Source organism: Entelurus aequoreus, linkage group LG05 (genome assembly GCF_033978785.1).
Source record: "Entelurus aequoreus isolate RoL-2023_Sb linkage group LG05, RoL_Eaeq_v1.1, whole genome shotgun sequence".
In the NCBI taxonomy this organism is placed as follows: domain Eukaryota; kingdom Metazoa; phylum Chordata; class Actinopteri; order Syngnathiformes; family Syngnathidae; genus Entelurus; species Entelurus aequoreus.
Genome location: NC_084735.1, coordinates 47,064,105 through 47,208,283, shown reverse-complemented (window position 1 = coordinate 47,208,283; position 144,179 = coordinate 47,064,105). Strand labels below are relative to the sequence as shown.

General features: G+C 38.9%; 3 protein-coding genes across 4 annotated transcripts; 1 reads left to right on the top strand and 2 right to left on the bottom strand.

Moving 5' to 3' along the window:
- The first annotated feature begins 48,703 nt into the window (after positions 1 to 48,703).
- bsx (brain-specific homeobox) lies at positions 48,704 to 52,417 on the top strand. The gene is made up of 3 exons (XM_062046421.1): positions 48,704 to 49,022; positions 50,176 to 50,366; positions 51,928 to 52,417. Exons 1-3 carry the CDS (start codon positions 48,779 to 48,781, stop codon positions 52,171 to 52,173), a joined length of 681 nt encoding a protein of 226 aa, XP_061902405.1. The 5' UTR covers positions 48,704 to 48,778; the 3' UTR covers positions 52,174 to 52,417.
- A 12,929-nt stretch (positions 52,418 to 65,346) lies between these two features.
- LOC133649763 (jhy protein homolog) lies at positions 65,347 to 109,944 on the bottom strand. 2 transcript variants are annotated; one of them, XM_062046420.1, is made up of 8 exons: positions 109,793 to 109,944; positions 98,582 to 98,668; positions 98,383 to 98,462; positions 94,238 to 94,301; positions 94,031 to 94,123; positions 76,560 to 76,646; positions 72,621 to 72,749; positions 65,347 to 67,739 (listed from the first exon to the last, which is right to left on the bottom strand). In XM_062046420.1, exons 1-8 carry the CDS (start codon positions 109,832 to 109,834, stop codon positions 67,536 to 67,538), a joined length of 786 nt encoding a protein of 261 aa, XP_061902404.1. In that variant the 5' UTR covers positions 109,835 to 109,944; the 3' UTR covers positions 65,347 to 67,535. The 2 variants fall into 2 exon arrangements, with proteins under 2 accessions (XP_061902404.1, XP_061902403.1); XM_062046419.1 differs by lacking the exon at positions 109,793 to 109,944 and adding an exon at positions 103,895 to 104,005.
- Positions 109,945 to 109,968: 24 nt separating this feature from the next.
- LOC133649943 (uncharacterized) lies at positions 109,969 to 140,088 on the bottom strand. Its single transcript, XM_062046660.1, has 3 exons — positions 139,746 to 140,088; positions 110,066 to 110,453; positions 109,969 to 109,977 (listed from the first exon to the last, which is right to left on the bottom strand). The coding sequence occupies exons 1-3, from the start codon at positions 140,045 to 140,047 to the stop codon at positions 109,969 to 109,971; spliced, it is 699 nt and encodes a 232-aa protein (XP_061902644.1). The 5' UTR covers positions 140,048 to 140,088.
- Positions 140,089 to 144,179: the final 4,091 nt, after the last annotated feature.

Genomic DNA, 144,179 nt, shown 5'->3' with positions numbered 1-144,179 from the left:
AGTGTTCTCTATATCCAACATTATGTATTAGCCTAAGTGATCTTTTTTTGTTTGTACTTTTGTAGTTATTTCCCCATATTTCTACACAATATTCAAATATGGTAACACTAGCAAACAGTAGCATATGTGGAGTGATTTTTGGTCTAGAACAGGGGTAGGGAACCTATGGCTCTAGAGCCAGATGTGGCTCTTTTGATGACTGCATCTGGCTCTCAGATAAATCTTAGCTGACATTGCTTAACACGATAAGTAATGAATAATTCAGCTGGTAATCACAGTGTTAAAAATAACGTTCAAAATATAAAACATCCATCCGTTTTCTACCGCACCTGTTCAAGAAGTCGCATTAATGGTAAGAAGTATTTTATTTATTATTGTTAGCTTCAGAATAACAATGTTATTAAAAAGAATAAGATACTTTTTATACTCTAAAAATGTTGGTCTTACTTAAAAATGAACGCATCTAGTTGTATTCAGTGTTGAAAAATATTATATGGCTCTCACGGAAATACATTTTAAAATATTTGGCTTTCATGGCTCTCTCAGCCAAAAAGGTTCCCGACCCCTGGTGTAGAACATGGTCCAGATATTCTACCGGGCTCAGCCAGGTCAGCCAACTCAAGTCAATTAGCACCTCGTCCAGACTGGTACCTCTCCAGAAATTATCCGTGGCCAACTGGTATCCTCTACCGGCTGTAAAGGGTGGGACAGAGCAAAAAAGCAGCAGATCAGTTGGTCTAAATATATAGGATAGAATAAACGTTATTCAATCCACAATAGGGTAATTATGTGGTTGCAGTGCAGATTCAAAAGTACACAAAAATAAGGTAAAAAAAAAACCCTCCATCAAAACAAGAGGGAAACATCAAAGGACATAAAAGTTTTCAAAAGAGGACAGAGCTGATGCAACCAGCTGTCACTTCAGTGGTGCCTTTTCAACATACAGCTACAAAGTGAAACACAGTGAAAAACCAAAACAAACTGGGCAATAAATAACACATATTGTGCACATGCGATTGCACCTGGCATGGACAAAACCAAACAAAAACACCATTTCAACACCCAGCGGTGATCCACGCCATCCCAACAAAGACCCAACAAAGCCACCAAGAGCACCGACTCTGCCTAGGCTGCCCACTAGCTCTCGGCCAATGCCCAGGCCGCATGAATGAGCGAGAATCCGTCAAGGGAGGCCGAAGTGTCTGACACATGCTCATCCGGCAAAGGCTCTGTGGAGCTCGTCCATCCCGACGCTCAACGGCAGCCTTGCAGCCCCAAATCTTCCTCCGCATCTCCTCCTGTCTCTCTACACTGAAGCCGGTGTGGCAGAGAGCCAGCAGCTGGTCTCCGGTGCAAACATGGCCATGTTCCCCCGGGTAGATCCAAAAGTCTACCAAATGTATATTTACATACAAAAAAGCCTGAGTCGGATGTGGAAAAAAATTGGAGTTGTACTGTTCACAGTGACTGATGAGATATCAGATGGGCAACAAAATTACCTGCATTGTGAATTTAGCCAAGTGTTTTGGAGACACATGTGTTTGACTAACAATTGAATTAGAGTTGGTATGTGTTATCTAGGGACTTCACAAAGAAGTGTGTAAACACAGAATGAACTGTAGCAAGAATCCAAATGATGTGTGCCTGTAAGTAGAGCTGAGAACAAGATGCATTTTAAGGTGTATCCATAGGAGTGTGAACATTGGTTTAATTCTACTCTTTCAGTTTCAAAGCCGACACTCCAAGAGACAGGAAGTGTCAGAGTCAGGGGGTGTTATGCTTCAATAGGAGCTTTTGCGTTCAGAGTTGCAGACACTCGCTTCAGCAGGGATTCCCGCTGCAACAAGTGAACAGGCCTATAAGCCTGCTTTTCTCACTGTCTTCCCTGTGGATTAAATGGCTTACGCTTGCCTCTTTTTCCATTTGTTTGCTGCCAACCGGAGTGGCATTTAATTTCTTCTTCCCATGGCCAGGGCAGATGAGGCTGCAGATTTCCGTTTTTCTTCTTGCTCACTTGGAAGGCGCAAATGACCAGCAAGAACTCAATTAGCAACATGTCCCCACCCAGTTGGGAGTCTGACGCACTGCCTGTTCATTCGGCATCAGAGATCAAGCCAGCGTAAGTGAAGCAACAGCAAGCGAGAGAAAGGGGTAAATGAAGTGTTGAGGGAGAGGGGGTGCGGCATCTGCCCCCATACAGATTTGCTTAATTGGGTTAGACTCCCACAATTACGGGGTAATAATAGTCTTTTCAGCCTCGCCATGTTGAAGTGAAAGGCAGTTGCTCCACACACCGCGCGCAGTTAGATGGTTTGCAGCAAAGACCGAGTGAAGAGAGAGAGTAATTGGCAATGGACTATGGTTAAGCAGTGGTTATTGAGTCTTTGATAGGACTCCGGGAAGCCAGGGCAGCAACAATGACAGAATTAATGGACAAGGCACGATGAGAATGTCAGCTCAGCAGGGAGCTCCTGTGGCCTTTGAGTTGCCTTCTGACGCCTGTGTGATTGTGCTCTCCACAACATTGTGAAAAGGCTTGACCTGTTGGTGGACCTGGTGTGGAATGCATTTCCACAAACTATTTTCTGTTTATAGAGCTTTATCCTGGAGCTATCTCTGAATAACTGAACCACACACTTCAGGTCAAGACCAGGTGGCCCTAATTCAATTAATGCATCTGTATTTGAGGTACATATCCACATACATGTACAAACCCCGTTTCCATATGAGTTGGGAAATTGTGTTAGATGTAAATATAAACGGAATACAATAATTTGCAAATCATTTCCAACCCATATTCAGTTGAATATGCTACAAAGACAACATATTTGATGTTCAAACTGATAAACATTTTTTTTTTGCAAATAATCATTACCTTTAGAATTTGATGCCAGCAACATGTGACAAAGAAGTTGGGAAAGGTGGCAATAAATACTGATAAAGTTGAGGAATGCTCATCAAACACTTATTTGGAACATCCCACAGGTGAACAGGCAAATTGGGAACAGGTGGGTGCCATGATTTGGTATAGAAGTAGATTCCATGAAATGCTCAGTCATTCACAAACAAAGATGGGGCGAGGGTCACCACTTTGTCAACAAATGCGTGAGCAAATTGTTGAACAGTTTAAGAAAAACCTTTCTCAACCAGCTATTGCAAGGAATTTAGGGATTTCACCATCTACGGTCCGTAATATCATCAAAGGGTTCAGAGAATCTGGAGAAATCACTGCACGTAAGCAACTAAGCCTGTGACCTTCGATCCCTCAGGCTGTACTGCATCAACAAGCGACATCAGTGTGTAAAAGATATCACCACATCGGCTCAGGAACACTTCAGAAACCCACTGTCAGTAACTACAGTTGTAAGTGCAAGTTAAAACTCTCCTATGCAAGGCGATTTATCAACAACACCCAGAAACGCTGTCGGCTTCGCTGGCCCTGAGCTCATCTAAGATGGACTGATACAAAGTGAAAAAGGATTTGCAAATCATTGTATTCCGTTTATATTTACATCTAACACAATTTCCCAACACATATGCAAACGGGGTTTGTATGTATAAGAAAATTTGCAAATAAATAGGAAATATGCTTTATAAATTGATTTGTATAATATTAGGGAAAACATTTTTCGATCAACTACCAATCGGTAGGAATTTAGACCAAAAAAAAAAAAAAAGACGCAAAGGAAATGGCTCCGCTTTTGCGACCTGTTTTTTTTTATCAAATTGAAGCTTTTTTGACCACTGGTTGTAATCACAACTACAGGAGAGTTAGCTGGCATCTTCAAAACTACTCTTGGTCCGGTGAGAGGCGCAGATTCGCTGAAAATAAAGCGAACTGGAAAAGCCGTTAGCCTCAAGCCAACGGCCCCCACCCTCAAGTCAAAGCAGTTGTCTAGCAACCACAAGCTACTCTGGGATTGTACGGTGAGAGTTCGAAGCTGTTTTAAAGTGTTGCTGACCACACAGAGTGATCTCAATTAACGGGCTGACTTTCCAGTTAATATCCAAATGCCGTAAGGTACGAATTTTTTCAAAATACACAAGTTAAAAGTGGCAAATTGCCAAAGAGGCAACTGTCGTTATCGGGCTGCTAATGCTACGATGTCAAAATCTAAGAAAATAACTAAAGTCCCAGCACCTTCGGTCTCATTTGCATAAGATGAATCTGTAAATACAGGACACAAAGGGATGCAAGACTTAATGTTGCAAAAAATAGATGACCTTAGAGCAGACCTGGAAAGAGTAAGATTAGAGGTGCAAAGAGAAAAATTTGAACATAAAGACGATATGAGAAGTCTGCAGGAAAATATAAAAAGTCTGCATACCCAGAAAACAACATGAAATGGGAATCTAAAGATCTCAAGGAAGTGGTGGTGAATCTATTAAAAGAGCAAACAGAAATTCGTCAAGAGGTCAAGTTTCTCCAAGAGGAAATTATTGCAGTGAAACACGATCAGGCATGTGAGTACCCTTAAAAAAAGAAGAACAATTACAAAAAGAAGAGGAACATTACTATTGGCACAGAGTGCTACCACGCAAGTCCTGAAATAAAATTTAGAAAATCAAGACTACATTTCCTGCAATTGGGTGCATTTCAACACTATATCTTACCTTTCGATTTATTCTCATCTACAAGCCTCTGTTGGCTGTCTTTTTGACATTGACATGTCCCATGTAATGTACCACATCACTTTTTGTTTTTTAGTAGATAATTTACTAAGATTATTGTCATTGAACATGTAATGTAAAATTCTCTAACAAGCATGCAAAGAACTAAAAAAAAGTTTCCCATTTGGCAACTGCATTCTGTAGCCATCCCCTTAGGGTAATATACTTCCGGTGTTGTGACCTCTGTTTACATCCGTCACCCCCAAAAATGTACGCTGGCTACTTATAGATGTTCTCGACTGGTTCAGAACTAACAGTGTTCGGATTGTAATCATCCAAATACGATTAGCAGCAAAGTAGAAAGCCGTCAACATTGTGAGTTGGAAAGCGAACACAGGCAAATAAACTCGCTAGATTATGGTAACTACGCTAACTAGAGAGCTTGTTTCGGCAGCCTTGATAGCCTCCCGGTCCTGCAATTCAGTGTGGCGTGTAGGCAAAAGAAACAGCAAGGCCAGAGTTAAAACATTTTTATTTAGATGCAATTTTTTCATATTGTAGTGGGTTCACATAAGTCACCCACAGAACTTTTGTTATCATTAGAGTGTTCCAGTCAGACGGGTTTTCACAGGACACTTTTGTGTTGTGCGCTGAGAAGGCCACATATATATATATATATATATATATATATATATATATATATATATATATATATATATATATATATATATATATATATATATATATATATATATATATGCATATATATATATATATATACACACATATATATATATATATATACACTACCGTTCAAAAGTTTGGGGTCACCCAAACAATTTTGTGGAATAGCCTTCATTTCTAAGAACAAGAATAGACTGTCGAGTTTCAGATGAAAGTTCTCTTTTTCTGGCCTTTTTGAGCGTTTAATTGACCCCACAAATGTGATGCTCCAGAAACTCAATCTGCTCAAAGGTAGGTCAGTTTTGTAGCTTCTGTAACGAGCTAAACTGTTTTCAGATGTGTGAACATGATTGCACAAGGGTTTTCTAATCCTCAATTAGCCTTCTGAGCCAATGAGCAAACACATTGTACCATTAGAACACTGGAGTGATAGTTGCTGGAAATGGGCCTCTATACACCTATGTAGATATTGCACCAAAAAAACAGACATTTGCAGCTAGAATAGTCATTTACCACATTAGCAATGTATAGAGTGTATTTCTTTAAAGTTAAGACTAGTTTAAAGTTATCTTCATTGAAAAGTACAGTACTTTTCCTTCAAAAATAAGGACATTTCAATGTGACCCCAAACTTTTGAACGGTAGTGTGTGTATGTATATATATATATATATATATATATATATATATATATATATATATATATATATATATATATATATATATATATATATATATATATATATATATATATATATATATATATATATATGTATATATATATATATACTGCTCGATTGCTGATTAAAAAAACTAAGTCTAAATTGTCATTAAAACAATTAGCTGTATCTGTTGCCACTACTCCTTCGAATCCCATCTTTACATGCTACAATATTACATAAAAAAATGCAGAAATAATTTTTTTACGTGAAAATGAATATTTAAAAACGCAAATTTCCGCATTTTCGAGAACATTTCACATGCCTGAACATTAATCAATGAATCAAAGTTTACTTATATAGCCCTAAATCACAAGTGTCTCAAAGGGCTGTACAAGCCACAATGACATAACATCATGCTGAGGAATATCGTGGATTAAATGGATCAGGCTAAACGAATCAATCAATCAATGTTTATTTATATAGCCCTAAATCACAAGTGTCTCAAAGGGCTGTACAAGCCACAACGACATCCTCGGTACAGAGCCCACATACGGGCAAGGAAAACTCACCCCAGTGGGACGTCAATGTGAATGACTATGAGAAACCTTGGAGAGGACCGCATATGTGAGTAACCCCCCCCCCCCCCCTCTAGGGGAGACCGAAAGCAATGGATGTCGAGTGGGTCTGACATAATATTGTGAAAGTCTAACACATCAGCGAGAGTCCAGTCCATAGTGGGGCAAGCAGGAACCATCCCGAGTGGAGACGGGTCAGCAGCTTAGAGATGACCCCATCTGATGAACAGGCTAGCGGTCCACCCCGGGTTTGGAGCAGAGTAGAAAAGAAAAGAAAAGAAACGGCAGATCAACTGGTCTAAACAGGGAGTCTATTTAAAGGCTAGAGTATACAAATGAGTTTTAAGATGAGACTTAAATGCTTCTACTGAGGTAGCATCTCTAACTTTTACCGGGAGGGCATTCCATAGTATTGGAGCCCGAATAGAAAACGCTCTATAGCCCGCAGACTTTTTTTGGGCTCTTGGAATCACTAATAAGCCGGAGTTCTTTGAACGCAGATTTCTTGCTGGGACATATGGTACAATACAATCGGCGAGATAGGCAGGAGCTTGACCGTGTAGTATTTTATACGTAAGTAGTAAAACCTTAAAGTCGCATCTTAGGTGCACAGGAAGCCAGTGCAAGTGAGCCAGTATAGGCGTAATATGATCAAACTTTCTTGTTTTTGTCAAAAGTCTAGCAGCCGCATTTTGTACCATCTGTAATCTTTTAATGCTAGACATAGGGAGGCCCGAAAATAAAACGTTACAGTAATCGAGACGAGATGTAACGAACGCATGGATAATGATCTCAGCATCGCTTGTGGACAAAATGAGACGAATTTTAGCGATATTACGGAGATGAAAGAAGGCCGTTTTAGTAACACTTTTAATGTGCGACTCAAACGAGAGAGTTGGGTCGAAGATAATACCCAGATTCTTTACAGAGTCACCTTGTTTAATTGTTTGGTTGTCAAATGTTAAGGTGGTATTTTTAAATAGATGTCGGTGTTGAGCAGGACCGATAATCAGCATTTCCGTTTTCTTAGCGTTGAGTTGCAAAAAGTTAGCGGACATCCATTGTTTAATTTCATTAAGACACGCCTCCAGCTGACTACAATCCGGCGTGTTGGTCAGCTTTAGGGGCATGTAGAGTTGGGTGTCATCAGCATAACAGTGAAAGCTAACACCGTATTTGCGTATGATGTCACCTAGCGGCAGCATGTAAATACTAAAGAGTGCAGGGCCAAGAACCGAACCCTGGGGAACTCTGCACGTTACCTTAACATAGTCCGAGGTCACATTGTTATGGGAGACACACTGCATCCTGTCAGTAAGATAAGAGTTAAACCAAGACAAGGCTAAGTCTGTCATCCCAATACGCGTTTTGATACGCTCTAATAAAATATTATGATCAACAGTATCGAAAGCGGCGCTAAGATCAAGAAGCAGCAACATAGATGAAGCATCAGAATCCATCGTTAGCAATAGATCATTAGTCATTTTTGCGAGGGCTGTCTCCGTAGAGTGATTTGCCCTGAAACCGGATTGAAAAGGTTCACAGAGATTGTTAGACGCTAAGTGTTCATTTAGCTGCTGTGCTACAATTTTTTCGAGGATTTTCGAGATAAACGGAAGGTGGGACACCGGCCGGTAGTTTACCAGGAGATCAGGATCGAGGTTAGGTCTTTTGAGTAGAGGATGAATAACCGCTTTTTTGAATGCTAGGGGAACAGTGCCAGAGGAAAGTGATAAGTTTATAATATTTAATACTGATGGACCTAATAATACAAAAAGCTCCTTGATAAGTTTCCCAGGAATTGGGTCAAGTAAACATGTTGTTTGTTTTGTCCCATTTACACATTTTGACAATTCCTCCAATGTTATTTCATCAAAGAGAGAGAAACTATTTTGGAGGGCAGTGTCCGTCGTATATACAGTCGTATTTGTGTTAATAGAACCCAATTGTAGCTGAGATGCATTGTCTTTAATCTCTTTTCTAATGACTTCAATTTTCTTATTAAAGAAATTCATAAAGTCATCTGCTGAGTGGGTGGAGCTACTGGGAGAAGTCCCTTGTTGGGTTAGCGATGCTACCGTACTAAACAGAAATTTAGGATCATTTTTGTTGAGGTGGATGAGATTTGAGTAATATTTAGCTTTAGCTGAGGTAAGCATGCGTTTATAAGTTATTAAACTATCACACCATGCTTGATGGAAAACCTCAAGTTTAGTCGCACGCCATTTGCGTTCCAGCTTTCTACATGATAATTTCTGGGCTTTAGTTTCTTCTGTAAACCATGGGGTACGCCTTTTAGAGGCCCTTTTTAGCTTTAGCGGTGCTACAATATCAATGGTGTCGCGCAGGGCGTCATTAAAGTTGTTAGTGAGGTTATCAATAGAGCCCACATAATTTGGGAATGGTGCCATTACCGAAGGCAGTAGGTCAGTAAGAGTCGTCGTTGTGGCAGCATTAATGTTGCGGGTGCTATAGTAGTTATTATTATTATTATTAGTTTGTTGACAATGAGTCAGAACTTCAAATTTTATAAGGTAATGGTCGGACATTACTTTAGTGTACGGGAGTATCGTAACTTTAGAGGTGGTGACACCCCTGACAAGCACTAGATCTATCGTATTACCGTTGCGATGCGTGGGTTCATTTATTATTTGTGTAAGACCACAGCTATCAATTATAGTCTGGAGCGCCACGCATGGAGGGTCCGATGGGGTATTCATATGGATATTAAAGTCCCCCATTATGATTATATTGTCGGCGTGCGTCACTAGATCGGCAACAAACTCTGAGAATTCACTGATGAAGTCCGAATAGGGCCCAGGGGGGCGGTAGATAACAGCCAGGTGGAGAGGCAGCGGTGTGACAAACCTCAAAGTGAGCACCTCAAACGAGTTATATTTATTATTTAGGTTAGGTGTAAGATTATAGTTTTCATTGTATATTAGTGCGACACCCCCTCCCCTTTTAAGAGGTCTGGCAACATGTGTATTGGTATAGTTAGGAGGAGATGCTTCATTTAGCGCAAAAAAATCGTCTGGTTTGAGCCAGGTCTCGGCGAGACCAACGACGTCAAGTTTGTTGTCTCTAATGACTTCATTAACTAATAACGTTTTGGAACATAATGATCTTATGTTTAAAAAGCCCATATTATAGGTAGTGGGCTGTTTTGAGGATTGTTTGTTGAAATTATCCGAAGTAGCAATATTAATAATGTTGCGTTTATTATGCGTATTGCACTTTAAATAGTTTCGACCATATCTAGGAATTGATACGACGGGGATATTCAGATTGTTTGCTTGATGTTGCGATAAACTGAACGCATCATAGTTAGCTACCTCAGTACAATGTATGTCTGCCTCTGACACGGTCACAAAAGAAAAAACATTATGTGAGTTGTGTTTTATTCTAAGAGAATTGCTATGTGTGCAGGGATTATCCAGCCTGATGCCGGCTAGTTCTAGTTTAAATGGCTTCTTACCCGGAGACTCCACGTTTCTTTGGTTAGCTTTTCTCTTTGTTGTTAGCCCAGCTCGGCATCCCCGCTTCTGCTTCCGCTCGCACCGCCTATGTCGTCTCCATTGGCGGTCACCGCTAGCACTTGACTCCGCTGCTACAAAGGCCGCTCGATGTAGCCCACGAAGTATTCCCATGCTAGCGAGGAGGTCCACCGTACATGCATCTTTCAGTCTATAACGACCCGATCCATCCACATCCAGAATTGTCTGTCGGTCATATGTGATCACAGAGTGTTCATGCTTTGAGCCAGCCATGAAATTGACAGAAATGACGGGTGTTTTTTGCCAAATCGCTCTACACTCCCAAGAGCATTAGTGAGCCGCAGCATTTCTCATGCGCCGCCATTTTGAATGAATAATATAAGTGTTAAAGGGCACCAAATTAAACCAACATCCTACACAGAAGCTGTGGAAAATGGAGGAGAATCAAATGAAATGGAATGTTGCCTCATCCGAGCAGCAAGTGGTCAACGTTTTGTAATCAAAGGAAATTGAAGTTGACATTATTACCATCAAAACATGCATCCCACTGAATGGAAGAAACTATACCACCACTCCGGTAATCCTCGTGAAAATCATCGACAGAAAATCTAAAATGGCACTGCTGAAACAAGGAAAGATTCTGAAGGGTGCAAATGTGTATTGTATTTTTCAGACTATAAGGTGCACTTAAAATCCTTTCATTTTCTCAAAAATCCTTATTTAATGTACAGAATAATTTTGGTAGTGCTTTCCAACCTCGATGCTGTCATTACATGGACTATGGCGACGCAAATTACTGCGTGCGTTGCTTTCCCGGAATGCAAGCGAACCAGACTGGACATGGCGTGAAGGTAAATACATGATTTATTCTTAACTCCAAAGTACAAACAAAAGGGTACAAACAAAAGGCAAACAAAAGGGTACAAACAAAAAGGCGCGCACAAGTCGGAGAACAAACTTGGCTATGAAAACAAAGACTAGCACAAAGGCAAAACTATGGACGAATAACACTTACTGTGACCAGAAAGAACAGCATGAACTATGATATCAAGGGTAACATGAGTAACATGAGTAGCATGGGTAGTAGAGGTAATGTCGCCAGGCCGATTCCCTGGCAACTGTCAGCTCAAATAGTCGTGACATGAATGGCAACAGGTGCGTGAGTCCAAATGTGAAACAGGTGAAACTAATGGTCGTCATGGTGAAAAAGCAAGGGAGTGAAAACAGGAACTAAAAAGAGTCCAAAAAAACCAAACAGAACATAGCCAAACAAAAACATGATCAAAAGACATGACAGATGCTATTTTATTTAGTAAATGGTGTAATGATACATACACACATAAGAGATGCGTGTAGACTGCAAGATGACGCTAGTAAACAACACCAAAACTTTAAATGTTCCATTAAGAAAATAGAACATTACACACGGCACTCAAAAATCTGTCAAAATGTTTTAATATGACTTTGGTAAGCTAAAAACCCGCACCACTTGATGGATTGTCGGAGCATTACGGTTACCGTAGTCAGACGTACTGTGCTTCAACATACGATATCATTATGATGTGTCTATACAGACCGCAAAATGGCACGCATTAGCTGACATATATCATCTGTCGTTTAATTTCGCAATATTATGCAAAACCAACTTTTCTTATCGTCTGGTACCTGCTGATCTGTATTTTGGATCTGAAAATTTGCACGCGTCTGCCTTGTATTTTGTTATGACAAATTTGTCCGTGGGACAAATTTTTTTCAAGCGTTGACCGGTCCGCAGTTACAAAAAGGTTGGGGACCACTGAGTTAAAGTACCAATGATTGTCACACACACACTAGGTGTGGTGAAAGTTGTCCTCTGCATTTGACCCATCCCCTTGTTCACCCCCTGGGAGGTGAGGGGAGCAGTGGGCAGCAGCGGTGGCCGCGCCCGGGTATCATTTTTGGTGATTTAACCCCCAAATCCAACCCTTGATGCTGAGTGCCAAGCAGGGAGATAATAGGTCCCATTTTTATAGTCTTTGGTATGACTCGGCTGGGGTTTGAACTCACAACCTACCGATCTCAGGGCGTACACTCTAACCCAGGGGTCCCCAAACTTTTTGACTCGGGGGCCGCATTGGGTTAACACAATTTGGCCGGGGGAGAAGTTTTAACCTTCTCTATTAATTAATTATTTTAAAAAAAAGGAATATTCAGCCTGCTAATCATTTTGTAACTGAGAACTCCACATAATATTTCAGCCAGCCAGCCAGAAAAATCCCCTCACGCCCCATATTCCTCAACTGATGTACTAGCATTTCTTTAGGTGAAAATATCACAGAATAACAGGTCCTAACAGGTACCTGGGAATTGATACCCTTACTCAACGGTGCCTAATTTTCGGACATTTTTGTGTGTTCATGTGGTAAAACATTTTTATTTGTTTAATAATTAAATCTTAAAATGTTTAAATGTAACATATTTGTTTCTCTTTATCGATTGATCCTCAAATATATCAAAATAATATCCAAATATTTGTATAGTAACATGTTTGCAATTGTTTTGCAAATGTATTCAACATAAAAACACTTAACTACAACAATGCAGTGTTATTTTTTTAGTATTGCCCAAAATAAAACCCGGCTCCATGTACTCCGTTCTGTCTCCATCTGGAAAATATGTGCTAGGGGTCCTTGGAGGCAATTAAGGCAATTAAGTTAAAAGCTCAAGTCATCAAAAGCCTTTCTTTGCTTGTCTGATATTGCCATATATGATCTTCTTCTACAATTTGGTTTGCAATCATTATTGACATCATTATCGTCATTACTTCCATTGTCTCGTTCCATGAAGCCTCGATCTCTACCGGAGTAACTGCAAGCTCTTTTATATATCGATCTAATTGTTTTGTCATCACTGACCCCTCATTCAATGAATCTGCTATTTCTTGATTTCACATTTCTGTATCCAGGGACTCCCACTCTATGTCTTCACTAACTTACCGGGCCTTAAGGTTGTTGTGTGGTTTCCTTGATAGGCATTACACTGCTAGGCAATTGCTTTGAAGTTTACTCATCAGCAAAGACAGGCTTGTCTTATAGCATCTTGCAGCACTTCCAACTCATATATTTCAACATACCTCATTCAAGCTTAGCTACCTTACATCAATGCTGCAAGCTACAAAGAGACAAAATTGACTGCGAATCTAGGCCCCCCCCCTAAAATATTTAAAAAATACAATGGCCTGAATGAATGAGAACATCCATACATACGGAGAAAATCCATGATGATTGGTTGGTGTTCGTATGATGAGTCACAATTGGCTCAGGTAAGGGCAAAACATTACGGACTGGCCAATCAGATAAGGGGGGGTCAAGATAAGGGGGGTCATCGAAACCAGGAAGAAAAATCATAACAGTCACGGACTCATTTCACATGATGACGAGAGAGTCGGAGACAGAGGGACGCTTAAAGCTGACGACTCAAAAAAAAGAAACATACATGAAAATGGCAGAAGGATTTTCTGCCGCAAATTAGATTTTTCCTTTAGTGATGAAGACGATGTCCAGGAAACCCCCAATAATGCGTGTCCTTGGCCTTATTTAGACAAATCTATGCGTTTAGAGAAACAACCTTAATCTTTAGTTGTTTACTCTGTAATCCAAAATCATAACTGCTCTCTTCATCTAAGATGTCCAACACAAATTTAAGAACACACATTAAGGTGAGTTGAGTTCATGAAAATGTTTACTGCACATAACCATTACCAACTGTTCCCAAACAAAACACAAGTCATTGTTTTCTTTTTGTCAAGGTAGAGATAGATTTCTGTTTTTTTAACATTAATATTGTAGGGGTGTGCCAAAGGAAAGGCAAATTAAATAAATACATACAGTAGGGAGGGAGGACCCCGAGAGGTTATTTTAGCGGGTCCCCAGCTAAATGACAGATAGTTATTAGTAATGAGCCCTTATTGGGTCCATTTGTACACTTTCAGTTACATTAACATTGATTTTAAACATGAGGGCCCAAAGATATAAATGTTGTCAAATGTAGCTTTGATGTAGCAAGCTACTTTTGCCATGTAACTTGTAGTGTAGCATGCTACAATTCTCCGAGGATGGCTTCCTCTATAGCTTAGCTATATTTAATCGAGAGAACTTGTAGATTAGCTTACTATATTTTCCAAGTAGCTTGCCCATCACTGATTAAAAATCATAATATGGCCAGTTGATTACAACATTTTGCTTCTGCAGAAAAGAGCTGTAAGAGTCATTACTGGAAATTCATAAAAGGAAACCACAAACCCAATATTCAAGCAGTTGGGCTTGTTAAAATGTCAGAAACTGGCAGGGTACAATATCCTGAAAATCCTAAATAAAGCACATGCAACAATTCTACCAAACAACATACAAAACAGATTTGTAAGAAGAGAAAGTAATTATGATCTGAAAGGAACTGAGATCTTTAATAAATATAGATTTAGAACAGTGATAATGAAAACAAGTATTTCAATACAGAGGTGTTAGTTTATGGAACAATCTTGTCAGTGGAATAAAACAATGTAAATCTATTTCTGTATTAAAAAAATATATACAAATGATGATGATGAAAAGATATGACTGAGTATAATTATTTTTCCATTATAGGTTTAACTGTTGTAAAATGAAAATATGGGTTTGTAGTCGCCAACATTGAAAGTCAATTGATGTATTTGTGAAAATAGGTGGCAGATATAAGTTTTCAACTTCTTTCTGCTCCTTTTCATTCATATTTTACTCTAATGTTATGTTGATTGATTTATTTTTATCTCTCCTTTGTTTGATTTTTTATGAACAAAATAAATGAACTGAACTGAACAACCATTTTCTATATGGCTTGTCCTCATTAGGGTTACGGCTGAGCTAGACTTTATTCAAGCTGACTTTGGGTGAGAGGCGGGTGCCCCCTGTACTGGGCGCCCATCATTTGCTAAGTACATTAAGCGTGTCCTATTAGTCCAGTGATTCTCAAACAAGTTCCCTCATGTATTTTCTTCTTCAAGTCGGAAATATTTTTGTAGAAAATTCCTAAAAATTGGAGTGTTTCTGTTCTATAGACAAACTTGGACAACTGTAAACACACTTGCAGATCTTTTCTTTGACATTTTAACCTTGTTAGCAAACATTGAACCCTGGGGTCCAAACTTGTGATTTACATACCTTAGGTGTTCCTCAAGTCACCTCTTTAGGTTCTCTCCTTTATGTCATTTATTTTTCGTAATGTGATTTATGTAACTAAGGTTTTGCTATAGCTTGTTTATTTCAGATGCAGTCAGTAGTCATTTGTTCAACGTCTTTAGTTATACTAGTAATGTTCCTCCAGGTTCCATTTAGGTCCTCTCTCTTTCATCATTTGTGCTTTTCAACCGGTGGGCCGGTGCTCTTTTCTATGGTGTCTGTTCTAACAGAACAAGCGCTTTTTGTGTTGTTCTCGCCAATTCCAGGTCCTATTTGACTGTCAAAGTGTCCCAACTTTTCGATATACCTACTCAGACGTCTCATGTCCAGGTGAGATGCATGATTTATGATCTCCAATAAACTTACAGGGAGCAAGGAAGCGAGGAAAAAGCAGACCATTCGATGATGTAAACATAGGCACACACGGAAGTGATGACGTCACCGCTATAAATAGTTTGTTTGCTTCAGCGCTTATAATAACAATATCGCTAATACTTGGTTAATATTCAACTCACAAAATATAAATGGAGTATTGATTGGCACTTTTTTAATAGTTATTTATCGGAGTTTATGGGCGGAATAGTGGAGCTCCCATTGGCTCCCCTGTAAGCTGACTTTTATTGACGTTTATTTAATATTAGATTGCATTAAAAAGAAATCCATCCGTCGTCATGTCTTATAATAATTGTGAACGATAGGCAAAATTTTAAAAAAAGTGCAGTTCCCCTTTAAAAATATTTAATTTGTTTTTAAATACTTCTGTATTTTGTAATGGTATTGCCCTGCTTTAACTCCCTGAGCTACTTCACCCATATAATCTTGTTCAGCCTCTCAGGTTTAAGCGGATCAGCTACTCATAGATGTACCGAAATTTAAATGGCAACTCAGAGGGGGCAGAAACTTTTTTGTGTTGCTGTTCCAAAAATGTTAAACCATCTGCTTGCACATCAGACAATGATCTTCTCTAGCCCACTTTTTCTCCCTTCTCTTCGAAAAAGCATGAGAAAATCGATAACAATTGTTTTGTTGCTTCTATTGTAGTCATTGTATTGTATTTTATCTGCATTTAATTAGATTGATTTTTTATAATTTTTATATTTTATGTAACTAATTTAAATCACTTATTTCAGCTGTTGTTTTTAAAAGCGTTGGTGTGGTATGGCGTAGAATATTTTGTCCACTTCTTCTGAAAAACAACCAGTTTCATACAACATCAAAATGTGATAAACATCATAATTCTTCACCATAGACGAAGGGGCAGAATCCAGTCAGTGAAAAAAAGGTTAGGGTTCGGGTTGGGGAAAAGAAACAACAGAGTACCTTTTAACCCTACAGGTAGTTCGTAATAAATTATAAAGTATGTCCAAGATCCAAAGCGCCACAACATTTTTCTCCTGAATTTGACTTTTATCGGACACACAGGAACCAATGAAATAATCACACTTTTTTTAGGATTAATTAAGGCTATCCTTAAATACAGGAAGATTTGGCGGTTCAATTTGGAGTAGTCTGATTCGGCTATTAACCTCACAGTCGCATTGTCTGATATTAAAACCCCCCTCTGTGGGACGAAGGTGAGTTGATACCTGCTGGGGCCCGCCCCAGCGTACAGAATGTGTGTTAGTAGGATCAATAGTTTTGTGTGCCGACAAATAGATTTTAGAGAGTAAGAGACAAATCGTAGTTTCGGTTTTCTCAGAGTGGTCGTTGCTTCCGTTTTTAAAAACAGAGGGTGTTTTTTTTTTCTCTTATTACTGTATTTTTCGGACCATGAGACACACCAGATTATAAGGCACATTAAAAGGGGGCATTTAAGTTTAGTTATTTTTTACATTTTTGAAACCCTTCCTTGTGCGCCACATACCATTTAATGCAGGCAGGCCAGGCCCTAACCAATCTGGCGCCCTAGGCAAGATTTTAGGTGGCGCCCCCCACATCGGCGGTGAAGTGTATATACTCACAAGAAACCGAATAGCTTTGTCTTTGACCTTTTTTTTTACTTAAAGAAAGCAAATTAACAATCAGAATAGTTAACAAGATTAAAAAAAATATGAATAAATAAATGAATACAAAAAATAAAAAATGAATATCTAACAATTTACTGTCATCATTACAGTGAAATGCTGAATAGCAGAATGCAAAGTAACATTATAATATATTATATGAGAATGTTATGTTATGATTATCTTTAGCCGAATCACAGCAGTGCTCAAATTAAAAAACAGCATTCCCTCTCATGTGATATTGCTTAATTAACATTAATGATGTGCACTTTAACAACTAGGCTTACAACTATACCTAATATATAAAGGGGTGGAAAAGTGACTATTACCTGCAGGGCAAACATTAGCTAACCAGAAGGCAATAACAATGTAAACAAAAAACACCTGCTTAAAAGATCTAATACAAATGTCTCTGAGGAATGTAAGGTGGGACCGTGGGAGTACTGTAATTACCTAACGTTACATTATTATTTTCCATAACAATTTAGCCCCCTCCACAATATTAACCCGACGTTAAAACAGAACTAGCTATTTATTGATTACCAATTGCCGAATCATGTAACATTAGCTTAATGCTAAAAAGCCAGGTTACTATCACCAGTGTTGGGTTAGTTACTGAAAACCAGTAACTAGTTACAGTTACTAGTTACTTCATTTTAAAAGTAAGTCAGTTACTAACTCAGTTACTTACACCAAAAAGTAATGCGTTACTGGGAAAAGTAACTATTTAGTTACTTCTTTTTTTTTTAAAGCTCCCATTAATGCCCCTTTAGCCTTCATTTCAGTACTGTTATTGCACTGGAGAATAATACAATGTGTTGATCAACTTGACATGCATTTGCATCACTGAACTCTGCTAAGCAATGTGTTCTACATACAACACACAAAGACAAAGATATGTTTCAAAGGGCCAATTTGTTTTTGGCCAGAACAAATTGACAAAACTATTTTAAATAGCTGCAACATAACATACATAAGTAACAAACAGCATAATAACAGCATAGCTGAAAAGCAAGAAAGGCACACACTTCATACACAAAGCCTAACCAGGCATTTTTTCCTCAAGGAATTCTGACACAAAATCATGTCTGAAGCCCAGAACACTCTACACATTTCCCCAGTTTTAGTTTAGAGATAAGGAAAGATTGGCCTGGCCCACTAGCATCCCTCTTTATGTTTGTGAACTTTATAGTCTATACATTTAGAGTGATGTGATAATCAAACACTCTAGAAGTCTAGAATGAAAGAGTATATAAGAGAATTGACAGCAACGTTCCCTCTAAGGTGCGCGCATGTGCAATTGCGCACTGCTCAAGCGTCCTCTGCGCATGGCAAATCTATGCCACGCACTAAATCAAATAAAAAAATAAGTGCATAACAATTTTCGACACACGGACACGACAGAGAAAACAGTTTTCGTCATCATTGTTCAAATATTGTAACGTCTGTCGAGACGCTTTGAGGACATGAATTCCATCCATCACTTTACTGAACAAAACTCTTTATTGTCGGCCATAAACACATCACCAAAACATTAGTAAAAAATTATATCTAGCAAAAGTGGTCATTTTCTGCAGTACAAACAAGACCAAAAGCAACTTTGTTATATCAACAGCAGCCGCTCGCTCTTTCTCACTTGCGCCAACACATGCACATATGGCACTTAGCCAGTGATGCGTTTACAGCCACACAAAAAGTGGGACAACTCCAACACCACACATAAAGTGTCATTCCAGGTCGTTACACTATGATTTACCAATCAAATGTGTGCTTATTCTAGTGTCATTTATTAGGAATCTTAATTTAGTTAGTATATTAAATAAATACTAATAAAAATATATTAAGTTGCAGGAATGTACACATGATCCCCTGCTTACATCTCATTGTGCAACATGTGAATGTTTTAATGGGAACTAAATGCAATGTCTGAAAGGGGTACAAACTATTTCCAAAGCAGGGCCTCCATCCAGACAAACAATACAAGTACACAGTTCATGAAAAACAATATTTTTTGTTATTGTCATTGTAAGTGGGCCTAAACACTTATATTAGAAATGGAAATGACTGCTGTCATTTGATTATAATAATAAGAGAATGTCGTCTGTCTATCTGTGTTGGCCCTGCGATGGGTGGGGACTTGTCCAGGGTGTACCCCGCCTTCCGCCTGAATGCAGCTGAGATAGGCTCCAGCGACCCCGAAAGGGACAAGCGGTAAAAAATGGATGGATGGATGGAGATTAAAGTTTTTATTTAGTCAGGTTTGGGACAGGTGTGCTGCTGGTGTAGCCACAGTGTGCACGTCTGATGTTGCTCACATGGGCTCCACTGAATGCTCAGGGACTTTTTGCGTTTGCTCACACATGAACACTTAGAGGGAACATTGATTGACAGAGTGTGTACCTTCAGTGCTGCATGATGAGCAGAGGCAGAGTTAATCCTTAAGTGGTGGTGGTGGAGGGAAAGTAGCATTGGAGTCTCTGTCTCTCTTTACTAGCTTTGTTGAAGCATGTTGCTTATGTAGCTTGTTTCAGCACATTTGAATTGCTGTTTTGGGCAGTAGATGGGATCTTTGATCCAAAGCACAATTTACATTTAACTAAAATGTTATTTTCTTTGTGCTCGACAAAAGAAAAGTAGTGAAAATATCTCCATGTTAACAAACTCGACTGCAGCTCCGCCATGATCAGACACGCCCCCCTCCCCCCTCTCTCTCTTCCCTCCCCACACTCACACTCACACACACACACAAAGAGCGCACGTCTTTCTGGGTGGGGGGGCGTAATGTTGTAACAAATAATATTTCTATTAAATAGGCTTTACTTTGCATTTTAATTAACGTGGGATTATTTTTTGTATTTAAAAATAATAGTACCAACTTTTTTTTTTTTTCTCTCCAACATTTGTGGCACTGGCGTGGCGCCCCCTGATGGACGGCGCCCTTAGCATTTGCCTATACGGCCTATGCCACGGGCCGGCCCTGAATGCAGGGGTCCCCAAACTACGGCCCGCGGACCGGATATGGCCCGCCAGTGTCCAAAATCTGGCCCGCGGGAAGTCTGAAGTTAAAAAAAAAACATAATTTATTTTTTTATAATTTATTTTATTTTTTTATCATTATTTTTAATTTGTCCTTTCTACCCCATTCATCGATCTATTTTCTACCGCTTGTTACTTTTGGGGTCTCCTAGACGCAAATCATATTGTCTAAAAATGCATTTTCCCATCGTCAAGTGCGTGTTCTTTCAGTCAATTAGTGCGCAAGGAAAAATAAAATGGCAAATTCGTTGGGGAAACGTAAAATACTTTCCGAGTGTAGAGATTTTACTTTTTGCAGTTTGTCTAATCTGCAAAGAGACAATCGGGGTGTTTAAAGAATTTAACTCGCCACAGAGTGCAGTATGCAAGCTTGCTGGGCATTGTGAGAGGAGAAAAGCTATGCTAGCTAAACTAATTGCATGCTGTGGAAAGGTGTTCACTGATGGGGAGTTTGTAAAGAAGTGTTTGAACGCTGTTGCGGAGGAGGTGTGTCCGGACAAGAAAGATGCTCTGAAGTCTGTCCGCATCTACAATTACAATTACCATATCGGGGGCTTGGCAGTGCTGACGGCGAGACACAGCTGGCAGGTGATTAGATTTCCCAGGTGGTACGAGTTGTCTAATCACCTGTTGTCTTTAACAGTAGCGGGCGGGAACAGCAGGAGGAGGAGGGTTGGTGAGACTGAAAAGTCTGGAGAAAACTTTGCATAAAAACATACAATCATTAAAAAGCTTGTTAACCCTGCACGCTGGACTCCTGTGCCGTGTCTGACAGTGGGACTGCAAGGAAGCGACTTCCACAAAGTATATATATAGTCAAGGTTTCTGTGGTTTATCCATTATACAGTGCTCAATACCGGGGTAGAGTGGAATATACGTAAGTCAAGAAAAACACAGAGGCTATTTCATACTTACAAGCCTGTTTCGCAGGTTTCCCTGCTCTTCAGGGGAGTTTATTGAAGCGTCTGTGGTTGTTACATATATATATAGGGTACATTAAATGGAGGTGTGGCCATTGTTACACAGTAGCACCTTGCTTCTGCGCCGGCATGATGAGACCAGTTCGTTGCGTTTCTTTACGCTGGCTTGGTTAACAACTGATGTTTTTAAACAGTTTCCGTTGAGTGGGCAGTTAAGCCCTTGTCTGCAATTGCAGCTATCTGTGGAGTTAGAGTCCCGCAAGGACAACTCAAACACAGAGACATACATTGGACCTTTAAAACCTGTTATAACAATCACACAGCATCATTTCGTAGGCCCCAACTCAAGAATGCTACAGAGCTGAGTAAATACATATGGACTCTTAAAGACAATAAAATTGATCACGCCATTGCTACATCTAGCTCATTATACAACAGTGCAGCTAAAAGATGTGACCTGTGCCTGAAAGAAAACATTTTTATTATATAGCACCCCAGCATGTCCACTTTAAACAAACGCAACGAACTGGTCTCATCATGCCAGGACAGAAGCAAGGCACTACTGCCAGCAGAGAGGCGTTCATCACACTGAAAGACCACAAACCCAATTTTGCAAACAGACCAACATGCCGGGTTGATTAACCAAACCAAATCAGAAATTGGCAAAATAAGCAAACAAATCCTGGACAGAATTAACAACAAAATCACTAACATTTCCCAGCTCAACCAATGGAAAAACACAACAGCCATAATAAACTGGTTCAAGAACATAAGCGACAAGGAGCAACGCAGATCCATTTGCTTCGACATAGAGGAATTGTATCCTTATCCTTACAATAACATCACCATGGACAAAAGGAATATCATAATCCACGCAAATAACTCAATACTCACGCACCAAAAGCAACCTTGGCAAAAGACCACTGGACCATTCGACATAACAATGGGAAGTTATGACTTGGCCGAAACATGCGAACTAGGAGGAAGCTTCCTACTCTCGCAACTCACAAAATTAGGAGTAAACATTATACTATACAGAGACGACGGACTGAACCAGTTTGTCTGTATAATGTTATGCATCACATATTTCCAGTTTTTTCATTACAGAATGTCCAAAAAAAAAAGTAGGAAGAAGCAGTTTATTTAATTCTACCCTTTTTCATGTCACAGCAATTGTATCCCATTGTTTGTTCTCTGTAACAGAACAGTGAATACATAAATGAGTAAATACATTATTATACAATAAATAAACAAATATTAAATTCATAAATAAATATTAGACGTACAAACATATACACAATAATTACGTTCTCATAAATAAATAATTAAGTAATTTAGGGTTCACCTAGGAGATGAATGCGATTTTTTGAGGTTTTTATTTTCCTTTAAAAAAAAAAAGTTTAAGATGTTCATTATAATTGTTCTTCTTTATACCTTGTGAACACTTGTAGTTTGAACAGTCTCTTAAACTGAATCATATCAGTGCTTTTTGATTTCCTTGCTTAATCCCTTCCATTATTTAATTCCACATACATTGATATGCTAAAGGTCTTAAATGTTGTACGTGCATACAAATGTTTTAAATTAGATTTTCCTCTAAGGTTATATTTCCCATCTTTGTTTGAAAAGAATTGTTGTGCATTCTTGGGTAGCAGGTTATAGTCTGCTTTGTACATAATTTTAGCTGTTTGCAAAAGTCATTGAATTACAATATGTTTGATTCAATAAATAAAGGGTTTTTATGTTTTCTATATCCAACATTACGTATTATTCTAATTGATCTCTTTTGTAACATCATTAGTGAATGAAGCACAGATTTGTTGTTGTCTCCCCATATTTCTACACAATAACTCAGATATGGTAACACTAGTGAGCAGTGTATGAAGTGATTTTTGGCCCAGAACATATTTGCTTTATTCATACCTCTCTTGTTTGTTTATTAAGATGCTATGATTAATTGTGTCAAATGCTTTTGTTAAATCCATAAACACTGCAGCAGCACATTTTTTGCTATTCATTGCATTGGTAATTTCTTCCGTTATTTAGATTAATGCCATTGATGTAGAAATGTTGGCTCTGTATCCGTATTTGTTGTCTGAGTGTTTCTCTGTCTTTTTTTTTTTTTAATGAATTTGTCCAATCTATTGTTCAACAGTTTTTCAATCATTTTAGAAAATTGTGGAAGTATAGAAACAGGTCTGCAGTTTGTAAACTGGTGTTTGTCTCCAATCTTATAAATTGGTAAGACCTTTGCTATTTTCATTTTGTCTGGAAAATTGCCTCTTTGCTGATATATGTTAAAGGTTCTGAAATCTCTTCAATAAACGTTTTTATTGTTTCCATATCAATTCAGTTACAATCAGTTGAAGTCTTGGATTTATATTTTTCACAATATTGATTATTTCCTCTTTTGTCACACCTTCGAGGAACTGACTCGGATCTGGAATCTTTTCCTCCAGATTTGGTCCAATGTTTACAAAGTACTTATTGAAGCTTTCAGCTACTTCATTCATATTGTCATTTTTTACATTCCCAGTATTTCGGATAATCCTTCTCAGTACCATTTTTAATAATACTATTTAGGATGCCCCATGTTGCTCTCTTATTATTTTCGTTCCGGTCTAATAATTGACTGTAGTATTCTTTCCTACATGTTTGTAGTGTGCCAGTTAGCTTGTTCTTATATGTTTTGTGCTTGTTTTCTGCCTCTGTGGATCTAATGTGTTATAAATGTTCTATACAATGTAGTCTTCTTGTTGCAAGCATTTACCAGTCTCTACCAGGTTAAAATCCATTATTTTTTTAGATCATCCATCCATGTTTCTGAAATAGCAATCGCTTTGAAGGGTTGGTTGAATTGTTCCAAAAAATGCTTCACGTTGTTGTAGTTTGCGTTCAAACTTATGCTGTTTAAATGAATAATCGATTATAATGTTTTCATTATATTGTTCGTCTGTATAATAAAAACAATTATTCCTCGTATGAAAGAAAAAAATTGTATCTGGATATATATCCTTATCTAATCCCGGACTGTTGTGATCTATGCTGCTGAAGGTTTTCAGTTCCACACTTTCCTGTTCACCAATCATTTGTGTTGCTCTATGAATGCCTATAAGTGTAGATGAATGTGCACCTGAGTACATATCTTGTTGTTCGGTAATCCCTTGGAGCGTTGTAATTTTGTAGTTGAATGTTGATGTTTGTTTTCCTTCAGACTCCATTATCGTTGTTGTTTTGGTTGCTGGGAGTTTCAATATTCGACCAGATCTTTGATGTCTTTGACAACTATTAAACTTGCTTCTGGACCCCTATTCATTTGCATGGATTTTGCAGTTGGCGCTCCAATTTCCCTTAATGTTCCCTTGTTTTCTCAAGTCGCGTGCTTTCTTGGCGATTTCAGCATTGCATTTAGTGAGAAGCTTGTTCATGTACACATATGTGCCCTTCAGCTTTTTGGATTTCCTTTTGGCAAGTTTCACGATGATGACTGCTGTGGTGTTGTTGCTTCTTTAATTCAGCGAGCTGCACGCATCAATGGTGTTAATATCGAAATCAATTCCCTTTGATGGCAAAAAGTTGACCACTTGTTGCTCCGTTGAAGCAGCGTCGTCTGGTTCTCCTCTGTTGTCAGTTGCTCTTGCATATTATCAAGGATTGATGTGTAGCCCTGCAGATCAAGGATTGATGTGTAGCCCTGGAATTATGATGTCATTCTGCCTAATTGTTTTCCAAAACACTGATATTCCCCAGATTGGCGATATTTTGTTGACTGGCATTGAGCTGTTGTCTCAATGCAGCCGTCTCCTCCCTGAAGTTCTTCAAATCAATTTTACTTAGTTGCAACTGTTGGCTCATTGCTTCTATCTCCATTTAATGTTCTCCACAACACTGCTGAGGTCCCAGTGGGTGTTCTCTTGCTGCTTGGCATTTTACTGTTGGCGCAATGTTGCATTCTCCTCTTTCAGCTTCTCCACCTCCTGTTTTAATGCTGTGTTGTCTTCACTGAGAATCTTCATTTCCTCTCTGAGCTTTCTAATTTCCATCATATTATCACAATATTCTTTTCTCTCTCTGATAATCTGTTCTAGGAGATATGGGACATCTTTTTGTACACCATTGGTCATCTGTTCATGGAGATGGTTAGCATTGCTTTGTACCTCATTTACATAGTTTAGTAGAGTTCCATTAAACACTTTTAAGTCCGGTTCCACTTCTGGTAATGGTGTATTGCTTCGTTGACGTTTTCTTGTCATGCTCATGGTTGCTCGGCAGCGAAGTGAAGCTGTTGGTGTTACCTTCCGCGGCAAGCGGCAGTTCTAAGATATTTTTTCACGTACCTTGCACCGGCCAAGGCTGTGTCAGCCTTACTTGTAGATCAATTGTGTGGTTAAAAGTGCTCAAAATATGTTTTACTCTTTCAATTTTTTTATTTAGGTTTGGGTTGCTCGGCAACGCCTTTGAGCTAGCATTTAGCTAGTCAACCCCCTGCTTTTCGTTACCTTCTGGGCGCTTGCTTAAGCGAATCTGTGCCTCCCACCAGGCAGAGTTAAAGTTGAATATGTTAGCAAGCTATTCTGTAGATGTGATCAAAATCAGTAGTCAGGAAATTACAGTTTTTAGTCAAAACTGTGGCGTCGGGAGCACAGCTCTTCTAGTTTGCATCCTCTCTCGGAAACAGGAAGTGTTTTTAAGGGTTTTATATGCAGAATAGAGCAGCTCTGAATTGATTGATTTAAAAGATACATCTGTCGTCATGTCTTTCATAATGATTGTGAACAGACAAAATTCAAAAAAAAAGTGCGGTTCCCCTTTTAAAGGAATTTCTTTCAATATCCATCCATCCATTTTTTACCGCTTGTTCCCTTCGGGGTCGCGGGGATTCTGGAGCCTATCTCAGCTGCATTGGGCAGTACAATTAATTCACTTGGAAATATCCTAGTATCCATGGGACATTACTGACACTTAGTGACCAGTCAGTATACACTACTACATATAATGTGTATTTCTCTTTTTAAAAATGCCATAAATTGGAGTGGTCGTCGACTATGAGCAAAGTCCAACAAATCAGATTCGAAGACATCCCCATGTACAAAAACACACAAAGCAAAAGTTTACAGTGAGGGACTTGAATAGAATTCCACGCACCGTGCTGTCAGTCATGATTATCCCTAATGATGGGTCTATTATGACACTTCAGAATCAAGTCTTGGCAAATAGCCCCGAGCAGAGAAGCCACACACTACGAGATGGCTTTCCTCTGATATAATTTGTGGCGGCAAATGACAAAACACAAGCAGGAATGATGTGTGAAGTCAAGTTTGGTGAGGGAGAAAATGGAAAAATTTAGGGCTGTGTGCCACTCTAATGGATATCCTTGTAGCTGAGAGAAAATGGGACTCAATAATGTGTCCTTAATGTCTGCCAGCGCTGTTTCTGAAAGCGTATCAGAAGAAATGTCCCTTGCCATTTCTGCAAGCAATCACTTAATGGGATGGGCAAATGTCAACAAAATGGATGCACTGATCTATTTCTGGGTTCCACAGATGGAATGGCTATGTGGCTTTCTGGTGGAAAAGAAAAATCAGCCCTCTAAGAAAAGCACAAATTAATTCAGCCACCAAGCAAACCCGCCATCTCTCCTCTTTAAGTGCAGACACTGACAGGAATTTCAATTATTTCATTAGGGAGAGAAAATGAAAAGACTTAAGTGTTGTGATTTCTGCAGTCTTTCATAAATCAATCTAATGTGTGCTCACATTGGAAATCAACCAATATGGAAGTGAAGTAGAGTCTCCGTAAATCGCGCAATTAAAATAGCAAATTAGTTTCTTGATATATTCATTTAAGTGGTTAAGTGGAGAGGTTTTTCTCCCCGTCTACGCAGCTGTCTCGTGGGTGGATGTGGAGACGCAGCAACATCCACAAGCCCGATTAGAACTGCTTTTCATTTACTGAGAAAACCCTGAAAGCACTTGCTGAAAATTAGCCATTTGAAAGCTTAAAAACACCATCCGGAGTTGATTTAGCCGTTTAGGCAAAGTATGTCTGGAACATAAAGATTTAGAAGCATTTTGTCTGCTAATCTCAATTGTTTTCAGGGTTGGTTATTGGTTGTTGTGACCTTGTGCTTCATAAATGGCACGGTTGGAAAATACTCTAATTTCTAGTTATTGTTATTGCCAATGTCCCACTCTATTCATAAACGAGCGACAGGCTGCCCCTCGCTACCGTACAGTTTGGTCATTTTGTACCAGGCCATTTGTTCCTTTTGCAAGGACAGGAATTTATTGTATGCAACATAGTTATTGGGGTGTATTTTATCCAAGTAATAATATGAAAGAAATGCCTTTTAAACGTTTGGCATTGCATCAGCAAAAGGTTTAGGGCCCCCTCATTGAAAGCGAATAATTAGTGTGGGCTGAATTTTAAGTAGGGATGTTCCGATCACGGTTTTATGCTGCCGATTCCAATACCGATATGAGTGACATCGGCCGATGCCAAAAATAAAAACAAACAAAAAACACTTCTTGGAACAAGTGACACGAGCAAAATAACAATCTGCTAAGTCGAAGACAACTTATTTTACCTCACATAAAATTAACACCATATACCTTGGTTTTTTGTTTTTACTTAATTTTTGTGGTAACAAATATACATAGAATTGATAAGAATACAGAATATCTTAATTTAAATAGTGCAAAACTTAAAAGAAAGAAAGACAAATTTGTTTCGGAAAAAAAAAAAAAAAAATTTTTTTTTTGCACCTTTCCAGTACATTGTTTATGGTCAATAAGGTGCTTCGATACCAAATATAAGTGTATGAAAAAACATTTAAATAAATTGTTCACTTCAACCAACTTTTCTTGAACAGGTCCTCCCTCCAATGAAATATATGAGTCATTTTGTCTATTTTCCATATTTTATTTAAAGCGTCTCCATAAAGTAGAATTTTTTTTAAATCTATATTTAAATTTCCCTTTTTTGACATGTACACAAGCAAATTAATATTTTTTTTATTAAAGGGAAATTATAAACTACAAAAATACAGAAAACTAAATTTATTCTGTTGGCAGATTATTTTGTTTATTTCAAGTAATACATATCAAACTTCATCAGACATTGTACTTAAGATAAGATAATTGGTGTAATGTAAAACATGCTTATGTTTGTTAGTAGTGTTTATTTTGAGTTTTCTAATCCATCACACATTTTCACTTTCTATTGTGGGGATGTTCCGATCATGGTATTGTGCCAATAATTCTGATACCAATCTTCCATGATTGAGATCGTCCGATACCTATACCGATATCAATTACGTGCTCAATGTATTTATTGGTGAATCCTATTGACAGTTTAACAATATCAATACAGCATTAAAACTATTTCCTTTTTCTCTTCCTCTGTGTGTAATGTGTTCAGCCTCATTCTCCGGTGATAATGCTACTTGAAAGTCGGACAAAGAAATTTAGTTTATTTGTCGTAATGGAAGTGAAGTGAATTATATTTATATAGCTTTTTTCTAGTGACTCAAAGCGCTTTACATAGTGAAACCCAATATCTAAGTTACATTTAAACCAGTGTGGGTGGCACTGGGAGCAGGTGGGTAAAGTGTCTTGCCCAAGGACACAACGGCAGTGTGTCGGAAGCGGGGATCGAACCTGCAACCCTCAAGTTGCTGGCACGGCCACTCTACCAACCGAGCTATACCGCCCCAAGTAATAATTATTAGTTTAAAAGAGCGGCACCACACTGTGTATGGAGACACATAATTAGCTGCTAGCTGCTTGTCAGCAGCGTGACCAAAAATAAATACAACGTCGACGTTTGTGATCGTCAATAAAATGCTTTAATCAGCAATGGTGATTATGTACTTTTCACGAGAATCAGTGGCCAATCGATCGGCACATCCCTAATTGTAAGTATTTCATTCACTAGCCTATGCATATAAATAAAACATTGGCATTATTCACATGTATGTGTGTATTGTGATGTTAATCAATCATTTCTTCAGAGTGTTCCCATTTAGCTCATTTTCCATGGGTGATAATAAAGACTTGCCATAGCAGAATTAATCTGTCAAAAGTTGGATTTGGCAAAACATGAATTTTCTCTACTGCCACAGAGGTGTATTGTCCGTGTTGATGGACTGTGGATATCAAATGCTCCCCTGGCTGCAACACTCAGGGTTGAAGAAAATAGGCTGTGGTCTATAAAAATGAAGTTATATGTAAGTAGAGCACTCAAATCTGTGGGGGAAGAAAAAATGCTTTTTCAGGGGCATTTTGTTGCTGTCAATTGGTCTATGCAACTTGCTGTAATGCAGGTAATGGAGCTACTCTTCTCCTTTCATCTTCATGGTTTGTGTATGTGTGTGTGTCAAAGTAATGTGGTGCTGGATACGGGAGAGAGGCACAATAGAAGAACTAGTCTCGTCAGAACACATTAAGAGACGTACACAGGTGTGAGATGTTCCATAATACTTGCCTATTCTATTTACCTACACAAAGCTAAAAAAAAAAAAATCAGGAAAATGGATTACAGAGTTCTCATTACGAAAAAGAATGATGTAGATATTTCCTGGCAAAAATAAAAATGATTTGCCTCATCTTAAGACTTCTCTTCACCAGAAAAAAGAGAATCCTTGTACATCTGTATTAAAGAAATACGGGTGTAGAATGATCAGGTTCATAATAATTGATTAATTACAGTCATATTTAACACACATGTCTTTTATTTGCGTTAAACTCTGAAGTTACTGCCTCTGTATGCCAGCAGGAGCAACAACAACAACAACAAGGCACAAAGACAATATGTAGCCATGCTGAAAAAAAGGTCTCATTCTGTGACGAGACTAAGTTAATTAGCTGCTTCTAATAGTGGGGATAGGATGAATCATATCTAACAAATACTTTAAAATATTAATAATAAGCTTAAAGACGAATTGTGTTTATGGTTTGTATGAATCTAAATTTTGTCTTGTTTTAAGCGCGGCGTAGACAATGATATTTTTAGAGTAACGTGCATCGCTCTATTCGACGAGCTATGGAAAAATGTTGTGTTTTGAACCACATTAAACTGATGTGATATTATTGTAACTCATCTGTGCTTCAGTACTGTATTATATGTACAATGATATGTACATTATACTGTTAAAAACAACAAATGACTGTCTATGGACATTCTTATTATCCAGGTCATTGTATTCTCAGTGAGAAAAACAACTCTTCTCAACACGATAGGGCAGATCCATCCTTGCCCAGGCACACTCTCCTGGTGTTGGAGTATAAATATTTGGGGTTTTGGCACCAACCGCTAGACTAGATCTGACCAATCTAAGTCTATGAGCATGATCTGATGAAGCCTACTTGAATAGGAAGTGAAACGTCTTCTAAGAAAAATCAAACAGTCCAGTTCCAAATGATTAAATGCCCTGAGAAAACTGAAAACTTTATCAAGCCACTTTTTTTTTCTTTATAATATTGTAACTAATTTAAATCAAAATACCTGATGTGGGATCTGAGCCGAGGATGTCGTTGTGGCTTGTGCAGCCTTTTGAGACACTCGTGATTTAGGGCTATATAAGTAAACTTTGATTGATTGATTGATTGATTGACCTCAAGTTGAGGGCCATAGCTCATCCAATCACTCGTTTTTTTATTGGCTTGACAGTAGGGCTGGGTGATATGGCAAAAAAAATTATGCTTTTTTTTTCATATCATCCGATCTCGATTAATATCACTTTTTTTTTCTTTTATAAAGCGGTTTGTCCTTTGCAGGATTATACCGAGTACCACATCCCTACACTGTAAAAACAAATTCTGTAAAAAAAAAACGGTCTTCTACTGGCAGCTACGACTGCCAAACGAAAACCATAAAATTAAAGTAAAACATTGTAAACCAAATAATGATCAAAAACATTATAATTACAGAAATTTTCATTAAACATTTTACGGAAAAATATCTTAATATTACATGAATTTGAAAGTAATTTAAGAAAACAGAAAATGCTATGAATAATTAATTTGGTATTTTTCTGTAAAAAAAAATAGAAATATACATAGTTTGTCATTACTGGCATATTACTTAAAATAACAGGCGGATTGTTTATTTACAGATAATGTCTTCAATTCTACAGTTTTATAAACTATTTAAAAAAAATGGAAAAATTACAGTGTACTGTTTATTACTGCAGTATCTTGTAACAGACATTCCCACTGTGTTTGATCAAGGTAATAATATATGCTGACATCTGTCATTTTGTTCATATCTATGATTGTGTTTACTACAGGTGCAACAGTACAGGTAACTCATGCTGTGGTCCGTACCTGATTTTAGGGCCACGGTTTTGCTTCTTTTTCGATACGTTTTGTGGGGGTGAAGAGAAAATGTTTTTTTCCTCTCATAATTATTTTGTTTTTTTTGCTTGTCATCACAAACATTCTGCAGTAAACAAAGTATAATTGGTGTAGTGAATACTATAATACTTTTATTTCAAGTTAACATTTACTAAACAACCCTTTCAAATGGTAAATTAGTATTCGTATGCTTCAATTACTTGTATACATCAGTACGTCTCACCTGTGCTTTGGCAAACAACAAGCAGTGACCTACATTGTGGAGTTTTTAAAACTCCAATTTTGTGTCTTATATTGAATGAAAATACATTAAAGTGCAGTTTGAATCTGAGGTACAGTAAAATAATGTGTACCAACTACAGGGCTGTCAAAGTTAACGCGATAATAACGCGTTAATTATATGTCTTTTTAACGGTGATCATTTTTTAAAGCGCAATTAACGATTATGACCCTCGGCCCGTTCCGTAATTTGGGGAAAAGTGTAATGGCGTACAGTTACGGTTGAGCCACAAGCTCGACAATAGCTCTCAGAACTGCACAAAGAAAGGGGGACCTTAATGAAATCTCAGATCCAAAGCCATGGCAAATCGTTCTCTAGACAAGATAAGACAATTTTACCTTCAATCGCCGTGAGACAACATCTTTGGAGCAAATGCTAAGCACGCATTGCTGCTTGCAGTGAGAAGACACTTTACGTCCGTGTTTGGATTACAGTTGAGTGCATTGAAAACATCAAATGTAAATTGTTACTCTAACTGATTTAGTAAGATGGAATATATGCTCAGCTGAAACGACAACAGTAGAGAGAAAGTCTAAAATCACTTTTATCTGAGATTTTCATCAAAACATGTCAAGTCTTTTCTCATACTAATCACACACTTCCGTTGGGGGCTTCACAATAATAGCGCTACGCTTTACATCCGCTCTAACTAACAAAACAACAAAAAATTGTTCCAAAAATACGATCATGCTATTCTGTTATTTTGTGATATTTCTACCTAAATAAATATTTTCTGGCAGATTGAAATTAAGTGTATTATAATTATCACCCAATATCTTTGACAATCAAAGCATGATGGTAAAAACAATCCACATTTTATGTTATTAATGCGTGAAACTGCTATCTGAACATGGAAGTGTAGCTCCAGTCCTCTAGGTGCAAGTGCTCCTAAAGCAGGAATAAAAATTTGGTATTCCTACAAAATATGACTTCTGGCAAGACACCAACATACTGTAGGTATTTTTTAAATTCTCTTTAAAAATGTGTTTCTTTTAACTTTTAAATATGACTTAACAGTTAGCCTGTGTCAAGTATCTAAATATATGGCTGTCGTGTATACCTTCAAAAATAGCTATAAAAGCTAACATGATAATGCTATCATGCTAAGAGTAAGCATGTATTAAGTATTAAAATATCTGACTCAGGTCAATACCTTAAAAAATAGCTAAAAAGCTATCTAGCGTCAAGTACTAAATTATACGACTCTTAAGTGTGTACCTGCAAAAATAGCTAAAAAAGCAGTCATCCTAGTGTTAACATGCTAACCTGCTAATATTGGCATGCTAACACGACACACCTGTCATGAATTAGCCGAACATTTTGAAAAGTGGAATTGTTTAAATTGAATGAAAAAATGTGAGGGGAGATGCAGGTGGGCCAACAATACGGCAGAATAATTAGAATTAATTAATTAATTAATTAGAATGTTTCGAGTTCACACACATACAGTAAATATAACGAAGGTTTTCAATTAAAAAATGAAGATGTAAAATGTACACATAATAAAAGTTGAACTTGGTGTAGCGATACCAAGTTCACAGTAATTTTAGCTTCTCATGTTTTTGGTGATACAGTCACAATTCAACACTTCAACACAATGTACGTCTTTATGAGTGGTCACACAGACTAACGTCTGTCCTTTTAATTAAAAACATTTAGTCGTAATTTTTTCCACAATTTGCCAAACTGTGTCCACTTGTGTTTTTATTTTTTTCTAGCAAATTCAAAAGCTACAAATATGCTGCTGATTGTTGTACATTTGGATAGCTTATACATTTTGGATATATCTTAAGCACAGGTTTTAATATTGGTTTCCAGTTTGGACTTTGCATGTTTTACTTATGCTTTTGGGGTTTCTTTCTAGGCACTTTGATACATTGAAAATGTCCTTAAAAAGCTTAACCAATGATCTGATTGGTTGTACTGAAATGTTTCCTGAAATAAATATAAATTATTTTAATATCATTATCTTAATATATCGATATGCCTCTGGTTATTTGGATGTCTCCCTCTTTAATGAGTTTTATATCCTGTCTTAAAACACATTTGGCTTTTAATCCAACATGAGATTTGTGTGATTTTAGTCTATTTTGTGTTTGGTGTATTTATTGTCTTTATCAGTATTTTTTTTTTTACACTTGACTCTCCTCAGTTTTATCCTGCTTTTAAATGTGTGTTTTAACTACTGTGGAGCACCTTGTAAAACGTTTATTGTTTTTTTGTTTTTTTTTTTAAATGTACTGTATTAATAAAATGGATTGAATTGGATCTTTAGTTCTATTTTTGCAATGTAATGAATTAATATACAATTTAATATAGTATTAATGCAAAAATTAAATAAATATGAAGCCAGTTAAAAATAGAAATATACATTAAAATGTGAAATAATTTGTTAGTTTTTATGAATTTTCCCAACTTGTAATGATATTTTAAAATTGTATTCAATAGTGTTTCAGCGCATTGAAATGTGACTCTAAAATGCTTGAATCAACAATCAAATTTAAATATCATTATTTTAGATTCTGTTTCACAATGGAATTAATTAATAGACAATTTGATAAATTATTAATTCTAAAAACTAAGACATTTGAAGACAAAGGGAAATATAGTCATTCAAATTTTAAATTATTTATTATTTTTATTGACATTTCTTAACTTTTAACAATATATATTACATTATATATTATATTATTATATTATTATATTTTATAATATTTCACAGTACATTGAAAAGTGTCCATAAAATGCCCTAATCAACGATCTGATTGGCTGGACTGAATGTTCCATGAAATAAATATAAATGTTTTAATATTATTATTTCAGGTTCTATTCGACAATAGAATTAGTTAATGGACAATTTTATATATTATTAATGCTAAAATTAATAAATAGGAAACCAATTAAAAATATTAATATTAATTAAAATGGGATTTATAGATTTACATTTTTTTATTTTTACATCTTATATTTTATTTAATGATGTTTTAGCACATTGAAAAGTGTCCTTTAATATGCTTTAAACAACATTCTGATTGGTTGGACTAAAATGTTTCATGAAAAACATATACACGGTTTGAATATGCTGTGCGTGCGTGCGTGTATGAACAGGAAATATAAATGTTAACCTACCACAAGAGACTGATAGAATGAACTCTACAGGTGTGCGATGCCAGGCGTGTGACCTCAGGGAAGATGCTTTTTTTTCTGTACCAGAATATGGTGAAGCGTATGTACTGTAGCACTTGGCTTCACTGTAACCACGGTGGGAGACGAGGAAAGACCGGTGTGTTGTTTCCTTTAATGTTAAATAGCTTACAATGTTATGCAGAGGTATAGTTATAACCATTTTAGAGACAAATTATAGCATTTATAGTCACGGTGGAGATTGGGCGGCGCAAAATATTTTCTTTTTCCAAGGGAGAGCGTAAAAGAAAATATTTGAGAAGCACTGGTCTAAGGGAATAAGCGGTAGAAAATGGATGGATGGATGGATGGTCTAACTCAACAAGTAAACGAGCCCACCCACAGCAGAGGGCACTCTCTTGATTTGATCATGACTAAGGGTCTTGCTATTTCAAACCTGAATGTTTCGATGTTGCTTTATCGGATAATTTTTGGGTTTTCTTTGACTTGTCTGTTAAAACCAAACCAACAGTTGGGTCTGCGGTCTGCGGACTCATAAATGATATCATATACGGACACAGTTTGTGGAAATGATTTGGTTTGAAAACACTCTGTATTCTAATGTTGATGATCTGTTAAACTCATATACATCAAGTGTTGTAAATGTTTTGTATACAATTGCTCCTGTCAAGCTTAAAATAATTAACAAAAGGCAAAAGGCACCATGGAGAAATGAAGACTGGGTCTGGGCACAGAAAAGGGAGTGCCACAAAGCCAAAAAGAAATGGCGCAAGTCAAAGCTCCAACTTCATTATGAGCTTTACAAAGAAAAGTTAAATGTGTTCAACCAGGTTTAGCATACAAAAAGGGAAAATTATTTTTCTGTACTCATCACAAACTGTAGTAACAACTATTGTGCTCTTTTTGCTACAATAAACAGATTAAGAAACCCTCCAGTTTCAATTCCCGTAGAATTAATTTCTACATCAAAGTGCAACGAGTTTGCAATATTCTTCTATGATAAAGTTTGCAGCCATCTAGAAAACTATAGCTGGCACATTTCACCTCTTGTCACTGACAAAACAGTTGAAGAGATCATCAACAGTCTAAGTACATCAACATACTGCATTGATGAGTTATCCACTAGATGTCTGAAGTCTGTGCTGAGCAGGTTCTTACTACAGTTCGCTCATCTAGTTAACATCTCACTTCAGATTGAAACATTTCCAAAGGCTTTAAAAACTGCTGTCATTAAGCCCCTCTTGATGTGACAGTACTTAACAACTATCAGCCCATATCAAACATGATTTTTATGGGCAGAGTCCTAGAAAAAGTTGTATACCAACAGCTTAATGACTTTTTCCTGTTTAACAATGTGTTTGATACTTTCCAATCAGGCTTTAGGCCCCATCACAGCACTGAAACACATCAAGGTCAAGGTAACAAATGATATCTGCCTGAACACAGACACAGGAAAAGTCTCGGTCTTGGTTCTGCTGGACCTGAGTGCTACCTTTGACACAGTTGACCATACTATATTATTACAGAAGTTAGACAAATGGGTGGGAATATCTGGTTCTGTTCTTAACTGGTTCAAGTCCTATCTCGATCACAGGACATACTTTGTTGGAATTGGTAACAGTGTCTCTGACCAAATGACTATGACCTGCGGGGTTCCTCGGGGCTCCATTCTGGTACCCCTATTGTTTAACTTGTGCATGCTGTCACTAGGCCAGCTAATATGCAGCTTCAATGTGTCCTACCACAACTATGCAGATGACACTCAGATCTACATGTCCCTGACGGCAGGTGAACGACCGCTTGTTGATTTACTTTATTGCTGCTTTGAATAAATCAGTGTGTGGATGCAAAACAAGTTTCTTTAGGTAAACTCAGTCAAAACCGAAAGTATTGTCTTTGACCCACAGAAGCAAAGGGAAACTATTATTAGTCACCTTGAAACCCACTTCATGAAACCCGATGACCATGTAAGATCTGAGACTTTAACTTTAAAAGCCACATTAAGTAAATAACATGATAAGCTTTTCACCACCTAAAAACTTTGTCAAAACCAAAGGAATTGTGTCCAAAGCAGACTTATAAAGACAAATCCATGCCTTTGTCTCCAGTAGGTTAGACTACTGTAATAGCCAACTCAGTGGGCTCTCTATATCAATCAATCAATGTTTATTTATATAGCCCTAAATCACAAGTGTCTCAAAGGGCTGTACAAGCCACAACGACATCCTCGGTACAGCTGTAAAGCAGCCTCACTACATCTAGAATGCTGCTGCTCAAGTACTGACTAGAACCAGGAAATATGACCATATCAGTCCAGTGTTTGGGTCACTGCACTAGCTTCCTGTCGCTCAGAAAATAGACTTAACTCTAGACTTGTGTACAAGTCTAGACTCTAGACTTGTGTACAAGTCTTTTCTTGGTCTTGTACCAAAGTACATCTCTGACATGTTAGAACCAAATGAACTATCTCTGCCTTTGAGAAACTCAGGGAGTGGTCTCAGTGGTGCCCAGAGTCAGTGGTGATGGTGAGGCTGCATTTCAGTTCTATGCTCCTAAAATCTGGGGTAGTCTTCCAGAAGATGTGAGACAGGCCTGAACATTGGCAATGTTCAAATCCAGGCTAAAAACAAGTTCATTTAATTGTGCATAGGACAACTGAAAGTATTGTATCCACACTCTCTGATTTCAATTTGAATTCTGAATGTTTTATGATTATATTTCATGCTTGAAACTTGAATTATTATTTTTATGATTATTTGATTTTTATTTTAGCCTTTTTGTAATTTTCTTTCAAGCACTTTGAATTGCCTTGTTTACAAATTGTGCTGTATAAATAAACTTGCCTTGCCTTACACACATGGTGAACCTACAGCTTATTTCAGTAGACATGGTTTGTTCAAGTATGTATACTGTATGTGGACTGGAGGGGGTCATGCCACCCCCTGCTGCTGATAAATGACCTTGTGTTCCCCTGTATGTGTGTTTATTCCTCCAGGTGCAGGATGTACAGCTTTACGGGTGGAGGGTTGTTTGGTGCAGGCGTGGGGAACATCCCTTTGATCGTTTCCACAGTAACCGAATACTAGATGCAGAAACTGTAACCGCATGTATGCTACTTCTGTATGCCTGATTAATGCTACCCACACGAAAACATGCAAGACTTGGGTTTGCTATTGATTGCTATTAACACATGACACCAGTCATATACAAATGCAAATCAAAGTGCTACATTTGCCATTGTTGTCTTTTATTAATTTGACTGGCAACATTTATTTTATTTTATTTTTTTTTACCAAGGACATGTCCACTTAAACAGTGTGAACATTGTCTCTATGCTGTATTGTTGTAATTTGTCATCAATTAATTAATTAATTTGTGCCATGATTTAACAATCAAAATACTAGAGTTGAAGCAAAGTATTATTTGACCCTCTAAAGAGTTACTGAATCACCAGCTATACCGGTTGGAGACCCCTGTATGTCACTATAATAAAGTGTAGTATCACTATCATAAAGTGTAGTATCACTATCATAAAGCTGGACATACTATGTTTATGTCAGACACCTTAGATACACAACTAGTGTCACTATCATGAAGTGTAATCACACTATCATAAAGTACAGTGTCACTATCATAAAGTGTAGTACCACTATCATTATGTGTCACTATCATAAAGTGTAAGTAGTATTACTATTATAAAGTGTAGTGCCAATATCATAAAGTGTGGTGTCACTATTATAAAATGTAGTGTCACTATTATAAAAAACTAATTTGTATACTTTAGCCTTTAAATAGGCCCCCTTTTTAGACTAGTTGATCTGCCGTTTGTTTTCTTTTCTCCTCTGCCCCCTTCTTTCTTGTGGAGGAGGGGGGGACACACAGGTCCGATGGCCATGTATGAAGTGCGGCTGTCCAGAGTCGGGATCCGCTCGGGATGGTTTCCTGCTGGCCCTACTATGGACTGGACTCTCACTATTATGTTAGATCCACTATGGACTGGACTTTCACAATACTATGTCAGACCCACTCGACATCCATTGCTTTCGGTCTCCCCTAGAGGGGGGGGGGGGGGGGGGGTTACCCGCATATGCGGTCCTCTCCAAGGTTTCTCATAGTCATTCACATCGACGTTTTCCTTGCCCTTATGTGGGCTTTGTACCGAGGATGTTGTTGTGGCTTGTGCAGCCCTTTGAGACACCTGTGATTTAGGGCTATATAAAAAAACATTGATTGATTGATTGATTGATTGATCATAAATTGTAGTATCACTATTATTAGGTGTCGGTGTCATAAAGTGTTGTGTCAATATCATAAAGGTGGACACCTTATGTTTATGTTAAACAACTGCTGCCACCAAGCAAAGGCAGAGTGACAGCCAATACAAAGCTAACAAAGCAAAGATGCTATAATACGTACATTCATTAAAAAAAAAGAAAAAAGAAACCCTGAACAACAAGGTTTGAGACTTACGTGTTGCAGTTTTATTTTCCCCCTGTCCTTCTTCACTTCCATACCTGTGTTCGCATTTGTTCATCACCGATCACTAACATAAATAAAGTAAACCGTGTGCAAAAGGATTTTGCTATTTTTTTTAAAATAAATTTTTACGGAAACGCACTTTTGCACTTTTCCACTTAACTACAATGGTCACTTTACTCCTGATCTGTCTGAGGTAATGCAGCAAACAACTGTTATTCATGCCCTCTGTATTTTTTAAGTGACAAAAGAGAAGATGATATGACTGACTGCAAATATACTTTGTGTAGGACATCGCTGTACATCACCATGCGGTAGATCATCTCTCAATATACAATCTTTGGTCATGCACAGCCTTCTGCAACTCCAGACAACAACGTAACACAATGAAGTCCACTTTTACGTTAAACACCATCCGATCTGAAATGTGCTGTCAACTTAACATTAACATTAACATACAATAAAATGTTGATTTCACATGAATGAAATTGATGTGAAATGCTGTCGGTATAAACTTTGTCATGTCAATCAGGTTCTGCTCACAGAGATCAAGCCTGTCCCACCCTAAACGAGGAACACGCGCTCTGCGTAGGGTTTCACGGTCCGTGCAGGGGCCCGTTTTACGTGAAGAAGCACATGTCAAATGTAAAATATTGAATGACAAGGTGCTTCATATAACATTTTACACTGAACGTATTCCTGACCATGTAATGCTCTGTCACTGATAAAAAAAAAGAATAAATATGAGTTATGTGACATATGTGACATATGACATTACTCTTATCTCAACTTGTAAATCTTAGTTAAGTCAACAATAGTAGTCAAAAGTTGAGAAAACGCAAAAATCTTGTTGCATCATGTTGCCTTGAAAATTTGCTTTTTCTCAAATTTGTTTTTGTTTACAGTGTAGCAGGGGTCCCCAAACTTTTTGACTCAGGGGTCGCATTGGGTTAAAAAAAATTGGCCGGGGCCAAATATATATTCTGAGCGCGATGGTGTCACGTTATTGACGGGATGATGCATTTTTAGACAATATGAATTGCCTGAGCGGCTAGGAGACATCGAGAGTAACAAGTGGTAGAAAATGGATTAAAAAAGGACAAATAATGATAATAAGATTTTTTTTTAAACTTGGGACATCCGGCGGGCCGGATTTTGGACGCTGGCGGGACGGATGTGGGCTGTAGTTTGGAGACCCCTGGTTTATAGTTTAAGTTTTTTTCAAACATGCATATAGTTACATTATACATCACAATCTCCAGTTTCTCTTTTCAACATGTTTGAAAAGGATTAGGAAGACGCGTAGCTCATTTAATCCTACCCCTTTTCCCGTTCCTAGCAATTACTAACACATATGTTTTCCCTTCCTGTTCTCAATTTGTAGACAATTTACTCCATAAATAACACTAGCGAGCAATAGAGAATATAGAGTAAAACATTTTTTGTGCAATACATATTTTGCTTGATTCATTATTCATGTATTTTGTGCCACCTTATGTTGTGTATTTTTATAATATGAGATTTTCAGTTAATTTTATCATCAATAGGGGCATATTTTCCACCATGGACTTTTGTGTCATGTGTCATTAGTGCTTGTGTTGCAAAGCAAAATATTTTGGGTTCACTGTCATTGTTGAAATTGTAGCAAGGTTTTAAATTTGTGTCTGCAGTTAGTTTAGATAATAATGAGTCATATATTGGAATATGGGATCCATTATTGAAATTTGTTTCAACTATTAAATGAACCAAAATATGACTTATTATATCTTTGTGGAAAATATTGGACACAGTGTGTTGTCAAGCTTATGAGATGTGATAGAAGTGTAAGCCACTGTGACACTATTGTTCATTTCAATGTTTTTATTATTTTTTATTAATGTTTTTAATGATAATATCAATTAGGGATTTTTAATCACTGCTATTTTGAAATTGTTACTAATATTGATGCTGTTGTCGATAATGTTCATTTTTGTTTCACTACATCTGGATTGTTCCGTGTCATGATTGTGTGTCTTCAATTGCTCTCAATTGCTCTGTTTATTGTTGTTCTTAATGTTGCTGGGACGGGTTTGGTTTTGTAATTGGATTGCATTATTGTGGTATTGTTGTGTATTGTTTTGTTGATTGATTAATAAATTCATAAAAATAAAAATAAAAATGTAAAAAACAATTTTTAAAAAAATATATTTGTGTTTTAATGATGTTGAAATTGTTTAATATGCTAAACCTCAACATATCAATTAAAAAAAAGTGGAGTCTTACAAAATCACGCTGATTGTCAAAGACGTTAGATAATATAACACCTGATAGTTCTACCTCAATGAAAGACTTTGGCATTCTGGAAATTCATTGTGTACGCTCAAGGTAATATTATTTATATGGTGCTGGCATACCAATCATTTCAGCCTTTTAAAGCTTTTCTTGGACCACCAAATTTTGACCTCTGTATTTGTCAAATCCTAGCTACGGCCCTGTGTGTGGCTATCCGTCTTACACTATAGAAAATTACGAGGATCTCACAGCATTTAACAGTATTTTTTCACGGTAAAATACTATAATCAGAATTTACTGTAACATTACAACAAATGACGGTATATTTCCCAGTAATTAACTGTTATTTTAAAGTAAACTACTGTAATCATAGTCCTCTGTAATATCACAAGAAATCGCTATAAATTGAAACCGATTTGTCTCTCAAGGGGTTCCGTAGACTACGATGCACTCTTTCTACAGTAGGTGGCGGTATGCAGTTAAATTGAAAGAGAAATAAACTATAAAATCACAGTTATGAAGTTACAGCATAGGAAGTAAGGAAGGGAATCGTATGGCCCCTTTCCTGGGAGGATCTCGTGTGAGGGGAAGAGGCAGGGTTAATCACTTTGCAATGCAGTCTGATGAAAATGATGGAAAGCACCACACTACATAGCAACTGATGCTGTGGTCAAAGTTGAATTGCCACAAAAATAAATTTTAAGATAGTCAAAACTATACTGCCATCTGGCGGCTAAAGTAGGTTAGCTGCCACCAAATGTAATTTGTTACGTTTCATGTGCCTGGTAATGTAAATAATGTAAATAATTCTATGTATATACTCTGATGATTATCTTGTGTGATGACTGTATTATGATGATAGTATATATCTGTATCATGAATCAATTTAAGTGGACCCCGACTTAAACAAGTTGAAAAACTTATTCGGGTGTTACCATTTAGTGGTCAATTGTACGGAATATGTACTTCACTGTGCAATCTACTAATAAAAGTTTCAATCAATCAATCAAAAGGTAAACCGTGCCAGTTGGGGCCGTATGAATCCCCTTCCTACTGTAGCTGGAAATATATTGCAATTAATGAAAGCATTGCGGAAATATTTATAAAACAATCTTGGCTTCTTCTAAACTTGCTCCAGACAAGAAGTTTGGAATTTGAGACTTTAGTGACATATTTTGCCTTACTTACGTCGGTGGATATCTCCTTATATGGTAGAGGTTTACCCAAAGAGCTTTGCACAAGTCCGCCATTTATATTCAGTTGTAGTCCAAAGTTGTAGTCAGTAAGTTCCTTATTTTTCTCTATCCTTTCGTTGTGGGGCAGACTGGCTCGTACATGCACACGCATGCAAAAAAATCCTAATTTCTAATAAAAAAAAGTAGTGTATGGTTCTAACTTACATCTTTCAGTGGACTCATTACGGAAGCACTAAAAATGACAACATAGCTGACGGGGAGAAGACGCAGTCAAGGGGGGCCTGGTCTGTAGGAGGGCTTCGGCACGTAAATAAGACCGCCTACAAAACAGCACATCCTGAAGAAACAGTCAGAAAGCTGCTTGAATATAGTCTGTAAAACAAAATCTATGTAACATTTTGACCAAAGAACAACCGTTACATGTTCGGTAGACCACAAGGAAGTGTTTTAAATGTGGGAAAGAAAAAAAAGGATAGAATATACATTCACTGATTGCTAATGATAGCAGCTAAGCTTTGCTAAATCTGCTATCATTAGCTGACTACAAAACAAAACTAATGTGTGTGTAATGTCCAGGCATAGTATAAAGCTATAAAGTTAAAAAGTTAGCGCTGTGAAAAGGTTGCAATCTATTTCTGGTAGCTTTACTCCATTTTGTTTTCGTGAATTTACAGCATTTCTCTCATGCATGCTTTTTATTTTTAGGTTGGGTTTTTTTGTCCTTTTTTTTGGTTACATATGCAGGATTTTTATTTTAATTTGTCTTTCAACCTACATCTTTTATGTGATTGCAGCATTTTTCTAATTTGCTGAATTTTCAATATCATGTGTTTTAACTGTATGTGTGTGTTTTTTGGGGGGGTTTGATCATTTCGGAACGTTTGTAAGAATATGTGGTATAATCTAAATAAGGGGTTCTTAACCTTTTTGACTCTAGGGTGCAACTTTTCCACTACAGATGGGCTCAGGACCCACTCAAATATTAACACCGAATTAGTAGTCATACTTTTGATTTTAATCGTAATCAAAATATATATCTAACCTACAGTTTACAACCTTATCAAGTGATATGAAATAATGTGGTTAATCACAAAGATTATTATTTATTCAACACATAAACCTTAAGCTTAGGTCAGGCTAAATATATAAATAAGTGCCAACCAAGCAACTCATAAAACAGAAGGAAATTAAATTGACATACAATTATGTTGTGCTATAATAAATAAACTAAATTAACAATGAATATGTAAATAAACTGTCAATGAAATTAAAATGCAAAAGAAAATACAGCTTCAGCACTTTAGTCATAATTTTTGCGCTTAAGAAACTTCTCTATGACTTTAGCTCAAGTCTTCTTCTGTTTGTTTGATATAGTTATTACTGCCACAAGTGGTGGGAAAGTGTATTACAACTGAGTACCACTGCGGCCCATATGGACCACAACTGAGAAACAGATATTTATTGGCGGCTTCTAGGGGGCGCTCGCGGCCAAACATTGGTTAAAAAACACTGATCTAGATACATGTTCAACCTTTTCTTTGATGTATTATGACTGGAAAAAATGAATGCTAGTTTCATGTATTTTTTTTTTACAGTAACATTTCAAATGATACGATCCAAAACGATTCAGTGAGTAGGAATCGATTCAGTAACTTTTTTAGCAAAACAAATCAAGCAGTGTGAAATAAATACTGTATGTTGGACACTACAGGTGAAGCGTCCTATATTACTGTTATTTCTTGTAAGGGAATTAGGTATAAATGAATTATGGACACAAACAAGCAAGCCAACAACAATTAATGGCCAATGCATTCGCATCTTATTTGAATAAAGTGCAACCAACACTTTAGGTTGAATTAACAAAAGGAAGCATTTTTTGCTCACATTTTCAACATTCAAGCAATTTTCAATAAAACTACAGTAACCAACATTTTAAGAGTAGATATACCTGCTAAATAAAGGTCGGCCTTACAGTATCTGTTCTCCGCCCTGGTGTCGCCGGTGAAGTAGTATCTCCTCATTTCTGTTGATGGTGTTGGCCCCTTGCCTCCTAATTTCCATAGCCTCCTTCATCCATCTCTTCTATTTATTTGCTTTCTCATGAAATGACATTTCCTTGGCTGTTAGTTGTTGTGTTGTCGCTTCATATTGTGTTCCGGAAGCCAGGTGCGTTGCCGTAACTCGTTTCGCTGTCTCTCCCGTACTGTCGGCAGCAACCTTTGCGGCTTAGTGTCGTGTTTCGGCTTTAAAATGTTTGCGTTGTGTCGCTCGTCTTTGTTGTGGCTTTTGCAATCGTGCTGTAGCTGAAAGTTTTGTGTTGTAATTTATGATATTTTGTGTGGCGTTTGTGTTTGTTACGACCTTTCTCGACCACCGTAGCTATCCGCCATTTTTTTTTGACGGACAGAGAAATAGACTTAAGGTATAACTTCATTATCATTAAAAGTGCTAATAAGCGGTAGAAAATGGTTGTTTTCCTTTTTCTAGTGTAAAAAAAATCGATCAATTCCCTTCTAAAACGATCTTGGATCAATACCTATCTTCCGGAGGGCAAACTTGCCGAGCACAGATCGATATAGTTGAGTCTAAGGAATATAAATCGATATATCGATTTGTTGTTAGACCCCCTATTCTTTACTTTTTACTTATTTATTCATCATTTCTTATTTTTGTCATACAAACAGTAACCAAAAATAAATAAAATCAAAGATGTCACCGGCCTTTTGTGCATACTACTGCATATGTGCATGAAGAAAAATGTAATATGTGGCACATAATCAGCTTCCCAAAACCACGATTGTGCATAATCTCCTCAAAATCTGTTTTCCTCACAAATATATGTTTAAAAATAGTTTATTTTTAATTGATCACCACCACAGATGGTGTATCAGGTGATCCGAATGTACCACTTAAAGGAGTGACGCATTCTCGCTGCCTCCAATTTTCACTTAATGAAATTGCCACAAAGCTACTTAACCGTGTCGAAAGAATGGATCCTAAAGGCGATTCATCAACATTTGATCCATTTACTTTCTAATCCCCTTGCTAAAGCAACTTGTTATCCCGGTGTGCACTATTGATGCACAGCCAGGTGCACAGGAGAGTGTAGTGCTTCCATCTGCGTCGACAGCTCTTTTCTTCCGTTTAGTACACCAGGATTTCTCAGTATTTATTCACAGTAAAATACTGTCATGAAAATGTTAAATGCATGTTCCAATCAGTTCTGCCTTCGTCATGTCTAAAGGTCGCCTGAGTTGCAAATATGCATATTTAAAGTGAAAGCTGTAGAAAACGACCCAGCGCTCTGATCCCTCTGTAATCAATTTGTTCCCTGTCCATCTGATCAAATGGAAGTCCTGTCCTCTGCAGCGTCAGGATTACAGCTTCCGCTCTAATATCTCCCTTAATTGCCTAATTGTATTGCAGGCTGAATTCTGGCTAAATTAAGACACTTTTGCATTAACTGGCCTGATTAGAAATGTGACGACAACACCGTATCATCAAATTACAGCGGCAGCTTTGGTGCGTAAATGGGCACAGGAACGGTACTTGTGCTCTGGCAGATTTTAATACCGACAATTACAGCCAATTTGGGAGGAATTGACTTGTTGGAGCCAGCGGCGTCGAAGTGGAGGGATTAAGTGGGGATTCGTAGCAAGCGCGTGGGTTTAGGCTTTAGTAAAGTTTGAAGGTTGTTTTTTCATATTTAATTAAAAGACCTCATTAATGTTCATTCTAAATTATTGTGGCTGTGAAAGTTCAATTATAAGGTTGCTTGAATCATATTAAGAGTGTCTAAGACTACCTACACCCCCTAGCAAAAAATATAAAATGGTTTGTTCCACCTGGAGCAGCAAACCGAACTTGGAACGCGTCACTCAACATAGACGACATATCGTCATCAAAGCTCACACACACACACACACACACACACACACACACACACACACACACACACACACACACACACACACAGTACTGGCTTTTTGGAGCAAGGATGAAGTGACAGAAGAAATATAATGATTTTTTTGTGGCAGCATAGGAGAAAGTTATGTGCAAGTTTCACTTTTTGCATCTCATAGCACACGACTGTGGTCATTGCAAGGACCCTCAATTAAGGGTAGAAACAGGTGTTACTAGCTTTTACAGACAGGGGACATAACTCCCATGCATTAATAATAATATAGTCATAATGATGATGGTGTATATTATTATGATGTTGATAATATACTGTATATGTATCACCTCATTTCTACTTTACGCTCTGAAATAAAGGAAAACTTGACAGATTTATAATCATATTTAAGTAAATGACAGGTTATATAATAATTTATATTTGTATTCTGTCCAATTTATATTACATTTGTTTCAGTAGACGAAAGTAACTATTTTTTTTTTCTTTTTTTTTTAAACAAAACCAAATTATTAAAAGGGTTTATTAGGATATGTCCAAAAACATGTTCAATGTAAATTCACAGCAAATTCCTAGCTAAAAAAATAAATTACTTTCACATGAACAATTGCGGTATCAAATATCTTTACAGAAACTTACTGTAACAGCAGAGTTTTGATTTTACGGTTAATTACAGTAAAATGACAACTACACTGTAACTTCACAATAAATAATTACTGTCTCGGTTTCGGTGCAACATAGTCTACGGAACCCATTAAGACACAAATCAGTTTGAATTTGCAGTCATTTGTTGTGATGTTACAGAGGACGATGATTACAGTATTTGACTGTGAAATAACTGTTAATAACAAAAATTGCTGTGAAATACAAGGATATCGTCATTTTTACAGTCATTTGTTGCAATGTGACCGTAAATTCTGATTTACCGTATATGGGAAAGTGGTTGTGTGGCTCAGATGGTGAAGTGTTCGTCCGGTAACTTGAGGGTTCCGGGTTCGAATCCAGCTTCCTAGTCACGACCGTTGTGTCCTAATTAGGCAAGATACTTCACCCATCTTGCACTGGGAGAATGAATGTGAATGAATGTTTGTTGGTGGTCAGCGAAGCCTATAGGCGCAAATTAGCAGCCACGTTTCCGTCAGCACCTGTGTGGCTATACAAATAGCTTACCACCATCACGGTGTGAATGTTGAGTATTGAATGATGGCTTTGAGTGTCTAAAAAAGCGCTGTATAAATCGAATTCATTATTATTATTTTTTTCTGTATTTTGCTGGGGAAAAATGTTGTAAAATCATTTTTTTTTATTTTTTTTTATACAGTGAACAAACCTAAATAAGGTTTATACATGTTTTAAAAAACTGGTTTCAACCAAATCCATGCAATATTTTTTCAGGTGTGTCTGGGGCCGCAATGTTGAATTTAGCATGGGATGGAGGGCCCTTGAGGAGCCATAATTTTGTGCTACGCCCCTGATTGAAGAAGAAGAATGAAGAAGGACTGCATATAACTAATTCCAATTTATTTGGAAAAAAACACTACTTAAATTCAATTCAATTCTGAAATTCACACCAAAAAAGACCCTTTAAAAAAAACTAAAAACTAAAAACCATGCAGGACTAAATAAAAATAAAAGTGCATATTTTGAATGTAAGATGGCTGTTTTCTAACATGCACATCAGCAAACATTTGAAGTCCTGGGGATGAGTGATGCGTTCACTGGTTGATCACCGCTTCACCAAGTGCGCAATTCCAGCCAATAGGAGCTAACAGCGGGTTAGCCAAGTCTCTCCCACCTATCCTGCGCTCTAATTGGCTGATGGCTAAATCAATTTCCCCACTCCTGTCAGAATAAATACTTGATGACAATCTGTCCTCCCTCGGATCTCGGACCTGGACACGCCGGGAGAGCCCATAAAAAAACAAACTTATTTCCAAGCGATCAAATATACCTCTGAAAAAGAACTATGAGCATGAATTACCCAAGTGTGGCGCCAACGCAGAGGTCGACGTCCTTTTTTATAGAAGACATTTTATTGCACAAGCCCAAGCCGCTGAGAGAAGTCATCCCCTCGCCCTTCTGCGGCTCCTTGGCCTCTCGGATGCCGATCCTGGAGTATGGATACCCGCTGATGCCCACGCCGATACTGGCCCCGCATCCGCACCATCCGCTCCACAAGCCAGAGCATCACCAGTACTTCTTCGCGTCTGGTAAGAACAATACAGCAACTTTTTGGTTGGCTTGAAAAATAAAATAAACGCAATTAAATATGTTTTCGTTTTGTATGGGTTTTTTTGGGGGTTTTTTTACGAGTGTGTCTGAAATAAAAACTGTTCAAAGTTGGTGCAAAAAATGGAATAGCATAGTGACGCTTTTATTTCAGGAGCTTTTTATTGTTCTGGTTGTAAACAAAATGTTTTAAAATATTTTTTAATTTTACATTTTGTATTGTTTTTTGGTGTGCACGACTTATATTGTCTCCTTTCATTACTAATAAACATAACTTTAAAATTGGTGCAGAAATAGAATAGTTTACATTTTAGAAGCTTTTTTCGGTTGGTAAAAAAAATAAAAAAAATAAAAAATATATATATATATATTCAATTCATTTTGTATTGTTTTTGGCGTACTGGAGATGTATTGTTTTACATCTGGTAAGAACAATAAGTTAAAATTCGGTGCGGGAATAAAATAGCACAGTAAAGCTTGTATTTAATGAGCTTTTTTTGTTCAGAAAATAAATATTTTAATTTACGTTTTGTATTGTTTTAGGGTGCACGAGATTTATTGTGTATGTACAAAAAAACAGAGAACAATACGTTCGTGCAGAAATATAGAATACAATTGTGAAGCTTATATTTTATTTAAAAAATGTGTTAGGTTAAAATGTTAATTTTAATTTTCCATGTATTGATTTTAAAAACGCATTACTTAATCTTAATAAGAACAATAGGAACAATAAGTTGGTGCAAGAATAGAATAGTATAGTAAAGCTTACATTTTAGGAACTTTTTTTGTTTGGTAAAAAAAGGTTTGTTTTTTTTTATTTAACATTTTGTAGTGTTTTTGGGGTGTATGAGCTATATTGTGTCTGGAAAAAATCATGCACATAACTGACACCGCCAGAATATATTTGTTTTGTAAATTGCATAAATATGCCAAAAAAATACACCTGCATGCAAAAATAAATAGTACAAAGTCTCCTTATAGTAATAATAAAAATGAATACAAACGGAATGCACATGTCGATAACATTCGTCCCAGTGTAAATTGACACTTTGAAAAAATATTATACATTGACTATGCAATTAAGGCATTATGCATATTCAACATGAGTTAAGCTTCCCTTCCCCCGGGCTGCAGGCATGCAGATACCGGGCTTGTTCCAGCACCACGCAGACTTACCGGGGAAGCACTGCAGACGCAGGAAGGCCAGGACGGTTTTCTCTGACTCGCAGCTTTCCGGCCTGGAGAAGAGGTTTGAAATCCAGCGGTACTTGTCCACGCCGGAGAGAGTGGAGCTGGCAACCGCTCTCAGCCTTTCCGAGACGCAGGTACGAAACTCACCTGCAGGCAGGCGCGCGTCTCCTGCATTTGTCTGCTTTTCCCCCCCCCTTTTTTTCTATTGTTGCTCTGCTGCTAGCTTTATTTATGCTGCCTTTAAGTTCTGCATGGTGACCTTGACTCCAGTGCCTTGAAATTATTATAATTATTGTCATTATAATTACTATTACTATTATTATGTTTATTATTAAAACACTTTCACATCGGCACATACAAGTTTTGTGTTCTTCAGGTGAAAGTTAATTTGCGTCATGTTATTACCTCAACCCCATGTTTATGTGTTATGGCAGCAAATGTTATATAAAACAAAATAACATGAACATATTTTTGTAAAATATGTCAGATTCGGTACAACTGAAGAACCAATTTATAAACTCTCATTGGACCCAGTGTTTCATCTAATTATTATATCTAAAACTAATGACAATGTGTATTATGGGCCTGCATAATATAAAATATGGTTTAATTGTTTCAGACATGCTTAACAGTATGTTCTTTTTACGAAACAGTTGCACAATTCAATATGTCCAAAAAGGAATAGGAAGAAGCACAGTTTATATTTTAGCCGAAGGAAAAGGTGTTGAAAAATCTGAAATATAATTTTTTTGTAGTCCTCCCATTATATATTTATTTTTCATATTATATTTGTATTTTTTCCATATTTTGCATATTTCCCATGTTCTATTTTTCTAAGCTATAAAACACATAAATATATCTGAATTATATTTGTTTTACTTCTCCCGTAATTTATATATATTCTCTCGTTACTGATTTTTAAAATATGTGACATCCACTGTAATTATTATTGTTATTATTATTATTTTTACAAAAGCAATGTTAAAGGACAATATATTTTGTAAAACCATTGCAATAAAGTAATAAAAAGACTAATCTAAAATATTAATTTTTTTTTTTTTTAAAAACACTCTTATATATATTAATTAATGATAAGGAGAAACATAATGTTAGACATAAAGATCAAAATACATGCATGTGTAAATAAAAAAAAACAATGAGGTGTATCAAAATCTGAAATATTTTAAGTGAAAAAAATCTGTACTTTTTAAATAAAGGACATTCACTGCAATTATTGTTGATTTAATAATTTAAAAAATAAGAATCGATGTTAAAGGACAATATAGTGTATACTTGTGTAATCCCATTATAAGTAATACAAGTCAAGTCATAAAAAAGAGAAAAGAAACTCAAATATTAATATGCAAACATTAAAAAAAAACATTTGTGACAAGAGGAAAAAATGATGTCAGAAATAAGGATCAAAGTACAATCCAAAAATGAATGATACAATAGGAACAAATTGTGTGGAGACGTAAAATAAGGACAATAATGAACATGTAAATATCCGATAAGAAATACTTTATTAATCCCACTGCATTCAAATAGTGTATGAATCTTACAAATTCCTGCATTTAAAATAAAAATGAAAAATACTTTATTATTTTCTGCAATGACTTCTGGGTATATTTCTTTGACTCAGAATCATGTCTTCGACGGACTGTATCGTTCATGTATTTGATGTATCGATCGCAGGTGAAAACGTGGTTTCAGAACCGGCGGATGAAGCACAAGAAGCAGGTGAGAAAAGCCCAGGACGAGCGCAAGACGAGCCCGGGAGAGATGGACAGATCCGCGGACAACTCCAGCGAGGGCGAATCGGCGGAGAAGAGCGTGGATGGTCTGAAAGGTCCACTGGAGGCGAACACTTACCTGCTGGACGAAAACGACGACGATGTTGATATCGAGGATGATATTTGCTCTCCGGATCATCTTTTATAGTGCAGCTGCCGCCCCCCTACCCCCCTCCCGCAACCGCTCATATAGTATATTTTTGTAAATAACGCTTTCTTTTACTGTAATTAGAAAATGTCTATAATGTTAAAAGATGATGTTGCTATTTATTCACACACCTGTTGATATGTTTGTGATTGTTTTTTTCATGTGTGTACAAAACACGAACATATTTATAACATGATATCGGCTATCACTATCACTTGGCTAACATTTGTTAATTGCATCGCAGGGTCGGAATTATTTCTTTTTTAAATTTCTACTTTCAGATATTTTATACACCCCAACCGAGTCGATGCCTTTCATAAAGATACATCATGTATGACTTCCTGTATGCACAATATTTGGACTTTTTATTTTGTATTTGTTTGCATTTGAGCAATGTGTGACCTCGCACTCCATGCTATTTAAATGTATTGTCTGTAAAGTCATGAACAAGATCAATTAAATGTGGTGATTTTTTTTCTTTTATGGACACACTGTAAACATTTTCATTGTAAATTCAAAGTAAATTTTCAGCTAAAAACGCATTATTTTCACAGTAACATTTACAGTAATTTACTGTGAAGTTAAAGGCCTACTGAAACCCACTACTACCGACTATGCAGTCTGATAGTTTATATATCAATGATGAAATCTTAACATTGCAACACATGCCAATACGGCCGGGTTAACTTATAAAGTGACATTTAAAACTTTCCGGGAAATATTCGGCTGAAACGTCGCGGTATGATGACGTATGCGCGTGACGAAGTCAGAGTAACGGAAGTTATGGTACCCGTAGAATCCTATACAAAAAGCTCTGTTTTCATTTCATAATTCCACAGTATTCTGGACATCTTTTGCAATTTGTTTAATGAACAATGAAGGCTGCAAAGAAGACAGTTGTAGGTGGGATCGGTGTATTAGCAGCGGACTACAGCAACACAACCAGGAGGACTTTGTTGGAGCGCTAGCCGCGCTAGCCGCGCTAGCCGCACTAGCCGCCGACCTCACCTTAACTTCCTACGTCTCCGGGCCGCCAAACGCATCGGGTGAAGTCCTTCGTCCTTCTGCCGATCACTGGAACGCAGGTGAGCACGGGTGTTGATGAGTAGATGAGGGCTGGCTGGCGTAGGTGGAGAGCTAATGTTTTTAGCATAGCTCTGTGAGGTCCCGTTGCTAAGTTGCTATGTTAGCTTCAATGGCGTCGTTAGCACAGCATTGTTAACCTTCGCCAGCCTGGAAAGCATTAACCGTGTATTTACATGTCCACGGTTTAATAGTATTGTTGATTTTCTATCTATCCTTCCAGTCAGGGGTTTATTTTTTTGTTTCTATATGCAGTTAAAGCACGATGCTATCACGTTAGCTCGTAGCTAAAGCATTTCGCCGATGTATTGTCGTGGAGATAAAAGGCACTGAATGTCCATTTCGCGTTCTCGACTCTCATTTTCAAGAGGATATAGTATCCGAGGTGGTTTAAAATACAAATCCGTGATCCACAATAAAAAAAGGAGAGTGTGGAATCCAATGAGCCAGCTTGTACCTAAATTACGGTCAGAGCGAAAAAAGATACGTCCATCACTGCCTCTCAAGTCGTTCACTGTAACGTTCCTCATCTACGAATCTTTCATCCTCGCTCAAATTAATGGGGTAATCATCACTTTCTCGGTCCGAATCTCTCTCGCTCCATTGTAAACAATGGGGAATTGTGAGGAATACTAGCTCCTGTGACGCCACGCTACTTCCGGTACAGGCAAGGCTTTTTTTTATCAGCGAGCAAAAGTTGCGAACTTTATCGTCGATTTTCTCTACTAAATAATTTTAGCAAAAATATGGCAATATCGCGAAATGATCAAGTATGACACATAGAATGGATCTGCTATTCCCGTTTAAATTAAAAAAAATCATTTCAGTAGGCCTTTAAATGATGTGCAATATTGGTATAGCGCCATTTTTACAGTCATTTGTTGTCAGGGTCCATTATATTTAGATTACAGTATTTTACTGTGATATAATAGTTGTTTTTTTTTTGTTTTTTTTTTTGTTTTTACAAGGCAACATAATTTCCTGGGAATAAGAGGAATCATTTAAATTATTATTTTTTGGCAACACTATAAAAATGTTTTTGTAAATTCACAGCAAATTCCTGGCTAATAATTGCATTACTTTCACAGTAACATTTACAGTAATTTACTGTGAAGTTAAATGATGTGCAATATACGTATAGCGTCATTTTTACAGTAATTTGTTGTCACGGTCCATTAAATTTGGTTTACAGTATTTTGCTGTGAAATTATTTTTGTTTGGTTTTGTTTTGTTTTTAACAAGGCAACATAATTTCCTGGGAATAAGAGGAAACATTTAAAAAATATATTTTTTGGCAACACTGTAAAAAATGTTTTTGTAAATTCACAGCAAATTCCTGACTAATAATGGCTTTACTTTCACAGTAACATTTACAGTAATATACTGTGAAATATCTTCATAGCAATTTACTGTAACTTCAGAGCTGTGATTTTAAGGTCAATTAAAATACAGTTACAACTAAATGATGTAACTTCACAGTTGTAATTTTTACTTCATTACAATAAAATTACACAAATATGCCGTTTCTCCAAAATTGTATTTTTATAATGTATTATTCTCTCGGTTTGACAACATATTGCCACCTGCTGCACAGTAGTGTGCGACGTCGTTTACGGAACCCATTGAGACAAAGCAGTTTGAATTTACAGTTATTTGTTGTGACAGAGGACTCTGATTACATTTTACTGTGAAAAAAAATGTGTTCGACGCTCTATGGAGTGGAACGGTTTGGAGTGGTCGAAGGAAAACGATCTGCTCCATCAATCCCCACTAAGTCCAGAAGACAGACAGAAATAGACCGCCTAGTCAAGGAGAGGAGACAGCTGAAGAAGCAATGGAGGAAGGCCACAGAGGAGGAGAAGGAGGGCATAAACCTGCTGCAGGGAGAGATCCAGAGTAGACTTGCAACACTGAGGAGAGCGGAAAACCTTCTGAGGAAGCGCAGAAGGAAGAAGCAAACAAGAACACGCTTCTACAAAGACCCCTTCAAATTTGTGAAGAGTCTGTTCACAAAGGAGAAGTCTGGAAGTCTCTCAGTGTCAAAGGTCAACCTGGAAGAACATCTGCAAAAATCCAGCACAGACGACCGACACCATGAAGAGGTTACACTCCCACCTGACATGCCACCAGTCAATCCACCAGAGCACGATCTAGACATCAGCCTACCCAGATGGAACGAAGTAGACAAAACCGTGCGTAGAGCAAGGGCCGCATCAGCTCCAGGTCCCAACAGGCTCTACAAAAACGCACCAGATGTCCTGCGCTTCCTCTGGAGGCTGATGAGAGTCGTGTGGCAAAAGAAGGAGATACCAACTTCCTGGCGAAGAGCCGGTGGAATCCTTATCCCCAAGGAAAAGGACTCATCAGAAATCGCCAATTCCGCCAGATCAGCCTTCTAAATGTCGAGGGAAAAATATTCTTCAGCGTGGTTGCTCACAGGCTGGCAGGATACCTGCAAAGAAACAACCTGATTGACACATCAATCCAGAAAGCAGGCATCTCAGGCTTCCCCGGTTGCATGGAACATACTAGTGTCATCTGGCATCAGATCCAGGTTGCCAAGAAGGAGAGAACAGACCTTTATGTGGTTTTCCTGGATCTCGCCAATGCCTTTGGCTCAGTCCCTCACAACCTCCTGTGGACAGCTTTCGACTACTTCAGGGTCCCAGCAGCTCTCACAACCCTTGTCAAGGCCTACTTCCAGGACGTCCAGCTATGCGTGACAACTGCCGAGTACACCACAGCATGGCAACACCTGGAGGTGGGAATCATGGCCGGCTGCACCATCTCCCCGCTGGCCTTCACCATGGCCATGGAGGTGATCATCCGGGCATTGCGATGGGTGGTTGGGGGACAGCTAATAAGACCTGGCCTGAGGCTGCCGCCTGTCAGAGCCTACATGGATGACCTCACAACACTCACCACAACCAAGGCTTGCACTGTACGGCTTCTGAGAAAGCTCCAAGAAAACATCGAGCTGGCTCGCATGAAGATCAAGCCAAGCAAGTCCAGAAGCATCTCTATTGACGAGGGGAAACTGTCACACCACCGCTTTCACATAGGTGAGGAACCTATTCCAACAGTCTCCGAGAAGCCTGTGAAGTCCCTAGGTCGTTGGTATGATGCCTCCCTCAAAGACAAAGAGCAGGTAGATCAGCTCAGGAAGGAGGTAGCCAGCGGCCTGGAGAACATCGACAGAACCCTGCTTCCTGGCAAGCTGAAGCTCTGGTGCATGCAGTATGGACTACTTCCACGCCTATTGTGGCCACTAACCCTCTATGAAGTCGCGCTCTCTAAGGTGGAAAAGCTGGAGAGACTGGTTAGCTTATATGCAAGGAAGTGGCTTGGCCTTCCCAGGTGCCTCAGCAGTATTGGACTCTACGGCAAAGGAATGTTAGAACTGCCCATTTCCAGTCTCTCAGAGGAGTTCAAGTGCGCCAAAGTCAGACTGGAGATGATGCTACTGGATTCGAGTGATCCATTTGTAGCGCAAGCTGCCCCCATCCTGGCTACTGGGAGGAAGTGGACCCCACTGGCTGCAACTGAGCAGGCTAAAGCAGCACTCAGGCACAGAGACATTGTGGGCCGAGTACAGCAGGGGAGGAGTGGTCTTGGCCTTGGGGCCAGTACACCAGCCTGGAGCAAGGCCACTCCATCTCAGAGACGCAAGCTGGTGGTCCAGGAGATACGTCGGGAAGAGGAAGCAAGAAGGTGCGGACAAGCTGTGGCGCAGGCAAAACAAGGGCAGTGGATGACATGGGAAGGAGTAGAGAAGAGGAAGATCTCCTGGAAAGAGCTGTGGGAGATGGAGGCATTCAGGGCAAGCTTTACCATCAGGGCTGCTTACGATGTCCTGCCTTCTCCAAAAAACCTCAGCCAGTGGTATGGTGAAGACCCCACATGCCCTCTGTGTCCGAGTCTAGCAACACTGAAGCACATCCTGGTGGGCTGCAAGACCAGCCTCACCCAAGGCCGTTACACCTGACGGCACAACCAGGTGCTAAAGTGTCTTGCAGCAGTGCTGGAAAGTCGACGGACAAGTGTCAATGCCCTTCCTCCTTCGTCATCCCGTTGGCAAGCAACAACATTTGTCCGGGAGGGCGAGGGTCAAGCCAACCTCACCCCCACAAGACCAGACACTGGACAGCTAGGCGGGGCACGGGACTGGAGACTGCTGGCAGACCTGGGCCAGAGACTCTGCTTCCCAGTTGAGATTGCGTCCACCAACCTGCGGCCAGATCTTGTTCTGTGGTCAGCTTCGCTCAGGCTCGTGTACATCATAGAGCTCACGGTGCCCTGGGAGAGTGCAATGGAGGAGGCCTACGAGCGCAAGAAGTTGAGGTACACTGAGCTTGCAGCCGATGCGCAACAACAAGGCTGGAAAGCGAGGGTACGCCCAGTGGAAGTAGGCTGCAGAGGATTCGTGGCCACCTCAACATCCAGGCTCCTCAGGGAAATGGGAGTGCGAGGGAAGGCCCACCGGCAGGCAGTGAAAGACCTCTCAAAAGCCGCTGAAAAGGGGAGTCAGTGGCTGTGGGTCAAGCGAAGGGACTCCACCTGGGCTTTCAAGTGAGTGATGGCATCTAGGGAGTGATCCTGGGACGCTGGGACTCGCTGCTGAACCCTCTGGAGGTGTCGTGGGCCTATCAGCGAAACACTGAGGATGGGGGGCGCCCACTTGATAACCCAGAGGATGCCTTCACTCACTTGACCATCCCACAAAGTCGCATAGGTGTCTCAAGTATGCATTAGGGGATTGTAACATCTAGTCCTACACAACAGATCTGGTGATTTTTTTTACAGTGTAATTATCAGAAATTTACAGAAGAGCCAAAATAATACAGGTGCCGTAGTTAAAATTGCCCATGATCATGTCGTCCTGTCAGCTATGATGACAAGTCGAAGGGTTGTTTTAACCTCCCCAGCATGGGTCAGGTGTTTTTTTAACCAAGCCTGCATGCTCTCTGCTGGGTTTCCTGCAGCATGCTGTGCCACATAATATAAGGCGAGGGGACAAATGGCAGCTTGAGGGAGAAGAAAAAGACACCAGAATGTTGGCAAGTGTTTATTTTCACCAGTGTTTAACTACCATAACAAGTTTGTTCGACAGTATATAGACTTTGTTACTATATTCTGTCATAAACCCTCAGCACCTGTTGGTTTCTGTTTGGTCATTTGGTAAATACAATTTGGTTTTAATTATTTAAAAATATAGGTCCATAAATGACAAAAAAAAATGCATTCATAAGTTATTGTTTTATAGCTTTAATTTGGCCTTAAGAACATATACAAGTTAATAAAATACCCACAAAAATATTGAAAAGATTTATTGATTTTAGATTGCAAACTTTCAAATACGTTTAATGTGCCATACATCTTCCGAATGATAACAACATCTTTAGTAGCCTATATAAACTTTTGTACAATGTAAAAAGTCACAGCATTTAACATATTGTTTTACAGTAAAATACTGTCATCACAATTTGACAATATCCTTATATTTTTACAGCAATCATTTCACAGTCAAATACTGCAATAATGGTCCTCTGTTGTATCACAACAAATGACTGTAAATTCAAACTGATTTGTCTCTTAATGGGACCTATTATGCAAAACCAACTTGTCTTACCTATTGGTACCTGTTTTTGTGTATTTGGGATCTGCATAAGTAGCAAACACTTGGAATCTAACCATAAAGGCATGGCAGAGATATTTATAAAACAATCTTGCTTTCCTTTATACTTCCTCTAAACGAGCTGTTTGGAGTTTGCACAATTAGTGACATGTTTCCCATTGGTGAGGTCAGCGGATATCTCCATATATGGTAAAGTTTTACCGGAAAAGCTTTGCGCAAGTCCGACGCTGGAGTCAATAAACTCCATATTTTTCTCTATTCTCTTGTTGTGGGGCAGATTGACTTGTATGCACATCATCCTCCGCTGTTGTCACTTCTAATAGCAAATAAAAGCATACAGTTCAAAATTATGTCTGCCAGTAGATTCGATATGGAAGCGCTAAAAACTACAACATGGCTGACGAGGAGAAGACGCAGTCAAAGTGGAGGCACCTAAATACGACCGACCACATAATGGAGCATCCTGAAGAGACGATCAGAAAGCAGCTTGAAGATGGTCTGTAAAGCATAATCCAGTGATTCTCAAACTGTGTTACGCGGTCTCCTTCCAGTGGTACGCAAAATAATCACTCAATTACATATTCAAACACAGTGGTACTGTTCAAACAGTGTGTAATCTTACAATGGCCTAAAACATTAGATATACTTGTTAAGTAAAACCTCTGCCTTGTTTTTAATGATTATTTAGGCCTACTGCGTATTTTATTGTTGGTCATTATGGTGACCAAATGTTTTCTGAGGTGCTACTTGGTGAAGAAAGTTTGAAAACCACTGACATTATCTATGCAAAGGTTTGACCAAAGAACCACGATTACATAAATGATAAATGGGTTATACTTGTATAGCGCTTTTCTACCTTCAAGGTACTCAAAGCGCTTTGACAGTATTTCCACATTTACCCATTCACACACACATTCACACACTGATGGCGGGAGCTGCCATGCAAGGCGCTAACCAGCAGCCATCAGAGGCAAAAGGTGAAGTGTCTTGCCCAAGGACACAACGGACGTGACTAGGAAGGTAGAAGGTGGGGATTGAACCCCAGTAACCAGCAACACTCCGATTGCTGGCACAGCCACTCTACCAACTTCGCCACGCCGTCCCATGTTATGTAGACCACAAGGACGTGTTTTACATGTAGAAAAAAATCATAATACTGCGATGAGGTGGCGACTTGTCCAGGGTGTACCCCGCCTACCGCCCGAATGCAGCTGAGATAGGCTCCAGCTACCCCCCGCGACCCCGAAAGGGACAAGCGGTAGAAAATGGATGGAAAAATATCATAATATGACCACTTTAAGGGAGACTACATCGCACACTCTTGTACAATAAGTGGCAGTATGCTGTTAAACTGAAAGAGTAATTTATTACACTGTGAAAAATTGCCTGCAATTCACAGTATTATTTCTCAGTAAAACACTGTAATCAAAATTTACTTTAACCTTGCAAAACATTACGGTAAAAATAACAGTAACCTTATATTTTACAGCGTTTAACTTCACAGTTAATTACTGTAAATGCTACATTTGAAAGTAATGTAGTTTTTACCCGGTAATTTACTGTGAATTTAAAATTAATATTTTCACGGTATAAAAAATTACAATTGTGTAGTTACAGCATTTAACTTTACTGTAATTAACCGTAAAACCACAGCTCTATTTAACAGTAAATTACTGATAAATGTGCAATTATTGCAATTATTAGCCAGTAATTTGCAGTGAATTTACAATGAACATGCTTACAGTGTAATAGGGCAGCAATACTGATCAATCCGTAAGTATCTGCAATTATAGGACAAAACATAACTCAATATAATACAGTAAAAAATATGACACAATCCACTAGTGTCTTTTGTACTGAATTTGCCATTTAACCCTATGTTTGAGAAGCAATTCCTGCCATGTCCAAATGTGTTTCGGATGATCAGACAGCAGGGGGAAATACGAAGAGAATAGGCCATGCAGAAGGTGATCAATTAAAAGATTAAGCGTTTTGCAACACATGGTCGCATCTGCATTTGGGCCTAATAGCAGGGCCATCAGCTCATTTTCTCCAAGCCGGCCGCCTTCTGAAAGTGTCCTTCTCACATCAAAGCATGCGCGTCCGCATCATCACGGGCAAAAAGGGATGCTAATTCCGAGCCCTTCATGTGTTGCAGTGAAAGACTCCTTCAATTAACTGGATTTCAATGGCAGAAAACGAGTAGGTGGAACTGAAAAAAGATGCAGAGACCGAGTCTGGGTAGGCAGCATTTCTCATTAAATTAAAGGGCTGTGTCATTTGTTTCATCTGAGGACTTAACACTAAAAACACAGCGCTTCAAAGACTCCATGATGGGTTAAATAGAGACGGCAATCTAATTAAAATATTTCAGAGGTAAATAGAGCTTTGCAGCATAATAGCATAATAATGTGAGAGTACAATTAGTAAAATGAGCTGTGCTTTAGAGCGTTCCCCATGAAGGGGAAACCGGGGCAGTGCTTTTGGAGGGGAGGAATGGCAACAGATCCCTGGAGCTCCAATAATGCCAGTGTAGTGCCCACTCTCAAACCATCAATGACATGAACAGGACACAGAGTGACAGGAAAAGCGGCTGTCTGGCCTAACACAATTGAGCTGTAAAATGGGATAAACAGTTTAACATTTCAATACAACACATTAGGGTTGTCCTGATAACAATATTTTGGTACCGGTACCGAAATGTATTTCGATACGTTTTGATACTATTCTAAATAAAGAGGACCACCAAAAATGGCATTATTGGCTTTATTTAACAACAAATCTTACGGTACATTAAACATATGTTTGTTATTGCAATTTTGTCCTTCAATAAAATAGTAACCATAACTACTGTTTTAATCATAAATAAGCAAACAAAGGCTCCTAATTTGACTGCTGAGGTATGCAGTAACATATTGTTTATTTTCTCATGATATTATTTTGTCAAATTATTAGGGACAAGCAGTAGAAAATTGATTATTAATCTGCTTGTACATTTACTGTTAATATTTGGTTATTTGTTTTAACATGTTCTATCTACACTTCTGTTAAAATGTAATAATCACTTATTCTTCTGTTGTTGATACTTTACATTAGTTTTGGATGATACCACAATTTTGGGCATCGATCTGATACCAAGTAGTTACAAGGTCATACATTGGTCATAATTTAAAGTCCTCATGTGTCCAGGGACGCATTTTTCTGAGTTTCTAAACATAATATAATTTTTTTTTTAAAGGAAAAAAGATTTTGTGATGACAAAAAAATATCAATGTAATCATAGTAGTATCGACTAGATACGCTATTATACTTGGTAGCATTACAGTGGATGTTAGGTGTAGATCCACCTATGGCGTTTGTTTACATTGAGAAGCGCTAGCTTGTTGTTAGCGGTGAGCTAATGTATCTTCCTACAGTGTGTAATGAAGCATGTTTAGCTATTCCTCGTCCTGCAGAAATGATACTCGAAGATTAGTGATTTAAAAGTAGCTAAAACACTGCCGATTGCGAATGGACGTTAGCCGCTAGCTAGCTAGCCACGTTTTAAAGCACCTCTTGCTGAGGGTGTTTCAGTGTTATAACTTAATCTTTATCTTTAGCCAAAATGCATCTATTCTCCCTTTCTGTCTCCACACTGTGTCTGCTTGTAAGTACTCCGTGCGTGTTTGTTGCCAAACATGCTCCTCTGCTCATAAAACCAGCAATTTTACGACGTGATGACGACGTGCCGTCATGCCCGTAAAAAAGGGAACCGGTATTTTTCAGAAGCAGTATAGTACCGTTTTTTATGTATTGTACCGCGGCACTTTATTAGTACCGGTATACCTTACAAGCCTACAATATCCGAAGATGTAGACAGCAGACATTTGTCTTTCAGTTGCAGAAATGCAACTTCTAGACAATCAAGTCATTACTGAGAGGCAAACGGCCCTAAATCAAAAAGAGTGCTTGTGGTCATTAGTCGGCAACCAATGGCTCCAGCATGGTTTACTTCTGCGTAGACACTACGCCAGTGCTACTCAACTAGCAACCCAGGGGTCAAATCCGGAGCTGGGATCACACAATACTGGCCCCCGAGTTGAGTTCAAAATTTGCGAGTTAAACATTTGTGCAGCAAATTTTTAAAAACACTAGAGCAGGGATGTCAAACATGCAGATGAGTTTGCTAAGTGTAAAATTAAGCTGAATTTTAAAATTTAATAAACTGATGTTCTAAATGTGTCCACTGGATGTTGCAATAGCAATTATGTTAGGCAAGCAAATAGTTATTATATACCAAGCAAGAGGTACACAGTAAAGCGGGGCTGCAACTCCTCCCCCTCGACTCTACGTGAAACAAACAGCTTTATTTTGTTTTTGTTCAACCCAAGATGGGCTGTGACTTAAAGTTGAATTGCTTTGTATGAAGTCTAAGTTAATTGTGTTCTTCATGGTGTTTTTGAAACTGCACCAATTTTCTCCACGGAGTTTTCAGCTAACTTGAAGTGTTTTGACCCTACCTATTCTCAGCATCACAGCATAGACAAATATAAATACATCTGGCACAAAAATTGTGTGATAAACAAATAATGAAACACCAAACAGCTACTATAGTGCTTTGTTAAATAAAAACAGCAGTGGCTCAGAAGTAGGGTGTCAAGAAACCGCAGATTTGGCGGTTCCAAGTTTGCGTCCTCTATCCCAGTCAGGTTGTTTTGTCTTTTGACATGGTGGTGGTTTGTGCAAATTGGCAGCCATGTTACCGCTATGTGCTTACCACCATTAGAATGTGACTGTGGAGTGAATATACTTGGTGTCACTGTGAAGCGCTTTGGGTATCTGGAAATGTGTTGTATAATATAAGTATTATTATGTTTGTTATGTTTGTAATCCCCGCGACCCCGAAGGGAATAAGCAGTAGAAAATGGATGGATGGATGTTTGTAATCTTGGGAATAAATGATTTGTCTTTCTCAAATAACCGGCATCATAGATTAGCCTAACTGACCTCCTTCAGAGTACAATTATTACTATTTCCCCATACGTCCACACAATAATTCAGATATGGTAAGACCAGCCAATAGTAAAAAAAATACATCAGAATCCTTTTTGGTACAAAATGTGTTTTATTTTATCAGTATTGATATGTATTAGGGCTGTGAATCTTTGGGTGTCCCACAATTCGATTCAATATCCATTCTTTGGGTCACGATTCGATTCAAAATCGATTGTTTTTTTTCAATTCAACACGATTCTCGATTCAAAGACGATTTTTCCCCGATTCAAAAGGATTCTCTATTCATTCAATACACAGGATTTCAGCAGGATCTTCCCCAGTCTGCTGACATGCAAGTAGAGTAGTAGATTTTTGTAAAAAGCTTTTATAATTGTAAAGGACAATGTTTTATCAACTGATTGCAATAATGTACATTTGTTTTAACTATTAAATGAACCAAAAATATAACTTATTTTATCTTTGTGAAAATATTGGACACAGTGTGTTGTCAAGCTTATGAGATGCGATGCAAGTGTAAGCCACTGTGACACTATTGTTCTTTTTTTATAAATGTCTAATGATAATGTCAATGAGGGATTTTTAATCACTGCTATGTTGAAATTGTAACTAATATTGATACTGTTGTTGATAATATTCATTTTTGTTTCACTACTTTTGGTTTGTTCTGTGTCGTGTTTGTGTCTCCTCTCAATTGCTCTGTTTATTGCAGTTCTGAGTGTTGCTGGGTCGGGTTTGGTTTTGGAATTGGATTGCATTGTTATGGTATTGCTGTGTATTGTTTTGTTGGATTAATTAATTTAAAATAAAAATAAAAAAATGTAAACAAATTTAAAAAATAAAAAAATTTAAAAAACGATTTTTTAAAAATGAGAATCGATTCTGAATCGCACAACGTGCAAATCGCGATTAGAATTCGAATCGATTTTTTCCCACACCCCTAATATGTATCTTCACACTTTGTTATATTTTTGTATGTGTTTTTTAGCTGTGTTTTATACCCCCCAAAAATACTTAATTTACCCTGTCAATGTCCATATTATATATATGTGTGTTTGTGTTCTATCTATTCATACCAAATCCAAGCATTTTAGCTTTGCTTAAAAAAAACAAGTCTGTTTCCATCAAACCAATTTGTTCAATTGTTTTATTAGCTCTTGCGTGTTATATATATTGTCGGTTAAACAGTCCCAGTATTGACCCTTGGGGTACACCACACACTATATCTCAAGATGAAGATGTACAGTATGTTCTCTTAGCACCACAACTTGCATCGTATCGTGTTCATTATGTATGCTTTTTATCCAGTTAAAAAAACAACTGCAATTTTGTTACTCTTATAGCCAGACCTGTGTGTTTATTTCTGTACCTCACAGTTTAAATCAGCTGACCAGACACGTCCTCACCTCTGCTGAAACCGTCAGGTACAGAAATAAACACACAGGTCTGGCTATAAGAATAACAAAATTGCATAATTTTTGAAGACCTAATGAACCTCTCTGGATTAAAAAAAAACAACTATCAACGGTCCGAAAGCGGCTTGAAGATGGTCTGTAAAACATAATTACTGTAAAATGTTGACCAAATAACCACCATTAAATGTTATGTAGACCACAAGGAAGTGTTTTAAATGTAAAAGAACATCAAAATATGACCCCTTTAAGTTCAAAGACAAGCATACCACCAAGCTATCCTACTTACAAAATGTCTAAAAAGTTTGGAAATGACCAGATAAAAATCGGGTGTAGTAAAATAATTTTGTGGTGGTTTCATGGCTGACTGTTTTTAGTGTGACAAACTGAAAATCAAGTGTTTCAGACAAACAAATCCACAAACAACAAAAAGCTACACACCATATATTGCTTTCCTCTCTGTTTGACAAGACAATAACCAAGATGGGGAAATAATGATTTCACCCTAGCAGATTGTGTAAGTTTACATCATAACAAAGCTATGAACAGCCAATTTTTGGGAGTTTTATTTTTGAAATAGGTGAAAGAATATTGTAAAAACAAAAACATTAAAGCATCTTAATTAACGTATTTGATTGCGTGAAATAAGTAATTTTTGTTCACCAACCAAAATGTAGCAAACTTTTTTGTCATTTGTCAGCAGGGTCTCAGGATATCCTTTACAGATAATTTCCAAATCATTCCGGTTTTAAGGCTGTCACTTGGCAACTTAAAGTTTTAGCTCCCACCATAGATTTTTTATGGGATTAAGGTCTTGAGACTGGTGTGCATCTTCTATAACCACTCCTTTGTTGTCGTGGTCCATTCACAACTTATCTTCAGTGTTCTGGCAGACACCAAAAGATTTTCAGCTCATACATGGCCCCGTTTATCAGACCCTCAATCCAGTGAAGTCTAAGATGTTCTACCCTTAGTAGAGAACCAGATTCAGATCATTATAGTCCCACCTCCATGTTGAACAGTGGTCTTCTTGGGGTCATATGCAGCATTTCCAAACATGATAAGTCAAGGTCATGTGACAGAGCAAAACTTTGGTTTCATCTGACCATGTTTTCCAAGCTCTTCTCTGGATCATGCAGGTTTTTAAATTTCGGTGCCTTTACATGTGCATGCCTTTTGAGCAGGGGTACCTTGTGGTCAAGTTGAGTTACACAAAATGTTTATGGTGACTGTTGTCTCAGCTCTCACTAATACACTCATCAAATTTACGAGCTTCAGGGCGCACCTAAATATGATCCGCAGCCACCTCATTTTTGGACTGTACATATATTGGCCAAAGTCTATAATAATAATAATAATGGATTAGATTTATATAGCTGTAGGTGTACACATTGAAACAATCCACACAAACGTTTGTGTTCATTCACAAATTTTACACAATACAGTGCCTATGACACGGCTTAGAGTAGCCTGAAGTCATCTTCTTTGGTGCGTGGCAGTCATTTAGTGGTGGGGGTTTTCCGTTCCATGCAGCGGCTGTTTCCTTTTTTGACGGCCGTGTCAATCGTCTTCAGCTTCAGGCATTTCAAACGTGTCTCTATAACGATGGTGAGTCCATAACGCTAAATGGCTGACTGAATGATTGTGTCAGTCAGTTTGATATAATGTAAGCAATTTTATTTGTCTGATGTGACGAGGCTAAATTAATTGGTGGCATGTGAAGCTCGTGAACCGGTAAAAATCCATAAATTAGCCGCAGCATTGTATAAAGCGCAAGGTTCAAAGCCTGGGGGAAAATGTAGCGCTTTATAGTGTGGAAATGATGGTAATTCTGGGCAGCTCAAACAATTTTCTTAGAATTATCCTCATTCCAAAGTGAGATATTGCAAGAAGCTCCCAAGAGAGGGCAACATACTATCGTCTTAAATGCTCTTCTTCCGGAGTTCGTAGCTGAAGGGACAGGACTAATTTTAGTGCTTCATGCACATAGCCAGTCTGTAGTGTTCAGAATTATTGTGGTTGCAGGGGGATCAAATACATATATAACCCAACCCAATACAATTTTAATCATAAGATTCTGTTAATATTGTGTCTGTAAAATACACCTACCATAAAGTTATGAACTTGTCATGTCTTTGTGTGGGGAACAAGGGATCAAAAATCCCTTTACATTCATTATGTGTTAATTGCAGCCATAACTAACTACAGCTTGTCTTCGACAAGATGATTTGCAGATGCCCTCAAGTAACTTGCACTTTTCTGAAGACTGCATCCTTTTCTTCTTGGTGGCGTTTCATCAGAAGATCCACTGTGGCCAGATGTGCAGTGTCCCAGTCTTTGAAGGAAGTAGTGTGTCCGGTGGACCCTCCTGACTGTTGATTGGGACTTGATTTTGACTGTGGCTGAACGAGTGGCTTAGCTATGGTCTTAGCATACTCCAAAGCCTTAGAGTGACACAGAGAAACATCACAACATGCAGAGTTTCTTAAATGAATCCATAATCATCCACAACTATTACACTTAAACATTGATATCTAACAAGGTAATGAGACCTTATGATCAGCATATTTACATAGTTTTGTCAAAATAAAACATTTTAACATTCAGTACTATATTTGTAATAATAATTAACATTCCCTCCATCATCCATCATTTGAATTTGGATGATTACGGTTCCTCGACCAATTGTTTATAAATTCCAGATTATTTTGCTTACTTTCTGCCATGAAGTGGTTCCATCTAGACTTCTTAAAGTTTACTAAGCACTTATTTCTTGTGTTGTTACCAGCTAGTTTAGCGGCGAGCTTAGCGATTAGCTTGCCTGCTCTTGCTTGCTCTCCCTATGTGTGTAACATGTTTTTAGTCCTTTGGTCCTGCAGAGAAATGAATACTTGTAAAAACTTTAGTTTATTTGCCGCAATGGAGGATTATAGGCTTCCGGTTGGCTGGCTGACCATCTTGTATAGGAATCAATGTTTGAAAAATTGTACGGTTACGACAAAATCGGGACGTACGTCCTGGTTCCTATCGATGCACAATGCCCAAACCTACAACTACCGTAATTTCCGGACTATAAGCCGCTACTTTTTCCCCTCGTTCTGGTCCCTGCAGCTTATACAAGGGTGCGGCTTATTTACGGCCTGTTCTTCTCCGACACCGACGAAGAGGATTTCGGTGGTTTTAGTACGCAGGAGGAAGACGATGACACAATGATTAAAGACTGACTTTTCATATACCGGTAGGCTGGTTATTTTGATAACATACAGGCGAGCCCTTTGTATTACTTTGCACCGTTGTATTATTTGTACTCTGCACAAATGCTGTTCGCCATGTCAAAGATGTGAAAGTTTGATTGAATGATTGAAAGATTTATTGTTAATAAATGGGACGCTTTGCGTTCCCAAACAGTCATCTCTGTCCCGACAATCCCCTCCGTGGTAGCAGGAACCCCTATATAATACGGTAATTACACATCAAAACCCTGCGGCTTATAGTCGGGTGCGGCTTATATATGGAGCAATCTGTATTTTCCCCTAAATTTAGCTGGTGCGGCTTATAGTCAGGTGCGGCTTATAGTCCGGAAATTACGGTAACTTAATGACAGATCCTCTTCAGTTTGCAGCACAAGAAGAGGCATCCACAATGCCAACAAATACATAATTGACACAGTCCATGAACATTTGCACAGCCGTAATAAATCGTCCAGACTCTTTTTTGGAGACTTTGCCTCAGTATTCAACCCTTCAACTTCATGTCCTGGATAACAAAACTCTCATCCTACTTCCACTTGGACGACCAGCTCATCCTGTAATTTCTGGATTTTCTCACCCACAGGACTGAGAGTGTATGTAAACAATATTTTCTCCGACATATGACACACTTCAACTGACTCCCCGCAAGGTTGTGTGCTTTCCACTTTGCAGTTCATCTTCTACACCGATGACTGCAGATCCACACATCCATCAGAAATATGCTGATGACACAGTCCTCCTGTCCCTGCTGCCAGACTGCATAGCCGATCTTTATTTGTTGAAGGAAATATTAATTTGTGCAATTGCTTGATTTTAGTGAGGTAAGTACACGATCATAGTCATGAATGTAATGGTAATAATAAGTGACTTAATAATTTATTTCGATGTTTCAATTTTTGCCCTTGGTTTCCTTATTTTCGAGTTGAGCAAATAATTTTAACTTTGGTGCATCCCTAGTGTGTACATTTTTAGCAACAGGTGTACAGACAGCACTGTTATTTGAGGGACTTTGTTGTCCTGAACTTGAATTTCTGATGCTCAAATACAGACCATACAAGCTCCCTAGGGAGTGATCTGAGGTGTTCTTCACAAGAGTTTATACCCACCCCAGTTTTAATGCTAAGATAGCCATGGGAAAACTGTGTGCTGCCATTAGTAGGTAACTGAATTGACTGTGTGGGACTTTAATCAAACCAACCTCAAGACTGTTCATTTCACAAAAACATTGCCACCAAAACTAGGCCAAAGGGAACACTGAGTAACATGCCTGAAGCATACAAGGCACGACCATCATCTTAAAGGGCCACCTCTCCGCATCCCCTCATCAGCAAAGCTAAGCCTCTTGTACTAATTTACACTGACACTACAGCCAATAGAACCATGTCATCTCAAATGTTTTCTGGATAAGTTTTTCTCCACATCGTGATCACATACTTTTTTTATGAGACTGTTAGAGTATACAGTGCATGGGGAAAGTATTCAGTCCTCCACTTTTTTCACATATTGTTATGGTACAGCCTTATTCCAAAAATTTTATAAATACATTTTGTCCACAAAATTCTACAGACAATATCCCATAATGACAATGTGAAAAGTTTGTTTTTGTTTTTTATTTAAAACACACATGTACATAAGTATTCACAGCTTTTGCTCAATACTTTGTTGATGTACCTTTGTCAGAAATTACAGCCTCAAGTCTTTGAATACAATGCCACAAGCTTGTCACACCTATCTTTGGGTAGTTTCGCCCATTCCTCTTTGCAGCACCTCTCAAGCGCCATCAGATTAGATTGGAAGCGTTGGTTTTTCATCCAGGATGTCTCTATATTTTACTGCATTCATCTTATTCTAGTCAGGGAGGTGAACAAGCACCCGATGGTCACTCTGTCAGAGCTACAGCATTCCTCTGTGGAGAGAGCAGAACTTTCCAAATGGACAATCATGTCTGCAGCAATCCACCAATCAGGCCTGTATGATATAGTGGCCAGAAAGAAGCCATTTCTTAGCAAAAAGTTTGCCAAAATGTACCTGAAATACTCTCAGACCATGAGAAACTAAATTCTCTGGTCTGATAAGACAAAGATTGAACTCGTTGGCGTGAATGCCAGGCGTCATATTTGAAGGAAACCAGGCACCGTTCATCACCAGGCCAATACCATCCCTACAGTTAAGCATGGTGGTGGCAGTAGCATGCTGTGGGGGTGTTTTTCAGCTGTAGGAACTGGGAGACCATTCAGGATGGAGGGAAATATCAATGCAGCAAATGTACAGAGAGATCCAGGATGAAAACCAACACTGGAGCTTGAGAGGTGCTGCAAAGAGGAATGGGCAAAACTTCCCAAAGATAGGTGTGCCAAACTTGCAGCATCGTATTCAAAAAGACTTGGTGCTGTAATTGCTGCCAAAGGTGCATCAACAAAGTATTGAACAAAGGCTGTGAATATTTATGTAAAGTGCCCCATCCATCCATTTTCTACTGCTTATTCCCTTCGATGTCGCGGGGGGCGCTGGAGCCTATCTCAGCTACAATCGGGCGGAAGGCAAGTTACACCCTGGACAAGTTGCCACCTCATCACTGGGCCAACACAGATAGACAGACAACATTCACACTCACATTCACACACTAGGGCCAATTTAGTGTTGCCAATCAACCTGTGCATGTCTTTGGAGGTGATTTTTTTTTATTTATTTTTTTTAATAAATTTGAAAATGTTTAAAAAATAAACCTTTTCACAATATCATTATTAGACAGAATTCGACTTAGACTTCCTTTTATTGTCATTCAAATTTGAACTTTACTACGGAGCCCCTAAGGGGATACGGGAACACATTTTTTTTAGATATGTATCTCGTGCGCACCAGATAGTTTCTGGTGCGCACCAGAAAGCATTGGATGCGTGCGGATGGTTTGAGGTCTGTGTGAAAATGCCAGTTCAGGAGTTAATTCGGCTGTATTTCCAACTAGGACTTTCCCCCATGTCCCTTTAGGGGTGCTGTGGCAAAATGTGAATGCCTGCCAAAAATGTATTTCCTTCATGGGGGCGCGCAGCGCTCGCTGAACATGCATTTTTGGCTTGGTCTGTCCACAGCGGATTACTAGGTGTAAAACAAACATTTTATCTTCCTGGTTATTGTATCGCTACGTGTTTGACATTATTTTAGACTTTATCGTGCCCAGAAAATTACAGTTTACCTCTTCTGTGGTATTGATGAGATTTAAAGGAGTGTCGTTAGTCCGATGTTGATGTGATAAAACCACTTTCTTGTTTGGAAGGTACATACAATTGTAACTGTTATTTCTTCCTGCACATAATAAATATGTACGTGTTTGGGTGTATTCATTTATGTCAAATTGTCATTAAATGTAATAAAAAGTGATTTGATGTAATATGTTGATATTTAAACATCGCATATTTACACACGCGTATTTTACTAAAATACCCTTATGAGCATTACATATATCAAAATCAGGTACCTACTGTACTGTTTATGTGTTGAAATGCCATTTTTAGAACAAATATCTACCCAAATGGCCACTTTGTTGCTGCCAAAAATTGATTTCAAGTAATATTTTGAATACATCTAAATATTATATATCTAAAAAAAAATGGTCCCCCATGTCTCTTTAGGGACTCTGTACTTTACAGTACAGATAAGAATGACATTTTTTTGCATTATGTCGTTGTAGTGCAGGGTAAAAGAGCAATAAGGTGCAGATATAAATAAATAGATTACTGTACAGATAAATATATTGTACTTTTGCATATGCATCCACATTTATGGATGTATGTTATATTGTCTTTATATTCCAGTCAGTTATTTCGTTTTTGGGGGGGAATTGAAGAGATTATTATGATGCGTTCAAGAGTCTTATGGCCTGAGGGAAGAAGCTGTTAAAGAACCTGGAGGTTCTGCTACGGAGGCTGCGGAACCTTTTTCTAGGTACTTTGTGTAAAAGTTTGAGGACAAAAATGAATTGTTTCCACTTTGGAATAAGTCTGTGACAAAATGTGGAAAAAGTGAAGCGCTGTGAATACTTTCCTGATGCACTCACACAAAAGAAACAATACACACCTTAATCCTGGCAATTCTCTTGTCTTTGACCACTGAATCCTTGGCCATTATGAAAGGTATTTTACTAAGGTTTTTGTTCCTCTCACGGACCGCATTTGAATACTGCTTTTGTTGTTTCATCTTCTCAGCCTGGCAATGGTCAAAGGATGGGAAAGAATAAAATAAGAGAATAGAAATGAGAGACATTCACAAGCAGATGACGAAAAAGACAATTAATGAAAAGAAACATCTCTCTCAAACCCAGTAAGCCATTCATTTGGCCTATCAACAATTACACATATCATTCACTAAGAGGCTTGGCCCTGGAGAGCTGCAGGCCTCAATTTAGAGTAAATTACTGAAACATGCTCACATTGTACAACGGGGAATTAACAAAAGATATATTGAAGCAAAGGGCACTTAACTTCTTAGAGGGACGCTCATTTGCTTTGTAAATGTAATTGTATCTAGGAAATAGCATGGGGCCTTTGAATGAGGAACTGAAAACAGTGTCAGTGGGCATACTACATCATTTCAGGGTGGAGCCACAAAACCGATTATTTTTTTCTTTGTGTCATTTGTGAGCCATATTTTTAAAAATATAAGGTCATCAGCAAATGTACTACATACTTTGAAAATTTTGCTTAAAGTATTATGTGTGAAAATATCTAAATACCATGGTATCATTTTGTCAGAAATCTAGGACAGACCTGTTAGCCAGTGGTGGCGGAAACCCTTTATATTGAGTTGTGTTTTAATCCTACATATCAATATTCACTCTCAGGGCATTGAATGAGGAGCAACAGGATTGTTCAGTTTGTCTTAAAGCAGGGGTGTCAAACTCCTTTTAGATCGGGGGCCACATGGAGAAAAATCTACTCCCAAGTGGGCCGGACTGGTAAAATCACGGCACGATAATTTAAAAATAGAGACAACTTCAGATTGTTTTCTTTGTTTAGAAATAGAACAAGCACATTCTGAAAATGTACAAATCATAATGTTGTTGTGTTTTTTTTACACTTACATGTTGCGGTTAATAATATTCTATCTTTATTTGTCTTTATGTATACTTTCTGAATAAATTATGTGATAATGTTCATCAGTCAACTCATTGGTGTTCATTTTCAATGTATCGAGATAAAAAAATAATATAAAAATCTAATTACAGGATGTTATTTATGTAGTTTGCTAATTTTCCACGACTGGTGCTCTAACATGTGTTTTTCTTTTTTTTTTTTTTACATATGTAGCATCATCTACAAAGATACAAAGAATTGCTATTGCAACATCTAGTGGACACATTTAGAACAGCAGTTTCTTTCATTCAAAAATTTCGGCTCATTTTTATACTCGGCAAACTCATCCCTCGGGCCGGAAAAAACCTGTTCATGGGCCGTACGTTTGAGACCCATGTGTTAAAGTAATCCTATTATGCAGACCCAACTTTTCTTATCTGTTGGTACTTGTATTTGTGTATTTGGGGTCTCCAGAAGTCCCAAAAATGTAAAATTCAACCAAGGAGGCAGAGCAAAGATATTTATAAAACAATCTTGCCTTCTTGAGCCGTTTGGAATTTGAGATGATTGTAGTTAGGTCAGCGGATATCTCAATATAAAGTACGGTTCACCCGAAGTACTACGCACCATTTTTAATTCAGGTGTAGTCCAAAGTTGTAGTCAACAAGTCCTTTATTTTCGTCTGTCCTCTTATTTTGTGGCAGACTTGCTCGTACATGCACATTCATGCTGAAATATTCCGCTGTTGCGATTTCTAATAAAAAGTAGCATATATTTCTAACTTATATCTGTCATTAGACTCGACATGAAAGCGCTAAAAACTACAACGTAGCTGACGGGGATGCAGTCGAAGCGTGCCTGGCCTGGAGGAGGGTTTTGGCACATAAATAAGACCGCCCACAAAACGGTGCAGACAGTCTGAAAGCGACTTGAAGATGGTTTGTAAAACTAAATGTAACAAAAAGTTTGACCAAAGCACTACCATTACATTTTATGTAGACCACAAGTAAGTGTTTTAAATGTAGAAAAAAAAAATCATGGTGTAACCCATTTAAAAGACATTTTGCCTCTCGTCAGTTAATGCTCACAGACATTGGTCAAATCTAGCCTGAGAGCTCGGTGCCGGACCCAAACTATTTATCTTCTACAACAGTGTTTCTTACCCCTAAGGCAGGTTTTGGCAACCCGCGGCTCTAGATCTTTAGCGCCTGGAGCTTTTCCAAAAATGTATGAAAATGGAAAAAGATGAGGGGGAAAAACACACTTTTTGTTTTAATATGGTTTCTGTAGGAAAACAAACATTACACAAACCTTCATAATTGTTAGAAATCCCACTGTTTGTATTAAACATGATTCACTAATGAGAGTATTTGGCGAGCGACCGTTTTGTCCTACTAATTTCGGCGGTCCTTGAACTCACCATAGTTTGTTTACATGTACAACTTTCTTTGGCGCTGCCACAGAAAGACGTGTTTTATGCCACTCCTTCTTTGTCTCATTTTGTCCACCAAACTTTTTTATGCTGTGCGTGAATGCACAAAGGTGAGCTTTGTTGATGTTATTGACTTGTTGGGGTGCTAATCAGGCATATTTGGTCACTGCATGACTTTAAGCTAACCAATCAATCAAAGTTTACTTATATAGCCCTAAATCACGAGTGTCTCAAAAGTCATAATCAATGCTAACATGCTATTTAGGCTAGCCGTATGTACATATTGCATCATTATGCCTCATTCGTAGGCACATTTGAGCTAATTTAATTTCCTTTACTTATCTCCTCTGTGTATTTAATTTATATTTACATGTCTCATGACACATTATCTGTATGTAACATTGGCTGCATTTCTGATAGTTGTTTATGTGCTGTTACAGACCACAGCAAATGTTACCAAGCTTGCAAAGATTGTAACAAATCCATTAGAAGAAGGCAGCATGCTGTTTCCTTTAACTTGGACATACATCTATACCTTTGGCCAATCTAAGCCAGTAATTTCCAGGAGTTATTTCACACTCTTGAGAAGCCTCCGTTTTACTAATGTTTTCCATTGTTGTAAAAATAAGGAGAATAAATATTACATTTCAACATTTCTCTCAACGAAGATTTACGTCAGCCTGCAACACATATTTTATTGATAGTAGGCTATTATAGCTATTATAGACACTTACATCATGTATTGCCTTCATCATAACACTTACAAAAGACTTAAGTTTTTGCAGCTTCAGAGAGATTGTTTTTTTTTTGTATTTTTGGTCCAATATGGCTCTTTCAACATTTTGGGTTGCCAACTCCTGCCCTAGGGCAAGCGCCCCCAAGAGGATTGTCAAAAAATATCAGTTTCTCAGATGTGGGCCGTATGGGCCGCAGCCGTATTCAGTTGTAATACACTATTTCACCTTTTGTGGCAGTAATGAATCAGTCAGTTGACTGCATGACAATATTAAACAAGCAGAAGAAGTCTGCAGCAAAAGTCAGAGAAAGGTTTCTGAAGCGCAAAAATTATGACCAAAGTGTAGCTGTTAAAGTTAAGCTGTATCTCTAGTTATTTTATCAACAGTTTAAAAATGAACATATTTTGTATGTATTTATTACTATATATATAGTTTGCATTTATTTGTTTTAGCAGTGCACAATTGAACGTAAATGTAATTTTTATCAGGTTTTTGATTTGCAGTATATTTTAATTAGTTGGGGTTTTTTTTTCGCAATCAGCCTGACCTATTTAAGGGTAATATTGTTTAATATGAATAATTCAGTTTTATTATTTTGAGTGTACATGAAAAGCTGGGCCCCTTTCTTTCAGGAAGAATGGTTTGAGTGAAACCCTTCTTTTAGTGCATGCCCCTCGATCAGGTACATTCAACAACAACAACCGGTAGCAACTTCTCCCTCCACGATCAGTACTAATCCATACAATATTGAGTCATTAAACGGGATGCTACTTACACTCTTTTTAACTGCCATGTAGTCAGGTCCCAGGCCTCGCAGATTCACATCTAGCTTCAACTCCTTGTATTCGTTCAAGCTGTATGCCTGCGAGCACAGAGGAGAATGTTCTAAACCTCAATAATGATTGGGTAATATTGTCAACCAAGTAAAACGTTCAATTCAATTGTGTTCACATTATACTAAATCATAACAAAAGTTATTTTAGAGCACTTTCCACACAAAGCAGGTCCAGGACTACATTAGTCTGTGGACTGAGGATTTCAATACCTTTTTAAGATTGTTGTGGCCATCAATGCCGTAAACTAAACACAAATTAAGCTGTTAATAATAAGAACTCATTAATAACAATCAATAATGTTTGAATCTCACAGTTTAAATGTAACCTTCCCCTTGTTCTAGGGTTGAAATTGACAATTCTTTAGTTTTTAAACAGGGTTTGACAGTAAATAATATTACCTTGAGCAACACACTGACTTCATTGTGTTACATTGTTGTCTTGTGTTGTAGTGGGTTCAGCTGTGCATGACCAAAGATTATATATTGAGAGAAGATGATCCACCGCATGGTGATGCACAGCGCATGCAACGTCCCACACAAAGTATATTTGCTGTCAGTCCTATCATCTTTTTCTTATCACTTAAAAAAAAGACAGAGGACATGACCTCGGTGTCCTCAATGGTAGTTACGGCCATGGTTTTAAATGCATGCGAGCAAAATTGTTGGATTCCAAACGTAACCCTATATAACCTTGCAAATGTCATGCTACATAAACCACACTACTGCAGAGTTGTACATTTTTAAGATAAATTCTTATTATGTTCAAAATCACAAGTGAGATGGAAAATGGACTCCCAACCTCTGAGTTTTATTCACCTTATCACCTAACACATCTATTAACTTCTCTTTAAGGTTCTGTGGTTTGTGGGGATTATGTTATGGTTTATGGATCCAATTACAATATGCTATACACATTTCCAATTTCGGGTAGCACGGTGGTACAGGGGTTAGTGCATGTGCCTCACAATACAAAGGTCCTGAGTTCAATCCCGGGCTCTGGATCTTTCTGTGTGGAGTTTGCATGTCCTCCCCGTGACTGCGTGGGTTCCCTCCGGGTACTCCGGCTTCCTCCCACCTCCAAAGACATGCACCTGGGGATAGGTTGATGGCAACACTAAATTGGCCCTAGTGTGTGAATGTGAGTGTGAATGTTGTCTGTTTATCTGTGTTGGCCCTGCGATGAGGTGACGACTTGTCCAGGGTGTACCCCGCCTTCCGAAAGAATGCAGCTGAGATAAGCTCCAGCACCCCCCGCGACCCGAAAAGGGACAAGCGGTAAAAAATGGATGGATGGATGGATTTCCAATTTCTCATTACAACATGTCCGAAAAAAAGTAGGAATAAATGTAATCCTATACCTTTTCCATTTCATTGCTATTAGTAACACATTTATTCACTTCCTGTTCTCAATTTGTACACATCCATGAATAATAAAAAAATAAAAAAATAATAAAGTTCTCAAAATGTAAATAAATCATAATTTTCATAATGAGATACATGTCTTCTTTTTTTTTTTATTAAAAATGATTATCAGGATTAAAACAAAGAAACCTGATATTTTGCTGTTTTCTCTCAAACATTACAGGCTCATACTGCGCATGTGTAATCTGTCTAATATAATGATATTCAACAAAATGTTTGTGTTTGTTCATGGCGACTTTGTATGGTGAGGTTTAAGCAAAGTCATTTATTTTTATGAACATTTTCGATGACAGTGACAGGTAAAGATGGGCACTGCAACCCTACTTCATAATGACACGGGTCCAAACGTAAATGGTAGTAACCAGAATAGGGTTGCAGCTGTCGATTATTTTATTAATCAAATAATTTATCGATTAGTTTGTTTGATTAATCGGACAAAAAACACGTTACAGCCTCAATTCGTATTTTACAGAAAATAGTTCAAAAGAAAATAAATATTTTTCTGTTTTCCATAACCTTAATTTTGTAATAAATGCACATCATCAACATTAAAATTAGAGTTTTAACATGTGTCCATGCAATAATAAAAAAATCTAAAAAAAAACAAGCATTTCTGCTGTTCACCACCACACAGATCACGACACCATAAACATCATAAATATATAGATGCCACATCAACCGCTACTGCCCATTGGCGCTGACAAGACGTGGGGCCGCCATCTTTAAAGGGGCAACATCTCCACCTGCTAACAGGCATAATGTGTGTCAGCGCATTTAATCCATCATAACTTTCTAAATACTAAATTACTTTTCAGCTTAGTTTATATCGAACTGATAACAATTTCGCTGGTGGGCAAAAATATGGTCCAATAATCTTCCATTTACAAAATACAACCAATAGTAATGTTCACTTTGGCTTGTGAAAAATAATCCCCTGCAGTCTGTATTCCACAGTCCGCCGATTTGAGCAAGAATATGCAGAACAATGATTTGGCGTTGAGTTTTTCCTTGTTGTTTCTGCTGCTGAAATACGAACAGATGCCCCTTTCAAGATGGCGGCCCAATTTCCTGCGCCCCAGCAGCCAACGTGGTGTCTTCTGAATATGATGTTTAAGGCACACACCACAGTTCGCATGCGCTCTATTGCAGCGGACGTATAGAAACTTAAGTGTGCGTATTTAAAATTCCTCACATGCCATGCGGTTTGGTTTTTCTCAATTTATATTTGTTACACTTATTAAAACGATTGATAAAAGCAACACAATATAAATGCAAGATCTTTTCTAATCAAATTAATCAAAATAAGTAGCTTTTGGTGCCTCATTTGGTCGTTGTTGAATAAACGCAGTCTCAGCCAACTGCAACAAATGGTTAGCGCTGTTATTGTGCAAGTAACTTTGTGCATTTTGTGCAAGTATTGTAATGCTGTAACGTTATTGCCGACATTGACACACCAACAGCAGCCCTTATAACAATGATAGCGCCACAACACTTAGCATAACAACACAGCACTTCCTTATTATGCACCAAAAACACAAGTCCTTTTTTTTTTTTTGCACGTTCTGTATTGCTGCTATAATTATGGCAATATTAAAATGTAATTAAAACATTTATTAAATTAAACTACCACTGACAGTCACACACACAATAGGTGTGGTGAAATGACTCTCTGCGTTTGACCCATCCCCTTGTTCCACCACCCCCTGGGAGGTGAGGGGAGCAGTGAGCAGCAGCAGTGAGCAGCAGCAGTGGCCGCGCTCGGGAATCATTTTGGTGATTTAACCCCCAATTCCAACTCTTGATGCTGGGTGCCAAGCAGGGAGGTAATTGGTCCCATTTTTTATAGTCATGTATGACTCGGCCGGGGTTTGGACTCATGACCTACCGATCTCAGGGTGGACACTCTAACCACAAGGCCACTGAGCAGGCTGTTGAAGATTTTATTTTTGATTTCATGTATACCTCTTTATCATTTCACTTATATAGTGCAATAATTAAAATCACAAGTCTGTTCAACTTTAATGTCACAAAAATTAGCATTTTTTTCAATGATATAAGTACCAGTTTGGGTACTAGTATTGGTTAAAATGTAAACGATACCCACCCCTAGTGACAGGCAACACCACCAAATGGGATGAGTGTTTAGTGGCCACTTATTGGCATGTTTGGTGTACCTTGGTATAATCCTCAGTCATGCACAATACTACTGACATTCACACCTACAGTATAATGCAGGTTCTAGATATGCTTCAGACATCATATTGCTCCCTGGAAGAAATAAAACTATTAATCATCCATCCATCCATCTTCTTCCGCTTATCCAAGGTCGGGTCGCGGGGGTAGCAGCCTAAGCAGGGAAACACAAACTCCCCCCTCCCCAGCCACTTCGTCCAGCTCCTCCCGGGGGATCCCGAGGCGTTCCCAGGCCAGCCGGGAGACATAGTCTTCCCCACGTGTCCTGGGTCTTCCCCGTGGCCTCCTACCGGTCGGACGTGCCCTAAACACCTCCCTCGGGAGGCGTTCGGGTGGCATCCTGACCAGATGCCCAAACCACCTCATCTGGCTCCTCTCGATGTGGAGGAGCAGCGGCTTTACTTTGAGCTCCCCCCGGATGGCAGAGCTTCTCACCCTATCTCTAAGGGAGAGCCCCGCCACCCGGCGGAGGAAACTCATTTCGGCCGCTTGTACCCGTGATCTTGTCCTTTCGGTCATAACCCAAAGCTCATGACCATAGGTGAGGATGGGAACGTAGATCGACCGGTAAATTGAGAGCTTTGCCTTCCGGCTCAGCTCCTTCTTCACCACAACGGATCGATACAGCGTCCGCATTACTGAAGACGCCGCACCGATCTGCCTGTCGATCTCACGATCCACTCTTCCCTCACTCGTGAACAAGACTCCGAAGTACTTGAACTCCTCCACTTGGGGCAGGGTCTACTCCGCAACCCGGAAATGGCGCTCCACCCTTTTCCGGGCGAGAACCATGGACTCAGACTTGGAGGTGCTGATTTTCATCCCAGTCGCTTCACACTCGGCTGCGAACCGATCCAGTGAGAGCTGAAGATCCTGGCCAGATGAAGCCATCAGGACCACATCATCTGCAAAAAGCAGAGACCTAATCCTGCAGCCACCAAACCAGATCCCCTCAACGCCTTGACTGCGCCTAGAAATTATGTCCATAAAAGTTCATATTACACCAAATACAGTGGAAGCAGATTTTACTGCACTCCCTGCATAAGGACTATAATAAAGACAGGTGTGGACTGTTGGTATAACTGTTTCTTTGCAAGCGGGCTGTATATGATGTGCATGTGGCCGTGTGGGCATAACATCCATGAGGTGATTCAAGATAGTAATCTCAAGTCTATTCAGTAAAAAATATTTTATATGTCCCACAGTATTGATGAATACGAAGATGTAATCTCATCAGACATGATGCTAACATGGTCTGATATGTGTGGGGGTGGAGAGGTGTCAAGGCGTAAGAGGTACAGAGAGAAGGGACACCCCAACATTGTTCTTGGTGGATAACAGATTTAAGCATTTAATCATGTTTAGCAGGCTGTCATGCGTTGGGTTCATCTGAATTAACCGTCCTTTTTTTTTTTAGCACCACTGATCTAAACAAAAGGTTTGCGAGTACTAAAACACGTGCAAACTTGATAGCACACGCAAAGCTGATCTACTAAACTTGGATTGTGTTTCTTAAGTGAGCAAAATAAGGAGCACAATCCGTTTAGTGTGTCTGACTCCAGGAATATGCAGAATAGATGCTGATCATTAGAAAGCCAACAATACTGGGAGGAGAAAATACAAATATAATTATGTAGCACACGCTGTGTGATTTATCAAGATTAAAAACTGCGGGCGCTGTTTTGATACTTTATTTAGTACATCTAGACAGGACGTGCAAACTGGCAGTTGCGCAGAAAAGGCTGTGAGAAAAGAGGGAATTGTGCTACAAAGACAGCTGGACAGATCGAAAATAATTTATTCTACATGTGTGTGTCAACATATGGACTGTCAGAAATAAAAAATAATAGACATATTGTCTACTCAGCAACATCATTTTATAATTTTATAGCTGCTGGCTAACTTAATGAGAAGGGTCCAGCTGCAGCCTTGGCATTTTCCAGCAGGCACAGGATATTGATACAACGTTGATTATACATACATGTCCTTTAAAGGCCTACTGAAACCCACTACTACCGACCACACAGTCTGATAGTTTATATATCAATGATGAAATCTTAACATTGCAACACATGCTAATACGGCCGGGTTAACTTATAAAGTGCAATTTTAAATTTCCCGCTAAACTTCCGGTTGGAAACGTCTATGTATGATGACGTATGCGCGTGACGTCAATGGTTGAAACGGAAGTATTCGGACACATTGTATCTCTATACAAACAGCTCTGTTTTCATCGCAAAATTCCACAATATTCTGGACATCTGTGTTGGTGAATCTTTTGCAATTTGTTTAATGAACAATGGAGACTGCAAAGAAGAAAGCTGTAAGTGGGATCGGTGTATTAGCGGCTGGCTGTAGCAACACAACCAGGAGGACTTTGAGGATAGCAGACGCGCTATCCGACGGTAGCTGCCGACCGCATCGATGATCGGGTGAAGTCCTTCGTCGCGCCGTCGATCGCTGGAACGCAGGTGAGCACGGGTGTTGATGAGCAGATGAGGGCTGGCGTAGGTGGAGAGATAATGTTTTTATCATAGCTCTGACGAGGTCCCGTAGCTAAGTTAGCTTCAATGGCGTCGTTAGCAACAGCATTGCTAGGCTTCGACAGGCGGCACAGCATTAACCGTGTAGTTACAGGTCCAGTGTTTGGTTCGGTGTCTCCTGATAGTAGTATTGTTGATCTGCTGTCTATCCTTCCAGTCAGGGGCTTATTTCTTTTGTTTCTATCTGCATTTAAGCACGATGCTATCATGTTAGCTCCGTAGCTGAAGTGCTTCACCAGTGTATTGTCGTGGAGATAAAAGTCACTGTGAATGTCCATTTCGCGTTCTCGACTCTCATTTTCAAGAGGATATAGTATACGAGGTGGTTTAAAATACAAATCCGTGATCCACAATAGAAAAAGGAGAGAGTGTGGAATCCAATGAGCCCTTGTACCTAAGTTACGGTCAAAACGAAAAAAGATACGTCCTGCACTGCACTCTAGTCCTTCACTCTCATGTGCCTCATCCACAAATCTTTCATCCTGGCTCAAATTAATGGGGTAATCGTCGCTTTCTCGGTCCGAAATGCTCTCGCTGCTGGTGTAAACAATGGGGAAATGTGAGGAGCCTTTCAACCTGCGACGTCACGCTACTTCCGGTACAGGCAAGGCTTTTTTTATCAGCGACCAAAAGTTGCAAACTTTATGGTCGATGTTCTCTACTAAATCCTTTCAGCAAAAATATGGCAATATAGCGAAATGATCAAGTATGACACATAGAATGGATCTGTTATCCTCGTTTAAATAAAAAAATGTCATTTCAGTATGACTTTAAAACTGATTTTGAAACAACGGTGCAAAATAGTTGTGTTTGTAAATTGAGACGTTGATGTCCAATGTTGGATCAACATCGTTGGTTGGGAAATTTCAATGATCAAATCCACGTCACAACCTGAGATTGAATAGACATCAAAAAACATGTTGTTTCAACGTTGTATTTGTGTTGTAGAATATTGGTTGGGAAATGACGAAAGTCATCTAATACATCCATCCATTTTCTACCACTAATAAAACCCTTGGTAAATAATGGAATCACCAGACTTGGAGGATGTTTATTCAGTTGTATAGTTTTGTAAAAAAAAAAAAAAGAAGCAGAAAACAGACATGACACAAAACTATAGTCATTTCAAATTGTAACTTTCTGGCTTTAAGAAAAACTAAAATACATCAAAACCATAAATTGTGGTAGTCAGTAAGTTTCATTTTTAGATCAAGCAGAGAAAACAAAAAAAGAGTCACTCTAAACTAAGAAAAAAAATGGAATCAGGCTGTAAATTTTTATTTCCAAAGTTAACACCTGCATCAAATTCAATCTGTTCGTTAGTCTGCAGTGATAAGGCACGTTCACACCTTCGAGAGCTGTTGCATCGAATGAAGATTGACACGAATTATAGCTCCAACATATGAGATGTTAATTGAAGCAGAGGATGAAAAAACTTCTTCACGAAGATGTTGCAAAAGATGTTGATTGTTCACAATCAGCTGTGTCTAAAATCTGGACCTAGTACAAACATTGGAAGGTTGTAAAAGGCAAGCACACTGGTAGACCAAGGAAAACATCAAAACGTCAAGACTAAATACTTAAAGCAATATATCTTCAAAACAGAAAAAGCACAGCAAAAAAATTAATAAAATCACAACTTTTAGTTTCTTTTTCTGTTTTGATGTTAATGACGACTTTCATTTAGCTTTTCTGTTTTTAAATTCAATTTCCTTTAAGCCATTGATTCTTAAACCTTTTTCACCGAGTACCACCGCAGAAAAAACTTGACTCTCCATTGACCACTGTAATGACCAACATTAAAATAAAATAGCCTAGTAGGCCCAAGTATTCATCAAAAACAAGGCAGAGGTTTTATTTAACAAGTATATTTAACATTTTTGGCCACTGTAGCATTACACACGGTTTGCAGAGTAACACAATGTTTGAATTTAGGAAAGGGATTTTTCTGGCATACCACAAGATGGAGCCCGCATACCACTAGTAGTACACGTATCACGGTTTGAGAATCACTGCTTCAGGCACTTTCTTACAGTTCTGTCACAGACGGTGTCTCCAGATTGCGCCCATTAGTCATTCATTTGTTTAGCTTTGGAAATTAAAATTTACAGAGTGATTCCATAAATTTTTTTCCCCCTCAAAATCGAGCGATTACATAATTGTTTCATTCTGCTTGATCTAAAAAGCAAGCTGCTGCTGACTACAACAATTAACTTTCTTGAAGTAATTTAGTGTTTCTTGATTTTGTTTTAGTGTTTATTAAGTTGCCATTTAAAATGACTGTAGTTTCGTGCTATTTCTGTTTTCTGCTTTGTCGGACAAAATGAAACATCCCCTAAGATTGGTGGTTCCTTCATCTTTGCCAGAGGTTTTACTGCTAACACTTATCATTACATATGGAGAGCAGAGCCATAGAGATAATTTTCCAATGAACATGTCATGCACAACACAAGCATTCTTATGTTGTTCAACAACCCTTGGGTCCTCTCTAAAATGATTGTTTTGTCAATTAAGTAAATGAAACCTGACCAAGCAGCTTCAAAGCTGGCTTAGCCCTCTCTCGTAGTTTGATGCTCACTGACGTCGGTCTGCCTATGCTTAAACTACGGCCTGCGGGCCTCATCTGGCCCAATGGTCCCTTTACTCCGGCCCGCCAAATATTAAAACAGAATTGAGCAAAGATCTGTTTTGAGAATTGCCACAACAAAACTAATACTAAACTTCGATGCATTGGCAAAATTGGATGATCAACATCACTGCTCCCACTAAAAGAGAATGTAAGTGTTAACCCTTTTGTTACGGTACCGGGGCATGACGATGCCGGGGGTCGTCTTTCCAGGATGCTGAGGAACATCAGGAAACAGCTTGCCGGTAAGAAGAATTATTTATTCTATATATCACCACAAAAACATGCTGCGCGGTGCCCACGGCATGGAAGACAAGAATGGGTTAGCCAAACAGATGCTAGTCCAAAACACTAGGTGCAGGAACGAGAGTGTAACGTGTTGCATGAGAGCAAACAAAAGCACCAGACCAATTGAGGCGAAAGGCAAGGCTAAATAGCTCTCTGATTAGTGATTAGTGGGAACAGGTGAGCGTCCCTAACACTAATCAGAGGCAGGTGAAAATAATCAGCACCCATGACAACCAAGAAACACAAAACAGTGGTGCTGAAACAGAACTTAAACAACAGGTGAATCAAAACCTGTATTGACCACTGCACATTCCATTCCACATCAGGAAGTAAACGGTGTCCATAACATCACTCAAGTCTCCTGTCCATCATTACAACAAACACAACGCAGAGTCCAGGAGGTTTGAACTTGTGACGATTACAGTGCGTCTGTCAAATTTCAAAAAAGTTTGCCCATCCCTGCATTAGGATGTAATTGGACTATCGTTCTTTAGATGGCTAACTTGCAAGCGTTTCTGACCACACAAGTGATCTACAAGAAAGGCTGACACCGCTCTCGCCGGCGCAAGGTACGTGGAAAAACATGCAAGAGGCGCCACTTGCCGCCAATGCTAACAACACCAAGAGCTTCACTTGCCTGCCGAGCAACAATGAGCATGATAAAACAAAGTCAACGGAGCAATACAGGATTGGCAGAAGAGGAGCCGGATTTAAAAGCGTTAATAGGAACTCTACAATGCGATGTCAATGTTGTAGAAATAGATTAAAAGGATATAGCAGCATTTCGCCAACAGTTGAATGCCAGACAAGATATCACAGATTGAGGGAATATCGGTGCTTTGGAAAACATCAAAGAGGAGATGGATCAGATGGATCACGACAGAATGACATCATCATTGCAGGGTGGCGCATCAATACTTAGACTTAGACTTAGACTTAGACATCCTTTTTTATTGTCATTCAAATTTGAACTTTACAGCACAAATAAGAACGACATTTCGTTACATAAGCTCATGGTAGTGCGGGATAAAAAAGCAATAAGGTGTATATATAAATATATAAATATATATAAATAATATATAAATATATATATATATATATATATATATATAAAATAAATAAATATATATAAATATATATAAATAAAAAAATAGATTACTGAACAGATAAATATATTGCACTTTTTCACATGCGTCCACGTTTATGGGTGTATGTTATATTGTCTTTTTTATTCCAGCGAGTTAATCCATTTTGGGGGGAGTTGAGGGGATAATTTAATTATGATGCGTTCCAGAGTCTTACGGCCTGAGGGAAGAAGCTGTAACAGAACCTGGAGGTTCTGCTTCGGAGGCTGCGGAACCACTTTCTAGAGTCCAGCAGTGAAAACAGTCCTTGGTGGGGGTGGGAGGAGTCTTCGCAGATTTTCTGAGCCCTGGTCAGGCAGCGGCTTTTTGCAATCTCCTGGATAGGAGGAAGAGGAGTCCTGATGATCTTTTCCGCTGTCCTCACCACTCTCTGGAGAGACTTCCAGTCTGAGGCATTGTAGGCTCCAGTCCAGATAGAGATGCTGTTGGTCAGCAGGCTCTCTATAGTGCCTCTGCAGAATGTGGTGAGAATGGGGGGAGGGAGCTGTGCTCTCTTCATCCGACGCAAAAAGTGCATGCGCTGCTGAGCTCTAAGTGTGTAGGGACCAGGTTATATTGTCAGTTATCTGCACCCCCAGGAACTTGGTGCTGCTTACTATCTCCACCGCTGTGCCCTTGATAAAGAGTGGAGCGTGGTTGGACTGGTGCTTCCTGAAGTCAACGATGATCTCCTTGGTCTTGTTGACATTCAGGACCAGGTTGTTGGTTCTGCACCAGTCAACCAGATGTTTCACCTCCTCCCTGTAGTCCATGTTGTTGTTGTCACGGATGAGGCCCACTACTTCACAATGTGGTTAGTAGTGTACCTGGCGCAGCAGTCGTGGGTCATCAACGTGAACAGCAGCGGGCTCAGGACGCAGCCCTGGGGGGAGCCGGTGCTCAGGGAGATGGCACTGGAGGTGTTGTTGCCCACTCTCACAGATTGGGGTCTGTCTGTGAGGAAGTCAAGCAGCCAGTTGCAAAGGGGGGTACTGAATCCAAGGGGGGCCAGTTTGCTCACCAAGTGCTGCGGGATGATGGTGTTGAATGCTGAGCTGAAGTCCAGGAACAACATCCGCACGTGTGTGTCCTTTCCTTCCAGATGTTCTAAGCTCAGGTGGAGTGCAGAGGAGATGACGTCCTCTGTGGAGCGGTTAGGGCGATAAGCAAACTGGTATGGGTCGAATGTGGGGGGAAGTCTGGAGACAATATATTCCTTTACCAGCTTCTCGAAGCACTTCATTATGATGGGGGTGAGTACAACGGGGCGGTAATCATTGAGGGAGGAGATTGTGGGTTTTTTTGGCACTGGTATGATTGTGGCCATCTTAAAAGATGATGGTACCACAGCCTGGGTCAGTGAGATGTTGAAGATGTCTGTGAGAACCCCATCCAGCTGGTCTGCACATCCCTTAAGCACCTTGCCCGGAATGTCATCAGGTCCTGGTGCTTTCCGGGGGTTCACTCTCCTCAGGGTTTTCCGGACATCCGCTATATCCAGGTTAAGCGGCTGCTCTTCAGGGCGAGGGATGGATTTTCTCGCCGGACTGGTGTTAAGTGCCTCAAACCTTGCAAAGTAGTTGTTAAGGTCATCTAGGAAGCTGATACTGTTGTCACAGGGACAGGGGGCAGCTTTATAGTCCGTGATGACCTGTATGCCCTGCCACATTTGTCTAGTGTTTGCAGGGTTCTCAAAGAAGTCCTGCACTTTCTGACTGTGAGCACGCTTTGCAACCTTATTGGCACGGTTCAGGTTAGCTCTGGCTGATTTTAATGCCACCATGTCGCCAGACTTGAAAGCCTTGTTCCGAGCCTTCAGCATTGCACGTACCTCACTGTTCATCCAGGGTTTCTCGTTGGCCCGTTTGGGGATGTTCTTGATCACACTGACATCCTCCATGCACTTTTGAATGTATGCGGACACAGACTCTGCATACTCCTCCACACATGTGTGGTGATTTTCGGTGGCGGCTGCTTTGAACATGTCCCAGTCTGTGGTTTCGAAGCAGTCTTGAAATGCTGACATTGCTCCCTCTGGCCAGGTCCTCACCTGCTTCACTGTAGCTTGCTTCCTGATCAGCAGGGGCTTGTATGCAGGAATTAGCATCACAGATAGATGGTCTGAGGAGCTGAGGTGGGGGCGTGGTGCAGCTTTATACGCCTGTTTAATATTACTATAAACCAAGTCAAGCTTGCTTCCACCCCTGGTTGCAAAATTCACATATTGATGGAAATGAGGGAAAACTGTTTTCATGTTAGCTTGATTAAAATCCCCTGCCACGATAAAAACTCCCTCTGGATGTGTAGTTTGCAGTTCATTGATGGAGCAGTACAAAGCATTCAAAGCTTCTTTGGTGTTAGCACTGGGGGAATCTACACTACTGTGAAGATCATAGCACTGAATTCCCTGGGTAAATAAAATGGCCTGCATTTTATAGTTAATAGTTCAACATCAGGAGAGCAGTGACGTGATACTATCTTCCCATTATTGCACCAGTTATTATTGACGTATATGCAAACACCACCGCCTCGGGATTTACCAGTGAGAGATCTGCTCCTATCCGACCGAAACATAGTTAGCCCCTCGATGCTAACTGCCTCGTCCGGAACGGTTGGTTTCAGCCACGTTTCTGTGAGAAATATGGCGCAGCAGTCTCTCATCTCGCGTCTTGCATTTAAATCCAGCTTCAGGTAGTCCAGTTTGTTCTCGAGGGAGCGGACGTTTGAAAGCAGGATGAAAGGGAGCGGCGTTCTGTGGGGTTTAGCCTTTAGCTTTGTTGTTAGCCCCGCTCGGCATCCCCGCTTCTGCTTCCGATCACACCGCTTACGTCTCTTCCGTTGACGGTCCCCGCTGGTACTAGACTCCGCTGCGTCAAAGGCCGCTGGATGTAGCCGGCGAAGTATTCCCATGCTAGCGAGGAGGTCCAACGTACACGCATCTTTCAGTCCAAAACGGCCCGATCTATCCACATCCAGAATTGTCTGGCGGTCGTATGTGACCACGGAGTGTCCACGATGTAAGCCAGCCATGAAATTTAAAGAATTGTCCGGTATTTTTGCCAAATTGTTCTATACTACCATGAGCATCTACGCAAGCCACAGCCCGTCAGGGCGCCGCCATCTTGACTTGACTTGACATGGATGCTACCTCAACGGAGCAACAAGGGGTCAACTTTCTGCCATCAAAGGGAATTGATGTCGATATTAACACCATTGATGTGTACATTTCACCGAATAGAAGAAACAACGACACCAATCCAGTCATCATGGTGAAGCTTGCCAACAGAAAATCCAAAATGGCATTGCTGAAACAAGGAAAGAAGCTGAAGGATCACCACCTCATCACAGGGCCAACACAAATAGACAACATTCACACTCACATTCACACACTAGGGCCAATTTAGTGTTGCCAATCAACCTATCCACAAGTGTATGTCTTTGGAAGCGGGAGGAAGCCGGAGTACCCGGAGGGAACCCACGCAGTTACGGGAAGAACATGCAAACTCCACACAGAAAGACCCCGAGCCCGGGGATTGAACCCAGGACCTTCGTATTGTGAGGTACATGCATTAACCCCTGCGCTGCCCTGATGTAATGATAATACATAATATTAATGCATGTATATTCTTTCAAATGCAATTAACTTGTATTTCTCGTGTATTTTAACATTGTAATTGGAATGAAAACGTTTAAATCTCCAAGTTAAATAAAACAACCATAAATAACAATAAAATATACTTTGTCTGTTAGCAAAAGTTTGCACTTGAACAAAAATTACAACCAAAAGCAATTAAAATATCTTAAGGAAAAGATTGGGGGGGCTCAAATATACATCCATTAATCCATTTTCTAACGCTTATCCCTCTCGGGGTCGCGGCGGTGCTGGAGCCTATCCCAGCGGCATTCAGGCAAAAGACGGGGTACACCCTGGACAAGTCGCCACCTCATCGCAGGGCCAACGCATATAAACATAACCATAACAATAAATAAAATAGCTAAATAAAGTATTGACAAAGTTGCACTTCAATATTGAACATGTAGGCAGAGGTAGAGTTATACAGTACTTAACTGATAATCAAGTTAGGACCTTCTTAAACAAAACTGCAAAGTAACAATATAAACACAACAGTTTAAAAAAAATTATTAACAGGGCATATGCAAAACAAAATTAAGTTTGGCAGATTCCGAGTAAGGAACATCCAAATACTTGGCAACATGACAGCACTTTTGAAAATACTAGTTTTATAACAGTATTAAATGTCAGCATGTCTTTGGCAATGTACTTAACCACACTTTTTGTGAGCGCACACTATTTTGCACTGTTTTGTTTACACTGACCTGGCTTGTTCACCAAACACAAAGTGAGCGTTGTATTCGCCCACAAACTGGTTTCTCAGGGTTGATAGGCTCATCTTGTTCCAAAGGTTTAAACTGAAATATTCCCACATTGGTGCGGTGGCATTTGGTTGTGTGACCATTTTATCCATGTTAGCTGCTACATGCTAACTAGTTGCACTGTGTGATGCTAGTGGGCCAGCTGCACACAGAGTCAAAGACACTTAATGAGGACAAGATAATTCACCCCCTTCTTTTCATTCCGCTATGGTACAAACGTGCGAAGCAGACCAATATTGCGACAAAGTACAAAGAAGAAGAATCTTGATAAACATCTTGAACCTTATTAAAATAAAATTAGATATTCTAATTAATCTCATAGGTAAACCATAAATAACATAACTATTTATGTATGAAAACTTTAATTATTTTTTACTTATGTATTTAATAATTATTTATTTACTCATTGTTTATTCATTTATTTATTTACTCATTCATTTATTCACTGTTGTGTGACAAATAGAGGACAAACTAATGGGTTAAAACCGCTATGATATGAAAATGAGTAGGTTTAAATAAGTTCTGCCTCTTCTTATTCCTTTTCGGACATGCTGTAATCAAACAAATGGAATTATGTGATGTATTACATTGTAATTGTATGCAAGTTCAAAATAAATGGACACCAACCAACCAACCTGTACAAGCTGCAGATCGATATAAAATAGCTGGGAATTTATACCGATAGGGCAGCACGGTGGAGGGGGTTTAGTGCGTCTGCCTCACAATACAAAGGTCCTGGGTTCGATTCTGCGCTCTGTATTTTTCTGTGTGGAGTTTGCATGTTCTCCCCGTGACTGTGCGGGTTCCCTCCGGGTACTCCGGCTTCCTCCCACCTCCAAACACATGCACCTGGGGATAGGTTGATTGGCAACACTAAATTGGCCCTAGTGTGTGAATGTGAGTGTGAATGTTGTCTGTCTATCTGTGTTGGCCCTGTGATGAGGTGGCGACTTGTCCAGGGTGTACCCCGCCTTCCGCCCGAATGCAGCTGAGATAGACTCCAGCACCCCCCCCCCCCAACCCCAAAAGGGACAAGCGGTAGAAAATGGATGGATGGAATTCATAGAATTAATGTTTGGTACTTGTGTGTGTTCAAATGTGTTAATAAATGTAAATTGTTTAAAAAAGATAAAAATACACAAACAATACATTTGACACCGAGCTGTGCTGTTTAAGCAGTTATCTTGTTTTTCTACACTTCTGTGTCTCATGTGCAAGTACTGTACTATACTTTATTATATAGAAGACTTTGCGTGCAGGCTCAATTTTGAGATGTTAGATGGCAGTAGTGATTGCTTCGGAGGTTGGGAAAGGGCGGATGTAAGCGGAGAATGTGGAGAACATTCAGTTCCCACACGTGTTGAGTGATAGAAATGACCAAGTAAGACGGCTCTGTTTGTGTCTTAAAGGAGCTGTTTGCAACTTCTACACAGTTACATTTTTTAAAGCAAAAAATGTAACACAAACACCACCGGCTAGCTTGTGTTACCATTAGTGGTTTAACAGAACACTTTTGTTTGACAATTGTCTTTAGGCAGGGTACACTGTCTCACTCTGCTGGTGGGGTGGGCTTGCAACAGTTTCATTGCTTGTGGCTGGTACGGCTCTCACTACACAGTAGCAGGAGTTGACTGGGCTTGACGTGCCGAGACAGCTTGTACACGACCCTATGTCTGTCTGGTCTTACGTGGTATGAGACTGTAACCCATTACCTGGAAGACAATAGACTAGGCGAGGGGACTAACAAGTCAACTCCAAAACTTCCCGAAACCAGAAATGGTGGAAGGTTGGGCTTGGGGCTAGCAACCCCAACCCATAAAAACTCCTTGCTACAGAAACGTTGACGAAAACCAAAAAAATCAAAAGTCTTGGAAAGGAAGTCTCTTCGGTTACACAAACCAAAGAGAAAATGACGATGCACTCGGAAAATCGTAAGGAGACGGTGCGTCTGATTCTTCTGACCCCTAGACACTCCACTAACATCGCAACATGGAACGTCAGGACCATGTATGCAGGAGGAAAGACAGCAGTTATAGCAGAAGAGATGAGGAGATACAGAATATCTCTCCTGGGTCTGTGCAAAACCAGATGGCTCCAGTTGGGGCAGGTTAAACTGGCCAGTGGTGAGTCCATATTATTTTCAGGGCACCCAGAAGACTCTGCACCACATACAGAGGGTGTAGGGTTCATGCTATCCAAAGAAGCTCAGAGGGCCCTCATCAGTTGGGAACCCATCAACTCAAGGATCATTACTGCAAAATTCCATACCACGCATAAGAAAATAAACCTTCAAGTTGTACAATGCTATGCCCCTACCAACGATGCAGAGGATGAAACGAAGGACAACTTTTACAATCTTCTTTACCACATTCTTCAGAAAAAGAAAGGAAAGGACATCATGGTCTTAATGGGGGACATGAATGCAAAAATAGGGGGAAATAACAATGGCTATGAGCTGATAATGAGCTGACATAATGAGCTGATTTTATGTGAATCAGTACCTGGTTTTAACTATGGACTTCGGTCAGTACCTATAAAAGGACACACACCTGATACTTGAAGGGTTGTTTTTTTACCGCAGTAATTACTTTCCTTGGTAACTAAATCCAATTATGAAGAAGTAATTGCATAACTATTTTAATTACTTTTTGAGAAAGTAACTTGTAGCTATAACCAACTACTTTTTAAGGTTATTTGCCCAGCACTGGTAAAAGAGCATTGTGTTATTCTGGACAGAAATTGCGTACGTACTGTGTCATTCTTGTCAAGACAGTCAATATTACAAAACAGACAATACATTGTACTTAGCTATAAACAAACCTTGTAATTAGGCTTTGCCCTTGTCTGATGATCCATCGGCGCCAGGCAACCATCAAAGCGGTGACCATGGAGGCTGTCACTTGTCTTTGCACTCTGACTAGGGCACAACTTTGATTTAATGGGTGGCAGTTTTGTATAGGCTCCTGCGCCAAGTGATGTACTTGAAGACGTAGTGAGGACATTTTTTAAACTATGCTTCAGACAAACCTCCTCCAGACAACACTTCTGTTCGCTGTCCATACCAGAGAATTGGCATTTTGATGCAGTTGCACTGAAACACAGAAATCATATTTGATCAATGATAACAGGTCCAAAAACATTAAGTACTACTGGGGCCACATTGAAAACAAATAAAAAGGTAAAAGTTAGAATAAATTTAAAATATAACGAGACTAAAGTCATCATTTTATGAGAAAAAAGTTTGATGTGTGTTATGTGCTCTTTCAATAGAGATTGGTGATTAGTACTCAGGTTTGCTCCAACAGTTCAAACACACGCATGGTAGGTTGCAATCCTAATTAATATAGGGGTAAATATATTCCTGCTTGATCACTGGGGAAATAACAATTGGATCCCCTGCTGATTTTCAACATTGACGAGGATAGTGTACCTACAAAATATACAAAATAAAACACTAATTATAGTGAAGGGAGAAGTCCGGCACCTCGGTCTTTAGCTTCCTGGAAATGTGGCCCCCAAAACAATTAATTGAGTTGAATATCCCTAGTAAATTTCAACAGAAAAAAATAAAAATTCAACAAAACACATTACATTAAGATGATAAATTAAGGTGTATTTGATACAGTTAAATGAGCATACAGTATATGATTCCCTACCAACCAGAAATAATTCTGAAACTTACAGACTGAGACTGGCTATGTGCACATAAAAGACACAATTAGTCTTGTCCTTTCAGTTGATGATAAAGAGATCACTCTGCGGCTCGATAACTGGAAAATGGAACAGAGATTAAAGGCAATTGCCCGCACTCTGGAGCTCCATGCAAGACCTCGCCGTGCGGCGTAACAGTGATTTTGAAAAATGTGAGGGATCAACCCAAAATTACTAAGGAGTACCTTGGTCATAATCTCAAGGAAGCTGAGACCACAGTGATAAAAAAAAAAAACATTGATGAAAGAAAATATTGGTAAGACACGTTGTCGGACTGAAATATTTAATGCACCTGAGGTACTCCTACTCAAGAAGGCACATGTGCAGACCAGTTTTTATTTAATTGTCATTTATAGTGGGTTTGTTTTAAGAAGTCAGAAGTGGTAAGCATGTGTGTGTAAGTATGACATTCGTTTGTGTGTGTGTGTGTGTGTGTGTGTGTGTGTGTGTGTGTGTGTGTGTGTGTGTGTGTGTGTGTGTGTGTGTGTGTGTGTGTGTGTGTGTGTGTGTGTGTGTGTGTGTGTGTGTGTGTGTGTGTGTGTGTGTGTGTGTGTGTGTGTGTGTGTGTGTGTGTGTGTGTGTGCCTGTGTGCGTGCGTGCGTGCGTGCGTGCGTGCATGTAGATAGTAGGGGTGTGGGAAAAAATCGATTCGAATTCGAATCGCGACTCTCACCTTGTGCGATTCAGAATTGATTCTCTTTCTTTTTTTTAATCTTTTTTTTTTATTTGTTATTTTTATTTGATTTATTTCTATTTTTTAATTAATCAATCCAACAAAACAATACACAGCAATACCATTACAATGCAATCCAATTCCAAAACCAAACCCGACCCAGCAACACTCAGAACTGCAATAAACAGAGCAATTGAGAGGAGACACAAACACGACATAGAACAAACCAAAAGTAGTGAAACAAAAATGAATATTATCAACAACAGTATCAATATTAGTTACAATTTCAACATAGCAGTGATTAAAAATCCCTCATTGACATTATCATTAGACATTTATAAAAAATAAAAATAAAAAGAACAATAGTGTCACAGTGGCTTACACTTGCATTGCATCTCATAAGCTTGACAACACAATGTGTCCAATATTTTCACAAAGATAAAATAAGTCATATTTTTGGTTCATTTAATAGTTAAAACAAATTTACATTATTGCAATCAGTTGATAAAACATTGTCCCTTACAATTATAAAAGCTTTTTACAAAAATCTACTACTCTGCTTGCATGTCAGCAGACTGGGGTAGATCCTGCTGAAATCCTATGTATTGAATGAATAGAGAATCCTTTTGAATCGGGAAAAAATAGTTTTTGAATCGAAAATCGTGTTGAATTGAAAAAAAAAATCGATTTTGAATCGAATCGTGACCCCAAGAATCGATATTGAATCGAATCGTGGGACACCCAAAGATTCACAGCCCTATTAGATAGTATTAAAAACCTAAAAACAATCTGTCTAAGGTACGCTTATTATGGATAAAACAATTGTATCCATCCACGATTAAATATGAGTTAACAATTGACAAAATGCAATTAATCACAATTCAATAATTTATCGTTTGAAAGCACTACAAAAAACATATGGCTAAGGCAACAAGAAGCACATTAGGATCCTGGAGAGTTTGAGTCAATCCCTAGAACTTAATCCCAGACAAAACTTGTAGACAGTTGAAATTTGCCGGTAATTGTTACCGAGCGACAGCCCCCAAAACTTTCAGGATGTTGAGTATCTTGAAAGATAAGTGAAACAAAAATGTTTGAGCTCTGTGCTTACCAACGAGGTTTTTTTTTCCCAGCATTACACCACATGTTGCTTGTTAATATGTTCTTTCTTTAATAGAATGCACCCACACACCAGATATCTGCTCTGTATATGTCTTTATAAGAAGATACATTTACAAAATCAGCAGGGGATACAATTATTTCATTCATGGTATGTCCCCTGCTTTTTTTTCTCAGGATATTACAGGTGAAAATCCAAAAAAATGAACATCGCACAAAGATTTGTTTATTCCAGCAATAGATATACAAGGTGAAACTAATATATGACATAGGCTCATAACATGCAACTAGAGGTATTTCAAGTGTTCTTTTAATATAATTTTGATGATTATGGCTTATATTTTTGGAAAATCTCACAACATTTTCGGTTTTCAAAAACGAAATTATATAACAAATAAAGACTTTGCATGTAATGAGTTTATATCACATATTAGTTTTACATTTGAAGCTGACTTGCGACATGAATGTACTTTTGCACATATTCAGATTTTTTGAGTTTCACCTATATATCTTTATTCTTTTATTTTATTTTAGTGTGCCCCTAAAACTCTTTTGTACAATAACTATAGACCAGGGGTCACCAACCTTTTTGAAACCAAGAGCTACTTCTTGGGTACTATTTAATGCGAAGGGCTACCAGTCTGATACACACTTAAATAAATTGCCAGAAATAGCCAATTTGCTCAATTTACCTTTAACTCTATGTTATTATTAATAATTAATGATATTTATCTTTGTGGAAACACTGATCATCTTAATGATTTCTCACAATATATATATATAGAAACAGATAAATATCAATATGCAACACTTTATTTTTATATTTTGTCTAAGTGCACATTTTTCAAATTGAACACTTTCAAATGATCACTTCTAGACAGTCTTGTGAAATCACAATATCCCATTTTAACTAGCTAGCCACTAACATTTTTTTTAACAAATCATGAATTACTTTGCACCATGTTTGTACAAATAATAACTCATGTAAAATTTAAAAAAATTTAAAAATAATTTATGAAACATCATTAGTAATTTTTCCTGATTAAGTTTATTTTTTGAATTTTGATGACATGTTTTAAATAGGTTAAAATCCAATCTGCAATCAGCATAAGGTGCGTGGGGCGCGCAGCTGTGGACAGTGCAATCACCCTCTCGGACCGTATAAAAGGGTGAGAGACGTGAACATCAAGGGAGGAGACAGAGAAAGACGGCGGATGGGAGGAAACCATCCTCTGCTACCATGCGAACGACGGCGACGTGCTTCTGAAAAGCAGACGGCGGACGGGAGGAAACCATTCGTGTGCTCACGTGAGAAAAAAGGCAGCTGCTGAAAAGCATGCAAAAGACTCTGTGATTGAAAAAATAAAGAAGTCTAAACCGTCTCACGACAATGTCTTCCCTGGATGGTCCTGAGAACCCGCACGACAGTTAGGACTGTCACACTATAGTAGTAAATAAATAACATTTAAAAAATAGAGGCAGCTCACTGGTAAGTGCTGCTATTTGAGCTATTTTTAGAACAGGCCAGCGGGCGACTCATCTGGTCCTTACGGGCGACCTGGTGCCCGCGGGCACCACGTTGGTGACCCCTGCTATAGAGTAATGAAAAAAACTAACAAATATTACGTATTAAAAAAAATTGTGAAAAAATTAATAAAATCACCTTTACCATTCTGGACTTTTCTCCATGCTTCTGTAGTAAGGTTCCATATTCCCCTGTGCCTCACTTTCTTCTGTGAAATTGGTGACCTGGGATTATGTTGGTAAAACACTTCAATCACAATATTTTTCTCACAAACAAAAACGTCAGCTCAATAAATGTGGTTCGTACAAAAAAGTGTCTGCGACCTCAAACTTAATAAACATACCTTCAATTGATGTGTTTTCTGGATCAGTCCCAGTTCTAGGTCTAAACTGTCTTTTGGACAGTCAGCAGTGTGTCCCTCCTCAGCAGTCTTATGAAGTTTCACAAAGGTAAAAACAAACTTAATTAAACAAGGTGTTGTGTCAGAATGTCATCATTTAGCAAATAAAACAGCCAAAAATTACACAAAAACAACAGATTGAATGCTGCGTCAAATGGCGTCAATGTCTGGACGAGTCATTAAAACTGATCAGCATGTATCCAATCAATTTCAAGAGTTCAATCAATGATGTTGAAAACCAGACAAATTACTTTTCCACCAAACGCTACTTTAACGATAGGTGAAAGTCACTATAACTAGTGACGATAGTAAATTTGTAAATTTTTAAGTATCTAAGTCCTGGGAATAATAATTATTAGTCCTTTTAAAATGAATTTTGGTCCTTGTGAGGAAAGATTTTATTATTAAACTCTAACTGTCCACCTGTAGATAATCTTCTTCCCAATTGCTTTTAATCAAATAATTGTAAAAAAAAAAGTGTAAAAAATGTAAATATCTTAGATTGTTGTAAGATTTTTGTCATTTGTCTGTTTCTGATTTGTTTACATTTGCAAATAAAAAATAGTTTTTCTATTGAATTCCATTAATTTGAAAGTAGAATTGAAATTCTGAAAAAATTCCAAATATTACATTTAATGTATTCCGGACTGCTGCTTTACAGTATATTTTATGCATGACATATTTCATAGTAATATTACCATGTACTTCTTGCAGTTTCATTTGAATAAAATATTCAAATGCCATGAGGTGGCGACTTGTCCAGAGTGTACCCTACCCCGCCTTCCGCCCGAATGCAGCTGAGATAGGCTCCAGCACCAACCGCGACCCCAAAAGGGACAAGCGGTAGGAAATGGATGGATGGAATATGGAGGGAAATTATGTGGAAAATACTTCAATTGCAGAAATGATTCCAAGAATGTATTCTAAATGCCACCATCCCACATTAGTACACAGACAAGGAAACACCTCAAACTCTTTTCATACAGAGAGCTGATTATTTAGGTTTTTGGGGGACAAAAAAAAGCATTTTTATCCGGCCATACCTGCATTCTCTGCACCTGTTGAGAGGATTTTTAGTTTTACGAAAAATATATTCACACCAGAAATATTTTGTCTCAATGATAAAACCTTTGAGAAAATATATAAAACCTAAATGCAATAATATTACCCCATAAAAATGATTGATTATTTAAAATTTAACACAATTCTGTATCATTTGTTAATTTTCTAATTAAAATATATAAATAATAACTGAGGGAATTTGTGTTGATTTTAGAATATGTAAAGTATTTTCAGTATTTACCAATAAATTTGTTAAATTCGGGGTAGCAGTTAATGCTGGTGGCTCACAATAAGAATGTCCTGGGTTCTATTCCCGGGCTTGGGGTCTTTCTGTGTAGAGTGTGCATGTTCTCCCCGTGACTGCATTGGTTCTGTCCGGTTACTCTGGCTTCCTCCCACTTACAAAGACATGCACCTGGGGATAGGTTGATTGACAACACTAAATTGGCCCTAGTGTGTGAATGTGAGCGTGAATGTTGTCTGTCTATCTGTGTTGGCCCTGTGATGAGGTGGCGACTTGTCCAGGGTGTACCCTGCCTTCCGCCCGAGTGCAGCTGGGATAGGCTCCAGCAACCCCATGACCTCAAAAAGGACAAGTGGTAGAAAATGGTTGGATGGAAATTATTCCTGTTACCTGACTTTAAAGGTGTCCATCCATCCATCCATCCATTTTCTACCGCTTGTCCCTTTTGTGGTCGCGGGGGTGCTGGAGCCTATCTCAGCTGCATTCGGGCGGAAGGCGGGGTACACCCTGGACAAGTCTCCACCTCATCGCACGGCCAACACAGATAGGCAGACAACATTCACACTCACGTTCACACACTAGGCCCAATTTAGTGTTGCCAATCAACCTATCCCCAGGTGCATGTCTTTGGAGGTGGGAGGAAGTCGGAGTACCGGGAGGGAACCCACGCAGTCACGGGGAGAACATGCAAACTCCACACAGGAAGATCCCGAGCAGAGGATCGAACCCTGGACTACTCAGGACCTTTGTATTGTGAGGCACATGCACTAACCCCTGTGCCACCGTGCTGAACTTTAAAGGTGTCATATTGTGATTTTTTTTCTACATTTAAAACACTTCCTTGTGGTCTACATAACATGTAATGGTTTGATTGATTGATTGATTGAGACTTTTATTAGTAGGTTGCACAGTGAAGTACATATTCCGTACAATTGACCACTAAATGGTAACACCCGAATAAGTTTTTCAACTTGTTTAAGTCGGGGTCCACTTAAATTGATTCATGATACAGATATATACTATCATATATACTATCATCATAATACAGTCATCACACAAGATAATCACATTGAATTATTTACATTATTTACAATCAGGAGTGTGGAGGGGGGGTGGGGTGGGGGGGGGTGGGGGGGGTAGTGGACATAGAGAGAGAGAGAGAGAGAGAGAGAGAGAGAGAGAGAGATCAGAAGGCATAAGAAAAAGAATCTGCATTTGATTGTTTACATTTGATTATTAGCAATCCGGGTAGGGTGTTAGTTTAGGGTTGTAGCTGCCTGGAGGTGAACTTTTATAGCGGTTTTGAAGGAGGATAGAGATGCCCTTTCTTTTATACCTGTTGGGAGCGCATTCCACATTGATGTGGCATAGAAAGAGAATGAGTTAAGACCTTTGTTAGTTCGGAATCTGGGTTTAACGTGGTTAGTGGAGCACCCCCTGGTGTTGTGGTTATGGCGGTCATTTACGTTAAGGAAGTAGTTTGACATGTACTTCGGTATCAGGGAGGTGTAGCGGATTTTATAGACTAGGCTCAGTGCAAGTTGTTTAACTCTGTCCTCCACCTTGAGCCAGCCCACTTTAGAGAAGTGGGTAGGAGTGAGGTGCGATCTGGGGTGGAGGTCTAGAAGTAACCTGACTAGCTTGTTCTGAGATGTTTGGAGTTTAGATTTGAGGGTTTTGGAGGTGCTAGGGTACCAGGAGGTGCATGCGTAATCGAAAAAGGGTTGAACGAGAGTTCCCGCCAGAATCCTCAAGGTGCTTTTGTTGACCAGAGAGGAAATTCTGTAGAGAAATCTCGTTCGTTGGTTAACCTTTTTGATTACCTTGGTTGCCATTTTATCACAGGAAAGGTTAGCCTCTAGAATGGAACCTAGGTAGGTGACCTCATCTTTCCTGGTGATGACACTGTCACCTACTTTTATGGTGAAGTGATTGACTCTCTTAAGTTTGATGTGGGACCCAAACAGGATGGATTCTGTTTTACCCAAGTGGATGGATAGTTATTTGGTCCTAATTGTGCATAGAATATGTTTTACAAACCAGCTTCAAGTTGCTTTTTGACCATCTCTTCCGAATGTGCTGTTGTCTTATTTACATGCCAGAAGCCCTCCTCTGGGTCAAACCTACTTCGACTGTGTCTTCTTCCTGTCAGCCATGTTGTAGTTTTTAGCACTTCCATATCAAGTCTACTGACAGATATCCAGTAAGTTAGAACTGTACGCTACTTTGTATTAGAAATGGAGAATGCATGTGCATGTCCCAGTCTGCCCCACAACAAGATAGAGAAAAATAAGGAAGTTATTGACTACAACTTTGGACTACAACTTAATAAAAATGGAAGACTCACACAAAGCTCTTCAGGTAAACCTCTATGGTAAATGGTAAATGGGTCGTACTTGTATAGCGCTTTTCTACCTTTTTTAGGGAACTCAAAGCGCTTTGACATTATATTCCACATTCACCCATTCACACACACACATTCACACATTCACACACTGAATACTACATATGGAGATATCAGCTGATGTAGTAACTAAGGCAAAATACGTCGCTAAAGTCTCAAATTTCAAATAGCTCGTTTGGAAGAAGGCAAGATTGTTTAATGACTATCTCCTCTACGCCTCCATGTTTAAGATGAACATTTTCGTGACTTATGGGGATCCCAAAAACACAAAAAAAGGATATCTACAGGTAAGATAAGTTGGTTTTGCATAATAAATCCCCTTTAGGGACTTTTTCTAAATTGCAATTAGTCTAATTTGACTTCTAGTAATTCCAATTAAACATCCTGTTAGGTGGAGCCAATTTAATTCTAATTCTTCTGATACATTTAATTTAAACTCTAAATTTGGAATTTTGGAAAACCTTGGTTGTATGCACTTTTATCGTAGGTTTCTACATTATGAATACAATTATTTATTTTATTTTTTTATTTATTCGCACAATATATATATATATAGGTAACATTGTAAAAAAAAACATAAAAACATAGAGACCAGAAATGAGTAATGAGAAATACGTAATAAGAAATAAATAATTATGGAGAGAGGTACCCATGAACCTAGGCCTAACCCTTAACTTGTAACTCCTAACTCTTGCCCTGTGCAGCATGCATAGCAACTCCAGCTGCTGGACAGTTAATTCCAATTATTCTACCGAAGCATTCACAACCCCACCAAGGCAAATGTTGATGCTTTTTAATGATTAAATGAAGCAACAGTATAGGGTTTATCAAAAAATCAGTTACTCTAAGATTTGTCAATGTTGCGATGTTGCCAATCTTTGCAAATTCAACCAATTCCTGCAACTTTGTTGAATGCGAGTAAAGTATGTGCAATGTGTTGGAACATAAACAAAAGTTTATGATCGACTTTCAAGCGCAAATGTGCACAAAAATGTCTACAACTTTTGGACAACGGAGCATACAGTAGACATTAAGACAACAAACACCCAAAAAATGTAAACATTTTGGGAAAGAACTTCTGCAAATATAGGTCTGGAAGATCTTGGGGGGACTGATAAATTGCTGTCAATAGATTTGCCAAATTTCTGTGCTTTTTTGGGGTTCGAATTACAAAAAACACTGATTACAAATTCATAAAATCAAATGAATATGCAATGTTAATGAAAAAAAAACAGTCTTTGAAAAATGCACCTGCAAAATCAGGCATTTTAGGCCGCAACCATCACAAAAAAAGCCAGCAAAATTCTAGAGGGTCTGAAAATTGACACACAGGTGCAAATACTGACAACGTCCTCTGATTCCTTGCTACCTAGGACATCGCATTTTGACCCCGCATTCGAAACCTCCCAATCAAATAATCTTGCCAGAATTGTATTTGGAGTATGGTAACTTGTGTAATATCTTTTCTAAAAAAATGGGGGACCAGTAATTGCAATTTTCCTGAGGCGTCACAACAAAGTCTGGCAATTGCACCTGGCTGTATTACCTCCTGCACCTCACAAAAATCATCTTGTTGCAAAATGACTTCAAAGAGGCTGTGGGTCTTGAATTGCATTTAGCTGTTATTGAAGACAGCCCAGATCATCTTGATTGGGTGTTTAGACCGAGGTAGGGTATACAATGGTAGGGGACTTCCAAGAGCTTTTGGTCTAAAGCTATTAAAAGATTGTACATTATGTTACCCTAGCTTTGAAGTGAGGGCCAACGAGGAGAAGGGACGGTGACAGCTGAGAGCAATCGCTGCTGTCAATCTGCAACTTCCATAGACCAGAAAAACTCTACATTTATTTTACGGAAATTGTGTTCATTCAATATTATGAAATCACAACTAGGTTCATTTGGATTTCTGCTCCATACAAAATACAAAATGTGGTCTTTTGGAAAGGACACAAGAGAATGTAACCGATTAGAACCAATAGTGACACACATTGGTACAACATTGTGAAGTGGTTGGTATATGACGGTCATGTGCTAGGATGTGTCTGATACTCGTTTCCAAATTATTATTTTTTTCATTAATGGTAATTTTGAACCTATTCAACAATTCTAATCGGGTGTAAAATATAACAATTCATCTTTTCTTAGTGTATTTCTTGAATCTATTATTATAAAACAAGCTACAAAAATGGCATCTGGTTTTTAACCTTAGGGTTGCAGTGAAAAGCTTGACATGAAAAATGTATCTTCATCCATTCAGTTTCTTTACGGCTTATCCTCATTAGAGTGACGGTAAACTGGAGCCTATCCCATCTGACTTTAGGTGAGAGGTGGGGTGCGCTCTAGACTTGTTGCCATATTTATCTCAAAAGTAAAACTTGTACTAAGGGCCTGATCTACTTAAGGTTTGCTTGTACTAAAACACGAGCAAACTTGATAGCACCAAATAGCTGAACTACTAAACTTGTGTGCAGAGTATTGCGTTTCTTAAGTGAGAAGAATAAGGAGCGCAATCAATTTAGCGTGTCTGTCTTATTGAATATGCAGAATAGATGCTGATAATCACAATCAGAGGAGATGCAAATACAGTTATACAGCACGTGCGGTGTGATCTACCAAGGCTGAAACTGCTCTGCTGGTGCAATTTTGCATCTCTATTTTAATACATCTGAAAAGTACTCGCAAAATGACACAGTTACCTACACGGCTGTGAGAGAGTGGGTGAATACGCTGCAAAGACAGTTGGACGGACAATCATTAGTCCTACGTGTGTGTGCCAACTTATATGCACTGTCAGAAAAAAAAAATATTGCTAATATCGTCTATTCAGCAATATTATTTTGTAATTTTATAACTGCTGGTTGACTTAAGGGACTGATTAAAACTAATTCAACTGATGTATTTTGGTGTTTTAATGCTGTTTATTTTTCATACGGGAAATTGATTATTATAGTATATCTCCAATATGAAAAAATCCTTACTATATGCATTTTCTCCAATTGGATCATTCCAGACGCATGAATGGGCTACTGTTGTGATGATTCACCGCCTCCCTGCAGAGCGCATGTCAGCAAGCTAAATCTAGTTTTTTTTGTCTTGATTGCGATTCTATATTGCAGAAAAAGGTGTGAGAGATTATAGATGTGTGCTGCTAGTTCAACCACATCACACACAGATTGGAGAGCGTAATAACATAAATGTGAAGGGAAATTAGTGTTTCCATGGCCACAGCCAGTAGTACAGGCAAAAAAACGTATTTAAATAAGTTGGCAGTTATTAATTGTACACGGAGTCTTAGAAGATCACACGCAACACACCCACTAATAGTAAAATCCATTCTATAGTTTGCACATGCTGTTTAGTGAGTGATATTTGGATTTTAGTAGATTAGGTCCAAAGTTAGTTTCACGGTTTAAATAATTTAAATGTCATGTTAATAAATGTTTTAATGTAATTTACTAAATTTAAAATACATCTGCTATAATAAGCACAAAAAAGTTGTCATTTTATTTGTAACTAAGGAATACATTTACCAAGAACACCCAATGTAACATATACTGTGAGCAGAGGCGGGTAGTAATGTTTTACTCCGTTATTTACTTTTAAGTAGAGATGTCCGATAATGGCTTTTTTGCCGATATCCGATATTCTGATATTGTCCAACTCTTAATTACCGATTCCGACATCAACCGATACCGATATATACAGTCGTGGAATTAACACATTATTATGCCTAATTTTGTTGTGATGCCCCGCTGGATGCATTAAACAATGTAACAAGGTTTTCCAAAATAAATCAACTCAAGTTATGGAAAAAAATGCCAACATGGCACTGCCATATTTATTATTGAAGTCACAAAGTGCATTATTTTTTTTAACATGCCTCAAAACAGCAGCTTGGAATTTGGGACATGCTCTCCCTGAGAGAGACTATGAGGAGGTTGAGGTGAGTGGGGTTGGGGAGGCGGGGTTGAGGTGGGGGGAGGGGGTATGGGGTAGCGAGGGGTGTATATTGTAGCGTCCCGGAAGAGTTAGTGCTGCAAGGGGTTCTGGGTATTTGTTCTGTTGTGTTTATGTTGTGTTACGGTGCAGATTTTTTCCCGAAATGTGTTTGTCATTCTTGTTTGGTGTGGGTTCACAGTGTGGCGCATATTTGTAACAGTGTTAAAGTTGTTTATACGGTCACCCTCAGTGTGACCTATATGGCTGTTGACCAAGTATGGATTGCATTCACTTGTGTGTGTGAAAAGCCGTAGATATTATGAAATTGAGCCGGCACGCAAAGGCAGTGCCTTTAGGTTTATTGGCGCTCTGTACTTCTCTCTGCGTCCGTGTGCCACTCCGTACAGCGGCGTTTTAGTCATAAATTTTACTTTTTGAAACCGATACCGATAATTTCCGATATTACATTTTAAAGCATTTATCGACCGATAATATCATAATGTCATAAGGGGCGGTGGCGTGGCTCGGTTGGTAGAGTGGCCGTACCCAACTTGAAGGGTTCCAGGTTTGATTCCAGCTTCTGCCATCCTAGTCACTGATTTAGATTTAGATTTGTATATCTAAAAATTAGTAGGGCTTTTAAGATAGAAATAAGTATACTATTCTGAAAACAAGCAGTCTTAAATGCAAATACAATGCAATTCTTAAATTAAGCATCCTCTGGATGTTGCAGAATATTTAAACAAGATATTATATGTTCGGTAAACCAATTATTTTCTAAATATAATTTTTTTTAAACTAGAATAGACAAGATATAATTATCATACTTGACAACTCTCCCGATTTTCCCGGGAGACTCCCGAATTTCAGTGCCCCTCCCAATAATCTCCCGATTTCCTCCCGGACAACAATATTGGGGAGGTGCCTTAAAGGCACTGCCTTTAGCGTCCTCTACAACCTGTCGTCACGTCCGCTTTTCCTTCATACAAACAGTGTGCCGGCCTAGTCACCTAATATATGCGGCTTCTACACACACAAGTGAGAATGCAAGGCATACTTGATCAACAGCCATACAGGTCACACTGAGTGTGGCCGTATAAACAACTTTAACACTGTTACAAATATGCGCCCCACTGTGAACCCACACCAAACAAGAATGACAAACACATTTCGGGAGAACTTCCGCACCGTAACACAACATAAACACAACAGAACAAATACCCAGAACCCCTTGCAGCACTAACTCTTCCAGGACGCTACAATATACACCCCCGCTACCACCAAACCCCGCCTCCCCAAATAAAAAAACAACCCCCACCTCAAACCCCCCCCCCCCCATCTCCCGAATTTGGCGGTCTCAAGGTTGGCAAGTATGATAATTATACATGCTAAAGTTAAGAATATGATGTCAAGTCAATGACTAAAAATAAGTAACTAGCTTTCAAAACTAAGGGCATTTCTAGAATTAACATTTGCATCTTGGCAATTGGCAAGTAATTTGCAGTGTGCGAGGTTGGAAATCAAGATGGCTTAAAGATGTAGATAATGGGTTACACTATGTAAAGTGCTTTGAGTCTATAGAGAAAAGAGCTATATAAATATCATTCACTTCACTAAGTGACTGTAAAATGTGCTTATTTTGTAGTACATGTTGTAGTAGTGTCTTTTTGACACCCACACCAACTATGGATGTAAAAAATAGCTATTAAATAAATCACGAACCCCTCACCTGCTAGTCGGTACTTCAGTAGTTTTTTCCCCTAAATACTTTTACTCTTGTAACTATTTGGATGAGTACTTTTTACTTTTACTTGAGTCATATTACTCTAAAGCAGTGATTCCCAAACTGTGCTATGTGTGCCACTATTCAGAGCCGTGTGTATAGAGAGTATGGCAAACTTGGTTTCAAATTTGGGACCAAACATGGCGCCCTGTAGTCACGTGACGGGCTTTTGACCAATCAGAGAGAGTATGGCCAAACTATCTCCTAAATGATTGGCCAAAAGCCCCTCACGTGACTACAGGGTGCCATGTTTGGTCTCAATTTTGAAACCAAGCTGGTAATACCCTCGATACATGGCTCTGCCACTAGTGGTAAGCAGGCTCAATCTAGTGGTACGCCAAAGAATGACTTGATTAAAGTACAATGTTTTATTTTCCTCTATTCAAACACAGTGTTACTGTTCAAACTGCGTGTAATGTTGAAGTGGCCAAAAATATTACATATACTTGGTAAATAAAACCTTTGCCCTGTTTTTAATGAATACTTAAGCCTACTATGCTACTGTATTTTAATGTTTCGCATTATGGTTGTTTGTGGAGAGTCAACTTTTTTCTGAGGTAGTACTTGGTGAAAAAAGTTCTAAAGTAATAGTCCTCTTACTTAAGTACAATCTTTGGCTACTCTACACCTCCAACTGTGAGTAACATCACCTCTCTTTCGCATTTATTAGTAGTCTTATCGGGGGGTACATCAGAAAAGTGTTTTTGCCTTAATTCGCCATAATTTTCCACTAAGCAGAAACGTTTAGTTTTGTTTTATTTTCATCAAAAAGCTAAGAAATACATTTAAAAAAAAGTCCTGTTAATATGCTGGGCTAATATAGTATGTTTCAATAACATCATTGACAAAACAAGAAATACACACCTACAATACATACCTTACAGCTGTTATTAAGTCTAGTGCTTATAATAGAGTGGGTGTGGTTGACATAATTGAATGGTAATTATTAATAGATACAGTCTGGAAATCGAAAACTAATGAGCAAATCCAGAGTGAAATTGACAAAACCCAAGGGTTCAAGAGAGGGAAAGGCTCTGGCTCTGTTTACCACTGCACAAAGCTAACGGCTCTTGACTATGTAAATGGTGATGATATGAGACATTGTAGAGGACTGGGGCTCAGATGGGTGAACAAGGCTGAGGGTATTATAGCCAGCAAAACAGCCCTGTGGCCCAACAAATGGTGAATGTGTGCTATCCAGACCAATTATGCCACTGTGCCAGGTGCACGGATGTCTGAGAGCCTATTCGAAAGCATGTCTCTGATGTTCTGGTTGTACACATCAAGTCATAATAAGGACTGCATTGGCCAATATGTGGCCCCTTCAAATGATGGCAGAGAAGAGAAATTAAAACAAGCAGCCCAGCAGGAAATTATTTTTCCAAGTAGTTTTAGAGCAAACATCATTAGGGCATTCTCTTGGTTGTTGACTGGCATGGCCATGAAAGCTATTAAGATCCCAATGATGCAAATAAATGAGAAAATAGTTGGCTGATTCAGGAAGACACAAAGAAGATGCTATAATCTATTTGCCATGTCTTTGTTCTCAGTCATGTCACTTATGAGAAAAGCTGCATTCAAAGAGCGGTGAATCAACGGTGCTAGGGCAGCTCCTGGTGGTGATTGGTGTAATTACAACAGTTTCCTCCTTTCTAGTGAGGTCATTGTTAAATGTGCAAAGCTTATCATGCTGAATAACACATTTGAGTTGAATATACGTACCTCTTTCACAGCGTGAGGCCTCTTCTGCTTGAGTGCATGCATATTCACATAGGATCCGTTACCAGGTGCGATGCGACCCAGTGTTATTTTGTTACGTCGTACAAGGTCCTCTCTCTGTATTTGCCTCTTTTTCTTTCTAAGAGTCTTGGGACTCTCTGTTGTGGGTGATATTGGAACTAATTCTCCTGGTATGTGTTTTAGATCATTTTGGTTGTCAGTCTTATATTCTTTCAAGTGCATAGAATGCTCTGTCAGCTCAAGAGATGTATTGACATTTCCATCCAAATGGCAGATATTCTGAAGGGTCTCTTTGAACTGCCAATGGGAAGTGTTGTCACTATTGGCTTTAGTAGATATACTAGATAAGCTACGCTTTGGTGATATATCACCCAAAGGCGTGTGAAATGTTTTTATTGAGCTAACTAAGTCATCTTGGGGGTGTAGGTGGTATGGCTGACACTGATTGCCAGCAATATTAGGAGTCAATACCACCGCTGAATTTGTGTCAGAGATGTATCTGTATTCTCCTATGAATGGTTTCTGCAACGGACTGGAAGAGTAGAGTTGCTTCTGGGCAGAGTTCATGGCGTCTCCCTCTTTGTTGATCCTCCAGTTGGGGTTGCAGCACAATTCTGAGTAGGAATCATAGGTGTCCAGCTGACTACAGGTGAAAGAACAACAAAAATTTTGATGTTATTTGAGTATATTTAAGGAGTCAAGTAAGAGTTAGCGTGACAACATACACAAAAAATAACAAAAAGTAAAGTGAGATTGATAGCGTTTTGTCGTTCACAAGTTACGGTTGGGCATCGAGTGTCGGTCATGGACGTAAATAGGGTCTTATGTTGCGTTCCATTAACCTCAGAAGTTGGAAGTCGGAGCTGGTAATGACGTCACAGCTGAGTTATGAGTGTTCCCAGTTACATTTCAAAAAAGAGCTAACAAAATATAAAAATAAAAACACTAGATTTTAGGGGGGGAAATACTAAAAACTAGTGAACTCATCTGTCAATGCAGCTAGTTAATTTTACTTGATAAGACATTCTAAATTAAAATTTGTATATCTAAAAATTAGCAGGACTTTTAGGATAGAAATAAGTATTTTATTCTGAAAACAAGCACTATTCAATTTGCAATTCTTAAACTAAACATCTTCAGGATGTTGCACAATCTTTAAACAAGATATTATATTTACACTTAGACTTAGACTTAGACTTCCTTTTTATTGTCATTCAAATTTGAACTTTACAGTACAGATAAGAACGAAATTCTGTTACATCAGCTCATGGTAGTGCAGAATAAAAAAGCAATAAGGTGCATATATAAATTAATTAATTATAAATTAATTTAATTAATTATTTTCTCAATTTTAACAATTTTAAACCATAATAGACAATATATAATTATTCATGCTAAAATTAAGAATATGATGTAAAGTCAATGACTAAAAATAAGTAAATAGCTCTTAAAACTACGAACACTTCTAAATGACAGTTTAAATATTTGCAATTGGCCAATAATTTGCAGTATACAAGGTTGGAAAGGAATATGGCTACATCCACAAAAATTATTATTGCGCTTGCCCTATCTGAATATCAACAACTTATGGAAAAACATGCACTCCTTCTGCAACCTTCAAACACGGTGGATGACAAAAAAAACATAGGCTTCTATTGCTAGTGATGTGGGATGTATAAAAAAACAGTAAAAAAAATTAAATTTAAACTACAATATCATTACCATGTATAAATGTCAAACGATACATCGTATATGGCTGATTTAGTGCGACTAAACATTTCCAAAAGTGCTAATAATGTATATTACAGAAGCTTCTATTATTGTTGACAAGTAACTCAGAGGTAGTGACGACTCTCCGAGTTTCCGAGTCCAGTTGAAATTTACCACTTTCCAGTACAAATGGAACGCACCTTACCTTCCAATTCTCCCGGAATCATCCAAATTGTAATTGTTAATTAATCCTTCATTGCGGCAAATAAACTGTAGTTCTGAAGTATCATCAAGTAGTATCACTGAAGGACTGGCGGACAAGGCTAAACATGTTACACACAGAGGAAAAGCAAGCAGTTGCTGGCAAGCTAATGGCTAAGCTCGCCACTAACTAGCTTGAAAAAACAAAATAAGTGCTTAATAAAGTTTAAGAAGTGTAGATGGAAGCACATTAAGGCAGAAAGTAAGCAGAAATTAACAAGTAGATTAATAAGAGTCTGGAGAGAGAATAGCATAACAATAACTGTTGGGCTGCTTTGTTGCTGTCCAGAGGGCGCTGCCAAGGGAAGACGGATTGATCCATAAAACAGTCGTGTTGATACCAAGAGTAATATCAGTATACGATCAAGACTAGAGAGATTAGGTTGATATTTTTATTTTTCCAAAACATTTTTTGTCAATGTTTAAAAACTCAGGAAATAAGGCCTTGCACACAGGAAGAATTTGAGGGCAAAAACCAAACTATTTTAATGAGTAATTAATAATAGTTTTTTGCTTTTGACTTTTCAAGCAATTGTATAAGTAACTGTGTGTTACTATCTAAACTGTCAAAAGCACTCACCATATATAAATCCCAAAAAGTACATTAATATCAGTATAAGTATTGTCCGATTTCAATCATGGATGATCGGGAGACCAGTAAACCCTGATCGAAACATACCTAAAACATAAACAGGATATGTGTAAAGGTTTTTTTTATGAAGTTTTCACAAATAAAATGAAACTTGTGTGAAAGTGTACTCCTGAGGAAATACATTTCATAAAATGTATACTTAAGGCTTCCTCCCACCTCCAAAGACATGCACCTGGGGATAGGTTGGTTGGCAACAGTAAATTGGCCCTAGTGTGTGAATGTGAGTGTGAATGTTGTCTGTCTATCTGTGTTGGCCCTGCGATGAGGTGGCGACTTGTCCAGGGTGTACCCCGCCTTCTGCCCGATTGTAGCTGAGATAGGCTCCAGCGCCCCCCGCGACCCTGAAGGGAATAAGCGGTAGAAAATGGATGGATGGATGGATGGCAGTTCAAATGATTGATATTAATGTAGTAGATGGAAATAGTACATTTTTGACCCTGCCTCTTAAAAGAATGGGAATCGAGAATCGTTGGGAACTGGAATCAAAATAAGGAACTGGAATCCTCCGAATTCAAACAATGCCAAACCCAATCCTTGACATAATCAGTGTTTACCCATCTTGAAAAACACCTATCTTATTTATGAACAACAAAAAACAAATATGTATGAATGGCAACAGGTGTATACTCAGGTCAATTATGTACCTTTTGACATCTACTGGAAGATAATTTAATTGTTCTGCCTAACACGATATGAAATAAAGACTCTCAATTTACCTGAATGTAAATAATCCTTTTTGGACCAATTTAGTGAAAATGAAACATTTCTCTCACACTATTTTTCTCTGACACAGAGGTTACGGATTGCTTGTCTAAAATTAAACAATGGACCCAAAGGAATCCCACATCAGCAAGCCCTTGGCGACAGGGTGCGGCTGTGCGATTAATGGGAAAATAATCAAAGGCAACATTTAGACCTTCAAACCAACATGGTATTATCTCATCTTAAGAGTTCCCCAACTCAAGAGTGTTTTGAGATAGGAGCTGTCTCTTGGCTAATGGTTATGCTTTAAGGTGCAAGCAAAAATTTGAGTTACAAGCATCCCCGCCATTGGTTGGCATAGCAAATGTCACAGTGAACCCCCTAAGATCGGCTCAAAACATCTGGGGCCTCAATGTATCAAGACTTGCCTGAATTTCCTACTGAAAAATGGTATGAGACAGGTTGTGTCGCAGACCACCTCCTCTGTTCAGGGATGGTTTTTCAACCTTGACATATATTGCTTCCCTCACTTCTCTTTCGTACCATCCGTCCTCCCTGTCCAGAATCTGTACATTGTTGTTCTCAAAGGAGCGCTGTTTCTCCCTGAGGTGCAGGTAGACAGCGGAGTCTTGGACTGAAAGAGTTTGCCCGTCTGTTAGGATTTCTCGTTTGCATCAAAACAGTTGTTTTTCTCTATACGATAGGGCGAAACCATGCTTTCCCAGGCACACCCTCATGGTTTTTGGAGTATAAATATTTGGGGTTTTGGCACCAGCCGCTGGACTAGATCTGACCAGTCTAAGTCTATGAGCACAAACTGAAGAAGCCAACTCGGATGAGCGACGAAACGTCTTCTAAGACAAGCCAAAGTAAACAATCCAGTTGCAATTGATTGAATGCCCTGAGATGACAATGACCTGGATGAATGACAACATTCATAGACAAGAGATGCTTTCTTTTGTAGTGAAGCTTTAATGTCTCTTATCAAAAATAGAATATGCTAAATATATTTGAATATTCAAATAACAACAATATGGCTCTTATGGAGCCAGAACACCCGCCTGACATCACTAGGATGTCACACGCTAAATCAAATCTCGTTACACAGCATCGGACAAAAGAAGAACAGTATCTGTGATAGGCCTTAAATACACCCTGCTGGTACCTTTAAGATCGACCTTTCTAACTTGTCCATCGCTACAAGGGTGAGCCTTCCCTATCACCCCCATAGACCATTGATTCCTCTTGGCAAGAGAAGCCTTCAAGAGGACAACATTGCCTTATTGCCGGTTCGGTCTTGTAAAACGCCCCTTTCGGCGGCCTTGTAGTGTTGTGAAATATTCCTTTCTCCAACGATGCCAAAAGGAGTTGGCCAGATTCTGGACTTGTCTCCACTGCTGCTTGTACGGGTCCTTTTCCCCAAATTCACCTTGAGGAATCGTTCGGAAGTGAGGAGTGAGGAGCGTAGCCGGAGCAAGGATGAATGGGTGTCAGGGGCGCTTGACACAGAAACCAGTGGCCATGCGTTCATGATTGCAGCCACCACTGCCAAGAAGGTGTTCAATACTCATGTGTAAGGCGTTGAAGTCCAAGTTTTGCGAGCTGGGAGTCCAAGATTTGACAAGCTTCTTCAATCATCTTCTCCTAACTTCCACCTATGTATGAAGAATGTGGAGTGTTGAAGTTCCAAGTGCAACCACTGTCACTCAGGAATAACTTGATGGTGGTATCAGTAGAAACCTTGATGTCAAACCCTAGTTCTTTGCAGGCCTCTGTGAAATTAGTCCCACAATCTGATTGTGACAGACTCCAGCTGTCGGGTGGGTTCTCAGGACCACCAAGGAATGACATCTTGCGGGCAGGTTTCACTTCTTTATTTTTCAACAAGAGAAGTCTCTGTCGGATCGCTTTTCAGCTGCGCCTCCTCCTGCTCGCTCCGCCGTTCGCCCCTCAGCATCACGGTGTCGTCGTCTTCCTTGCTCTCTTTGTCGCTCTCGCTCGTCGTCAGCTTCCCTCTGGCTCCTTCTCTTTCTCGTTCGCTCTGCATCCGCTTCTTGTTGCGTTGGTCTTCTCTCTCCGTCTCTCTCCCTGACGTTTACATCTCCCGACCTCTTATACGGTGCGAGAGGATCATTATATTGTCCGTAGCTGCGCGATCCAAGGACCTTTTCCTGATTGCGGCGTTGCTCCCGGCGCGCCCCGCCTCCCTGCTCGCTCGTCGTCCACGCCTCCTCACCGCCATCTCGGAGTCGGCCCCGGCGGGACACGCCTCGCTGTCGGTCCGCCGGCCCCGCCTCCCCACAGTCTTCCATCGCCGGACGCAAGCCGGGAGTCCAACCGGCTAAGCTTACTCCCCCCCACCCCCATTTTGAGGGAGCGGGAAGTAGGGACGGCCAGGTCCCCCTGTGGCCCCGGTCTTCTCCTTCTCCAGCTGTTCTTTCTCTTCCTCTTCGTTGTCTTTTTCTTTGCCTTTGTCTTTTCCTTTGTCTTCTTCGTCATTTTCTTTTTCTTTGTCTTTTACTTCTTCTTCTTTGTTTTTGTCTTTTTCTTGTCCTTCTTCCACTTCCACTTCTTCTTACACTTCTTCTTCTTCTTCCACTTCTTCTTCTTATTCCACTTCTTCTTCCTCCACTTCTTCGTCTTCTTTTTCCCCTTCTTCCACTCGCAGCCCCCCTCCATCTGGTCCGCCAATGCTTGTAGGAGCCGACTTTGCTGTCGGCTGCTTGCCGCGAGCTCCGTGAGCGAGCCTATGAGAGCCCACAGGGGATCTTCCTCCCCCGCAACTGGTGGTCCTTCCCGGTTGGGCACCAAATGTGACAGTTTCAAGATGTCGTGCGGGTTCGCAGGACCACCAAGGAAGGACGTTCCGGTGAGCAGGTTTAGACTTCTTTATTTTTTCAATAAGAAACCTCTTTCGTGCTTTTTAGCACTTGCCGTTTCCCTTGCTCTCTTGCGCTCTCGCTCCTCGCTCCTTCGCTCCAGCTGTGTGCGTCGCCGTGGGCTCTTTTTCGCTCTCTCTCAGCATCCGCTTCTCGTTGGCTCCTTCTCTTCTCCCCGTCTCTCTCCCCGACGTTCACGTCTGTCGCCCTCTTATACGGTACGAGAGGATGATTACATTGTCTACAGCTGCGCGCTCCACGCATCTTATACTGATTGCGGCGTCACTCCCGGCGCGCCCCGCCTTGCCGCTCGCTCGTCATCCACGCCCCCACGCCGCCATCTTGGAGCGGGCTCCGGTGTGCCCTGCCTCCCTGTCGGACCGCCGGCCACGCCTCCTCGCCGCCATCTTGGAGCTCTGGCGGGGCACGCCTCGCTGTCGGTCTGCCGGCCCCGCCTCCCCACACTGATCTCAGCTGTTTTGTACGTCCCTGTACAGAAAAGAACCGCCAAAGGGAGTTAATTAAACTTGACGTGTCCATAGACTCTATGACCTCCAAATGAACGGCCCTTGTGCTGATGAACGTAAACATCACCGCTCACCGTTTGCTGATTGTGAGTCCTCCCCGAGTACGACGGAAAGTAACTGCCAAGGGCCTAAACGCATCAACACCCACGTAGGAGAATGTGGGTTTGGTACTCCAATGTTCTGCCTGCAGAGTGGCCATTTTCTGCGTCTGTGTTGCGCTTCTTAGCTTGTGACAAACCGCGCATGAGTGAATGAGACTGCTGACCTGACGTTTATCCTCAAGAATCCAGTAATGTGCAGATAGCACAGCGCGTTCTGTAAGGTGACACCCTTGGTGCCTGATTTTCTCATGGTGATCAACAGGTTGCTTACGTGATGCTGTCGGGGCATGGTGAAGGGGTTTTTCTCCACAGTTTCGAGGTCTGAATGTTGAAGGCGTCCTCTAAACCTGAGGAGACCTGCTTTGTCGAGGTAAGGTTAAAGTTTTGTTAAAGAGCTCCTTTTTAAAGTTTTTTTCCCCTTTCCTCATTAACTGGAGCATCTCTGGGAAGCATTCTTGTTGGACAGTTTTCACATTACAGTATCTCCTTTGCTTGTTGGAAATCCGAAATTGCAAGCTCCTGACACATGTACCATCCCTTACATTTTCCATCTTTCTGCCTTAAATTGAAAGTGTGTTTATTGGGCCTGGCAATGGCTCTCGTCAATGATTGCCAAGTATAGAAAGACTGTAGGTTTGCAGCCTTCAAGCAGGTTTGAAATGTGTGAGAGACGGATGTGACCAAAGGTCGGCCTTTTAGGTCTATGTCAGGATCTTGGAGCTGGAACGTATTGTGTAAGGTGATTTTTGTGGACTTTAGGAGGAAGTCTGGTCCAGTTAACCATGTACTAGATGACAGTTTCGCTGCTGTAGGAGATTGGTCTGCTTCTATGTCACATAGTAGCTCCACTGAGTTGGTTGCATTGTTCACTGGATACATTGCACATGAATGTTCACATGGAACCTCCTGGACTCATTGTATATATAGCCAAGGACTGTTCTTCCAGGGTGCAGATGGAAAAACAGGAAAGGGCGTGCAGGTAAGAGTATGATTTATTCTCATAAATCAGGCTGGAACAAACAAACACAAGAAAACAAACAAAACACAGGAAAAACTATGGTGGAACTTAGCGCAAGAAACACAAGGAATAAACGTAACAGTTGCATGAAAGCAAACAAAAGCACCAGAATGAGTGAGGTGAAAAGGCAGTACTAAATAGCTCTCTGATTAGTTCCCGGGAACAGGTTTTTTGATTGATTGATTGAGACTTTTATTAGTAGGTTGCACAGTGAAGTACATATTCCGTACAATTGACCACTAAATGGTAACACCCGAATAAGTTTTTCAACTTGTTTAAGTCGGGGTCCTCAACTTGGTGAACGTACCGAACACTAATCAGAGGCAGGTGAACACAATGAATAACCATAGCAACCAAGGAGACACAAAACAGGGGTGCTGAAACAGAACGTAAACAACTAGTGAATCAAAAACGTAAATAAACTCTGATCCGATCAATGGATCATAACACATAACTAGCCATAATGGAGGAGGATCAAATGCTTCATATTGCAGCCAATATTTAAGAATTCTAATGTTGGTGGTCCACTAACAAACCCTAAGGTTTGGTAGTGCCAATCCCCCCAACGACCTAGGTCCTTGCAAATATTGTATACATAACTTGCAAGTCTTTAAATTCCAAATGAAGTCTAGAATATGACTATATAATTTACGAAATAATTACTGAGGGAGAAAAAGTTGTATACACTGGTACAGATAGTCAAATCGTGGCAGTACATTTGACCACCTGATTTATTAACTTAACGTTTATTATAACTGAATTGAGGTGTTAAACACTCACTTAGTTCAAGATTTCAGATGCTAATGTTTGTATTCTCTGGTTGGCATGCAACATCATTTATATATTTCCATATCAGTTTACCTGCCACATCTACCAGAGTGATAGTGTCCTCCAATCAAGGTTGTATAAAAAGTTTGAAAAATGAAACAGCTCTTGTCGATTACAAGGCTAAATTAATGATTATATTTTGGTATTTTTACCTTCTGACTGGCAAATTAAAGTGAATTTGAGAGGTACTAGCACGGAAATCAGATAATAAAATGGCTGCAAAATTATGGGGTAAAATGCTCGATGGAAATGAAAAGATCTCATTAAAATAAATAGCAGTGAGCTCCTTTGTTGTGCTTACTGGGAGGACGGAGAGGGCCTAATTCCCCACTAATGTCATGATGTGGGAGGCGGGGGGATCCGAGGTGTAGGGCTGTTCTTTTCAGTGAGGCTAAAAGGGTAAGAAGTGTCTCACTAATGAGTCATACTTAAACTAGTTAGAGAATGCATTATAACATGCAGCTGGGTGTCGTGGAAAAACACAGAGCAGGGGTACAGACGACTGGGTACAAAAGCAAGCGAAATACTGTGACAGTGCCAATGAAGGAGAATGGTTGCACAGACTGTACTCACTTTCACCCAATATTTTGAGTAAATAGGTGGAAAATATAGCACAGAGAGATGAATAGAGCTGCTTAAATAGGAGTTTTTCACTTGGGCGAGGAATGACTATTGCGTTTGTAAAGTATGCAGCGGTATTGTGTGAAAAGGCTTATCTGCTTTGAGGGGCCGGTAAAGAGGACTATGAGAACATGATGATGGGAATAGGACTGTGTCCTCTGCCTCGGCTCTGTGAGATGGAACCTTTTGTGAAAATGTGTCATGGTCATTTCCCTCTGAAACAATATAGTTTGGGAGCAGGATGAACACTTGCTGGGAATCAATCTCCGCAGGTTAATGACAGCAGTAATGTGAATGCCCTCTTACATTCTATTTTACCATCCAGCAGTGTCTGAAGGAGACAAAAGTTTTGAGGCCTGATCTGGTCCTCACCATAGATGACTACTACCATGCCTTTAAGACAGAACAGCAACAATTATCTCTGTTGGCTTGTGCTTTAACATTAAAAAAACCCACCTAATTTACTTTAAATTAGTATTATTACGCATTTTATTATTACAATTATTTTTATTATTATTATTATAAATTCCAATGTAATAAATGTTTATTTTTATATGTATAATCATTAAAAAAATTCATTAAATATCAGTGTATTTAATGAAAATATATCTACAATAGATTTCTAATCTATCTAAACCTATCCTACCCTTTTTTCCCCCAATACCAATAAAGGCACCCATCCTATTTAACAAGGTTCTGTAAAGCAAAAAGGATCTTCACTGCCATCTACTGGCAACTTGGCTCAGGCAAACTTGCATCATTCCCACCTTTTTTTATACCTCTATATATTTACATATATAAATGTAATATATATATATATTTACAGTATACACTATATTACAGTGTACATTATATGACATTTATTTTGTCCGCACCCATGCTCTTTTACCTTAACCGTGAATAGTTACCTGAAAGGCAAGGCGAGTTGTTATACCAGGGGTGGGCAATTAATTTTTACCGGGGGTCACATGAGCAACCCGAGCACTGCTGGAGGGCCACACCGACAATATTTCAATTAAATTTTGCTTAAATTATTTTTGATATACCGTAAGATAGATAATAATAATAATAATATTTTCATTTAACCTAACTTATCTTTATACAAAAGCAGATGGCTTTTGATGGTTTTATTTTTAACACTTTCTTACACAACAATTCCTGATGTATATTACAATACAAAAATTTCAATTTCTGTCACTTTATCCTGCATCCTCTTTGTTGTGAACGTAGCACGCCTGTAAGGTGATTGGCGAAGAAGGAGGAAGCGTTGCTGTTGCGGAAATGAGGAGTGAAGATAGATGTGCGTGTGGAAAGAACGAGATAAGTTGAGCTGTGTTAGTATAGCTTGCTCAATAAAAGTTTAAAAAGAGCATCAGACTTGGTGTGCACTTCTTCTGGACTCTACAATTTATGTCAAAAGTGGGATGAAATGCCTCCCAGTTCGCCTTGCCATCAATCCTGGGAGTCTTCATTGAGGGCGGAATTCCCCCATGGCAAGCAGCGTGCGCTGCACCTGTAGACACTGCCTCTCTCTCTTTCTATCTCTCTCTCTCTCTTTCTGTCTCTCTCTCTCTTTGCGGCGAGCTCCTCACGTGGCACGTACCTCCCGATGACGTAGCCGGCTGAGCACACAAGCAGCGCAGTATGCACAAAGTTTTACTTCTGACACCAATTGTAGCGTCCAGAAGAAGTGCACACCAAGTCTGACGCTCTTTTTAAACTTTTATTGAGCAAGCTATACTAACACAGCTCAACTTATCTCGTTCCTTCCACACGCACGTATCCTCACTCCTCATTTACGCAACTCAAGAACACAACATCAACTTCAGCAGGTCGTTACACTATATTCTTTAAACACAGCAACATGTGTACCACAAATGAAGCACACGGCTTTACCTTTACTTGGCAGTCCATGTCTTGTTGAAAACACGCCATTAGTCATCAACTTTTGTTTTTAGAGCGTCTCGGGGATAACCGGGCATCACTTGTCGCTGTGTGCCTTCACTCACAGGATACGCACATAAATAACACTTTTCAGAATAAAAGCAGCACAGTTGTATTGCACGCACGACATAGATGTTTTTTTAATTTATTTTGTAATTTGTGATTGCAGCTGCGCGCACGAGCATACGTCCACACGGAAGTAATTACAAATAACGCTTTTCAAAACAAAAGCAGCACCCTTGTATTGCACACTCGAAATAGAGACTTTTTAAAATTTATTTTGTAATTTATGATTGGCCTCACGCGGGCCGGACAGGGACGTACAAAGGACCGGATGCGGCTCAGGGGCCGCAGAATGCCCAGGTCTGTGTTATAATGTCAGTGATTGGGTCAATGCATACATCAGTGCAAAGATGAGTGAGGAGACTCCGACTGGCAAATTACACTTAAAAAGACAAACATGACTGGAATTTAGATACAACTGTTACCAAATTTTGAGCAAATAAATGATGTGCATTACAGAGAAACAATTATTAAATCATGTTGCTGTATAATAAAATGTATTCTCTAAATCAGTATTTTTCAACCTTTTTTGAGCCAAGGCACATTGTTTGCGTCAAAAAAATCCGGAGGCACACCACCAGCCGAAATCAGTAAAAAAACGAAACTCAGTTGACAGTAAAAAGTCGTTGTCGCAATTGTTGGATATTAATTTAAACCATAACTAACCATGCATCAATATAGCTCTTGTCTCAAAGTAGGTGTACTGTCACGACCTGTCACATCACACCCTGACTTATTTGGAGTTTTTTGCTGTTTTCCTGTGTGTAGTGTTTTAGTTCTTGTCTTGCGCTCCTATTTTGGTGGCTTTTTCTCTTTTTTTTGGTATTTTCCTGTAGCAGTTTCATGTCTTCCTTTGAGCGATATTTCCCACATCTACTTTGTTTTAGCAATCAAGAATATTTCAGTTGTTTTTATCCTTCTTTGTGGGGACATTGTTGATTGTCATGTCATGTACGGATGTACATTGTGGACGCCGTCTTTGTTCCACAGTAAGTCTTTGCTGTCGTCCAGCATTCTGGTTTTGTTTACTTTGTAGCCAGTTCAGTTTTAGTTTCGTTCTGCATAGCCTTCCCTAAGCTTCAATGCCTTTTCTTAGGGGCACTCACCTTTTTTTTATTTTTGGTTTAAGCATTAGACACCTTTTTACCTGCACACTGCCTCCCGCTGTTTCCGACATCTACAAAGCAATTAGCTACCGGCTGCTACCTACTGATATGGAAGAGTATTACACGGTTATTCTGCCGAGCTCTACACAGCACCGACACTCAACAACAACACATAATTTGCAGAATATAATTACTGGTTTGCAAAAAATATTTTTAACCCAAAAGGTTGAAATTAGATAATTTCCCACGGCACACCAGACTGTATCTCACGGCACAGGTTAAAAAACACTGCTCTAAATATTGGGGTATTTTTAAGTTAATTTATTTTATGCAAGCAAGTAATAACATGTGATTAATCATGATTAATCCATCCATCCATTTCGTACCGCTTGTCCCCTTCGGAGTCTCGGGGGGTGCTGGAGCCTATCCCAGCTGCATTGGGAGGGCAGGCGGGGTACACCCTGGACAAGTCACCACCTCATCGCAGGGCCAACACAGATAGACAACATTCCCACTCACATTCACACATTATGACCAATTCAGTGTTGCCAATCAACCTATCCCCAGGTGCATGTCTTCGGAGGGAACTCACGCAGTCACGGGGAGAACATGCAAACTCCACACAGAAAGACCCAGAGCCCGGGGATCTAACCCAGGACCTTCGTATTGTGAGGCACATGCAGTAACCCCTGTTCCACCGTGCTACCCTATGATTAATCCACATTAAAAAAATGTGATTAATCTGCAATTAATCGATCGTTTGACAACACTAAAGCAGAGATGTATCACCCCGGAAAATGAGATTAAAAAAAACGAATGCATTTCCACTGATAACAAACTAAACTTTTTAAAGATTACTAACAATTTATTCCATGCTAACCCAGCGATTAGCATGCCTTCTTGTTTGCTCCTGCCTGCTCCATGGGGGCCGGCTCTACGCAGAGGCAAGAGGCTCTGCCCCCTTAAATCAAAATGTTTGAAGTTAAGAAAGTACATTTTAATATACCCACAAAAAGTATGTATTACGAGTTGGCAAAATCATCCGCAGAAGCGGAGAAATCCACTGAAAACGGGACACGCTACAACACTCGTATGATATCATATTTCCTCTTTCCGAGAGTCTGTGCACACACACAGACACACACACACACACCTTCCCTCAGTCCTCAGTAAACCAGTGTTGACGAATTAAAAACAAGACGAAAAAGTCCAGTCTTATTTAATTTCGTCTTGTAAATGGGTAGGACAAGTTTGGAATATATTCAATCGCAGTTCTTTAATAGCGTACAATAAGACAGATGGTGGGGGTTAGCGACAAAGGAGAGCCAATCAGATGCTTTTTATTGCGAGCTGAGAAAGTTACATTTCTCACTGGCGGCGCCAAAACAAAAAGATGATGATTTAACGTGTTCTACATCGTAATATGTGAACACCTATGAGAAAGTGAAGAGGATACATTTTATTTGGACGCTGTATGATGCCATCAGCAGGCAAGCCATCGATCGTGACATCGACAGAATGTAAGTTAAAGCTGTTTGTGTTTGCTGCTTCAGGTGTTGTGTCAAAATGAGCTGTTTTGTCGAAAAGAAAGAAATACAGTTTTATTGTTCTAAACTGATAAGATAAAAAGGGAGTACATTATACTCCCAATACACATTCCAGCGCCTTCAAGGTGATACACAGAGTTTACTAGCGGACATAAGATACAAGCATCAAGTGTACACATGGGAAAATATTAGCTGCTTTAAACATGACTATTGATTAAGAAAGAACACGTAAAAATATCTCATTCTCACATTGCCAATCAGTGAACTTCCTAAACCAGCCTCGTCAGTAGGACGGGGCGGGATTATTGTTCGTGACCACCTATGCTGCGTTTCATTCACCGGTGAAGTCTGAGCTAGGAAAGACGTCACTGTCGAGATGAGAGCGTTCCAGTTACAAACTCTTAAAAATATCTCATTCTCACAATAGCCTGCCCAGCCTACCCCCCCGAATTCTTTTAACCCAATGTGGCTCCCGAGTCAAAAAGACCTAGACATACATACAGGTATATACACACACACACACACACACACACACACACACACACACACACATATATAAATATATGTATACTGTATATATATACTAAAAGAGTCAAAACGTTTGGGAACTCCTTTCCTAAATGATTGGTCAACAGCCCTCACGTGGCTTCATTTTGCTCGCATTTGCGATGAAAAAATACATTGTGCGACTCGAAAAAATAAAACAGTAGCACTCGTGCGAGTCCAGATTTTAACCCTTTAATTTTCATTTTGTACCTAAAATAAATCCATGAAAAATATATTAAATAGAGTAACATGTAGGGAAAATAAACATTGTTGTAGCATCGCTGCTCTCGCGACATGCTAGTTTAGCTGCTAGCAAAACAACTAACCAGTCATAGCGGATTTCATTTTACCAACTAAAAATACGATCTTGACAGTAAATAAACTCACGTTTCCACTGCTAAATGTTGTGCTCATTCATCCATCCATCCATTCATTTTCTACCGCTTATTCCCTTCGGGGTCGCGGGGGGCGCTGGAGCCTATCTCAGCTACAATCGGGCGGAAGGCGGGGTACACCCTGGACAAGTCGCCACCTCATCGCAGGGCCAACACAGATAGACAGACAACATTCACACTCACATTCACACACTAGGGCCAAATTAGTGTTGCCAATCAACCTATCCCCAGGTGCATGTCTTTGGAGGTGGGAGGAAGCCGGAGTACCCGGAGGGAACCCAAGCAGTCATGTCGATTTTAATGTTTTGGGGACGTACGGTAATGAAATAAGTAAACATACTTTGTTGGCGGTGTGTGGTTGGCTGCGGGGCTACAATAGCTTTGACTGGTTGTGGGATTTCCGAGACATGAATGGAAATCCTGTGTTGTTCGAAAGTTGCCGGAAAATAACAGACACAGAGTCTGGACTTGTTGGAGGGGAATGGTGCATTTTTATGAAATAAAGAAGGCACACACAGAATCTGTGTGTGCCTTCATTCTTTGAAATGTTGCAATACTTTAAATAACGGTCGCTGTTTTGTTACACTCGCGTCTGTGCGATGGTACATTAATATCTGCAAAACCAACTACGCTACTTTTCCTCCCCAAAAAAAATTAACTTTTCTCCAGCTGTGGCTCATAATCACATAAAATGTCTGCACTTCTTACATGACAATTTCATGTACTGCAACATTTGCACCACTTCCTGTCAATGAGAAAAGGACGCAAAGAAAAAAAAGCTCCGCTTCTGCTACCGGAGTTTTTGTAAGTCTGAAGATTTTGACCACTGATTTGCGATCACAGCCCCAGGAGAGTCACCTGGCATCTTCGATCTGATTTTGGTCAGTTGAGAGGCACTGATACGCTGAAATAAGGCGAGTTGGAAGAGCCGTTAGCCTCAAGCCAAAGGCGCCTCCCGCAGTTCAAAGCGGTTGCCTAGCAACCAAAAGCTATGGCGAGTTTACAGCTGTTTTAAAGTGATCCCGACGTCGCGGAGTGATATAAGTTGACAGGCTGACACCTCAAATTGATCTCTGAACGGCGCAAGGTACGAAATTGTTGAAAAAACAAGTTAAAAGTGCCGCAAGTCGCTAAAGAAGTAACTGCCCTTAAGACATAAGAGGCACTGACGTCAGCGACTACCGCGATGCCAAAAGTTAAAGGATTGACTGGAAAGACTGATTTGAAGCTTGGCACAGGACATGATGAGAATCGAGAAGGGATACTACAAAAACAATTCCAGGAATTTAAAGAAGAAATGATAGAAAAATGGGAAGAAATGATGGATGGATGGAAAGAGGATATGAAAGAAATGAAAGAAGAAATGAAAAAAGAGAACAACTCCAGAAATAAAGAAGCCACTGAAATGAGCAAACAAATAAAGATCCTTCAAGAAGACAACAACATGCTGAGGAACATCATAGATTAAATGGATCAGGATAAACGAATGAATGATATCATCGTGACAGGGCACCGAATTAAACCAAGATCCTATGCGAAAGCTGTGAATAATGAAGGTGAACCAGATGAAATGGATATGATCTCAGCAGAGCAGCAAGTGGTCAACTTTCTGCAATCAAAAGAAATTGAAATTGACATTAATACAATCGAAACATGCATCCCACTGAACGGAAGAAACAACAACGCCACTCCAGTCGTGCTCGTGAAACTCGTAAACAGAAAATCTAAAATGGCATTGCTGAGACAGGGAAAGAAGCTGACGGGAACAAATGTGTACATGAATGAGCATCTCACAAAACGTAATGCTGGAATCGCCAAGAAAGCACGCGACTTGAGAAAGCAGGGAAAAATCCAGGGAACTTGGAGCACCAACTGTAAAATCTACATCAAGCTGAATGGAAGTCCAGAAGCAAGAGTAATTGTTGTCCATGACATCAAGGACCTGGACAATTTTTAAAGTTTACACAGCTACCACAACAACGATGATAATGGACTCTGACAGAAAACAAGCACCTAAATTCAGCATCGGCACTACTATGTTCCAAGGGACGACTAAACAAGAGGACCTACATTCAGGATTACATCCACCTACACTTATAGAGATTATTGAAACAACATCAAAGTTTGTTGAACAAGAAAATATGGAACTAAAAAATTTCTGCAACAAAGATCACAAAAACCAGGATTTGGAAAATGATATAGATCCAGATACAAATTTTTTCTCCCACATCAGTAATAGTTGTTTTTATTATACAGATGATCAATATAATAGCAACATTGAATGTGATAACAAATTGTCAATTATTCATTTTAATAGTAAAAGCTTGTATGCAAATTACAACAACATTAAGAACTTTTTGGAACACATCAACGAACCCTTCAAAGTGATTGCTGTCACAGAAACATGGATTGATGATAAAAAAGGAATAGATTTTGATCTGGAGGGATATGAACTAAACTACATCAACAGAACCAACAAAAATGGAGGAGGAGTAGCTGTGTACGTGATGAAGAACCTGAACTACAAAGTGGTAAAAAAACATGCCATTTGCCATAGATAATATCTTAGAATGTATAACCATTGAAATATGTCAGGAAAAAAGCAAAAACATATTCATCAGTTGTATATATAGATCACCTAAGTCAAGTATAGAAACATTTGAAGAATGGATCAAGGCAACTTACATGGACAATGGTCAAAGAATAATGTTCTTATGTGGTGACTTTAATATTGACTTATTGAACCCCAACAAGCAAAAGTCTATTGATGACTTCATTGATACAATGTACAGCATCAGTCTATTTCCTAAAATCACAAAGCCAAGTAGAATCACAGGACAATGTGCCACGCTTATTGATAATATTTTTACCAATGATTTTGATAACAACACTACAAGTGGTCTACTTATAAGCGACGTTAGTGATCATCTGCCAGTTTTTACAATATATGATGGAAACTACAAGAAGAACATGGAAGACAAAAGGACATTTCGAAGACTATGCACAGAGAAGAGGATGACTGCCTTCAAAATTGAGCTACAAAAGCAAGATTGGGACAATGTGTATAATGAAAAAGAGGTTGATGAAGCATATGAACATTTCTTAAACAAGTTCATAATACTTTATGACAAACATTGTCCATGGATACAACTCAGTAACAAGCAGAGAAAGAATAATCAACCATGGATGACAAAAGGATTAAAAAATGCTTGTAAGAAGAAGAATACACTATATAGAAAATGTATAGCACAAAGAACTATAGAGGCAGAAATTAAGTACAAAAAGTATAAAAACAAGTTAACAGACATACTACGATCATGTAGAAAATAATATTACAGTGAATTATTGGACAGGAACAAAAATAATATGAGAGCAACATGGGGCATCCTCAATAGCATTATTAAAAATGGAACTAAGAGGGACTACCCTCAATACTTCTTAGATGAAAATAAAAAAAATGACAATATAAAGGAAGTAGTTGAAAGCTTCAATAATTATTTTGTAAATATTGGACCAAAATTGGAAGAAAGGATTCCAGACCCAGTTCCAATTGAGGACTATAATGATACCATAGAGCGAAATCCCAACTCCATGTTCCTCAGTAATGTGACACAGGAGGAAATAGTTACAATCGTGAAAAAATGTAAATCTAAGACTTCAACTGATTGTAACGGAATTGATATGGAAACGATAAAAAAGGTTATTGAAGAGATCTCAGGACCATTAATGTATATTAGTAACCTATCATTTCAAACAGGTACATTTCCAAACAAAATGAAAATAGCTAAAGTTGCACCAATTTATAAGACTGGAGACAAACATCAATTTACAAATTATAGACCTGTTTCTCTACTTCCACAATTTTCTAAAATCATTGAAAAACTGTTCAATAACAGATTAGAAAGTTTCATAAATAAAAATAGAATACTCGAAGAGAACCAATATGGATACAGAGCTAATGTTTCAACTTCAATGGCTTTAATTGAAATTACAGAAGAAATTACCAATGCAATAGATAGTAAAAAATGTGCGGCAGCGGTTTTTATGGATCTAACTAAAGCATTTGACACAATTAATCACAATATTTTAATCAAAAAACTAGAACGATATGGCATCAGAGGGTTAGTCTTAAACTGGATAAGAAGTTATCTAACGAACAGGAAACAATACGTGAAGCTAGGCGAACACACGTCTACAACGCTAAATATATCCTGTGGTGTACCTCAGGGATCAATACTAGGACCTAAATTATTCAATCTCTATATAAATGACATTTGTAAAGTTACAAAAGATTTAAAGTTAGTATTATTTGCGGATGATACAACAGCGTTTTGTTCAGGAGAGAACACACAGGAGATAATACAAATAATAACAGAAGAAATTAACAAATTAAAAAGATGGTTTGACAAAAACAGACTATCGTTGAATCTTAGTAAAACTAAAATAATGCTATTTGGTAACAGTAGAAGAGAAAGTCAAACACAAATACAAATAGACGGAATAGAAATTGAAAGAGTAAACGAAACCAAATTTCTAGGTATAATGATTGATGATAAATTGAACTGGAAATCTCACGTAAAAAATATACAACATAAAGTTGCAAGAAACACGTCAATAATGAATAAAGCAAAACATGTTCTAGACCAAAAATCCCTTCATATTCTCTACTGCTCACTAGTGTTACCATATCTGAGCTACTGTGTAGAAATATGGGGAAATAATTACAAAAGTACACTTCATTCATTAACGGTGTTACAAAAAAGATCAGTTAGAATAATACATCATGTTGGATATAGAGAACATACAAACCCTTTATTTATTGAATCAAAAATACTGAAATTCCATGACATAGTGAATTTGCAAACAGCTAAAATGATGCACAAAGCAAACTATAACCTGCTACCCAAGAATATACAACAATTCTTCTCAAAAAAAGAGGAGAAATATAATCTTAGAGAAAAACGTCATTTAAAACATTTGTTTGCACGTACAACACTTAAGACTTTCAGTATATCAGTATGTGGAATTAAATTATGGAATGGATTAAGCAAAGCAATCAAACAATGTACTAATATGATACACTTCAAGAAACTCTTCAAACTTAAAGTGTTTACAAAGTACAAAGAAGAAGAACCATGACAAACATTCTCAATTTATTTCATCCATCCATTCATTCATTCTTAAAGTAATCTTACTTATCTCATCATATGAAATATGACTTACTTCACCAATTATTATTATTACATTTTTACTATTATTTATTTATTTATTTTTATTGTGATTACTTATGGAGTTTATTGTGAAAAAATTGTGAACAGGAAGTGAACAAAAAGTTTTGCAACTGTTATGTAAAGAAAAAGGCAGCACGGTGGTAGAGGGGTTAGTGCGTCTGCCTCACAATACGAAGGTCCTGAGTAGTCGTGAGTTCAATCCCGGCCTCTGTATCTTTCTGTGTGGAGTTTGCATGTTCTCCCCATGACTGCGTGGGTTCCCTCCGGGTACTCCGGCTTCCTCCCACCTCCAAAGACATGCACCTGGGGATAGGTTGATTGGCAACACTAAATTGGCCCTAGTGTGTGAATGTGAGTGTGAATGTTGTCTGTCTATCTGTGTTGGCCCTGCGATGAGGTGGCGACTTGTCCAGGGTGTACCCCGCCTTCCGCCCGATTGTAGCTGAGATAGGCTCCAGCGCCCCCCGCGACCCCGAAGGGAATAAGCGGTAGAAAATGGATGGATGGATGGATGGATGGATGTAAAGAAAATGGGTAGGATTAAATAAGCTCTGCTTCTTCCTACTCCTTTTCGAACATGTTGAAAAGAAACGGAAATTGTGATGTATCATGTTGTATGCTTGCATGTTCGAAATAAACTCAAACTCAAACTCAAACTCAATACACACTGTAAATCACTTTGTGATTCTGTCTGTGAAATCGGCTATATAAATAAATGTAAATTACTTATTTTTCCTGTAGGCTTTAAATTTCTAGGTAGGAGCGAAAGTTTAACAGACATAGCAACAGTAACTAATGGGGGCGGGGCTAAGCGGAAGCTTTGTGAATGGCGAGTCACTGTGCGAGGATTTGCTGTTTTGCAAATACATAAAAAATAGAGCCAATGCTGATGAGCTGTTCGAGATAATGGACAGTTTCCTCAAAGAGCACGACCTTAAATGGGAAAACTGTGTGGGCTTTTGCTCTGATGGCGCACAGACCATGGCAAAGTCAAGAAACGGGCTGCAGGCTCTAATAAAGAGGGTTGCGCCAAATGCGCATTGGACACACTGTGTCATTCACCGGGAAACACTCGCGTCAAGGCAGCTCAGCCCCGAATTCAATGAGGTTTTAACAGTGGCAGTGTCAAGCCTGCAACCCCGATTTGAAAAGCTGTGCAGTGCAAAACAGGCTCATTGCAGCCACTAATGCTGGAGTACTGTAAAACTCATGTTCACTTTCCCTGTCTTGCCAAATGCATTAGCTCCTCCTTTTTTTTTTGCGAAGATTGCAAAGTGGCACTTATTTTTATTTATTATTGAACTCGATGCAAGTTATTTGATTTATTATTGAACTTGATGCAAGTTATAACACTTTTATTTGATTTATTATTGAACTTCATGCAAGTTATAACACTTTTATTTGATTTATTATTGAACTTGATGCAAGTTATAACACTTTTATTTGATTTATTATTGAACTTGATGCAAGTTATAACACTTTTATTTGATTTATTATTGAACTTCATGCAAGTTATAACACTTTTATTTGATTTATTATTGAACTTGATGCAAGTTATAACACTTTTTTTATTTATTATTGAACTTGATGCAAGTTATAACACTTTTATTTGATTTATTATTGAACTTGATGCAAGTTATAACACTTTTATTTGATATATTATTGAACTTGATGCAAGTTATAACACTTTTTTTGATTTATTATTGAACTTGATGCAAGTTATAACACTTTTGTTTTATTTATTATTGAACTTGATGCAAGTTATTTTATTTGATATTGAACTTGATGCAAGTTATACCACAGCTGCACAGTTATTTTATTTATTATTGAACTTGATGTTATTTTATGTTATTGAGTTTGAATGTATACAACTTGATGTTACTTGATGTTCAATAAATTTGAAAATGTTAAGCTTGGCATTAGCGTTCTGTTGGGGCGATGGGGGCAGGTGGGGCTTGAAAACTCCCCCTTGTCCAAAGTGGGGGATGACAAAAAAGGTTTGAGAACCACTGCCCTAGGGGAACAACATTAATATATGTTTGATGAAACGTGATTATATGCATGAGTGTATTTATGTATATGTACTTGTATATGTACAGTATGTGTGTATATATGTTTGTACAGTGAATGTACTGTATATGTACAGTACGTGTATATGTATGTGTGTACAGTGAATGTAAATGTACAGTAAGTGTATATGTATGTTTGTACAGTGAATGTGTGTGTGGATGTACGAACTTTGAGTGTGTATGTATGTATTGTATTTGTGTATGTACTGTATGTGGGAGCGTAGGTACCTATGTATGTATGTATGTATGTATGTTTGTATGAATAACTGTGTGTATGTGAGTATATATGTGTATACTGTATGAGTATATATATATCAATACATCTGTTATTATAACCATATCACCAGCAAAGTAATTCAAAACATTTTTTTTTTTAAATAAGAACTAGAAAGAAAGAGATGTTTTTAAAAGGGTGCAGCTGTTTGCAACTTGCTCTCAGTTACATTTGTCAAACAAAAATTATAACAAGAACACCACCAATAGTAAGTTATGTCATTGCGTGCTAAAAGGCGAAAGTTAGGGGGATATAATGCTTAAAAGCATTTGGAAAGTTAGCGCCTCCCAGGGGATCTGCGTAAAGGTTGCAAACAGCCCTTATCAACACCACTGGTCATTCTGGGTGTACATAAGTAGCATTATGATCTGTAATGTAATTGCATGTGATGTGATGTCAGCCATGTTATGTGACTGTATGTGTAGCTTAGTACATGTGTGTACAGCATGACGGAATATGACTTAACTATAAAAAGCTGTAGCAAAGGGATGTTTAAATGAGGGTTACATTTGGCCTTATGATAGCACTGCGTTCATAGGTTTGGGTGCACGTGTGTTACTGTGTACATTGTTTGAATGTTAATAATACAATTGTGTTATTTAGGAGCCGGACACTTTGTATTGCTCCTAAAATTTTCTGTGCTACAATTTTTTTTCATTTAGTAGCCCCGGTGCTCCTAGTGAAAACGCTAAGCGTACAACCCTGCTATGTATGACCACAGTATCTTGTGCGAGGTAAGCAAGCATACATACACAAACGAGGTAAATCACACTCTTAGTAACAGTGAATGAATACACTTTGACAAAACTTTGCATCAAAATTGCACCTTCTCTGCATGTGTCACCAATAATACAAACTAAACTAATACATATTGCGGTAAAAAGTAACATTAGTTCAGTATTCAAGTTAATATAACTCCCCACAGCAAAACCTATAAAAAATATTCCAAAAATCCAGAGTAAAAGCACAGGCATATATGGCGCAGAGATTACTAACAATACATTAGAGGCAGCCACCACAGTTGACATACTTCACACAAAAGTGTTAATTTCTCCGTAACGAGGATTTTTGGCAAAATGAGGTTAATATTGGGTTTTTTTGGTCATGTGCTTTCTGCACCAGCGGGAGCATGTTAGAAGCCCGCTGGTTACTAAACACTGCATGAATATAGCAGCTGGTTGCATCAAATACTGCCCGCAAAATTGCCCCAAAATTATACTTTGACGCATTTAAAAGCTTTAATATAAGTTTATGAGCTGGAGTATGTTTAGAACTATACTTAGACTTATTATTTTTGGTTTACTTCATGAGGAAAACTTGCGTCAGAACGACTGCAATAGCATGCTTCCGGGCACAGCCTCACAGTCCTCGGTACCCGACATGGTGCCTGCTGTTTAGTTGTCCATACTCTCTCAATAGGTTGTAATCACCTGACGTCACGTCCGGCTCCATAAATATACAAGACTCAAAGTGGTGGTCAAGCGTTCTGGGCGGCATTTTGCCTTACTTCAGTTCAGGTCAGTTTATGTATTTATATAGCACATTTAAAAACAACCCCAGTTGGCGAAAGTGCTGTACAGACATAAGAAAAGGGGCACACAGTGTCACATTTACATGGTAACATGGAAGGATGAAAAAATTACAGTAGTAAAATATACCTTAAAAGAAGTTCAGAATATATCACCCAAAATACTCAAATCTAATAAATACATAAAAAAGGATAAAACAAAAAATAAAAACAACCAAAATATCCTATCTAACTGGATTTGAATGCCAGGGAGTAAAAATATGTTTTTAGCCTAGATTAAAAGGCCTACTGAAACCCACTACTACCGACCACGCAGTCTGATAGTTTATATATCAATGATGAAATCTTAACATTGCAACACATGCCAATACGGCCGGGTTAACTTATAAAGTGCAATTTTAAATTTCCTGCGAAACTTCTGGTTGAAAACGTCTCGGTATGATGACGTATGCGCGTGACGTCACGGAGTGAACGGAAGTATCCGGACCCAATTGGATCCAATACAAAAAGCTCTGTTTTCACCACATAATTCCACAGTATTCTGGACATCTGTGTTGGTGAATCTTTTGCAATTTGTTTAATGAACAATGAAGACTGCAAAGAAGAAAGCTGTAGGTGGGATCGGTGTATTACCGGCGGACTACAGCAACACAACCAGGAGGACTTTGAGATGGATAGCAGACGCGCTAGCCGCCGATCTCACCTTGACTTCCTCCGTCTGCGGGCCGCCGACCGCATCTATGATCGGGTGAAGTCCTTCGTCGCTCCGTCGATCGCTGGAACGCAGGTGAGCACGGGTGTTGATGAGCAGATGAGGGCTTGCTGGCGTAGGTGGATAGCTAATGTTTTTAGCATAGCTCTGTCGAGGTCCTGTAGCTAAGTTAGCTTCAATGGCGTCGTTAGCAACAGCATTGTTAAGCTTCGACAGGCTGGAAAGCATTAACCGTGTAGTTACATGTCCATGGTTTAATAGTATTGTTGATTTTCTGTCTATCCTTCCAGTCAGGGGTTTATTTCTTTTGTTTCTATCTGCATTTAAGCACGATGCTATCACGTTAGCTCCGTAGCTAAAGAGCTTCGTCGATGTATTGTCGTGGAGATAAAAGTCACTGTGAATGTCCATTTCGCGTTCTCGACTCTCATTTTCAAGAGGATATAGTATCCGAGGTGGTTTAAAATACAAATCCGTGATCCACAATAGAAAAAGGAGAAAGTGTGGAATCAAATGAACCCTTGTACCTAAGTTACGGTCAGAGCGAAAAAAGATATGTCCTGCACTGCACTCTAGTCCTTCACTCTCACGTTCCTCATCCACGAATCTTTCATCCTCGCTCAAATTAATGGGGTAATCGTCGCTTTCTCGGTCCGAATCGCTCTCGCTGCTGGTGTAAACAATGGGGAAATGTGAGGAGCCCTTCAACCTGTGACGTCACGCTACTTCCGGTACAGGCAAGGCTTTTTTTATCAGCGACCAAAAGTTGCGAACTTTATCGTCGATGTTCTCTACTAAATCCTTTCAGCAAAAATATGGCAATATCGCGAAATGATCAAGTATGACAAAAAGAATGGATCTGCTATCCCCGTTTAAATAAAAACATTTCATTTCAGTAGGCCTTTAAATTGGTTCAGCGACTGGGAGGACCTAATAGATAGTGGAAGGTTGTTCCACAGTCTGGGCCCTGCCACAGAGAAGGTTCTATCTCTTCTGGTTTTTAGACTAGTTTTAGGACAGCCAGGAGGAGCTGGTCTGAAGACTTCAGGGTCCTAGTGTGACAATAAGGCTGCAGCAGCTCAATAAGATAGGGTGGGGCTTCTTGGTGTAAGCATTTAAAAACAATAAGTAACATTTTAAAATGAACTCTAAAAGTAACTGGGAGCCAATGAAGGGACGCCAGTACAGGGGTAATGTGCTCACGTCGTTTGGTTTTAGTTAAAAGACAAGCAGCAGAGTTCTGCAAGCGCTGTAGCCGCTGGAGGGAGCCCTGATCCAGGCCTACGTACAACGAATTACAGTAGTCCAGGCATGTCGTCACAAATGCATGAATAGCTCTTTCAAAGTCAGCCTGTGGAAGATAATGTTTTATTTTTGCAAGGAGTCTTAGCTGAAAGAAGCTAGATTTAATGACACAGCTAATTTGTTTGTCAAGCTTAAGCAAGCTGTCAAAGGTGACTCCAAGGCCCTTTGTTGATTCGTGGCAATATGAGGACAGAGGACCAATAGCACTGTCAGGTCCTTGCAGCAGGTTTGTTTGACCAATTATGACGATTTCTGTTTTATTTTTGTTTAAGTATAAAAAAAACAACCATTGCTGTACATCAGGTTTGTTTGACCAATTATGACGATTTCTGTTTTATTTTTGTTTAAGTATAAAAAAAACAACCATTGCTGTACATCCTGCAAACAGTTCTGCAGAATAGTCATGGCAGAATCGTCATGGCAACCTGGGTATTGCTAACTGTTACAGGCAGATATATTTGAATATCTGCGTAACAGTACCCAGCACCCAGGGGAAGCATGTATAAAAAAAAAAGAGGACAGGTGCTAAAATTAAAAAGCTTGAGGATAAACCTATGCTTGCGTTGTTGGAACTGTTCAAATGGCAAAAAGGATAAACGTTTCTTCAGAGTTCCTCAAGAGGTAATGCAGCAGGGCAAAAGATGTCAAGAGTTTACGAAATGTCGACGAAAAAAGTAGCTCTTGAATATATCACTCAAGTCCAAGGGAGCAGAATCAAAGAACGCACTAATTTGCATTGATCACTTCATTAAAGGTTATTTAATCTACTTTTACTTTTATCTCAATATTATCTTAATATTATCTGTATTCTAACTTACTTCGGAGTTCTTAAAACACACTTTTGATATGCGGGTTTCGTAAACCACTAGACAAATCCTTTTTAGATAACATATACAGATCGATTACATTGCATAGTTGGGTTTTTTGCTGGTATCTGCTTTAGTTTTCCTCCCTGGTAAGATCTAGGATTCTAGGCCTTTGCATACTAAGATAGTTTGCACACTGTTTGCTGCACAGTAGTACCAGGACTGCCAAGTTTCAGAAAATGACAATAGACTTTAGTGGCATGATGCGTTTGAAAAATGTGGCCCTTTTTGCGTCGATTTATACTTGGACTGATGTCCTCACCTCCAGCAGCTCTCCCTGCACTGTGGCCTCCTAATGCTAGTCTTAATTAACCAAAAATTAGTCATTAAAATCATCTCCAATGTTTTCTCTGCTGGCTTTTGTGTCTCATCTGTGTTTACAATTGGTATCTCTTCTACATCTCCGTCGTCTTTGTCCTCAATCTCCTCTGAGCGCTCTTCATCTTTGAGTGTTGCCAATTCATCAGTAAGGAAAGTAGCTATTGACTGTCATAAAAGTTGCTACATGTCATAATTGTCTAATTTGCATAATTGATTACAATAGATGTTATGCTCCAGCACCTTCGGCGAACCCAAAGGTAAGAAATGGATGGATGGATGCTGTAGGAGAGAGGAATAACGCAGTGGGAGACATAAAAAGTGAGTTAAAAATGTATAATTTGAAATAAATTGTATTTTCTTAATTCTTAGTTTAGTTGTATTTTCTTTGTTCTACATTTTTAAATGTTAGAGTATCAAATTTGATCAAAAGACTGAAGCGTTGTGATATTCACGAAAAAAAAACAAATCTATTGACTGGCTCATTAACATTAGCTCATCAACATGAGTTTGTTTTTATTAGAAGCATGTCATTGACAAAATATTAACATTAATCTCACACTGTAAATAAACCAAGGCAGAAACAGTAGCAGCTTTGCACAGAGTGGGTGCGCATGTCATTTCTGCTCTGACTGGAATGAAACTTAAGTGCCATTGCACTTCAAAGGACAACAAAATGTGCTTTCAGTATCAGCTGTCTAAGGGCAGACATTCGGTAGACAGGGGACGCCTGTGAGGAAAAGCTCAGCTGCCGCTTGTACGTTGAGGACATCTAAAAAATTGCCATATTTGTCGCTAGTTGCTTTTGAGAAAGAAAGTCACTTAGAGGAGTAGGAAAGCTGCTAGATTTAGCGAGAAAGTCGTCAAGTTGACAACACTGCGCTGTGGTGTGTGTGAAAGATAGAGACGCCAAGACTTACTTTTGATTGGTTTACATTGCATGGTGCCTTCTGTGGTTGGCTAGGTTTAGGCACAAGAATGTATGCAATTGGTCTGGGATTAGTTATTTCGGCCAATCAATCAGTTACTCATACTATGACGTGTCACGAAGAAAAAAGTTTATCCATCTATCCATTTTCTACCGCTTATCCCTTTTTTGGGGGTGATGGGGGGTGCTGGAGCCTATCTCAGCTGCATATTATTATGAAAATAATAAATATAGCATGGTAAATGGGGAAATATAAGCGTGATAAATGTCAAGTGTGGCGTGAAAATAGGTTAAATTGCGTGACTCTAACGCTCAAAGCGTGAGGCTTGGCAGCTCTGCAGTAGCCATATTGGTTTGGTTGACCACCACTTTGTTTACTTCCGTTCAAAAATCACATGACTGAATACAAGCTATGCATGACTCTGACACAAACTATACAGTACTGCTGTCTAACGTCTTGAAGTATTACTTGCAAATGAGAGACTGTAATAGGAAAACAAAATATAACAACTGGACAGCAGTTTTTATAATCAGGTCATTTATACATTTTAAATTTTTTTTTAATTTATTTATAAACAATCAAAATGTATTAACACACACACATACTGAAAACGGGTACCGTTGAGTAACAGTATCGATTCCCAGGTACTGTTAATTGGTACTGTATCGGTTCAAATGTGAAAGGTACCCATCTCTATTATAGACTTTGAATCTGTAAATATTATGTAACCGTAATTATTTGATATCTGTTTATATTGATAAATAGGCTGTTTTAGACTGTAATATTTGTCAAATCAGAACACCTTTTACATACAGTATGTCTAGATTGTGTGCTATCTATCGTATGCTTAACTGCTGTGTAGCAACACGCTCTTAGTAGCCTTATGTCTACCAAGTTTATCTTTTGTAAATGACTTCATGAAAATACTCGAAAAGACCAAACTTGTGTCCTCATTGGAGGACATTTATATGTTAACTGGCTGTCCAGTTTTGCACAAGTAAACATGTTGCAGGACTGCTTTTATCAGAGATTTTACATGCAAAACAATATCATCCGACACTTGTTTTTTGCTAAAGTTTTTGCTGATATTGGATTGATATCTGATATTGATATAGGATCGGGACACACCTAATTGACATAAGATAACTATGTTTGCCCTGCTCATTTTAAAATGAACAATTATCCAAACAAAGAAGCCATAACAAGCTGTAAAATGTCAATGTCTTGGAAAAATAAAATACATTAAAAAACACTTAAAACAATTGACATAAAATACAATTATATAAAAACATTAGACATCTTAAAATACAGCGTGTTGGAAGATTTCCCTTTTTGTAGTGTGCACCATTAGCTGTCCTTTTTAATCTGCACCATGAGCTCAATTGTGAATACATGGGATATTTGTATTTGAAATGCATTTATTAACATTCACTTTTAATGTATGAAATTGTATTTTTTTTTTGTAAGTGAAGATTGTGAACACTTGTACTAGACACTGTGCAAAGACAGTGAGTGATATATTACTGTTTGCAACCGTTCAGCAAATGCCTAGAAGGGTCCTAGCTTTCCATAGTGTTGTAAGCATTATACCCTTCCCTCTTCTGGGTTTTAACACGTAATGACGTAACTACACATATACGTAACACACACACAGCCACTTTAAGTTAAAGCAGCTGTTTTCGAAGACAGAAAAATCAACACACAAAACCACCGAAATGGGCTGCACCATAAATATGTGTCATTGAGGCATTATTAATTCATGAAGGAACTGCACCATGCTTGTTTTCTAGCATTCAAACATACCTTATGTGGGTGTCAATTACAGGTTTCCTCTTCGTGTGGGGCTGTGTTGAAACTTCAATGCTATCAGAAAGGAGGAAATCTTCATTTGTGTCACCTGCAACTGCATCCTCCCAGTCTTTCCCCTTTAAGATGTCCGAGGTCTTCCCTTGACACAGCATATATTCATCAGTGTGCATTTGTAGATGCTGTTTGCTCTCCTGGGCCAGGTTGTCTGTGTTGGACTCCAGAGAGTCCCATTGAGTGGTCAAAACTGCTCGTCTCTGCAGAGGAGAACGATCTGCTGGTCTGAGCTTGTTATCCATGTTGCGACTAAAAGTTAACGTGTCCCCCAGTAGATCTGTCAACCCCTATAAAAAAGACAAATTCATTTCACAGGATGAGTCACAGTATTTTGAAAACCTTTGTTTTACAGTGTGTTGAAAATTATATTTAAAGGGACCTATGATGAATTTAATATTTTCTGACTTAGAAATGATACAATGTTGGATACTCATGTTAAACAATGCCAAAGCGTCAAATCATAAGGTCCATGCATTTTGGCGAGAGCTTGCTCGCAGGTTTGAATGCCTTTGTTCGCAGGTTTTGCAGCCTGGCTACTGTACGTCCTGATGTCACCATGAGGTGGATGTTCTTATGTCGACATTAAAGGGGTCATATTATGACTACAGTCAAAACACTTCCTTGTGGTCAACATAACATGTAAAGGTGATGCCTTGGTCAAAATGTTGCATAGATTTAGTTTTACAGACCGTTTGAGCCGCTTTGTGACAGTCTCTTCAGAATGTCGTTTTGTGGGCGGTCTTATTTGTGTGCCAAAGACCTCCTTTCCGTCAAGCCCCCTTCGATTGCATCTCCTCCCCGTCAGCCATGTTGTAGTTTTTAGCGCATCCATATCGAGTCTACTGACAGATAAGTTGGAACTATACTCTACCTTTATCACAAATAGCAACACTTACTTTGTGATAAATGTCAATCAGCTGAAGGATCACTGTCTCATTCGTTTTGGGAATGTCTAATTATTTAACCATTTTGGTGCAGCATCTTCTTCTTTTACTCGGGGGTATATCAGAGAAAACTTGTCTCTGACAGGGATATAATTTTGTTTGGGTGGTCTTCAGAAACAAGGTGGCGACTTGTCCAGGGTGTACACCGCCTTCCGCCCGGATGCAGCTGAGATAGGCTCCAGTACCCTCCGCGACCCCAAAAGGGACAAGCGGTAGAAAATGGATGGATGGATGGGTCTTCAGAAACACAAAAACTTCCAAAATATATTACAGCTGTGTTGCTTCTCGGGACGGTTCTGGCCAAAAGACTCATTCTCAAAGAGTGGAAACCCCCGTCTGCACCGAACTTCAGGAACTGGTTAAATGAACTGGTGAATGTAATGACCCTTGAAAAAATATAAACTCTACAAATATGAATAAATGGGAACTAACCTGGAACTTTACTGACAATCATAACTTACAGACATTTTTCAAAATTGTCGTATCTTTTTTGTAGTTATATTACTGTTATTATTGTTATTATTTTTTGTATTGTTCCCACACTAGTATTGCTTTTTTGTGTCACTTTTGACATGGTTTTGTCACGGTTTACTTGGGTTTTTTTTGTGACTTTTTTTTTTTTTTGCATCTGATCAAGCCACGAAAATGTGACTTTCTTCTTTTTTAAGTGTGAACGGTGGAGAGGTCCCCGGGAGTGATCCCTTATATAGTGATCACTTCTTGAGGATCCTTGATTCCGAGGAATATTCATCCATCTTGCTATGGTCTGGATCGTCTGCTGATCCTGAGTCAGAGCTGTTAAAGCCCAAGTGCACCTCTCTTCTCAAGCATGCATGGGAGTGTGTATGAGTGGATGTGTGCATGTATGAAGGGTCTGAGTGAGCCAAGTATGATTGTCCAATGTGATTTTAAACTGTAAAATTTAATAAAATATATGTGCAAAAAAAGAAATAGCAACAGTGTAGAATTTTAGGATTTTTGTATTATTTTTTAATCTTTTCTATAAATCTTCATATGTCTTACTTGTATGTCATCCTTTATCTCTACTCATGGTTCTTATTATTTTACAAGTTTTATTATTTTTATTTTCCAACGTTCCTCAGAGGGAGCCATCTGCCTCAGGGGTTATCGGCCGTGCTTGTGGGGGCGCTTTTGTGTCAGCGTCCTGGTGGCCATGGTCTGATGACCTCCTGGTGCAGATGGCTCCTGTGATAGTGTTTACTCACATGTCTCCTCTGTACTCAGCCATGCAATCAATGGTCCGTATAGTTGCATATGTGTGTATGTTGTGTGTGTGTGTTTGTGTTTGGTATCTGTGTCTGTGCGTACGTATGTGATAATGGGGGATCTGGGTTACCGGGGGTATTGTTTTTAACTTTGTAAAGCACTTTGTGTTGCATTTCTTTTATGTATGAAAAGCGCTTTATAAATAAAGTTTGATTGATTGATGTACGAGCCAGTCTGCCCCACAACAAGAGGATAGCGAAAAATAGGGAACATATTAGGGCTGCACAATGAATTTAATTTTTTGGGGGGATCAGGATTTTGGCAGCTACGATCAAATGAGGGTGATCGTTGGCGATATTAACATTTAAAAAACAGGCTCTGATACATTTCAAACCAAGCACGTTCACAACCATCAGTCAGCCAACCAGCAGGAGGCGACCGATAAGACAGTGGACTTATGTGAGAGCGAGTAACCCAAAATTTCCACTGAATCCGAAACGGCCGCGGACAGCGTCACCATCTGCAGTCCTGCAATCCCCACCATCGTTCTGTTGTGCAGCGAAATAGCGCTGGCTTTTACGAGATCTCACCTGATAAAGAGGTGGGGAGCAAACCTTTTTGGACCTTAGACAGAAGCAGAAGCAAATCACCTCGCTCCTTCCTGCCCTGAAGATCCTTCACTTTTTTGAACATTTGTATATCCAACAATGGGTATGTCTAGTATATATATATATATATATATATATATATATATATATATATATATATATATATATATGAAATTACATTATAATCTACAAGTTGTTTTCAAACTTTAATGACCAATAATAACTTACCATCCAATTTAATGACTTGTGCAATTAAATGTGTTTTCTTTTTTTTATGTTGTCCTTGTAAAAATAAATAAGAAAACTATTTCAAAATAGGTTGCAAAGTCTCCTAGCTTAGCTGCTGACGTATGCTGTAACATATTGCGTCGTTTCTAGTTTCATTATTTTATCAAAGCTTGTATTAATCTACTTGCTACTTTACTGGTAATATCTGGTGACTCTCTGTTTTAACATCTATGACTGATTACATCATTTGATCACAATTGGAAAAAAAACAGGATGGCGGTGTAAAAATATAAATGTAATATTTGAATAATTTTCTAATTTCCTTTTGTTGTATCCAATATTTTGAACAAAATTAATTCAATGGTACAAAATAACTAATCATAAGCACAAACTATTTTTGACTCTGATTAAAAGTCCTGTAAACAATAAGAAAAATTGACCGGAAAAATTATTGATATTGCCCCGCGACCCCGTAAGGGACAAGCGGTAGAAAATGGATGGATGGATTGATCTAATCACTGTAGCATTGACTATAAACTGATACTATACCTGGTATCGTTAGTCGATATTTTTTATCAATTTGCCCACGCATTTTTTGCATTCAAGCGCTCGAGCATGCCTCCTATGATGCATAGTGCAGCATAGCTATTCCTTGTACTTTAGTCCTCCAGTGATAAGACTACTTGTAAGAAACTTGGTTTATTTACTGCAAGGGAGGCAAGGATTAGTTAGCCGCTATTTCACTAGCAAGGACGCGACGTCACGGTGTGGACAGTCGTTCGCGCGTGGCAGTAAAATTTGTAGGACACAGCATCAATGTGTCAACATGATACCACGTTATGGCGATACTTAAAAAAGCTCGATCGTCTGCCAAATGTATAATAGTGCACAACCCTAATTTGAGTGTGTCTTAATGCTGATATGGTGTATTTGGTGAGGAAAGTGTGGCCTTTAAAAAAAAAGACGTCTCAGATACATGTACAGTATGAGACGCCTTAATTTGCAATTTACATCACATACCGTAGGGTATGCAATTATATTATATAACCGTAAGCCACTGGCGAAGTGATTGTTAGTTTTCACATGAGCGTGTGGGGAAATACTTTGTTTTAACGTGCTCAAAATGGCAAAAAAAATATATGCCTAAATTAAATGTACTTTAACATTCCACGTCAGCTAGTTTACAACCGGATCGTGTAAACAATTTTTCTTTACAAAACACTAAACGTATCTTTGTGTACACGAATCTAACAGTTTCGTACACAAGCGAAATAAGTGGAATACATACCTGCTCTCGTTTCAGCGAAAATATGTAAGCCCGCGAAAAGATGGATTTTGCTCCGGCGATAATGCTCGAAACTACGAAA

What these genes read in the sequence shown, in the direction of transcription:
- LOC133649763 (XM_062046419.1), bottom strand. Translation starts at nt 103,963, where the DNA reads ATGCAATTCAAGACCCACAGCCTCTTTGAAGTCATTTTGCAACAAGAT. An exon ending in GGGCAAAGCCTAATTACAAG is followed by an intron (nt 76,647 to 94,030) that starts GTTTGTTTATAG and finishes CTGTGCTCGCAG; the next exon opens with GCATACAGCTTGAACGAATA. An exon ending in ACATGGCAGTTAAAAAGAGT is followed by an intron (nt 72,750 to 76,559) that starts GTAAGTAGCATC and finishes GACCATTGCCAG; the next exon opens with GCTGAGAAGATGAAACAACA.
- LOC133649943 (XM_062046660.1), bottom strand. Translation starts at nt 140,047, where the DNA reads ATGGATAACAAGCTCAGACCAGCAGATCGTTCTCCTCTGCAGAGACGA. An exon ending in GTAATTGACACCCACATAAG is followed by an intron (nt 110,454 to 139,745) that starts GTATGTTTGAAT and finishes TTTCACCTGTAG; the next exon opens with TCAGCTGGACACCTATGATT.
- bsx (XM_062046421.1), top strand. Translation starts at nt 48,779, where the DNA reads ATGAGCATGAATTACCCAAGTGTGGCGCCAACGCAGAGGTCGACGTCC. An exon ending in CCAGTACTTCTTCGCGTCTG is followed by an intron (nt 49,023 to 50,175) that starts GTAAGAACAATA and finishes CCCGGGCTGCAG; the next exon opens with GCATGCAGATACCGGGCTTG. An exon ending in TCAGCCTTTCCGAGACGCAG is followed by an intron (nt 50,367 to 51,927) that starts GTACGAAACTCA and finishes TATCGATCGCAG; the next exon opens with GTGAAAACGTGGTTTCAGAA.